General features: G+C 38.9%; 3 protein-coding genes and 1 pseudogene across 6 annotated transcripts; 2 read left to right on the forward strand and 2 right to left on the reverse strand.

Moving 5' to 3' along the window:
- Positions 1-682: 682 nt before the first annotated feature.
- alkbh8 (alkB homolog 8, tRNA methyltransferase) lies at positions 683-37462 on the reverse strand. Its single transcript, XM_073043631.1, has 11 exons — positions 36597-37462; positions 35079-35319; positions 32614-32742; positions 32032-32127; positions 27052-27156; positions 24717-24787; positions 15673-15779; positions 12879-13030; positions 12139-12407; positions 9183-9332; positions 683-2651 (listed from the first exon to the last, which is right to left on the reverse strand). Exons 1-11 carry the CDS (start codon positions 36723-36725, stop codon positions 2103-2105), a joined length of 1998 nt encoding a protein of 665 aa, XP_072899732.1. The 5' UTR covers positions 36726-37462; the 3' UTR covers positions 683-2102.
- Positions 36868-84967, forward strand: elmod1 (ELMO/CED-12 domain containing 1). 4 transcript variants are annotated; one of them, XM_073043632.1, is made up of 11 exons: positions 36868-36973; positions 40969-41114; positions 44480-44508; positions 55490-55587; positions 58943-59072; positions 61066-61199; positions 61307-61375; positions 65125-65148; positions 76559-76609; positions 77887-78020; positions 80202-84967. In XM_073043632.1, the coding sequence occupies exons 1-11, from the start codon at positions 36933-36935 to the stop codon at positions 80372-80374; spliced, it is 1029 nt and encodes a 342-aa protein (XP_072899733.1). In that variant the 5' UTR covers positions 36868-36932; the 3' UTR covers positions 80375-84967. The 4 variants fall into 4 exon arrangements, with proteins under 4 accessions (XP_072899733.1, XP_072899735.1, XP_072899734.1 ...); XM_073043634.1 differs by having other exon boundaries at positions 36868-36969; XM_073043635.1 differs by lacking the exon at positions 36868-36973 and adding an exon at positions 37648-37794.
- LOC140725859 (myosin heavy chain, non-muscle-like) lies at positions 51448-52174 on the reverse strand (annotated as a pseudogene).
- A 3567-nt stretch (positions 84968-88534) lies between the features above and the next one.
- On the forward strand, positions 88535-116668 carry kbtbd3 (kelch repeat and BTB (POZ) domain containing 3). Its single transcript, XM_073043645.1, has 3 exons — positions 88535-88669; positions 95708-95938; positions 102258-116668. Exons 2-3 carry the CDS (start codon positions 95733-95735, stop codon positions 103855-103857), a joined length of 1806 nt encoding a protein of 601 aa, XP_072899746.1. The 5' UTR covers positions 88535-88669; positions 95708-95732; the 3' UTR covers positions 103858-116668.
- Positions 116669-144179: the final 27511 nt, after the last annotated feature.

The following is a 144179-nucleotide window of genomic DNA, read 5'->3' on the forward strand; positions in this document are numbered from 1 at the left end:
ACCAAGACCAAAGACAACTTGGCACTGTATAGTAGAGGCAGAAACCTTGAACCACATCTGTGGCACAATAGAGAAGATGGCCAAGGACAGACCAAGATGGAGGACCTACATTGTTGCTCTAAATGCCAGCGGTGTAACAGACAGTAAATAATTTCAGAGTATGGAATTATGTTGCAGGTTCTTTTGTAGATCTCCTGGGTGAATCAGTTGTATTTCTGGAAAACTTGCATGAATCAAGAACGTAGAATCCACTAAACTCTTCCAATACAGGATGCATGTCACCAGTCATCATTTTCATCTTCCCAAAACGCAAGACAAAGCAAATTTCTAACGTACGCCTAGAGGAAGGTTATCTATATTAGACAAGGTAAAATACTTCATAGAGGAATAACAGAATAATGTTGGTATTTGAAAACCTGGTAAAAGAATGTCACAATTTGACAACTTACATTAATGTACATGTTCTGGTAATTCTGTGAACTAAAATGTTGCATGCATTACAAAAAAAAATCTTGATGCAAACAGCACAGGAAACTAGTTCAAAACATAACTGTTAGTGATTTTTGTACTGAAAGTAAACCTTGAATAAATTTCACATTGCCAGTAACTTTATCCAAACCAGCTAATGGAAAAAAACAATTATAAACTGTAAATTCAACATTAAAATGGTAAACCCAGAAAATTGGAGCAGATTTTTATTGATTGCCAAGGATTTTTTTTTAAAAATCTGAAATTTCCTACACATCTATTGAAACACTTTCACTCTATCTTATTAAGATAAATGGGGGAAGTCAAACACATTAGCCACAATCCAGTTCATTTCACTAGCATTATTCCCTATTAATTTTTTAAAAAGGTATTACATACACCGGTTATAAAATGTTATTCTTCATTTATTGGGTGTTTTTGTATCAGTGATAGTTTTTTTTATATAGCGCACAAAATTTTAAACCCTCTTTAAGGTGCATTTCCAATTCATGTTTGTTTCAAAACTGGGAACAATTTCAGTTGGAACAGCTATATAATAAATAGAAAAGAAAACCAAACAAACAGCATTGTAAATACTCAAGCTTTCTAGGAATGCATGAAGACTCTGGGAAACATTCAACACATCAATGTACTCCTATGTTTTTAAAATTAAAGTTTAGTGGTTCTACTTTCCTCACTTGCGAGTGACTTGAAAATGCAAAACTGTCACTGTCTCTTCACACTCAAAGCAAAAACAATTATTCATGCATGAATAATGCCCGTTTAAGAGCGATTCTACCAAATCTTCTCCTACTCCCTTACTGGGACGTTTCTTATATAAACCTGACATGGCCATGGTGACCCAAGATTCAAGTTGTTTCACACAGCACATTATTGGTGCATTCATTTCCTGCAATGTGACCAATGATTTCCTGTGTTGAAGTCTCTATTTAAACATGCATCATAATGACACAAAGTTGAGAGCGCACGCAAGAAAGAGAGCGTGAGAGAGATCAACAATGTTTTTAGATTGCTTCAAATAGTTCTAGATGGATACATTATAAAAAGGATTTGTAATTTCTCTCCTCTCCTCTTCCACTAGGCAGATTAAAAAGTCTAAAAGCATGACACACCAGGCTTAAGGGCAGATTCCACCCCGCTCTTATAAGACTATTGAATAGTTCCCTAGGATAACAAAATGGTCTCTTGACCTCACAATCTACCTATCTTAATCTTGCAGATTATTGTTTACTTGCATTGCACTCTCTGTAGTTGTCAGATCTTATCTGCATCTATTGTCTTACCCTTGTACTACCACAATTCACTGTGTAATGAATAGAACTATATGAACAGCTTTTCACTCTATTGCAGAGTATGTGACATTTATAAACCAACCCAATCCAACCTCTACCTTCTGAAATGAACTTCTCACATGGAACTTTTGTGCATTAGTTATCCTGAAGACGGATGAAAATAAGCATTTAAAATACAAACAGCTCAATGATTATTACCACATGATTTAATCATTATTACCTCTTTTTTAAGTGTTTTTCTTTTTAAAAGGTCTGCTGCTATTAAGATTCTAATTATACTATATTGTCATATGCATCAATTAAATATGAAGTTACATCATTTTAGCATTTTTCAATTATGACACACCAGTTTCCTTGATCATAATAACTCTGAAGAATCCTAATATTTGATATACTTCTGCAGAGGTTTTCCAATTCCCCAGCTGAAAAAACATGATAAAAACGATGATAAACCACTTGTTCTTTGACTTCAGGAGTTAGCGTTGTGACACCATTAGCTTTGTGTTGGCCTCCAACTCCTTTTAAATGCCAAGGAACGAGCAGATCTTGTGAATCAAAGGAAGTTCTATTTGTATGAATAGGCAGCTTTGCACCATTTTGTTTATCTATTGGATCCTTTATAACATCTGGTAACTGCTCCAAACAAGTTAAATTCATCCTATTGGCACCTTGATCGGTGCAAGAGTATTCAGTTTCTGCTTGCACGTCAGGACAATTAGTTTTGGATCGGACTAATTTTCCTTTCCTTTCCATGAGATATTTAGACTTTACTTTGTTGTGTTCCTGTTCCATTGCCCAAACATAGATAAGTCCTCTGCCTCCCAGCCGTAGTAGTCTCACAATCTCTTTGACAGCTGACAGCCTCCTTTCCTGTAATTGAAAATAATCATTGAATAAACCTAAACTAAAACAGAGGAAGAAATTTATAAATGTTATAGTTACTATTTTACATCAGCCAACTCACTACATAGTAATGTTGTCCAATTTAGCTTCTCAAATCATATAACAAATCCCAGATAAGAGTTGAATAGATAACATTTTGTACAGAAAACAACTTCTAACTTTGCACCCCAATTAATTTGTATTAAGCATGGATTAGTTAATGCATCAGGATTAATATATTGTCCTGAAAAGGTATTGTAATTTTGAAAAGTACAGAATAACAAAGTTTGTCAAGTGTACAATCTACTATTCAATTTATTTTGATTGCAAAAGTACAAGTTGTAAGGTGCAAAATTCTTCAGTAGCGATGGAAAATGTGGGTAATCTTTCATATTTCAAGTCAATAACTGAATACAATATTTATAAAACAAATATTTACAAGTAGAATGACGATTTTAAAATGGAGAAATTATTGCAAAGTTTTCCCAAGCATTGTCTCTGAGTACATAAGAAATAGAAGCAGGAGTAGGCCATCCGGCCCATCAAGCCTACCCCGCCACTCATTAAGATCATGGCTGATTTGTCTGTAAACTCAGCTCCATCTACCTGCCTTCCCCCCATAACCCTTAAATTCCCCTACTATGTAAAAATCTATCTGACTGTATCTTAAATATATTTAGTGAAGAAGCCTTGACTACTTCCCTGGGCAGAGAATTCCATAGGTTCACCGCTCTCTGGGAAAAACAGTTTCTCCTCATCTGTCCTAAATCTTCTCCCCTGAATCTTGAGGCAATGTCCCCTAGTTCTAGTCTCACCTACCAATGGAAACAACTTTCCTACTTCTATCTTATCTATCCCTTTCAAAATTTTGTATGTTTCTATAAGATCTCCTCTCATTCTTCGGAATTCCAGACAGTATAGTCCCAGGTGACTCAATCTCGCCTCATAGGTTAACCCTTTCATCCCTGGAATCAGCCTGATGAACCTCTTCTGCACTGCCTCCAAAGCCAGTATATCCTTCAAGTATGGAGACCAGAACTGCACACAGTATTCCAAGTGCTGCCTCACCAGTACCCTGTATAGTTGCAGCATGACCTCCCTGTTCTTGAATTCAATCCCTCTAGAAGGCCAACATTCCATTCACCTTCTTAATAACCTGTTGTACCTGCAAGCCAACTTTTTGTGATTCATGCACAAGCACTCCCAAGTCCCGCTGCACAACAGCATACTGCAATCTTTCACCATTTAAATAATAATCTGCTTTTTATTATTCCTTCCAAAGTGGTTGATCTCGCATTTACCAAATGTTGTATTTCATCTGCCAGACCTTGGCCCACTCACTTAACCTATCTATATCCCTCTGCAGACTCTCCACATCCTCTGTACAATTTGCTTTTCCACTCAAGTTTAGTGTCATCAGCAAATTTTGCTACACTACACTCAGTCCCCTCTTCCAAATCATCAATGTAAATAGTAAACAGCTGCGGACCCAGCACTGACCCCTGCAGCACCCCACTCACCACTGACTGCCAACCAGTGAAACATCCATTTATACCAACTCTCTGCCTTCTATCGGTTAACCAATCCACTATTCTTGCCAATACACTTCCCCCAACTCCATGCATTCATATCTTATTTATAAGTCTCTTGTGCGGCACCTTATCGAACACTTTCTGGAAATCCAATTATATGGCATCCACTTGTTCTCTATCCACTGCACTCATTATGTCCTCAAAGAAGTCCAATAAGTTTGTCAAATAGGATCTGACCTTTCTGAATCCATGCTGCATCTGTTTAATGGACCACTCCTTTCTAAATGCTTCGCTATTTCTTTCTTAATGACAGCTTCAAGCATTTCCCATTACTTCAGATTTTAAGCTAACTGGTTTATAGTTGCCTGTCTTTTGCCTACATCCTTTTTTAAAAAGTGGCGTGACATTTGCTGTCTTCCAATCCGCTGGGACCTGCCCAGAATCTAGAGAATTTTGGTGTATGATTACCAACATGTCTACTATAACCTCTGCCAATTCCCTCAGCACCCTGGGATGCATCCCATCAGGATCAGGGAACTTACCTACCTTCAAGCCCTCTAGTTTGCTCATCACTATCTCTTTAATGACAGTGATTTTAATCGAGGTCCTCACCTCCCATTTCATCCATAGCACCATTCTTTGGCATATTAGACGTGTCCTCCACCATGAAGACCGACACAAAACAGTCATTCAATGCCTCAGCCATTTCCTTTATCACCCAATATCAATTTCCCCTTCTCGTCTTCCAAGAGACCTATGTTGACTTTAGCCACCCTCTTCCACTTTATATATTTATAAAAACTTTTGCTGTTTGTATATTTTGTGCTAATTTACTTTCATACTCTATCTCAGAACATAGAACAATACAGCACAGTACCGTCCCTTTGGCCTACAATGTTGTGCTGACCCTTAAACCCTGCCTCCCATATAACCCTCCACCTTAAATTCCTCCATATACCTGTCTAGTAGTCTCTTAAATTTCACTAGTGTATCTGCCTCCACCACTGACTCAGGCAGTGCATTCCACGCACCAACCACTCTCTGAGTAAAAAACCTTCCTCTAATATCCCCCTTGAACCTTCCACCCCTTACCTTAAAGCCATGTCCTCTTGTACTGAGCAGTGGTGCCCTGGGGAAGAGGCGCTGGCTGTACACTCTATCTTGTATATCTTGTACACCTCTATCACATCTCCTCTCATCCTCCTTCTCTCCAAAGAGTAAAGCCGTAGCTCCCTTAATCCCTGATCATAATGCATACTCTCTAAACCAGGCAGCATCCTGGTAAATCTCCTCTGTACCCTTTCCAATGCTTCCACATCCTTCCTATACTGAGGCGACCGGAAATGGACACAGTACTCCAAGTGTGGCCTAACCAGAATTTTATAGAGCTGCATCATTACCCCACGACTCTTAAACTCTATCCCTTGACTTATGAAAGCTAACACTCCATAAGCTTTCTTAACTACCCTATCTACCTGTGAGGCAACTTTCAGGGATCTGTGGACATGTACCCCAAAATCCCTCTGCTCCTCCACACTACCAAGTATCCTGCCATTTACTTTGTACTCTGCCTTGGAGTCTGTCCTTCCAAAGTGTACCACCTCACACTTCTCCGGGTTGAACTCCATCTGCCACTTCTCAGCCCACTCCTGCATCCTATCAATGTCTCTCTGCAATCTAGACAATCCTCTACACTATCCACAACACCGCCAACCTTTGTGTCGTCTGCAAACTTGCCAACCCACCCTTCTACACCCACATCCAGGTTGTTAATAAAAATCACATAGAGGTCCCAGAACAGATCCTTGTGGAACACCACTAGTCACAACCCTCCAATCTGAATGTACTCCCTCTACCATGACCCACTGCCTTCTGCAGGCAAGCCAATTCTGAATCCACCTGGCCAAACTTCCCTGGATCCCATGCCTTCTGTCTTTCTGAATAAGCCTACCGTGTGGTACCTTGTCAAATGCCTTACTGAAATCCATGTAGATCACATCCACTGCACTACCCTCATCTATATGCCTGGTCACCTCCTCAAAGAACTCTATCAGGCTTGTTAGACACGATCTGCCCTTCACAAAGCCATGCTGACTGTCCCTGATCAGACCATGATTCTCTAAGTGCCCATAGATTCTATCTCTGAGAATCTTTTCCAACAGCTTTCCCACCACAGACGCAAGGCTCACTGGTCTATATTTACCCAGACTATCCCCACTACCTTTTTTGAACAAGGGGACAACATTCGCCTCCCTCCAATCCTCCGAAACCATTCCCTTGCACAATGGGGACATAAAGATCCTAGCCAGAGGCTCAGCAATCTCTTCCCTCGCCTTGTGGAGCAGCCTGGGGAATATTCTATCAGGCCCCGGAGACTTAACTGTCCTAATGTATTTTAACAACTCTAACGCCTCTTCTGCCTTGATATCAACATGCTCCAGAACATCAACCTCACTCATATTGTCCTCACTGTCATCAAGTTCTCTCTCATTGGTGAATATCGAAGAGAAGTATTCATTGAGGACCTCGCTCACTTCCACAGCCTCCAGGCACATCTTCCTTTATCTCTAATCAGTCCTATCTTCACTCCTGTCAATCTTTTGTTCACATAACTGAAAAATGCCTTGGGGTTTTCCTTTACCCTACTCACCAAGGCCTTCTCATGCCCCCTTCTTGCTCTCCTCAGCCCCTTCTTAAGCTCCTTTCTTGCTACCCTATATTCCTCAATAGATTCAATTGATCCTTGCTTCCTAAACCTCATGTATGCTGCCTTCTTCCATCCGACAAGATTCTCCACCTCACTTGTCACCCATGGTTCCTTCACCCTACCATTCTTTATCTTCCTCACAAGGACAAATTCATCCCTAACATCCTGCAAGAGATCCCTAAACATCGACCATGTACCCACAGTACATTTCCTTGCAAAAACATCATTCCAATTCACACCCGCAAGTTCTAGCCTTGTAGCCTCATAATTTGCCCTTCCCCAATTAAAAATGTTCCTGTCCTCTCTGATTGTATCCTTCTCCATGATAATGCTAAAGGCCAGGGAGCGGTGATCACTGTCCCCGAGATGCTTACCCACTGACAGATCTGTGACCTGACCCGGTTCGTTACCTAATACTAGATCTAGTATGGCATTCCCCTGAGTCGGCCTGTCAACATACTATGACAGGAATCCGTCCTGGATGCACTTAAACTCTGCCCCATCTAAACCACTGGAACTAATCAGGTGCCAATCAATATCAGGGAAGTTAAAGTCTTCCCTTTCCTTATTTCTTGTTTAGTTGTTCTTTGTTGCTTTTTAAAGTTTTCCCAATCCTTCAGTCTCCCACTACTCTTTGCGACTTTGTACACGAGCTTTTAGTTTGATACTATCTTTTATTCCCTTGGTTATCCAAGGCTGGCTCTCCCCACACCTACTGACCTTACTTTTGACTGGAATATACTTTTGTTGAGCACTGTGAAAAATCTCTTTGAAAGTATTCCACTGTTCCTCAACTGCCCTACCAAATAGCCTGTGCTCCCAATCCACATTAGCCAACTCCTCCCTCATCCCGTTGTAGTCTCCCTTGTTCAAGCATAATACACTACTTTTAGATCTATTTCATCTTCCATCAGAACGCGATATTCAATCATACTATGATCACTCTTTCCAAGAGGATCTCTGACTACAAGATTGTTAATCTTACCTGTCTCATTGCACAGGACTGGATCTAAGATAGCATTTTCCCTTCTAGGTTCACTAACAAGGTGCTCAAGAAAGCCATCACGGATACATTCTATGAAGTCCTCCTCAAGACCTCCTTGACCAACCTGATTCACCCAATCTATGTAGAAGTTAAAATCCCCCATGGCAACTGCCATTCTGTTCTTACAAGCCTCAGTTATTTCTTGGTTAATCGCCTCTGCCTCTGCAATATTTTTATTAGGTGGCCAATAGACAACTCTCACCAGTGAGTTTTTTCCCCTTTACTATTCTTAATCTCTACCCAGATGGACTCAGCATTCTTCTCCGTAGATCTTATATCGTCTCTCACAATCGCCCTGATCTCATCCTTAATTAAGAGCATCACCCCACCTCCTTTGCCATCCTGCCTATCTTTCCGTATTACCTGATACCCTTGGATATTAATTCCCAGTCATCTCCACCTTGCAACCAGGTTTCTGTAATGGCCACTAAATCATATGCCTTGCTACTGATCTGTGCCACAAGTTCACTAACCTTGTTTCTAATACTATGGGCATTTAGATAAAGGGCCCTTATACTCATTGTCCTTTTAGAATCTAGAGGCCTATGCAATTTTTGCTTTTTATTTTTATGCACTCTACTCTTACTTTTTTCTTCACTAACTCTAGCTTTCGTCTCTGCATCACTTACTTCTTCTTTTCTGTGTGGGTTCCCATCCCCCTGCCATATTAGTTTTAGGTTATAGGAAAGTTATAGGGCTACAGCAGCTTATTCAGATGAATAAGGAAAAACAGTGAGCAAAACAAAAGCTGCAGAATAACAAAGTTTTTTGAAGGAGCACAACTCATACAGTGGGTTTAGGAAACAGATACACAAATTGTATTTTAGTCTATTTTACAATTGTCCCTCCATCTTCAAGAATGCACATATAATAAATATTTACCCAGAGTTAGTAACAGTTGCCATTCACAACCATTTACTAATTCCTTTCTTTTTAAAGCAAATTATGTCACTAACTCTATATTTTGATTTTTGGGTTATGCATGGCATTTCTCAAGCCAGAACAAAAACTTGGGAGCATAGATGGTGGCATTTTTAAATTCCTATTTAGTTTGATGAACACACAACCCAGTTCCTACACCATGTCAATATGACCTTTTAGATGTTTACACATTTAAATAAAACATTTTATTCCCATTAAAGATTCAGAAATACTTCAAACTAAGCAAGGACACAAAATAAAGAAACATTCCCAGCTTAGGAACATTTCTTCGCAGAAATTAAGTTTATACTTGCCTCTGTTGAAAAGTGGTGAATAACAGCTATAGAAATACAAGCATCACAAATGCCACCACGCAGGGGCACAAGCAAGGCATCACAGATGAAGACCTCAAGTTTTCTCTCTCTGCAAATATCAACAAGATTTTTGCTGCGATCACAACCAATCTGTTAAATGAGAATGAAAATACTACAATATGAATTCTTAGAAATACAGATTAGGCAATTATAAAATTCTAAAGTCAATGTTAACACACTTGAATACACTGTCAACCAACAGGCTGGAGTATTCAATTATACTGGTGCCCAAGGTAATCAGCCTTAATGACCATCATCCAATAACACTTATATCCACAGTGATGAAATGCTTTGAGTGGTTTGTCATGGCTAGAATCAGCTCCTGCCTCAGCAAGGACTTGGATCCATTGCAATTTGCCTATAGCCAAAATAGGTCTACGGCAATCTCAATGGCTCTTCACACGGTCTTAGATCACCTGGATAATACAAACACCTACATCAAGGTGCTGTTCATTGACTACAGCTCAGTGTTTAGGACGAGGGAGCACAAACCAATCCTCAGAGGGATGAGAAGTCAAGAGAGTGAACAATTTCAGGTCCCAACATATTGATGCAGCTATAAAAGAAAGGCAAGAGCTATATTTCATTAGGAATTTGAAGAGATTTGGTTTGTCACCTAAAACACTTGAAAGCTTCTACAGATGTACCATGAAGAACATTCTGACAGGTTGCATCACTGTCTGGTATTGTGGGGGGGGGGGGGGGGGGGCTACTGCACAGAATCAAAAGCTATAGAAAACTGTATAATTGGTCAGCTCCATCTTGAGTACCAGCCTTCATATTATCCAAGACATCTTCAAGGAGCGGTGTCTCAGAAAGGCGGCATCCATTATTAAGGACTCCCATTACCCAGGACAGGCCTGCTTCTCACTGTTAATATCAGGAAGGAAGTACAGAAGCCTAAAGGCACACACACTCAGTGATTCAGGAATAGATTCTTCCCCTCTGCCATCCGATTCCTAAATGAACATTGAACCCATGGACACCACCTCACTTTTTTATTATTTCTGTTTCTACACTATTTTTAATTTAACTATTTAATGTACACATACTGTAATTGATTTGCGTATTTATTTTTTAATATTATCATGCATTGCACTCTGCCACTAAGTTACCAAATTTTACAACATAAGCTGGTGATATTCAATCTGATTTTGACTGAACACCAAGGATTTAAATATTTTATAATTATTTCAAATTCCAGAGAACATACAAATAGTTATGGACATGGATGATTCTAACATTAAACAACCTTTAACATGGACTAGTACCCTTTAAATTTAGTTGGTGGAAGCAGTTGGGAATTGGGAGTGGTGAAGGGGGGGTGGAAAATCAGCCTCAAATGAGTATGCCATGTTCATTCATATCAACACCTTTGGTTATTAGAGCTAGGGCCCAGAGCAAGCGTTGAGAGCAGTGAAAAATAGTTGAAATGGAGAAAAGGCAGTGGGTGGATTTTAGCAAGGCCTTTAATAATGTCCTGCATGACAGGTTGGTCTGGAATGTAATGTCCCATGGAATCCAGGGAGTGCTAATTAGGTGGATTCAAAATTGGCTCCAAGCAGGAAGCAGAGGATCATGACTGAAGAGGGTTGCTTGGAATAGAGCTGGTAATTAGTGGTATGCATATTTTACAGAAATGTTTTAAATCATGAAAGGCACAAGTAAGGTGGATGGTAACAGTCTTTTCCCTAGCGTAGACAGTCCAAAATTAAGGGGCATAAATTTGGGGTGAGAGGGGAAAGATTTAAAAGGAACCTGAGGGACAACTTTTTCCACTCACTGGGTGGTGAGCATATGAACAAGCTGCCAGAGAGAGAGAGTGACTGAGAGAAGTACAATAGTATCATTTAAGAAGCACTTGGACAGGGACATGGAGGGATAGAGCTTCGAGGAATATGCGTTGAACACAGGAAATTGGGATTGATTGGGCGTGCAAAATGGTCAACACAGACTTATTGGGCTGAAGAGCCTGTATTCATGCTATATTACCCTGACAAACAGCCAGCCAGTGAATTATTTATTCGGGAAGATCACTTCAATATGCTTTTCTCTTAAATCTTTATAGATAATAGATTTGTGTCAATCTTTCAATTTGCACATTTATCTAGTTTTTAAACTGGTATCAATGTTCATGCTTATTAGCTGAACTTGGACATAGCCTGCAAGGATTAAGAGTAAGGAAACTGGCATCAATAAAGTTTAAGTAAATTTTACAATAAGTCAGGTAATGAAAAGTGAGTGGTAGGCAATCTGCTTCTGATTTTCTGAATGGAATTCCACAAGAAATGAATAGAAACTCACACAATTTGCACTGATAGGTGTAGATATAACATCAAAACTGTCATTGCTCTTTATAGCTAGTTGTATTACATTAACTTAACCTGCAAATACATCAACCCTTAACTTTGCAAAAACATCCCAAAATGCTTCATAGAAGCATTGTTTAAAGAATCAACAGTAGGCTACAAAGGAAAATGCTAGGACAAATGACCAACAGTTTGATTGGAGGATGAATTATTGGAACACTAATGCAGCAATGAGGACAGAATTCTACAGCATAGGCATGGTAGTCATAAATCTGGAGCAGACTGTAATTAATGTGTATCGAAGATAGAAAGAAATGCATATGGTAAAGAAAAACAGCAAGTAATCAGAAAAAGCCCTTAAAGGTCAGAAATCATTTCAAGGTGGCATGGCCACTGAGAAGGCTATGAATGTGGTTTGAGAAGTTTGAAAGGGGCAAGGAGCAAATTTAAATGTGTGGTTTGAAGGCAAAGAAAATGAGAAATGAAAAAAAAGTGACATTTCAATGAATGAACAGAATACAACTTTACATTAAACACAATAGTTATATATCTCACATTTTATAAGATAAATAAGTATATATATTTACCATAAACAAGTCCTTGTTAATGCTCAAGTATTTGCCATTTCCACAACCAACATCAGCCACCAATGCTCCATCTGGGAGTGTTTTGAGAAATTCAACCACCTTTGGCCAAGGGGTGTGCCTAGTATTGCTGAAATGGCCAGCGATCTCATCATAGACATCATGCACGTACTTGTGTTCCAGCTTTGAGGCATCTCCATCAGTGACTGGAATAGAGGGAGGGGGATCTGTGCTTTTGCAACCATTTTGACTGTCACAAACTTCTCGGTAAGCTGTAGAAATGAGCAGAACACAACTTTTTCTCATTATATGAATGGAAATTTACATAAGAAAAAAAACAAATTGCAAATGTAAAACTTCTGTATTTTTCAGGTATTGTAATGAATATAGTTCCAAACAAAACATGGCATTACAAGTTTCTCTGAAGTTGAGCACAGTTTTATTTTCAAACACAGGCAGCACAGTGGCGTAGTGGTTAGCACAATGCTTTACAGTACCAGCAACCTGGGTTTTATTCCTGCTGCTGCCTGTAAGGAGTTTGTACATTCTCCCTCTGACAATCCAGTTTCCTCCCGCAGTCCAAAAATGTACCAGTTGGTAGGTTAATTGGTCATTGTAAATTGTCACATGATTAAGCTATGGTTAAATTGGGAGTTGCTGGGCAGAGTGACTCAAAGGGCTGGAGGGGCCTAACCGTACTTGTATCTCAATAAAACAAACTTGGAAAAGATATACAAACTTACGACAATCACATGGTTTCTTCCTGACTTTTCGGAAAGTAAAACTGGTCCTTGTTCCCCTTTTATTCAAGGTCAAGTTGCTAACATCGCCACTGATAGTTCCAGTCTTTTGCATATCTGAAGCTGGCACCACATCAAACTTCCGAGGAGTAATTCTATTAAATAAAAAACAATGATTCTTTGGTTGTTGTCTGACCCTTTACATAATTTTCCAAGTCTCTGAAATATAGATAAACCCACTATAGCTAATAACTAATAAAAAGAGTAAACTTTTCATCCACAAGTTGGCCTAGGCATAAAATAAATAGTGAACAAAGGTATAAACAACAATTTATCTTGTCGAATGGCAGTTGTAATGACAAGATAAATAACTGCAGTTTTGTTTATTAGACTTCCTGTGCTAAATTTTCTCTAATGATACTGCTAATGGTACAAGCAAATTGGGAATAAATGCAAGACCACAAGATGTAGGAGCAGAATTAGGCCATTCAGTCCAGAGTCTGCTCCACCATTTCATAATGGATGTTTTATTACCCATCTCTAAATTTATTATCCCAGCTGCCAAAATCCAACGAATCCCGACCCACTCTGCAGCCCCCCAGTAACTGGCAAATTCGCCCCCTCCTACCCCGTCTCAGACTTCCAGCAAAATCCCACTCAGCCACCTGCCAGATCCACTCGACAGCCTGGTAGCACCCGGTAAATTCCGCCCCTGACACTCCTACCCCTTCTCTGCCTACCTGGAAAATGCAACCCAGCTACCCGTTAGACTGGGCCTGCAATGCCACAGAACCTAGAAAAACTGGCGCCCTTACACTACTGCAGCTTACTGGACCACTGACAGAATCCAAATAAGAAACCAGCCACTAAAACTACAGTCCCGAAGAACCCAACAAACTTGTCCCCTTACATCCCAGTGACTTCTCCAACTACTGGCAAAATCCAGACAAGAAGCCAGCCAGACTGGCATTGAAGTCCCACAGAACTCAGCCATTTGCTTCCCTTATACGGCTGCAGTCTCCCCGACTCCCAGCAAAATCCAAATAAGGCACAAGACGTAGCAGCAAAATTAGGCCATTCAGTCCATCGAGTCTGCTCTGCCATTCCATCATGGCTGATCCCGGATTCCACTCAACTCCACACACCTGCCTTCTCACCATATCCTTTGATGCCCTGACCGATAAAGAAACTATCAACTTCCTTCTTAAATATACCCATGGACTTTGCCTCCACCACAGGCTGTGGCATAACATTCCACAGATTCAGTACTCTCTGGCTCAAAAATTTCTCCTTACCTCTGCTCTAAAAGGTTGCCCCTCAATTTTGAGGCTGTGCCCTCCAGTTCTGGATACACTCACCATAAGAAAAATCCTCTCCACATCCACCCTATCTGGTCCTTTCAACATTTGGTAGGTTTCAATGAGATCCCCAGTGCATTCTACTAAATTCCAGTGAGTACACACCTAAATATGCCACACACTCCTCATAATGTTAACCCCTTCATTCCTAGAATCATCCTCGTGAATCTCAACTGGACTCTCTCCAATGACAACACATCCTTTCTGAAATTTGAGGCCCAGAACTGTTGGCAATACTCCAAGTGCATCCTTACTAGGTGTCTTATAAAGGCTCAGCATTATCTCCTTGCTTTTATATTCTATTCCCCTTGAAATAAATGCCAATATTGCATTTGCCTTCTTCACTACACACTCAACTTGTAAATTAACCTTCTGGAAGTCTTGCACAAGGACTCATAAGTCCCTCTGAGCCTCAGATGTTTGAACCTTCTCCCATTTAGATATTAGTCCACGCTATTGTTCCTTTTACTAAAATGCATTATTGTACATTTCCTAACACTATTCCATCTGCCACTTTTTTGCCCATTCTTCCAATTTGTCCAAGTCCTGCTGCAATCACATTGCTTCCTCAGCACTACCTACCCCTCCTCTCATCTTCGTATCATCCGCAAACTTTGCCACAAAGCCATCAATTCCATTACTGAAATCATTGGCAAACAATGTGAAAAGTAGTGGTCCCAGTACCGACTCCTGAAGAACACCACAAGTCACCAGCAACCAACCAGAAAAGGCCCCTTTATTCCCACTAGCTGCCTCCTGCCTGTCAGCTGTTCCTCTATTCATGCTGGCACCAGACAGACCGACACTGCAGTCCTGCAGTATCTAGTAAATTTTGCCCCAACACTTCTCCTCCCTTTTTTTTTAAGAAAAAAGGTTAATATGAACATATATCCACAATTTCCTGATATGGTACCAACATTCATCTACTTCTGCTCAACTTTGAATGGCTTTTTAAATTCCATTTAAATCATTCTGCAGTCTACATTAGAAATGTCACTGAATTTACAATGCCACTGCTTCATCATAACCAGTGCAATAGCTAAGAAAATACATTCAAATGAAATTTAAATCATACACAAATTTTCATCATTTCTTTCAAAGTTAGGTTAGCATCTAAAACATTCTCAGCAACAAGTTCAGCTGTAACAAAGGATAATCTGTCCTCCTGTTTATGTGCCCAATATAAGTGTCTTTTAAGTGTCTTTCCACATTCAGTGCCTTTCTTTTTACCTTATGAAAAATCATGAATATCATTCTCTACAGTTATGTTCTGAGCCAAAGAGGCAACAAGGACCTGGAGCTAGTTGGCATGGTATAATACAGCAAGAGCAATTCTCTTTAAAATCCCCCGTTAATTTTTCTTCAAAACTTCATACATCTCAGATTTTTTTTCAGCCATTTGTTTTGAGATTCATGTAAGAGTTATGTTCATCACTCACCCATGACTCCAAAGATATCTGGATTCACCAGTCATGACCAGCAAACTGCGACGAGGTAACATCACTGGAACGCTATGGCCTGCTGGGTGCCGAAACTCCATCACAGTCTAGAGGTTCCAACACAAATAATTGTGTTAAGTCCAAAGTAACTAATTTAAAGCTAAAAAAATATGTGCACCAAATGAAAAGTCAAAGGAGCTTTTCCTTAAAGGGTAGTGATAGTACTTGATTTTTTTTTTTAATTAGAGGTAGATTCTTAAGAGAGTGAAAAGGAGTAGACAGGAAAGCAGAATTGAGCTTACAATCATATCAACCATGAGCTAATTGAATGCACAGCAGGTTTGAGGGTCCTAGCAAGTTACAATGGTTCCTAATTCATACATGTTCAGTACTGAAACAATGTCAGCAAATCTAGTCCTGATACCCAAGCTACAACTAACGTTAACCTATCCACACAAGTAATGCACACATATTCCTCAAAGAGTCAGAGTCATAGAAGAACAAAAAACTGATACAGTCCTCTTCGGCCCAAATAAGTCATGCTGACGATGATGCCCACTCAGCAGTCCCAATCTCCTACCTTTGGCCCATATCCCTCTAACCCTACCCTTCTATGTAATTGTGCAAGTGTTTCTTAAAATCTACTATTGTACTTGCCTCAAGATTTCCTCTCTACATCCAGCCTCTGAAGAAAGTTGCCCTTCAAGTTCCTTCTAAATCTTTCACCTCTCACCCCCATCTGTGTCCCCTAGTTCTGAATTCCCTAATTCTCCCAAATTCTTTAATGTAATAAGGAAAAGAATAATCCAAATTAAAATTAGTCTTGACTTAGATCAATCCAAATATCTTGTGGTCCTGATATATTACGTTGAATACCATACATGTGCTTCCTTAAAGTTGTTATAGCTGGGGGTGGTAATGGAGACAAGCTCCCACTACCTATTAACTGCTCCTAAAGACCTGTGCCTGAAATAGCCTCCAACAACCAAGACCAGCTCCTGAACTTTGCAGGAGGCTGAGCTACTAAGCCCAATGGAACCACTGCTACTGACAGGAGAAGGGGCAAAGGCGGGTTACTGGCACCTTAAAACCAGTCGCTTTGGGCAGATGGAGCTCGTCAGCCATAATTGGCAGCTCTTCCAGAAGGAAAACTCTGATCTCAAATCTTGCAGATATACTAACTCATAGGGAAGGCTATGGGAGCAAATCCTGAGGGAAAAATCTGGAGCTGGAGTCCCTAAGGCAGTCCCACATTGAGTTCAACGGTGACTGGCAACTCCTGTGACGCTACTGGTGCAAAACTGTATCTGTCTCTGTCAGTCCTTTGGGTTCTTCAGATGCACGGAGAGGGTGGCTTGCTACAAGGGCAACAGCCTGCTCTCCACATTGTATTGCCCAGGCATGCTATCTAGACAGCTAGGAAGCAACATCCATGGTCAACCAATAGAGGCCTCTCATTACCACATATGTATTTCAACAGCAATTTGTGTGTATATGAAGGGAAAAGACCAGTTGTTCAAGGTAAACCTTGATAAAATGCTTTCTTCTTATATCCCTGATTTTCGGCCTCTGTTTGGCACGGACTAGAAGGGCCGAGATGGCCTGTTCCCATGCTGTAATTGTTACATGGTCATATGGTTATATGATTTTCTCTGTTTTCAAAGCAGAAATATTCAAATTGAAAATCCATGCATTAATAGTACCCATGCTGGAAATTGGATAATTTTCAAAGTATTACAGACAATGTGCTGTTAACAGCCTGCATTTTGGACCAGGAATAAGAGACAATATTTATTTATCCAAAAACTTTGGTATAATGAAAAGTCAAGATGTATCTGTAGAGCCCAACATTACAACTTTTAGTTTCAAAAGTATACCTTATTTTTAAAAAAAGGCACACTTTTTCTTAAAACCTTTGGACCTAATATAGAACATGATTCAAATTCAGTCTCCGTCTTCACCCTCTCTGCTCCCAAAAATACAATGGGAGAAAACTTAACTATAAATTGAGTAGGTTTCACCCAATACACATGCGTAACCACATTTAGCCCAATTCCAGCTTTAACTTTTGCTTAGTTTGGATATAAAAGAACATATAGCACAATGTATAATAGGTGAAGCTTCTGGAAGTCAGTTCATAATTTATTCACACCAACATAGCTAATCATAATGTATGTTTACAGAACCTTACCATGCACAATGAGCTGCCTATAAAACAGTAGATGTATTGCCTATTGACTACCTTGGAAAATCCTAAAGGATACAACATATGACATGCAATCTCTACTTTACTACAACAAGGCATAACAGAATGCTCATCTTAACTGAAGATCATCCGTTCCGGGATATACTTTACAGGCTCCTACTGTAGTCATTGGAACAACTGCTGTACATTAGAAATATGTGTTGTGCATCTTGAACAATACTGGTGCATTGCAGTTATTTGCATAATAGGAATTCCTCCTCACAGAATTCACAAATCATTAAACAAAAATATGAGATACTGAAGATTTACTCTTCACAGAATTTATGTGGAAAAAATGAACTAAACAAAATGTATTGTGTTTCAACTCTCATTTCTTGACACATTCACAGATGACACTGCTTCAAGCTACAGAAATTTGCAAGATGGATGGTTTTCTAGGAATGCAACACCTTACTTCAGGGTTGCTTATATAGCAATTATGCGGAAATCAGCAAAACAATGCCAAATTATGAAAGGTATCTACCTTTTGACAGAAACCATTTTTTCCCAATTCTATTCTACAGCACCATCTGGAGATATTACTGCAGTAACTTCATGCATCAGCAGGTTCAAATAAATTAGCATCTCCATTCAAATTGCAGTCAAATCTAGCATCAATACTTACAAGGTAATCAGTTAACACAAAAAACTATCATAATATACAAAGCTATTTAGTAGAAAGACTGACAGTGAAGATCTTAGAATGACAATATTAGATTGTCTCTAGTTAAATACTTAGTTACTACTATCCCCTCATTTTAATCCCAGTACTGAATTGGCAGAGAATTAAAAAAAGAATATCTTGATTAGTTTTTGTTCTTTCAGAGTTGTCCCAAATAAGCAGCTGCCCTGATTAACTGATGACTAGTTAGCCAGAATCCACTGTATTCCAAAACTCTTGCCATTAAAAGAAACTCCGTTATTCACATTAATGAAAAGATAAATTGCATCTGGAATTTGAAAATCAAGAAGTATTCCATTAAACATACTTCACTGAAAACTAATTATTACTGTTTAGATTAAAAAGTAAACTCTACCAGAATTATGGGTCACTAACATTCTTTAAGTTTTCTTTTAGATTAGAGTCATTATTACTTACCTTGTCAATCAAGATACCAGTTAAAAGGGCCATCTTCTATTCTCCATTTCCCAATTAAACCAAAAGAAAACTAAACCATAAATCAGCCTAATAATCCAACCAATAATCCATACCTCCCCTTATCCCAAAACTAACCCCATTGTAAATTCTGAGGTTTCCATTGGTCAGGGTCAACTATGGATATTACGTCCTAGCTGTCCAGATGCACAGCCCAGGGCAAGACAAGCTGTTGCCTATGTTGCAAGCTCCCCCTCTCCACGTATCTGATGAATCCAAATGATTGGCAGAGACCGATGCAGTTTGGTACCAGCAGCATTGAAGGAGTCATCAGTCAACATTGAACTCAACTTAGGACTGCCTTAGGGACTCCAGTTCTGGATTCCCACCCCCCTCCATGAGGGTTTACTCCAAAAGTTTTCCCCATGAGTGGGTAAGCCACAAGGCAGTGGAGGTTTGAGATCAGAATTTTCCTCCTTCTAGATGAGCTCCCAACCACAGCTGATGAGCCCCATCTGCCCAAAGTGACTGGTTTTAAGGTGCCAATAACCTGCCTTTGCCTCTTCTGTTGGCAGAAACAGTTTCACCAGGCTTAGTAGCCAAGTCATGCATGAAAGCCAGGAGCTGACTTGGTTGTTAGAGGGTATTTAAGGCATAGGCCATTGAGAGCATTTAAGAGGTAGTGGGAGCTTATTTCCATTATCTGCTCCAGCTAAAACAACCTTAAGGAACATTGTAAATAATACCATGAGAAAATGCTAAGTGACACAGGGTCAGAGTCCATCGCTAGAGACCGGTATGCTTACTGCTACCTGACTTGGCAAGCATCCCCTGATGTGTCACATTTAAATTAGCACAATTCAATGACAAGATTCCCCAGCATGTCTAACATTAGAGAGTAGTTGGGATATTCCAAGCAAATGTGGTTGCATTTGTGATAAATACTGACAGTTCCGTACAGAATTCCAAACACTTCCAAGCAAATTCTAACTAGAAAATATCACAACAATACAAACAAAAACTCAAATAGACCAAACATTAGAAAATACACTGACAATATTGTACATTATCTGCAGCAAATAGCAAACAAGAGAAAATCTGGAATACTGGAAATCGGAGCAACACACACAAAATGCTGGAGGGACTCAGCAGGCCAGGTAGCATCTATGGAAATAACTACAGTCGCCTGGCTTGCTGAGTACATCCAGCATTTTGTGTGTGTTGCAGCAAATAGGTTTGCTTTTAAAGTTGTGAATTTAAAAATCGTCCATAAATACACTCAATTGGACTTAAGGCTTCCATTTTCAGCTGCCAATTATCTTGTTCAACATCACAAATGCCAACATTCTAATAACTCACTACATCTCACTTATGATTGAAAAAGTTGTTCAATTTTATATATTGCTCTTCCATTCCATCCTCCCCCCAAGCTTAGTCTACCCAAAGATTTCCGTCTACAAGATTGCTTTTCCACCCACCCTTATGAACTTAAAAACTTAGTTGGTCCAAAAAGCCAACATCCCTTTATTAACACCCTCTTATTTTGATGTGCATGAGAAAGCAGTCAGCAGCCATAATACACTGCCTTCAGGAGTGGAGGAAATGATTTCACTGACATTTGATAATTGTCTGAATGAGTTCTTGAATCACCCAAGTATATAAGGATATGGATGAAGTGATGGATGATGGAATGAATATGGATAAACAAGTTTATTCTTTTGTAAACATGAAATGTGAAAGACAAGCCAATACCAGCACTCAATGAGGAGCATATAAAGGAAATTTATAGTTTTAAAGAGGGATTGTTTAAATGTTGAAGATTTCAAACTTGAAACCAAACATTTCTAAGCTTCCTCCTTACTGTATAAACAGAGGCAAAGAATTTTGAGCAAACATACTGCTACTGGGAGACAATTTACTTATTTAAATAAGATGAGCAAATGCCTCAGATTTTCCTCCATTTTAGGATTAAACTTGGTTAAAGTCAAATTAAATATAAATTATACACAATTTTTACAAGAAAAAATTAAAACAATTAAGTTCATTTTAACACAAGTTGATCAAAGTGGTCAGTGTTGATAAATTGTAGTGAATAGGGTTTTCCTGGTTAGTTCAGGAACCAAATGGTTTAAGGCTTGAAGCTGTTCTTGAACGTGGTGGTGTGGGACTTTTGTACCTCCTGCCCGATGGTATCCATTAAAAGATGGTATGACATGAATGGAAGGTATCTTTGATGAATGGATGTTCCTTCTTGAGACAGTATCTCCTGAAGTTAAGTGTACAATTGCAGACGAAGGTATAGGTCCAAGTCTTGAAGCTTGATGATGAGCTTGGATAGGATGACTGTTTTGAACGCCAAGCTGTAATTGATAAACTGCAGCTTAATGTATGTGTTACAATTGCCCAGGTGTTGAGAGCATTGTGAAGAGCCAGAGAAATTACATTTGCTGTTGACCCGTTGTGGCAGTAAGCAAATTGTGCAGATCCAGGTCATCTGAGGCAGGAGGTGATTTGCACCATAACCAACTTCTCATTTCGTTATGATTGATTTAAGGGCCACTGGACTGTAGGTCACCATACTCTTCTTGGGCATAGATGACTTTCTGAAGTATGTGGGAACCTCAGATCACAGAAGTGAGAGATTGAATGTGTCCGTAAATTCAACAGCAAGCTGATCCGCACAGACCTTTAGTACTTGGCCTGGTATGCCATTATTTTGATCCTGTGCAGTAGCTCTCCCCGTACCAGACAGTAATACAGCCAGTTAGAATGCTCTCCACAGCATATCTGTAGAAATTTACGAATGTCTTTGATGACATTAAAAATCTCAAACTCTAATGAAATATAGTCACTGTCGTGCCTTCTTTGCAGCTGCATCAATATGTTGGGCCCAGGATAGAGTCTCAGAGGTGTTGACACCCAGGAACCTGAAATTCCTCACTCTTTCTACTTCTGATCCCTCTATGAAGACTGGTGTGTGTTCCCTCATCTTACCCTTGCTGAAGTCCACAATAAGTTCTTTGGTCTTACTGACTTTGAGTGCAAGGTTGTTGTCATGACACAACTCAACTAGCTGATATATCTCACTCCTGTACAATCTCTCATCACCATCCGAATTTCTGCCAACAATAGTTGAGTCATCAGCAAATTTATATATGGCCTGTGAGCTGTGCCTAGCCTCACAGTCATGGGTGTTGAGAGAGTAGAGCATTGGGCTCAGCACACATCCCTGAGGTGCACCAGTGTTGATTGTTTTCAGAGCCCTAACAGGCATTAGGGTCTGTTGCCTTGCGAGTGTTCATCCTCTGAAAGACAGTCTTACATCCTCCGAGACAGAGATCACATGGTCACTGGGTGCTGCAGGGATCCTCAAAACTTTAGGGTTATTCTGCCTTTCAAAGCATGCATAAAAGGTGTTGAGCTCATATGGGAATAAGTATGACTGCCATTCATGGTGGTAGGTTTCACTTTGTAGGAAATAATGGCCTGTAAACCCTACCAGGGTTAATGTGTATCCAGTTCTGCATCCAACCTCATTCGGAACTGTTCCTTTGCTCTTGAGATAGCTCTCTGCAAGTCGCTCCAGGTTTTCTAGTATAGTCCTCAGTCACCAGACTTGAATGCACAGATCTAGCCCTCAGTAGAGGACAAACCTCCCGGTTCATCCAAGTCTTTTGATTTGGGTATGTACAGCAAATTCTCATAGGCACACACTCATCCAGATAGGTTTTAATGACTTAATAGGCAAGGAATTCTTTTGAGCAAAGAAAGCTTAAGGGGGACCATATTGAGTCTTATCAAATCATGAGTGGCACTGACAAGATGAATGATCATAGTTTTTGTCCCAAGTAGGGGAGTCTAAATCTTTGAGCTTGAGTTTAAGGTGGGAAGAGAAAGATTTAAATTGGAGCTGAGGGCTAGCTTTCTCCATACAGAGGTGATGGGTATATGGAACAAGCTACATGGAACAAAGGTATATGGATGTGGTAGAGGTGGGTACAATTACAATGTTTAAAAGACATTTAAACAGATACATGAATGGAAAAAGCATCAATGGATATAGTTCAAACGGCAGGAAATAGGACTAAGGCCAGTAAGCAACTTGGTTGGCATGCACAAGTTAGCTCGAAGGACTTGTTTCCATTGACATTCCATTCACTCTATGACATGGAGTAGCAACAGTTTGATAAAATACGCCCATAAAACTAAAAAAATGGACAGCTTAGATAGTGTCTGTAGAGAGTGAAAAACAGTTGTTATAAAGGTTATTCATTCAAATTTTTTCTCTCTGCAGAGCTACTATCTCAACTAGAAAGGTTTTTCTTGTGTTCAAATTTCCTCCTTAGTTACTTCTACTAATTCTTCCTCTAACCCCTTGCCATATGAAATGTGTTCCTCTAATGCTCCTTAAGGCTTTAAACCTAAAATCAATATTTCATGCCTTATATATTGTAGGCAGTCACAGAGCTTACAGGAAGCAAGACATCTAACCTTAATGAATTATGTAAGAGTGCAGGCACAAAGGTTTTATCTTGAAATATTCAAACTTGCATTTAATTGAAATTAGTAACATTCTGTGGCAAGGTTGAGAATTGGATTTAAGAATGATTTGCTCAAATGAATTGTTTGTAATGTACCAATGGAAAGGCAAAAGGAGTGCAGTCATCCATTGCACAGTTGGATATGACTAAAGCAGACAGGAGTGTATTAAATAATGCACTATCCTGTGTCCTGACATTCAGTTCCACTCATTTGCCTTATCAATGACAGTCAACTATTGATCATGTCCATGTATTAATATATATGCCAATTTTAACATGAAGAGATTAAACAATTGATAGTTTACTTGTTTCTGTGTGCATACCCAAGTATATTCCTTCAGTATTCACTATTGTCAGAGAGCTAAAGAACCGATAAGGGTCAGAGCATTGCAGCGTCAGTAAGTACATGAAAAGGCAAACAGCCCTGCAAGCTGAGAGTGTTGCAAGTCCCAATGGAAGCACAAGTAACTTGAGAAAAACAGCTCCCCAACATTCATCAGACAGTGGAACAGATGTACTCAACATCTAATTCCTCAACTTGACTATCAATATTTGAGGACAAGAGATCCACGTTTACTCATAGAACAAGTGCCTTATCAATTGTGAACATGAACAAGTAATCTTCAAACCCAATCTGTTCTTATGATGATACACAAATCAAATTGTTCTAGTTAGACTCCAATAAATATTAGATGTTATGCCATAAGTACAAAAAACTGTAAACCAAATAAAGTAAAACAGAAGAGAATGAACGTACAGGGAATCTCATTTCATTTTCTTCGGCAATCTGATTAAATGTTGATATGTACATTACACTGTGGCATTGGGTCTTTTGCAGATTTGCCTAATATTAATTATGCTTGCCTATTTGCACCCCAACCATAACTAAAAGCAGAACCTTAAAATTAAGGGCAGTGTAAAACAGAAAATGAAAAATAGAAAAATCGGTTAAACTCAAAAGTTCAGATATAAACAAGTCTACTGTTAAAAAAAAAACACACACCATCACTGAGTAAAAATGAATCATTTTGCCAGTTATAGATCAAAATAAATGCTGGAAATAAAATATTTCCAGTGTATTTAACTCTGTCCTGTTAGATATTCTCTTTAAAATTCAGAAATCAAATAGTTTCTACCAGTTCTGATACAAGCCTAAATTTACCTCTGCTCCAAGGCTCAGGCAGATAATCCCATCCTCAAATGGTGAATGAGTATCAATGTGAGGTGGAATTCCTGACCGAAAGTGCAAAACACAAATATTAGTGTTGCTCGATTTTAAAAAAAAATCAAAATTAAATCACATATCCTGTATTATACACAACACATTTTCTTTTTTTTTAGCCAGGCACTCATTGAAGATAGTCTGCTTCCACTCGATTGTTATGCTGTTAGGAAGATTCCTATGGAGGAAAATCTATAGACTGCCAGAAGTAGAGTAGGATGTGGCAGGACGATGAGCTGTTTGCAAGGTTCTCTGTGCTTTCTACATGCTCCTGAAAAGACCTGGTGTTTTCTGATTTCTTGTACGCACTTTCTCTATTTTTAATTATTGCAAGACAGGAGTTCTATGCTAATGTTACACTCCCTCCCTCTCACCCCTGCACAATCCCTCAAGAAGATTTTGAGCAATTCTCTATCCTCCTTTAAATGTCCAAATGTAATGGAGGATGGAATCCATGATTTCAGATCATGCCTCAAGCATGTTGATTCGGTCAAGTGGTGTTAAAAGTGTTGATGCTGGGAATGTCAATTTCGGAAAATATTGACAATGGTCTGCTTATCGTATTGACCTGCTTATTCTGTGAAAACAACATCAATAATAAATCTTTAGTGTCTTGAGATTCCTGCTGTCAATAGCACCCATGACTGAAGCACACCAGGAATCAGGTTTGCCCTGTAGACCATGAGCTTAGTTCCTGATCTTACATCCTGACCTTCAAACTACAGCTCAACTGAAGGCGGGAGAGATGGATTCCCATATGACTGCGGATTTGCTCTACTCCAGTGGAGATTTTGTTGGAGGTGAACAATATGGCAAGGAAGATCAAGAAGTGGGTTTGACTAAGACTACAGGCTTGCTTGCCCTGTGCACAATGGGATTAAATCGGTGCTGAATTCTTTAGTAACACTGATGTCATCACAGAGTAGGCACAGAGATGAATTTTTAATGGCAACCAAATTTCAAAAGGATCTCTTACCTCTTGACATTCAAACAATTTTGACTTTTACACTTGCACTTTTACAATGTTACTTTTTATGGGAACTGTCATATAGTGAAGCAGCTTTTGAGGACAACCTCTATTATGACTTCCTATGCAGCAGGTAGCAGAGAGATTCCTCCATAAATACTGCAACTGGATGAGTCTAATTTTGCGAAGGTGACTAAACTTAATAAATTAACCACAATACCAATGGAGTATAATCCCAAAATAAGAATTCCCTGAAATATTGTGTGGAATACCAACACAATGTATATTTATTTTTATTTTTCTAATTATTTTAAAAATCTCCAAAATTTTTAAATTTACATGTGTACAAGGTGGAAACAAAATCATGACCACTGCAATATGAATTAAGCACACAATTGCATGGACGGAGTTTAGGAAGACGATGGTGCCTAGCAGCAACTCCTTTGCTTGCATCCTAGGAAACAGTTCTATTTCTATTTTCGATATCTCTTTTTTTCCTTTGCAAGGTTCTTTTGAAGACCTTAACCTAGAGTTACACGCAGACTTCTTTTCTTTGAGGAAATGGGATCTGATCTCCGGACCTCAAAACCAGCCGCTTTTCGATATGCCAAGGATGCGGCCAGGCAGACTAACGCGCCTTCAGGGTGCCGGATTTTCGTGGCTCTGAAGGCAGGGGATTCGAGGCCAGTACTGCCGCCTAATGCATCGTGGGAGACAGAAGTTCAATAGTGGCTGTGTGCCCAGAGACCCGAGTTCTTTGGGTACAGAGCCTGTAAAAGGCAACGCCACAGATTTGTAATACCAGAAATCAGTGAGTTGCTTTGTTATGTCTCCCCCTCGCTCTGAAATGGAGACGTCTCTTTTTCCCTTATTAGGGAGAAAGAGCCTGTGGTATGTCGAATACCAGGTGAATGAGTAGTCTTTGGGATACTGCAAGTCTGTGTCTTTATTCACGCTTTGCTGCATGCTTGAGTGCACGGTGACGGGTGCCGATGCTTTTTTTGCTGGTGGGGAGGGCGTTGCTTTGCTGCTGCATGTGCGTGGGTGGGGGGCTTTGTGGTTCTAACGTTTAACTGTCATTTATTCTTTGGGGCACTCCTCTGTGGAGGTGTGCAAAGAAAAATAAATTCAGGATGTATATTGTATACATTTCTCTGACATTACCTATTGAAACAATTTAAAGTTAACAAAACTGACGTTTAGCTAACAAGAGTTTCTCTCAGCCCAAGCTTTTTCCATTTACCTAGCTCATGCATTCAATAACAGCACAAAGTACAATATGAAGTAGATTTATGCACTATATTTCACCTTGTCCAGGTTCATACTGATTTATCGTCAACTGATCAGGTTTGAATTTCACATAGCCTTTTTCCAATGATTCCTCCAAAATGTCATCGCAAATTTCAGGAAGACCTGATATTAAAAAGAGACAAAAATGATCAAAGTGCATGAATACCAGTAACTACGCACAACAAGAGAACAAACCAAATGCTGAAAATGAAGCTGAAGGAAACGAGGATCATTAGGCAGGAATGGAAAAAAGTGTGGGATTCTATTGCTTCCATGCCATTGAGTTAAGGAAACCCGAGTTATGTGGGAAGGCAGGGGGGGGCAGCAGTTCTAGAAAATAGGCAGTATCTCATTTCTTGAAGCTATGCTAAAAGTGTCACCTGTATTCAGTTTCAACGTCAAGAAGCTGAATCAGGAACCTCATGGTCTACCTGGCAGAAGTAATTCCCTCTCCTGTATACCAATAACAAAAGGTAGGCAACTCAAGATACTGGAGAAGCATTACCAATGCTGTATTTGTAAAATCCAAATTTTACAAAGGGCAAGCTGTAAGAATTGATGGATGCACTCCAGTTTTATCCTTATCATCATGAATCGTCCATTTCTGAAATTTCAATAGATCTTCTGTTTTAAAGCCTATTAACTTAACTGCAAATTCAAAACTGCAAGAGATAAACATACACTCTTTCACTCTACTTACAATATATAACTGGCCAGTTAACTTTAATTTGTATTTACAAAAAAGCCCACTCCAATAGCTGATGTAGATTTCCTTGTAATAGTAATTTAACATGGTCCTAGAATGCATCCTAAGATTTTTGAAGTATGGAAGGAAGGTTCGAGGGACTAAGAGCCTTCCAGTGCTCTTTGAATATGAGGTTAGTGCAGAGGATTGGAGAGCAAAGTGGAACATTTGTTAATTGTCATGTGTACTAAAATATAGTGAAAAGCTGCATTCTGCACACCATCAATCCAGATCATTTCACCACATCAGAGTATTAAGATAGCAATAACAATGTAGAATGAAGTATTATAGTTAGGGTCAGTGCAGTGCAGGCAGACAATAAGAACCAGTCTGGCCATTCACCTGTGACCTCTCTCATTAATAAGGCATTCTCACCCACAGAATTGCCGCTCACTGGTTGCATTTTGTTTTTCACACCATTCTCTGCTGTGCACGAAAATATCAGATCAGCAAATTCTGAGATGCTCAAATCACCCCATCTAGCATCAACAATCATTCCATGGACAAAGTCACTTAGATCACATTTCTTCTCCATTCTGATGTTTGGTTTGAACAACAACTGAACCTTGAATTGCTGCCACTGATTAGATGTTTGCATTAACGAGGTGTACAGGTGTAAAGTTTTTTCTGAGTGAGTATAATATTGAGGATAAAGTAGTTAATCAAGCTGCATTTAATGGGAATGGGGGGGCAATGTTCAATTGGGTTAAGGACTTTTTAAACGGGAGAACTATTCAGGTGAAGATAGGATCAGAGCTATCAAGCCAGTATGTTGTAGAAAATGGGATGCCTCAGGGGAGTGTGGTGAGTCTAACTTTATTCTCCATTTTGATAAATGATATATTTGTAAATATACCAACGGAAGTGGGGAGGTCATTTGCAGACAATGGGGCTTTGTGGAAAAGAGGGAGAAATATTGAACATATAGTTATGAAAATGCAAGATGGAATTAATCAAGTTGAAGAACGGGGGACAAAGTGGGGTGTTAAATTTTCAGTGGAGAAGACAAAAACCATGTTCTTTACAAGGAAAAAGCTCAGGGGACTTAATCTGACTCTGTATGGAAGTAACCTGGAGAAAGTTGAAAGTTTTCGGTTTTTGGGAGTGCACTTTGACTTGAGACTAACATGGAGAGAACATGTTAGATATGTAGTTGCTAAATGTAAAAATGTGATAAATGTCATGAGGTGTCTTGCTGGTTTGGAATGGGTTGCTGATTTTGCATCACTGAAGTATATTTATGTAGCATTAATAAGATCAAGATTAGATTATGGAAGTATTGTATATGGGTCAGCAGCAAAATCTATGTTAGCAGAACTGGATATCGTACAAGCTCGGGCTCTAAGGGTGTGCTTGGGAGTGGTTAGAACTTCCCCAGTGTCCACAATCATTGAAGTTGAACTACTTCAAGTTGAAGCAAATGAAATGCCATTGGGGCTGCGATGTAAACAGCTGGAGGCCAATTACTGGATTAATTTAAGGAGGCATGGTGATAGCCATCCTACAAAAAGGGTGTTGGACACATGCTGGGAGAAGGAAAGGACACAAAAAGAAAGTTTTGGCTAGACAGGAGACCAAACAGCAAAAGATATGGGTGTATATGATAAAGAGTTTTGTCCAAGTGTGGTGTGGCCTGTCAGACCTTTCTGGGTATTAGAAAATTCCTCTGTAGATTTGGAATTGCTTAAGATTAAATGCAGTAATAAAACGGCTGATATACTCCGTGAATATCATAGGTATAGGGAATGTAAATATAAAGACGTACATATTTTTACGGATGGATCAAAGGATCCAGAAATGGGTGCAACAGGGTCTGCAATTGTTGTGCCAAGTTATTTAGTGGAAATTAGCAAGAGAATGCCAGATTGCTTGAGTGTTTATGCAGTTGAAATATTTGCCATATTGTTAGCACTAGAACGGAGTGAGCAGGTTGATTGTAATAATATTGTGATATATAGCGATTCTGTATCGGCCCTTGCAAGCATTAAGGCAGGTACAGCTAGAGGACACCAGAATCTGCTTTATGAAATCCTGTTTGCAAATTCAAAACTGGCTAGACAAGGCAAAAATATCACATTCATGTGGGTTCCAGCACATTCGGGTATTATGGGAAATGAGACAGCAGATAAGCTGGCAAAAGCAGCAGTCAAAAAAGGATCTGTAGAGGTCAATATTAAACTATCAAAATCAGAGGGGAAGAGCATAGTGTGGAGAAGAATAAATCAACAGTGGCAGCAGCATTGGGATAGAGCAATAAAAGGAAGACATTTACATTCAATTCAGAAGACAGTAGATATGGGAAGGAGTAGGGGAGTAAAGCGGAAGGAGCAAGTAATTATAAATAGACTGAGAATTGGGCACAGCAACCTTAATGGTACTCTGGCCATCATAAATAAACATCTGACAGGTTTCTGAGATCTATGTCAGGAGACTGAAACAGTAGAGCATATCCTTATTTCATGCAGGAAATTTGCACAGGAAAGACAACAAATGCTACAACAATTATGCAAAATAGGACTGGTAGAGAACAGTGTTAAAGGTTTATTGGAATGTGGGGAGAGTGATCAGGGGAGGAAATGGTTGTTTAGTTTTTTTTTAAAGGGCGACGGGACTGGAAAGACGACTTTAGGCAGTCAAGTGAATGGACAATGAGAGACAGTAAATCCTGAAAATAGCAGTAATGCAACAATGTGGATGCCAACTGCCGTAAAAACTCAAGGAAGAAGAAGATAAAGTAGTTAACATGGTGTATGAGAACCTCCATAGGACTTTGTAACGGATGATAAAGGTATATACTATTCTGACCTTTCGAGCATAAATATGAGGAAATTATGCTGAACCTTTATAAAACACAGGTCCAACCTCAATTGGAGAGCTGTTTTCAGTTCTGGTCACCTAATTACAGAAAATGTGAAGCCAGTAAAGAGGATCCACAAGAAATTCACAGAATAGCTCCTTGTATGAGGGACCACAGTCACAAAACAGGTAAGAGGGGTTGAGAACATTTTCATTGAATAGGTGGTGGTGGAGGGTAATGGATAGTATTTGATAAAGGTATATCAAATATAGGAAGAGGCTGTTCCCTTTGGTAAACAAGTAATAGACAAGAAGTGCTAGCACAAAATAAAGCGAAAAGGGAAACTAATTATGCTAGGAGAATGACCAACTGGAATAGCATTGATTGAACATCATGCAAAAAGGAATCCATCTGGGGCAGGGGGCGACCAAAGCACCAGGGAAAAACCCAAAGACGGGAGAACATGCAAACTCAAAGCATAGTCCAAGATTGATGCTGGGTCACTGGTGTCGAGACAATCCAACACCTCCAATGAAAACACTAACACTGCAATATGCAAGTTACAGAACAAAGGGATAGGGGAGGGTTTGAAGAAAATCTAGATTAGCAGCATAGGAACAGGCCCTTTGGCCCAACATGGTGTGTGCTCAACTAGTTAGGTTAATGAGACCTAATTAAACTCATTCCCCTCAGCCTCCACAATATCCATATCCCTCCATTCCCTTCATATCTTTGTGCCTACCTATTTGCCTCTGCTACCATCACTGGCAGTTCATTCCAGGCAGCAACAACTGCTTGTAAACTGAAAAAAATGCGCATCACCTCTCTTTTCAATTTATCACCTCTCACCTTAAATGCAGTATTCAGTATTTCAACCCTTTGAGAAAAGATACCAGCTACCCATCTACACTTCTTATCCATCAGGTCTCTCCTCAGCCTTCACTGCTCCAAAGAAAACAACCCTAGCTGTCCAATCTCTCCCCATTGCACCTATCCACTAATCCAGGCAGCATCCTGGTAAACATTTTCTACACCCTCTCCAAAGTATCCTCATCCTTTTTATAGTGGCGATATTCTAGATGTAGCCCAAAATGAATTTTATAAAGCTGCAACATAACTTCCTGACTCTGGAACTCGGTGCCTAAACTAACAAAGACAAATATGTCATACGCCTTCTTTACTACCCTATCAACCAGCATTGTCACTTTCCAAGCAGAAACACAAATGCAGAATTCGCAAGGGATTAGTTTGAGGTGAGCACTTTTGCAACTCAGTTTTTTTTTTAAGCAACATGCATGTTATAGAACTCAATTATGTTTATCAAAAAAAAATTTTAAAAGTCAGTTAAAACTAAGAAACATGGAAATTTGTACATATGTCATTACAGAAAGTGTTGATAACACTTATGTTCCAAATACTTATTGCATCACATCCAGAAATATATGGTCTAAAGTACCTCCTAGTAGAGGCTTATCTTTGTCTATGTTGTTGTTGTCGTAGCAGAACTCGTATCCAAAGTGCTTTACTTTTCGATGTTTCAAAGACTTCTGGACTATGAAAAGAGGAAAAAATGTACAAAAATACTTCTGAAGATTGCCTACAATGTTCTAACATCACTTTTTTTTTACATAAAAATGTATAAATAAATAATTCCGGACTCAGGATTTGAAATACACAAGCTTCTAGTGCCTATGTGTAAAACTAAATGAAAGTCAGTTACCAAAACAGCAAAAATTAGATGCCAATAGGCAAATTACACCACTGTACCTTCACTGCATTCAGAATGGTACTACAAATTATTTCCACAACTATGCTATTACAGTTAAAGATATGAACAGAAATTCATGCATGCCTTGATAGTAGAACAGATCCCAATGAAGACAAAACAAATAAAACTTCCTGAAGAACACAGCCTCAGTGTCTGTCAAACTGCTGTTGTTTCAGGTTGATACCCTGAATCACGACTGCAGAGTGTCCACTTGAAACATCACAGATGCTACTCAACCCACTGAGTTCCTCTTCCCCGTGCTTTGCTCACCATTTTCTTTTGAGTCTGTACTTCCATCTGCAAATGCCATAAGTCTTTTCTCATAATCAGGAGAAATAACCTCTTCAATCACCAGAAGGCCCGGTGGCAGGCTCAAAGGAGAACTTCCTTCACTAACAACTTTTTTTAAAAAAAATAAGAAGTTTGGTTATTTTACAAACAAATGTTTAAGTTACCATAAACAACGATATCTTTCTTTGTTCATTCTTATTATTAACACTCATTTCTAACATATAATTAGATCATATTCCAGGATTACTGAATATTTCCAAGCACTAAACTTTCAAAGTATCCTTAAATCTGGGAAAGGAAAGATAGAAATGATACCCAATAATAATAAGCAAACACTTGATAACACAACTAGCTAGGTTTTAAAGTTAACACCAAATACATCTGGAATGTGATTGACTGGTATTTGTAATTTGTTAGATGTGCTTAACTTCACAACACAAAGAATTCAGAACTGAATGCTGTTCTATTGTACACATGGAAGGCAAAATTTTCTCCAGCAAATAATTTATCAACTGATTTTTCTACCACAACTTTTGAGGCCAGATTACACTTATGCAAGACTTAAAGGGAGTATTGCTGCAAAATCTACACTACATTTGAGGAGTCAGTTAGATTATTACCAATTGGTTCACTGTTCTGGGGGGGGGGGGGGGAGACAGAAGAAATCATTTTAGACCCATTTGGCTTTACATAAATTTGTATTGAGGTAGAGCAGCACAAAATTGAACCTTAAACAATAGCAAAAAATGCTGCAAGAATTTAGTGAACAGCATCTGTGGAAAGCAAAAACAGATGATGTTTTAAGTTAATAAGCTTACTCAGAAATGAACATGGAAGACATTTTGTAATCTTTAATATTGTTGGAACAAGGTTTATCGTCTTTAAAGAGAAATTCATGATAGGTGGAAGGGCGAGGAGTCTGCAGAAGGACTTGAATTAGGAGAATGGGCAAAGGGGCAGATGGAATGCAGTGTAGGGAAGTGCATGGTCGTGCACTTCAAAGTATATTTATTATCAGTGTGTATACTGTATGCAACCTTGATGTTTGTTTTGTGGTTGCCTGTAAGGAGACAAAGAAACCCAACAGAATGCATTAAAAAGTTTGTCAAACACCCTGTGCAAAACAAAAGAACAAATCGTGCAGACACCCAGGCTACAGGCAAGGATCGGGCTGGCTCTGCTCGCTGCTCCGTGACATTACTTGGCTCTGCGCAGAACTGAGACTGAGATGTGGCCTGCTCCAGTTGCTCCGGGTTTCGTGTCTGTGGACTTGCTTTAGTTCTGAATGCTATTTGCTTACTCTTATCATTTGAACAATTTGGTTTTTTCCCCCTCGGTACATAGGGTGTTTTTTTTTGGGGGGGGGGGTTCTCTTTGGATTTCTTTGTTTTGTGGCTGCCTGTAACGAGATGAATCTCTAAGTTGTATAATGTATACATGCTTTGATAATAAGTGTACTTTGAACTTTGAAAAAGTAAGCAAATAACAGTCAGAACTTAAGTTCACAGCTGCAAAGCCAGTCATCACTGCAGCTGGTCCTTGAGCTTGTTAGTCGCAGACCACAGCCTCAGTTCAGCGCAAAGCCGAGTTAACCTTACCGAGCAGCGAGTTGAACACTGACCAAACCCTTCATTGGACTACTTTCTAAATGGGGAGGAAATTCAAATATCAGAGGTGCAAAGGAGCTTTGGAGTCCTCGTACAGGATTCCCTAAAGTTTAATTTGCAGGTTCAGCCAGTGGCAAGGAAGGCAATTGCAACATTAGCATTCATTTTGAAAGGACTAGAATATAAAAACAAGAATATAACCGTACTTGGAGAATTCTGAGCAGTTTTGGGCCCCTTATCTAAGAAAGGATGTGCTGGCATGGAGGGGGTCCAGAGAAGTTTCACAAGAGTGACCCCAGAAAGGAAAGTTAATGTATGAGGAGTGTTTGATGACTCTGATCCTGTTTAGAATTGGGGGGGGGGGGGGGGGAGGGGCAGTAATCTCATTGAAACCTATCGAATATTGAAAGGCCTAGATAGAGTGGATATGGAGAGGAAGTTTCCTATAGTGAGGGAAGGCCTCAGAACAGAGGGACGTCCATTCAGAACAGAGGCACGGAGGAATTTATTTAGCCAGCGGGCGGTGAATCTGTGGAATTCATTACCACATACGGCTGTAGAGGACAAGTCATTGGGTATATCTACAGCGGAGGTTGATAGGTTCTTGATTTTGATATTTTGATCTACAGCGGAGGTTGATAGGAGTCAAAGAATATGGGGAGAAGACAGCAGAATGGGTTTAAGGTGATTTCTGAATCGGCCATGAAGGAATGTTACAGCAGACTTGAAGGCCAAATGGCTTACTTCTGCTCTTGTCTCATGGTCTTATAAGGAAACTAAAATGATTTACCTTTAAAAATGTCAACACTCAAGATCGTAAAATGGAAATGAACTTGCCTTTCTCTACAAAATTCACATACAGAGTAATAGATTGGGTACTTCCATCAGTCTTCAAGACTTGTCCATTAAGATGATCATGTGCCTTCTTGGCTTCTTGAATTGTACTATATGTTGCCAATGCATGTGGTTTATTAGGAGACATCAACAGGGTTTCCACTGTCCCAAACACCCGTAGTACTTCAAGTAGTTGCTGGCGACTGACACCATTGCCCAAACCACCATTGGCTATGACTAAGTGCTAAAGGATATAACACCAGTGATAAAAGATTTTAAAAATTCCACACGTTTCAAGCAAAACAATTTAAATGAGAAAAATTAGAGACCAATTTAAAATTAAGAAATTTTTGCAACAACATGACCATTGAATTAAACTTTTGCTATCCTACAAAAATTGCAAAGGTAGGCCCTTAGTTGTTTACCATAGGCTATAAATTAGAATTGCATATTTATAATATGCTGCAGAATACTACAAATTATTACCTCCTAATTATTTTCCCCAAAAAAACATAATTTAATCATCAAAACCAGGTATGGGGACTTGTATAGTAAAATAAATAGAAGGTAAATCGGTAAGTGAGACAGACCAATAGTCAAAGATCAAAAACAGGGATGTAGGGAATGAAGGAAATGGGGATTATGAAATTACAGCAGCAAAGTTCCTTCTAATTTATTTTTTACTGCTATGCGGACATTGGTCTGAGCAGAATTTTTCTTTTTACATAGCCTGAAAACTGCGGGACTTTAAATGTTTTTTTGTAATATGCACAAACTAACACAAACTACAACACACAGCATAAGTAACCAATGTCTGCAGTAAAAAAAAACTAACAGGTACAATGGCAAAAATAAAATGTTTTTACTAGATGGTGTTGGCGTTCAGCGGTCCAGCAGTTTATTAACAATGAACTACCAGCTTCCGTCCCGTTTATCTTTACAATTTATAAGTATTGTAACTTTAAACACTGACGAAGTAAATACATTGAAGCTCTAAAATGTTTAAAAGCAAAGATTGTAGTAAATTTATTTATAAAATGTATGGATTATATTCATTATTACAATTACAGGTTATTTCAATTATATTAACATAAATTTTAAATTTACATTAACATTATATAGAAGAAAGTTCAAACTGCGTGACCACAAAGGGAATGTGCGCAGGAACATTTCCGTTACTACGTGGCCACACAACTTAAGAAGAACAGTGGAAACCAGTATAACTTAACTTTAACTTAAGCAGCCTAAAAGAATGAAATGGTAGCTATTAATCAGTTAGTTTCGCGGAAGGAACTTTTAGAGGACAGCGTGGATATGAATCGCCTTTTATTCTTAACCCATATTAATAATTAGGATTCAGAACAGCTAAAGTCGCAGATGACACTCAACTTTCAGGAAAGGGTAGAGACCGGCAACATTGCAATCACGTTAATCACAATCCCAACCCTCCAACTATTTTCGACTGGATGCTTTAAGTATCATAAAGTTTCCGAAGACCACCAGCAGAATAAATAAACTTACTTCAGTCGGACCCGACACGGTTGCAATACCGTCGTGCTTCAAGAGAACATGTTGCGCTCTCACTTGTTTCCTCAGTAACTTCTTCTGCCCTTTGGATAACTTCACGTTTTCGGGGCTGAGGGCTGCCATGTCAATGCAGTCACCTGCCCACCCTCAGTGCTTGCTCGGTACCCGCACTGACGGACACCGAGGAGATGCCGTTTGCTGAGACCGATTCAGGTGACAGAGATCTTGCAGAGTCGCCGTTCCCCATTTCCGGTGCTCTTCGCCTGTACTTCCGTCGCAGCCTCTGCCATGGTAACAGCGTCACTCGCCGGCTGACTGAAGTAGTGGCGAATGCCCGAGCCCGCTGGCGGAGGCTCCGTCTGTGAAGGTGGGTGAGTGTCCGCCGTGGGGTTACTCGTGGAGAGGGGAAGAGAACGAGAAAGGGGGATTATGATTGAAAGGAAAGGTGGAGGCGGGTGACCTGCATCTTCCCCCGGACCTCACCGCAGTTCAAACACCTGCGGGTGTGTGTAATCTTGCTCCCGAGTGCAGCGGAACCCCGGAGACAAAATGAGGGGTGGTCGGTTGTTTATTTCCCCACTGCACCGTGCAGTCATCAAACAAACATGGTGCAGAGAGGCTCGGTGCGCGGCGGGTGGAGATCGAATCTCCTCAATAATTCATTCCCCTCCTGCGGCGTCCGGTGTTTGAACCCATCTCATCCGTCATTCCTGGATTTTATTGAAAGATTGGCAAGTTGATTCAAACATTTGAATTTAATATGAACATTCCTCTTCCAGGCTGACTGCAGAAACATTCTGCGGCCACTCCCCCACACCCCTAGTGTACGTGCCTCCGCTCCCCGATCCTTCAGCTAGATGCAGCTAATGGAGTCGGACGCAGCACCGGACAGACAGCATCATTTAACGTGGTCCAGGCAGTAACCGCATCACTGTGTCCAGTGGGGGAGGGGTCAGCCTGCCGATTGCAATTCACCGTATTTTTTAAAAATTTATCGGAATTGATACATACGCATCGAAGAAAAATATGCCGGTTATACAGTCTGCGACATATAATTCGATTGTTCTTTGAAAGTGCTGTATGAAGCTATATTTTCTATAGATTTATTTAGTTTTTAAAACCTTGACGAGTAGGCGTACAGGATTTTTGTACCGCCTATCGCCCTGGAAATAAAGCTGAATCTGTAATACAGGTATTTTTGATCATTTAAGATGAATAGTGTCACTGCCTCAATATTGTCACGTTTAGTTACTCCCGTGTCATTTAGGGTGCGTATTGGACATAATTGCATGAGTTTAAGGCCGTTTCATTTAATTCATTGTAAACCAAGCATAATATTACTGTTGATATGCTTTTGGGTGATATAATTGTTAAATTAATACGATGCATCAAGATTGAAGCTGAGAGCTGTGAGGTAGTGTTAAGGCCATTTTAATTAAGAGCTCGGGCTGCCTTCACTGAAGCTGCAGCGACGTGAACAACATGGTTTCAGCATTCCTTTATAAAATGTTTCAGAATCAGAGTCAAGGAAAAGCTGAAGAGTAAAGCCTGCTCATTTCTCAAAATTGGTATTAACTTACCTAACTCATTCAAAATCCCAAGAAAGTGTGGTAGTTATTCCACCGAAATAATAATTTAGTTGAAATACTAGTTATACACACATCTGCAACTGTGCTAATTAGCATTTTATACGTGCTGTTTTAAAATTTGTACGCTTACAGAATAAATATGCAAGGGCAGCATGGTATCATAACGGTTTGTACAGTGCTTTACAGCACCAGTGATCAAGGTTCAGTTCCCTCTGTTGTCTGTAAGGTGTTTGTACCTTCTCCCCATGACCATGTGGGTTTCCTCCAGGTGCTCTGATTTTCCTTCCACATTCATAAGACTTGCGTGTTAGAGTTGGTAAGTTTTGGGCAAGCAATATCAGTGCTAGAGGCATGACGACATTGGCAGGCTGCCCAGACACCTTTGGGCTGTTGCTCATTGATGCAAAACAATACTTTTCATTGTAGGTTTCGATCTATGTGTGACAAATAAAGCTAATCTTTAGAATCTCTTCTCTCATTGTTGTGCTTTTCCCAACCATGTGGTGTCCCAATGTCATTTCAACCAAAATAAACATACACACAAATGTCAACTTGAACAAATAAATTCGTATGTTCTCTCCATAAAAGAGACAAATGTTGTCTTATCAGTACTTTCAATTTTGAGCAATACATGTGTTAGCAATTGTATAAGTGCACCTATTTTTAAAAGAAAACTTGCTGAAAATGGACTGAAGGTTTAAAAATAGTGCTGTTTTGTTTTTAAATTTACTGTATGTTACAGTCCATCCTGCGTCTGTTATTGGAATCAGATTCTCATCACTGAATTATAAGTGTGTTTATTTCAATGGTCTTGATCCATTTCCAAGAAGTCTAAATTCATTGCAGAAAATAGGCTCTGAATTAGTTAGCTCACTTGGTGGTGGTCATGTCAGTGCTAATTGATGCTCATAAATAACGCTGAAATATTGCTATGAAAGGGAAACCCCTCTTGAGCTGAAGTGAAAACTTCAGGAAAAAATTGTCTTGGATTCTCTATGGAGAATGCTTGAGTCAACAAAACAAAGAAAATCATTCGTTTTGTAAGAGACATGATAGGATGAGAAAAAATATTAGCTTTTTCAATCTTAAGGTGTCCTTTACTAATCAAGTGGTTCCACACTGGGATGCAATCGTACTTACTTGAAAATTTGAATGTCAAAAGAAATCTACTAGCAAATGTACAAAGACATCAATCCACAGATGTATGTCATATAATGTGTAAAGAAAATGTGACTTTAATCTTGCACTTGGGAAAACATTATAAACAGCCTAATTCTTTGTGAAAAATTATAGTAGTCTGAGTTCACAGTGATATTCAAAAGGAAAAAAAAAACAAAGTAGCTACTCTGATTCTTAATTCTCAAGTCTAGTCAGATTAACTTCCATGCAAATAAGATGTTGGATGTCCATTCAAAATAACTAGCAGGAGCTGTAGATAAGATAAAGGTAGAACATCTTAAAGTAGCAAATCATCTGTGGCCTCGTAGGTCACAATTGAAAGCTGTGCAGAAAAGGTGACTTTGTTAAATTAGATCACAGATCAACTATGAGTAGTGAAATTGGCTGAAAAGGCTATATATCTTGCTGAGTTTCTATGATGTATTTCTTGTGATGATTGAACTTGCAGAATGAGCAGAGAATTATTGCTGCAATTAGTAATTGGTATGTTTTCCTCCTCAATTGTATTCCTGTCCCATTTCCTCTGTGCTGAAGAAGTGATACAGCTGCAAGCATTTGAGTTCCCAGTTCCTTACCCAAACCGACCCCTTGAGTGTCCTCAGGTTAATTAATTAAATTGGCATCAAAGTTGACCCAAATTCTATTGCTATTCAGCTTTGAGATGAATTTCAGTAAGGATTACTAAATAACTGAAAAGAGTAAGAACTCTGGGTTTTTTTTTCCCCATCTCCCTAATCAAAAGACAGTGAGGCCAGTTGTGTAATGTGGCTATTGGTAGGTAACTTAACAAAGACTGGGATGTGATGTGGGAATACTTGTAAGGGATGGCTCGGTCAAACAGGGGCAGATACACAGTGGGTCAAGTAACTCTGTAAATCTATAATTTGGTGTAGAAAACGGGGTATCATCAAAGAATGATCATTTCAGAAGTACTTCACAAGAGCCTATCTGATAATTGAAGGTATTGACTGTATTGGCAATAATTCCTTCAAATTTGATATCCAGACTCTGGCAAATGTTTAAACCTCAAAGTCTGTTTGAAAAAGTGTTTTGGTTTGAACTGTGTAAAGTAAGTTTACAATTGTGGCTAAGAGTTGTCAAAAGCTCCAAGAGTTAGAGTAGAGTCTTCTGGTTTTGCAGAGAGAAAATAAATGTTATATTAAAATTAATGTTTTTTTTCATTGTCCTTACACATATGCCCTTATTCCTTTTTATGTAAGGTTTATATGTAGTCATCGGCATGAAATAGTGTATGACGAGCAACTTGGTTGCAGTTGGGAAGCTACATAATGAGACCTCCAGGGATACATCAAAGATGAAGTGGGACATGCCATTTAAGCTGCTGATAATACAGAAAGAGAAGAGCAAAAAATTGGCTGAAAGGATTGTGTAAAGTTCAAACACAAGTATAAGAGTATACACATTCTTACAAAAAACTGACATTTACTAAAATATATTCATTTAATATTACTAGTAAAATTCAAAATACATTTTCAATATAGTTATAAGTTCTTAAATATTAGGTAATAGGTTCTTGATGATAAATATTTCTTGTCTTGGCTTGGTCCAATCTCTCAGTTTTTACTGTTTGACTGCAGGATGTTGGTCCAATTGTGTTGGTACTTTTACTGTACATGTCTATGGCGTTTTCTCAAGTTTGCCTTGAGAAAAATAACTGGAAAATGTGAGTTGCAGAGAATCTGCTACAGCAGAAAGCCTGGAGCTCAAAGAACACTGAAAATAGGTAAGCTACACACCGTTTTTTAAGATATAAAACTCTTGTGTCTGATACCTTTTTCAACTGAGAAAAAAGATGCAATTCAATTTCAGATATTTTGAAAAGCATTTTTGAACTTATCCTGCACCGTTTTACTATGCAGGGAAAGTTAAAAGTGCTGTTGCCTACCACCAAAAGAGGACTCATTTCAATATTGAAATTATCCATCTTATCCATTTGAACCCTATTCATTATTTTATTTAAACTATCTTTTAAATATGAAATATTCTGTGGTGATCTAATATATATTTTAAGATAATTTGTTCTAGATTGGATGTTACATGCTTCTGTATAACTAATAGAAATTATAATCTATAGATCCAAGGAATATGCTGAAGCAAGTTGGAAGGTGACTATTGTCTGCATAAATGAGGATATTCAACTGTAGGTAGAGGAAACTAGATGTAGGCTTGGTACACATTTTCATGCAAATTTCTGATCGGTTTTCAAACTTTTAAAAGTGCCACTTTGTCCTTGCCTACAGATTTGACTTCTTTCCTTCTAAGTGCTGGTGTACTTAAGCAGTCCCATCTGATTTCTTATTTCAAGGTTCACAAGCTGCTTCTTAGAAAGATTGTTTGGCACTGACAAAATTATTTGCCATATTTTGGGGAGGGACAATTTGTCCTTTTGACATTTCCTTAACATTGTAAAAATGTTATGATAAAGCTATCTATCTATTACAAATTAAGCATTTGCTGTGTGGAATGAGCTTCCTGTAGAAGTAGTAGAGGCCGCTGTGTGGAATGAGCTTCCTGTAGAAGTAGTAGAGGCCGCTGTGTGGAATGAGCTTCCTGTAGAAGTAGTAGAGGCCGCTGTGTGGAATGAGCTTCCTGTAGAAGTAGTAGAGGCCGCTGTGTGGAATGAGCTTCCTGTAGAAGTAGTAGAGGCCGCTGTGTGGAATGAGCTTCCTGTAGAAGTAGTAGAGGTCAGTTCAGTTGTGTCATTTAAGGTAAAATTGGATAGGTATATGGACAGGAAAGGAGTGGAGGGTTATGGGCTGAGTGCGGGTAGGTGGGACTAGGTGAGATTAACAGTTCGGCACGGACTAGGAGGGCCGGAATGGCCTGTTTCCGTGCTGTGATTGTTATATGGTTATTTGCAATGATGGTAGCCAACAAAATACTGTGGAGAAACATTATTTCAGTTATCATGTAATTGGCAAAATCCAGTCCAGGCCCATCATCTTAAATTGCCACATCTGATTGTATTGTATTCCTTCCCTTAGATGTGAAGGACATTCAGAAACATACAGTGTGGTTTTTTTTAAAAAGAAGAAAATAGTTTTATAATGAACAATTAATAAACTTTAAAATGGCCAAAATAGCAATTGCACTGTAATTTAAGCATATTTTAAAAGATTAAGCTATGTTAATGAAAATGGATCAATAGGTTGGGAGCAATGAACAATTTCATTAATCTCTGCTTTCAATTTATGGATTATTGAAATATCAGTAAAAATTGATCCCCAATTGTTGACAAGGGCAGGTTGATGACAGATTGCACAGTTCTGGTCAGAAAGTCAAGGAGCCTAGTTCCTTCAATTAAAGATTTGTAGAAGGTTTAAAACAACTCTCCAGATGTTGTCCATAAAAGTTAATTAAAGGAAGCACTTTACATCAATTATAGGGATTACCCATAAAGCTTCCAATGCCATTATTATTAATAGCGCCTTATTTTTAAAAGAAATCTATATGTTAAAAAAATTGTTTTCTCTTGTTTGTCTGTCAAAGCAGGTCCAATGATAATCTTGATCCAGAAGAAAATGTTCAAAGTAAATTTTATTGTCAGAGTACACATATGTCACCACATACCACTCTGAGATTTATTTTCCTGCAGCCAAATCTAGAATAGCAACTACAACAGGATCAATGAAAGATCAGGTAGAGTGCAGAAGACAACAAACTGTGCAAATGCAGATATAAATAAATAGTGATAAATAATGGGAACATGAAATAATAAGATGAAGAGTCTTTAAAGTGAGATCATTGGTTGTGGGAACATCTCAATGAATGTGTATGTGAATATAGTTAGCCCCTTTTGTTCAAGAGCCTGATGGTTGAGGGGTAGTAACTGTTCTTGAACCTGGTGGTGTGAGTCCTGAGGCTCTGTACCTTCTACCTGATGGCAACAGTAAGAAATGAACATGGCCTGGGTAGTGACGATCTCTGATGATGGATGCTGCTTTTCTATGGCAATGTTTCACGTAGATGTGCTCAGTGGTTGGGAGGGCTTTATCTGTGATGTACTGAGCTGAATCCATCACCTTTTGTAGGAATTTTCCATTCAAAGTCATTGGTGTTTCCATACCAGGCTGTGATGCTGCCAGTTAATACACTCTCCACCTCTGTAGAAATTTGTGCACATCCTTGATGTCATGCTGAATTCCTGCAGAGCACTGTCATGCTTTCTTCACAATTGCATTTACATGCTGGGTCCAGGACAGGTCCTCTGAAATAGTGACATCCAGGAATTTGAAGTTTCTAACCCTCTCCACCTCTGAACCTCCAATAAGGACTAGCTCATGGATCTCTGGTTTTCCTCTCTTGAAGTCTACAACCATTTCCTTGGTCTTGCTGACATTGACTGAGAGGTCCTTGTTATGATACCACTCAGCCAAATTTTCAATCTCCCTCCCGTATGCTGATTCATCACCATCTTTGATACAGCCCACAATAGTGGTGTCATCAGCAAACTTGAATATGGTTTTTAGGGCTGTGCTTAGCCACCCTGTCATTGGCGTGAAGTGAGTAAAGCAGGGGACTAAGCACACATCACTGTGGTGATCGTGGAGGAAATGTTGTTGCCCAGCCGAACTGAATGGGCTTTACACGTGAGGAAATCCAGGATCCAATTGCACAAGGAGGTATTGAGGCCCAGGTCTTGGAGCTTAGCGATTACAGCAGATTGAAATTTGACTGAGTTGGGGAGTGTAGAAATAGTGCCATTTATATCTCAGAGTGATCATTAGAAGATATTTATTAATAGTTTTGAAGTGCAAGGCATAAATAACAGCATTTTCCTTTACAAATCTTACTGAATATAGGGTTTTTTACATTCTCCTAAAATATAAATGGTAATGTACTTTGTCAATTTATCAGGTGTTAACAGGGAAAACATTATTTGATTGATTGACTGCTTTATTGCATTCTGAAAGTGTAACTCTACTGTTAAAGACTCAAATTGCATTAAGATTGTTAATCAGTAATAACAAAGTAAGTCATTTTAAGCCCAGTGCAATGCTTTGTATTTACTATTCCAAGCTTATTGTGAACTATTAAATTTCCTTGATTGCACAATAGAATAATTTGATGTCTGTATTTTTTTGCCAGAATCATCATTAAAGTCCTCCAGAAATGAAGTAAGTAGAATACTTAATTGGAATTGTTTTCATGATTATTAGCAAGGTATAAACAGTATGGACATGAATCTTTTTTGATAAATAAGGCCAAAACAATTAATCTGTGACAGTGCTAATATTACTAAGTGTAAAACTGTTTCATAATGCCACAGTCCAGATCTCCCAAACCATATGAATGCTAGATTTTGTAATACTATAATGTGACTAATTTTTGATCAGTAACTGCTTCCTGCACTCGTCAGTTTCATCGACTTTGCCTCTAACTTCCACCTAGCCCTCAAATTTACTTGGTCCATCTCGGAACTTCTCTCCCCTTTCTTGATCTCTCGGTCTCCATCTCTGGAGACAGACTGTCCACTGACATCTTCTATAAACCCACTGATCTCATAACTACCTCTACTATACCTCTTCCCACCCTGCCAAATGCAAAAATGCTATTCCTTATTCCCAGTTCCAACGTCTCCACCACACCTGCTCCCAGGATGAGGCTTTCCACTCCAGGACATCTCGTGTCCACTTTCTTTAAGGATTGTGGTTTCCCTTCTGCCGTCATCAATGATGCCCTCATCTACGTCTCCTCCATTTCCTGCACTTCGGCCCTCAACCCATCCTCTCATTACCACAACAGGGATCGAGTTCCCCCTTGTCCTCACCTACCACCCCACCAGCCTCCGGATCCAGCATATTATCCTCGGCAACTTCCGCCACCTTCAACAGGACCCCACCACTAAGCACATCTTTCCCTCCCTACCCCTCTCCACTTTCCACAGGGATCGTTACCTCCTTGACTCCCTGGTCCACACGTCCCTCCCCACAGATCTCCCACCTGGTACTTATCCCTGCAAGCATAATTGCTACACCTGTCCCTACACCTCCTCTCTCATCACCATTCAGGGCCCCAAACAGTCCTTCCAGGTGAGGCAACACTTCACTTGTGAGTCTGTTGGGGTAATCTATTGCATCCGGTGCTCCTGATACGGCCTCCTCTACACCGGTGAGACCCGATGCAGATTGGGGGACCGCTTCGTCGAACACTTCCATTCCGTCCGCCACAACAGACAGGATCTCCCGGTTGCCACCCACTTCAACTCTGCTTCACATTCCCATTTGGATATGTCCATACATGGCCTCCTCTACTGCCATGATGAGGCCAAACTCAGGTTGGAGGAGCAACACCTCACATATCGTCTGGGTAGTCTCCAGCCCCTTGGGATGAATATTGAATTCTCCAACTTCCAATAATTCCCTCCCTCGCCCTTCCCCCATCCCAGTTTCACTCTGCCTCCTCCAGCTGCCTATCACCTCTCTCATGATTCTGCCTTCTTCTACTACACATAGTGCTTTCCCTTACATTCCTCCTTCACCTTTTCTGCCTATCCCCTCCCTGCATTGCCTCCCCCACCCCTTGATCTTTCCTCTTACTGGTTTTTCACCTGGCACCTACCAGCCTTCTCCTTCCCACCCCCACCCCCACCTTCTTTATAGGGCCCCTGCCCCCTCCTCCTTCAGTCCTGATGAAGGGTCTTGGCCCGAAACGTTGACTGCTCGTTTCCACAGATGCTGTCCGACCTGCTGCGTTCCTCCAGCTTGTTGTACATGTTGCTTTGACCCCAGCATCTGCAGTGTACTTTGTGTTTACAATGCAATCTTTCACCACTGGCATTAAAGCTCACTGGCCTTTAAACCAGTTCTCTGTACTCCCCTCAAACCTGCCATATCTCCTGTTTGTCACACTCCCTTTAAATTCACTGAATTCAATAAATTCAAAAATTTGTCATTCTAAGCCATAAAATCTGAAGAAGTAAATTAAAAGTGTGCCAATGCTATTAATACAATAAAATCTGGTAGCTGGGATAATCTGCTAGTCCAGCAGCACCAAAACCCTGGGTGTGCCTGATTAACTGAATTTTGCTGAATATAAATGCATTTTTTTTAACTTTTTCTTTCAAGTCTAAAATAAACATGAGCAATTTACAATCACAGACTTGTCAAATGATTAGCTGAAATGTCAGAACCTTTACTCTTACCATGGGTTCCACTTATAAGTATTACAATGTAGTTGGAATGCTTAAACTAAATAAACAGATAAGTGTTTTTTATCAAAAGTATTCTCAAGCATTAGCAACATTCTACAACTAAGCACCAAAAAGGCTTAAAATTCCTGTTCAAACATTGTTTCCTTTTATCTGTCTATTCTCCTTGCATTCTTTGCTCCACCTCTGTTAGTTTCCTTCTGCCCATCTCTACCTTGCTACTCCATCCCTTTGAGTTTGGATGCTAAATCCAACATTAGAAATTAAACAATTTCAAAAGACACAAATCTGTGGGTAGAAAACACTGCATTAAAGACAAAAAATTATCATGTTAAACAATGAAATTATATGGAAATTTCAATCATGATATTTAATTGTTATCATCATTGTGAAATGTTGACATGATGCCTATGAGCAGATCAATGTGTATTTTTTTGTCCCATTTCAACAGGAATGTGAATAGACCTTATAAACACCGATGCTTGCTTACACCACTTCTAAAGTTGCAGCAATATTTGCTTCATTGCAGTATAGTTGGATCCAAGTTAAAACTGGTCTTAATTTTGTGATATTAAAGCTTTAAAAGTTGTGTTTGGTTTTTGTCATTTTTTAAAAAAAAAAACTAAAGTCAAGTATAGTTTATTTCTAGAAATTGACATGTTTTTATCCAAATCACCATCAATTTCAATTAACCTTGCCTTAATTAAAACCCAGCATTGCCTCTTATTTTTCTGTAAATTGGTGTGCTACTATTTTATAATAATGTATAATATTATTTGACACAACAGTTCGATGTGATTATTTAAATGCTCTTTAGTCAATTTTGTTAGTGTTACACTTGGAACTGCATCTTAGAATATTGGAATAACTGATGTCATTATTGTTAAAGAAATGCAAGAAAGAAATTAGCTTTGCAAAAATGTTGGAGTCCTGTACTTTTGTTATTTTTTACTTTTTCCCTGATGCATGCAGAAGATGGTGTAATATTGGAAAAGATTAATTTTGGGGACAAAAAGATTAATTTTTGTCCCTATAAACTTAATGGTTCTCGGTCACTCACAGAAATTTTAATTTAAAATTCCCCTCCCCCATGGCATCTTTGCAATCCATTACCATCTGGTCACCACGTTAAATTGGAATGATGCAATTTAAAGGCAACATGAGTGAATCTGCAGATGCTGGAAATAAGTAATAACACAAAATGCTGGCAGAACTCAGCAGGCCAGACAGCATCTATGGGAGGAAGTAGTGACGACGTTTCGGGCCGAAACCCTTCATCAGGAGTGAAGTAACATGGGATGGTCAAGGGGGGATAAGAAGTGGGGGGAGGGATGAAGTAGAGAGCTGGGAAGTGGTAGGCTGAATGGAAATGGGCTAGGGGGAAGGTGGAGAATTATGGGAAGTAAAAGAGAAAGAAGGGTAGGGCTGGGGGGGGGGGGGGAAAGAGAGAGAAAGAGAACCAGACTAAAATTATAGATAGGGATGGGGTGGGGGGGGGGGGGGCAGGGGTATCAACGGAGGTCTGTGAATTGAATGATGCAATTTAAACTTTAATTTCTGTGGTGTCAATATTCAACTGAAATGCTTTCTTATGTGCAATTCTTCTTGAATTCTGCACATTGAACCAATTTTGTTAAAATTTGTGACTTTGTTAAAATTACTGCTAAATTTCTAAATTTTCTCAGATCCTTTCTATTTGTAATATACAAAGGTTTCCTTCTAGAAACAAGACTTTGATGCCTATAAGCGGAAATATAATTTTACAGGTATTTTTTTAAAAAAAAAACAGGAGCAGTTTATTTAATCCCGGTAGTCTATAGTTTCATTCAATAAGATCAGGGCTGTACATGTCTTATTGGCTCCAATGTGAAAATAAGCATTACACTTCAGAAGTCATTAGTCTGAGCATCCACAGCCCTCTGAGTACAAAATTCCAAAGAATTGAAATTGGTTTATTATTGTCATGTGTACCTAGATATAGTGAAGAGCTTGCCTTGCATAATATTTATATAGATCAGCTTATTACACAGTGCAGTAAGGTAGGGCAAGGTAAAACAATAAAAATGCAAAAATAAGTGTAACAGCTGCTGAGAAAGTGCTGTGCCAGTAAACAATAAAGTGCAAAATCATAACAAAGTAGATCACGAGGAGAAGAGTCCATCTTATTGTACTAGGGAATTATTGAATTTAATAGTCTAATAAGAGTGGGGTAGAAGCTGTCCTTGTGCCTGGTGGTATGTGCTTTCAGGCTTTTTTTCTCTTCTACCCTCTTCCATTTGGCAGAAGAGAGAATGTCCAGGGTAGGTGGGATCTTTGATCATGCTGGCTGCTTTACTAATGCAACAAGAAGTATAGACAGAGTACATGGTGTGGAAGCTGGTTTCTGTGATATGCTCAGCTATGTCTGCAATCTCTGCAGTTCCGTGTACTCACAAGCAGAGAAACTGCCATACCAAGTCATCAGGCATCCAGATAGGATGCTTTCCAATGCTTTTCATGGTGCATTGATAAAAGTTGGTAACTGTGCATGGAGACATACCAAATTTCTTTAGCTCCCAGGGGAAGTAGAGGCATTGGTGAGCTTTCCTGGATATAGTGTCTATAGGTTGGACCAGGAGAGGCTATCGGTACTCTTCATCCCGAGAAACTTGAAGATCTCCACCCTCTCGACCTCAACACCATTGATGTAGACAGGAGCATGAGCACTTCCCCTCCACCCCCACCTTCACGAAGCCAAAGACCAGCTCTTTGGTTTGGCTGACATTGAGCAAAAGGTCATGACACCATGTTGCAATCTTCTTCCTAGTCTCTGACTTACCATAATCTGAGCACAATTTTCTATGTGGAGAAATTTTCCTCATCAATGTTAAATTACTGATCCTTTATCCTTCAATATGATCTTGGATGCCTTATCCTCAGCCTTATTCTTAAAAAAATTCAAACAATTTCATTCTTCAAAAGTTCAAGAAATACAATCCCTTTTCACTTTATTTCTCCCAAAATGATCGCTCCTCTTATCACAGAAATTGATCTGCACAATCTTCATTGCTTCCCTGTAATTAAATGTATTCTTATTTGTTAAGGACTCCAAAATTTTTCTGTGCAGTTATGGTCTCAAAGTGGCAAGATTTTGGAAGACTCTATTTTCAATCAGGATATTTAACCAAACAATTTATAGAACATGAAGTATAAAAAAAAGGCCAAATTTGTGCAAATTAATAAATTCAATTCGGGAAGTACAAGGCAAACTTTCTTGTAGAGCACATAAAATAAATGTTTCAGATCAAAATGTCTGATTTAGTGTTATAGGAGACTCGCTTATAAGCACTCTTAATCTGGGTCAAAAGGTTATGGGTACAAATTCTACTCCAGAGACCAGCTCAAAAATCTAGGATAAAACTCCAGTGCAATTCTTAGAACACTACACTTGGAGGAGGCCATCTTTATGATGATATAAAATACAGCTCATGCCATCTTACAGTGTATGTGAAAGATCTTCTAGCATTACTTTATATCAGAGTACTGAAGGAGGTAGCTAAATGGTTTGTCAAGGCATTACTAGTGATTTTTCAAGAATCACTGGAGTCAAGGATTCTAGAGGACTGTAAAAATCACAAATATAATGCTGCTGTTTAAGAAGAGAGAGAAAGAGGCAAAAGACAAACTATAAATAGCAGAAAATCTGCTAATGCTATTTGAACTCAGCAGGTCAGGCAGCATCTATGGAAAAGAGTACAGTTGACATTTCAGGCCGAGACCCTTCAGCTGGATAAATGAAGGGCCTTGACTCAAAACGTCAACTGTACTCTTTTCCCCATGATGCTGCCTGGCCTGCAGAGTTCAAACAGCATTTTGTGTGTGTTACTTAGACAGAAACTATAGACTGGTCTTACTTACCTCAGTGATAAGTAAGATTATTAAGGGTGAAACGTTGAAGTACATGACAAAATGGTTTTGTTAAGGGGAGATCATGCCTGACAAATCTGTTAGAATTATTTGAAGAGGTAACAAACAGGTTAGGCAAAGGAGTCAGTGGATTTTCTGATGGCTTTTGACAAGGTGTCACAGACAAGGTTGCTAAGTGAAATAAGAGCCTATGGGGCTAGCATAGACAGAGGATTGACTTGTGTAAGGTAGAGAGTGGGGATAAAGGATGGCTGCCAGTGACAGTAGGTGTCAGTTTTGAGACTTTTCACTTCCTACATTAATGATTGGGATGAAGAAACTGGTGACATTGTGGTGAAGTCTGAAAATGATGCAAAGATAAGTGAAGGGTTAGATACTGTAGCAGAGGCAAGGGGTCTGCAGAAAGGCTTGGATTGGTTAGGGAACTGGGCAAAGAGTGGCTGATAGAATACAGAAGTGTAAGATTATACACTTTGGTAGGAAGTGTTAAATGGGGGAGATAATTCAAGAATTAGAGGTGCAAAAGGACTTTAATGATCTGATTCAGGATTCTCTTAATTTGCAGGTTGAGTTGGTAGTAAAAAAACACAAATAAACATTAGTATTCATTTTGGGAGGGCTAGATTATTAAAGGAAGGATGCACAGCCAGGGTTTGTAAGGCTTTTGTCAGCCCACATTTGGAATGTTATGAACAGTTTTGGGTAATGTATCAAAGGAAAGATGCATTGGCCTTGGAGAACATCCAGAGAAGCTATATGAGAATGATCCAGGTGTTAATGCCCAAGCAACAAGGACACCTCTTTCTTTTGTTTAAACAACTTTACTTTCTATATCTCCCTTCAATACCAGCAGGCTACTACCTTTACATCTCACAATTCCTCTCTCCACCACCCACACACACATGTGCATAACAGAGAGTGTGTGTGCATACTAAATACATGCATAGTGCAATTGAACAGAACTCAACAATCTCTCATCCTCAATTAAATTTTTAAAAATTTAAAGACAATTCAAATATCCAAACAATTCAGATGTCCAGCAGGATATGGGGATTAGCTCTAACCCTTGTTTCTGCATCAAATTGTTCCTTGACTGAGGGACTTTCACCTCCAGTGCTACAATGGTTGCCATGTACTTGGATCTAAGAGCATTTTCTGTCTCCTGTAACTTGACATTCAACACCTTGTTCTGACAATCAAGTTGCTGACAAGCATTTTCTGCCTTCTGGTCATTGCTGTGTTGAGCAGGAAGATCAGCATTTATTTGATCAACCTGCAGATTGGCTTTCATGAATCTATCATTAGCCATTTCAGCATTTGTTTGCTCTTCTTATACCTCCTCTCCCAGCTGAGCAATCCTGGCTTCAAGGTGTCTTTTCTCATCCAGAGCCAAAGATTTTCTGGAACTGTTGCTTGCAAACTCTCCAGCTAGTTCATCTATTTCCTGTTGTATCTGACATTTTGCACACTCAGCTGCAGCAAGCTCCTCCTGTAACTGAATCATTTCTACCTCCAGTTTCTTTGGACTGGGTCAGGATTTCCTCTTGAGAGCTACAAGCATCATCCAGTTCACATCTTTTAAACATTATCCAGTCTTTCAATTGAGTCTACAGATTGCAGAGCTGCTTAATGGCTTTATCACAGCCTTTATTTGAAGCTTCAATTTGTCTCTCCAAATCCTTGAAATCAATCTCCAATTTTCCTTGGCAGTTACAGCCAAGGACCATTGCTTTCACTCATCTTCCAGCCCTGCCTCCATTTCACAAAATTGTTTAATCAGTTGTCTCCTCTTTTCCTTACTTTGTTCATTCTTTGCCCAGCACTTATCTGATACAGCACAGGATCCAAGAGCAGGACCTCTGAATAAAAGATGTCCCTTCCAAACTAAAATGAGAATAATTTTTTCAGCCAAAGGGTGGTGAATCTGTGGACTTCTTTGCTACAGAAGGCTGTAGAGGCTAATTTACTGGGGTATTTAAGGAAGAAATTGATAGTTTCTTAATTAGTAAGGGACTAATTAAGAGTCTAATTAAGGAGACTGAGTCTGAGAAAAAAAATCAGTGATGAATGGCTGGGCTAAATGGCCTAATTCTGCACTTATATCTTGTGATCTTGCATTGAAGAACAACAAATTTATCACAGGTATCCTGACTAATACTTGGCATCACTTAAAAATAGAGATTTTTGGTAATGGTCATTTTACTATCTGAGGAAGTTTGCTAATTATAGAAATTAGTTGCTTGCTGCATCAAAATAATAATTACACTTCAAAAACTATCTTGTAAGATATGGTGTTCAGGAGGACATCCTGAGGTAATGTAGATTCACCAAAGATTATGTGGAAAAAGACTTCATTTAAAACAAAATACGAACTATTAAAGTGTACTTGTATCCGTCCTTTGCATCAATTAATACAGCAAATAAAATCACAATACACTGTTTTCCACCCAGAAACAAAAAGACCCCAGTCAAGTAGGTACATTTTATTCATCTGTATTGACCTCAACTCCTCATCTGTGGCAATTGCTCAATCCTTGAACTATTTATTCATCTCCTCATTAAGAATATCTAATGATCTGCTTCCACCATTATCAGGGGTATGTGGATTATAGATATTTGCTTTCCTCTGAGAAAAGAAACCCTTACACAGCATTGTTGGCTTGGGTGTGCCAAGATTTAGGCCCAAGCATTGGTGATATACAGTGCCTAGAAGCCGTCCCCCCCCCCCCCCCCCGTGGGAATTCTCATGTTTTATTGTTTTACAATATTGAATCACAGTGGATTTAACTTGGCTTTTTTTTGACACTGATCAACAGAAAATACACTCTGTGTCAAAGGGAAAACAAATTTCTACAAATTGGTCTAAATGTATTATAATTATTAAACACAAAATAATTGATTGCATAATTACTCACCCCCTTTAAGTCAGTATTTAGTAGATGCACCTTTGATAGCAATTACAGTCTTGAGTTTGTGTGGATAGATCATCAGCTTTGTTCACCTGGACACTGCAATTTTCCCCATTCTTCTTTAGAAAATTGCTCAAGCTCTCAGATTGCATGGGGATCGTGAGTGAACAGCTCTTTTCAACTCCAGCCACAAATTCTCAATTGGATTAAGGCCTGGACTCTGACTAACTATGCTGTTTTTAAGCCATTCCTATGTAGCTTTGGCTTTATGCTTGGGGCTATTGTCTTTCTGGAAAGGAACTCTTCTCCCAAGTTGCAGTTCTCTTGCAGACTGCATCAGGGTTTCCTCCAGGATTTCCCTGTATTTTGCTGCATTCATTTTACCCTCTACCTTCACAAGCCTTTCAGGGCCTGCTGCAGTGAAGGAACCACCACCATGCTTCACGGTAGGGATGGTGTGTTTTTGATGGCGTGCAGTGTTCGGCTTACACCAAATATAGCACAGGCTACAAAGGCTCAATTTTGGTTTCATCAGACCATAAAACATTCTTCCAGCTGACTTCAGAGTCTCCCACATGCCTTCTGGGAAACTCTAGCTGAGATTTCATGCAATTTTTTTCCAACAATGGCTTTCTCTTTGCCATCCTCCCATAAAGCTGCGACTGGTGAAGCACCTGGACAACAGTTGTTGTATGCACAGTCTCTCCCAGCTCAGCCGCTGAAGCTTGTAACTCCTTCAGAGTTGTCATGGGTTTCTTGGTGGCCTCCCTCACTAATCCCCTTCTTGCACAGTCACTCAGTTTTTGAGGGCAGCCTGTTTTTGGCAGATTTACAGCTGTGCCATATTCTTTCCATTTTTTAATCATTGACTTAACTGTACTCCAAGGGATATTCAGGGTCTTGGAATAATTCTTGTATCTATTTCATGACTTGTGCCTTTCAGTAACTTTTTTGTGGAGTTGGTTGGAGTGTTTTTTTGTCTTCATGGTGTAATTTTGCTAGGATACTGTTTCACCAGCAGTTGGACCTTCCAGGGTCTGGTGTATTTTTACTAAAATCAATTGAAACACATTGACTGCACACGGGTCTCCTGTTATGTGACTTCTAAAACCAGTTGGCTGCACCAGTGATGATTTGGTGTGTCATATTATAGGGGGTTGAATACTTAGCAATCAATTATTTTGTGTTTTATATTTGTAATTTGATCACTTTGTAGAGATCTGTTGTTACTTTGATAGAGAAGTCTTTTTCTGTTGATCAGTGTAAAAAAAACCCAAATTAAGCGCACTACAATTCAATATTGTAAAACAATAAAACGTGAAAATGTTTGGGGGAGGTGAATACTTTTTATAGGCGCTGTATTTCTAGGTTAGATTTGGTTGATGACAAATATTATCACATTTTACATTAGACAGATTAAGCTGCAACTACCCAGACTGTATTTGATTTGATCAACAGGACATGAGCAGGTGATTTTCTATATTGTCTGGTAGATCACAGTGGTGTAATTGAACTGAAATAGTCCATTAATGAGTTAATCCTTTAATACATGCTGATGATATTATTCAAATTTAACTTAATTTCCCTGTTGAATCTATCTATTTTTAAGCATAGACCACAGGACTATTTTTCTCCTTCCATGATTCCAGTTATTTATATCTCTCCAGTTTATTGCCTCATTCTAATTGATCTCCCCCACTGAGAATGAAAGTTGCATAAACTTAATTGTTCAAACAAACAATTTGAGAATGATAACTATAAAGAAAATAGTAATTCAGAGGTAAATATCCTCCATGTATTTGTAAAATTTGAAGATTGCATAATGTGATTAGCATTAAACAAGATATAAATAACAGTATTTTAATTTAAAATTTCCGTGTTTTTCAAATGACCTAGAAATTTCAATAGCTGTCAGCTTAATTTTGAAATGCCTTTCATTTTTTCTCTTTTGTAATCTCAAATCAACAATGTATTAAAGAAACAGGTCTCTGCAATTTACTTTTTAGAGGCTTATAACAACATGGTGAAATCAGATTGCTTCAATTTAGTTTTATTGAAGTAGATGCTGTTTTGCTATTGTTTTGCAATATCTATAATTGTATTTGTTTTGGTCTGTTTTCTTTATGTCTGCAGGTACTCCAGTCAGCTGTAATTGCCCAAATGGATGATATAGAAAAGACTGTTGATAACATAATGCAGCTGAAAAAGATTAATCCTGACACCAATCCACAGTAATGAAACTTTAACCTTATTCTATGAACTTTTATCAGATATGATAAATTTTCTGTAACCTGAAATGTAAATACTAGATATGTGGTAGTGTATCATATACAAGTAAGGAAGTTATGGAACCTATGACAATTAAAGAGGTGGAAGTACTGGCGCTTTTAAGAAATTTAAAAGTGGATAAATCTCCGGGTCCTGACCGGATATTCCCCAGGACCTTGAGGGAAGTTTGTGTAGAGATAGCAGGAGCTCTGACGGAGATCTTTCAGATGTCATTAGAAACAGGGATTGTGCCGGAGGATTGGCGTATTGCTCATGTGGTTCCATTGTTTAAAAAGGGTTCTAGAAGTAAGCCTGGCAATTATAGACCTGTCAGTTTGACATCAGTGGTGGGTAAATTAATGGAAAGTATTCTTAGAGATAGTATTTATAATTATCTGGATAGACAGGATCTGATTAGGAGTAGCCAGCATGGATTTGTGCGTGGAAGGTCATGTTTGACAAACCTTATTGAATTTTTTGAAGTAGTTACGAGGAATGTTGACGAGGGTAAGGCAGTGGATGTAGTCTATATGGACTTCAGCAAGGCCTTTGACAAAGTTCCACATGGAAGGTTAGTTAAGAAGGTTCAGTCGTTAGGTATTAATGTTGGAGTAATAAAATGGATTCAACAGTGGCTAGATGGGAGATGCCAGAGAGTAGTGGTGGATAATTGTTTATCGGGATGGAGGCCGGTGACTAGCGGGGTGCCTCAGGGATCTGTTTTGGGCCCAATGTTGTTTGTAATATACATAAATGATCTGGATGATGGGGTGGTAAATTGGATTAGTAAGTATGCTGATGATACTAAGGTAGGAGGTGTTGTGGATAATGAGGTGGGTTTTCAAAGCTTGCAGGGAGATTTATGCCGGTTAGAAGAATGGGCTGAACATTGGCAGATGGAGTTTAATGCTGAGAAGTGTGAGGTTCTACATTTTGGCAGGAATAATCCAAATAGAACATACAGGGTAAATGGTAGGGCATTGAGGAATGCAGTGGAACAGAGAGATCTAGGAATAACAGTGCATAGTTCCCTGAAGGTGGAGTCTCATGTAGATAGGGTGGTGAAGAAGGCTTTTGGAACGCTGGCCTTTATAAATCAGAGCATTGAGTACAGAAGTTGGGATGTAATGTTAAAATTGTACAAGGCATTGGTAAGGCCAAATTTGGAATATTGTGTACAGTTCTGGTCACCGAATTATAGGAAAGATATCAATAAATTAGAGAGAGTGCAGAGACGATTTACTAGGATGTTACCAGGGTTTCAGCACTTAAGTTACAGAGAAAGGTTGAACAAGTTAGGTCTCTATTCATTGGAGCGTAGAAGGTTGAGGGGGGATTTGATCGAGGTATTTAAAATGTTGAGAGGGATAGATAGAGTTGACGTGAATAGGCTGTTTCCATTGAGAGTAGGGGAGATTCAAACGAGAGGACATGATTTGAGAGTTAGGGGGCAAAAGTTTAAGGGAAACACGAGGGGGTATTTCTTTACTCAGAGAGTGATAGCTGTGTGGAATGAGCTTCCTGTAGAAGTAGTAGAGGCCAGTTCAGTTGTGTCATTTAAGGTAAAATTGGATAGGTATATGGATAGGAAAGGAGTGGAGGGTTATGGGCTGAGTGCGGGTAGGTGGGACTATGTGAGATTAAGAGTTCGGCACGGACTAGGAGGGCCGGAATGGCCTGTTTCCGTGCTGTGATTGTTATATGGTTATATACATACAGAGAATATGAAAGTGACTGTGTCTAGGACAATTTCATGTTGAAGCCACTTGTGCCAGAAGTCAGCATTATAAAACAATTTGAAAATTGCTGATGAATAAAACAACCTCAACTTTGGAATATAGTTGGTTACCTAAGGAAGGTGAAAGATGTTATGGTTTCTCATGCTTCTCATGAAGGATGAGACAATTTTCCAATGTTAAAGCACATTAGAGAGATTAATGCCATCAGATATAGCAGACTGAACCGTTACTTTCCAGGGTTTAGCAGACTGATAGATGATCTTATTGAAACATTGAAAAAGTCATTAGAATATGTGACACCTGGATGATGCTTCTCCTGGCCGAGATACAGTACAGTATATAGAAACTGCGATCAGAGCTTCAAAGTGTTGGGTCAGGCATTCAGGATTGAGATGAATGCAATTTCATTACTTAGTAGATTATGACCCTTGGAATTCTCTGCACAATTGGATTGTATGGAGGCTCAAAATTGTTTGAATTTTGGCAGATATCAAGTGAATTTTCCATTTAAAGGAATCGGGAGTGTGGGTTGATTGAAAGTGGCATTGAGGTAGAGTAAGAGCTGTGCATTTATGGAAGATCAGAGTGGGTAGACGGGACCTCATTTTGTTTTAATAAGTAAGAATCATTGTTAAATAGATAAGACTTCTCAACCTTATCATTGGTCAATCTCATGGCACTGCATGCAAATACTTAGGGCCAGTTCTGAATTTGAATCATCAAATAGGGTTAATGGAGAGAAAGATAACATTGGAGATGGGGAAAAGGATAATGAATAGGAGGTAAGAAATTGGAAAGTATGGCAAGAAATGTGAAATTTCCCCATGGGGATGAATAAAGTATCTATCTATCTATCTCAAGAAAGGAAAGAATGTATTGTGGGGAAGGAAGGAATATGGTAAAGTAGGAAAAAGGGAAATAAGATTACTTCATTGCTTTGTTATACCACAAAAGCAGAGGTATACTTGGCTTTTATACATTATATATTTATATTTGTTAAATTACCCAAGAAACTTTAACCCTTTATGATTTATCAGATTAGGGAACAATTATTTAATTTCCTTTTAAAAAGACTGTAGGGACTCCACGCTAACAGCAAATTACACAATCGTGTAATTCTAGCTCGACAGTTTTCAACGTCAATTTGGCCTTAGCTGTCCTTTGCTGGTTTTCCATCTGCATTTATGCTCTGAACAAGAGAAATCACAAACTGGTGGTCAGGACAGATATTGTGTGCAATTTTGCTCCCCTTAAGAAATCAAGGTTGCAGAGTTTGTGCTCAAGTTCAACAAATCACTTTCCCTCATCATCCCATTCCATCAGGCTGAAGAAAGGAATTGGTCAAATTATGATTCTGAAATTTTTGATTGCATGACCTTCTCTGCAATGTTATATTAATGGCAGTAACGGGCATTGAGAAGGCAGAAGACTACGCAATTAGGTTTCTTTCTAATTTCAAAATCATGTTGGTATCAATATGCAATATATATTTCATATAGAAAAAATAATTTACAATGGTAAATTGCACTTGAATAATAACCTGTTTCTCAAAATACATGTGCTTTTCATTCCTGCCAAGGTTTGGAATTTCTCTGCAGGCCTGTCTCCTACAGATTGTAGGATATACAAGATTGATTACAGAAGTGGAAAAACTCCGCAAAGATCAATATGATTCAGAAAATCCACATCATGAAGAAATGTTAATGAAGGTTAGTAGATGGACAGACTACAGAATACATTCTGTTTATATCTTCTATTCCAGTGTAATCATGGAAGATGACCTATTTGAAATTATTAGTGTGTACTGAACCTATGGCATTGAGTAGATTTTCCTTGCTAATTTCTCAAATAAATTATTTTCCTATTTAAACTTAAGATGTATGCTAAACTTAAACATTTCTATTAACCATTGATTAATACTGACTTCCAGGTGTCTTTCAGCAGTGCACAGTGGGAGGGGAGGGGTGGTGAAAAGAAAAATAAATTGTATTAGTTATGGCAAAAACTGCTATCTAGATAGGATTCCCAAAGCTTGAGGAAATTTGGTAGTTAAAGAGAGGTAGGAATATCTTGATGCATTAGCAAAAACTACTGGAAGAACTCAGCAGAGCAAGCAGCAACTGTGGGGGCAAAGGAGTTGATGCAGGGCCTTTATCTGAAACATTGACAATCCTACATAAATCCTGCCTGATCCACTGAGTTACTCCAGCAGTTTGCTTATTCTTCCAGATTCCAGCATCTGTAATCTCTCGTGTCTCCAGGTAAATCCCTTATATGGCACTATTTGAGGTGTGGCATTAGCACCAAGCTCTGCAAGCAAATCTTATGCCACCACCAATCAATCAGTCAATCCTCATCCAGGAATTGATGAAATACAAGTTGAGCATCCCTTAACTGAGATTTCAAAATCTGAAAGCCTTTGAAATCCGACCTTTTTTTAAGCGCTGACATGGCGTCACAAATGGATCATTCCAGAGGCGTTGGAAGGTTCCCAGGCGATGTGCAGCTCTCTGCATACCACAGATAGTTCTGAGCAGTGACCTCACATATGTAATGAACACAAGTTAATGAAAAATAGAATAATACTGCATAAAGTGAGAAATGAAGACCTCACCTGGTATATTGATAGAGTGGATTCATCAGTGATGGAGTGAACATATGCCTCTTAATGGTATGCTGATCATGAAACAAACTGAAAATTGAAAGTAATTGTGAATATTCAGTAGGGTAGTTGCAGAAATTTAAGAAAAGTCACGCATTAAATTTTTAAAGATTTGTGGTGATAAAGTGCTGATCACAAAGAAGCAGAGAAATTCATTGAGTTTGCCAAGATTCTTGCTGATGAAAATCTAACACGCTGAATGACTGCATCAGGACATAAGTGAGAGTAACAAGGGTAAAACAAAGACTGCTTCCTGGTAGCATATAATTCAGAGTCAGGAATGATGGCAATGCCGAACAGCCACTGACTGTCTACCTGGGCAGCCGAGGTAGTAATAGCTTACTTTCTGATGACTCAATGTACACATTGTTTCATTAACAAAATTATTTAAAATATTATATAAAACTAACTTCAGGATATATGTATAAGCTGTATATGTAATGTAAGTAGACTTTGTGTTTAGACTTGAGTCCAATCCCCAAAATATTAAATTACATAGATGCAAATATTAAAAAATACAAAATCCAAAACACTTCCTGCTCCAAGTGTTAAAGATAATGGGTGCTTAACCTGTCTTATCAATCATCATCACCGTGCTGATGACAAAATAATTTCCTCCAATTTTCTCTGCATGTTGTCATTGACGTCAGGGTAATCCCAAATGGTTCTCAGCTATGGCCTTCTACACTGACATTTTTCTACTCAGTCATCACTTTGGGTGGCAACTGGTTGGACATGGAGATATTAACAATTATGCTTTTTTTGTTATATTTATTAGGACATATGAATTCCTGCCATTTCAATGTTTCCCTGTTACACTATGTTATCATATTTCCCTGCTCCTTCAGCACTGTAAGAGTCAGTATCAATTATAGTAACTGCATTGTACAGACCTGCTTTGCTTAAAACTATGGTATACATTTATTCCATGCAAATGTTGATGATAGGAGATTGCATTTGAATTCAAACCAACTTGATTATTTAACCATTATAGTTTAATTAGAAAAATGATGCTCTTTCCTCTCTATGTTTGCTGTCAGCTGTGGACCTCCCTTCGTCCTGATGTAACATTGGATGGTCGAATTAGTAAGCAGTGGTGTGAAATAGGTTTCCAAGGTGATGACCCAAAGACGGACTTCAGAGGAATGGGGATGTTGGGGTTATATAATTTGGTGTAAGTATACATTACAAGCAGGATTTTTTTTTTGCTTTCCTCTACTTCTGACTTTTTGCACATTAATTGAATAAAACATGTTTATATTCATTAATTGTTTTGTTCAGATTTTTTGCAGAACATGACAATGTAACTGCTCGCCGAGTTCTCTTTGATTCTCACCAACCAAAGTATAGGTAAGTGGATAATATTCTACCAAAATCCTTCATTCAGAATCTGTTATCAATCCCTGTAGATCATATTTCAATTAGATAACTTATGTTTTTACTCCAGAACCAAATCTGCACTTTTTGCATGTATAACACATAACAGAGGGTACCAGGTGTTTTTTCAGACGTATTGAGCAAAAGAGAAGCAACAGTGGATCACTGGTAAATGATAATGGAGAGATATCAATGAGGGACAAATAAATGGTGAATGAACTGAATAAGTGTTTTGCATCAGTCTTCGCTGGAAGACACCAGCAGCAGCCCAGGAGGCAGAAATGCGTGTAGTTGCTGTTATTAAGAAGAAGGTGCTTGGGAAGCTGAAAGGTTTGAAAGTAAATAAGTCACCTGGACCAGATGGACTACCCTCCAGAGTTCTGAAAGATGTACCAAAGACACTGTGGAGGCATCAGCAGCAATCTTTCAAGAATCACTAGATTTTACAATAGTTCCAGAAGATTAGAAGTTCATAAATGTCACTCGACGTTAAAAAAGGAGGAGGCAGAAGACTGGAAATTATAGGACACATAGCCTGATCTCAGTACTTGGGAAGATATTAGAGTCTATTATTAAGGATGAGGTTTTGGGATATTTGAAGGCACAGAATAGAATAGGCCAAATTCAGCATCGTTTTCTTCAGGGGAAGTCTTGCCTGCAAATCTGTACCTATTATTTGAGGAAATAACTGGCAGTGATAAACAAAGGGGTATCAGTGGGTGTTGCTTTCTTGGATTTTCAAAAGGCCGTTGACAAAGTGCTGTGCTGAAGCTGTTTAACAAGATAAGAGCCCATGGTATCTTTTTAAGATATCAGTATTGACAGAAGATTGGCTGAGTGGAAGAAGGCAAAGACCGGGTATAAAGAGGGTTTTTTCTCGTTGGCTGCCGGTGACTAGTGGTGTTCCGAAGTGTTTGGTGTTGGGACCACTTATTTTCATATTAAATGTTGATGGTCTGGATGATGGAAATTGATGGCTTTGTGGCTAAGTTTGGAGATGAAACAAAAGTAGTTGGGGCAGGGAGCATGTAGTGTTGAGGAAGCAGGGACTCTGCAGAAGGAAGGTAAATACAATGTTAGCATTTATTTCCAAAGAACTAGACGATATACAAGCAAAAATGTAATGCTGGGGCTTTATAAGGCATTGGTCAGACCACATCTGGAGTATTGTGAGCAGCTTTTGGGTCCCATATCTATGAAGCTGGCATTGGAGAGGGTCCAGAGGAGGTTTACGAGAAACAGCAGGAATGAAAGGGTTTGTGTATGAGGAGTGTTTGATGGCACTGGCATTTAGAAGAATTGGGGGGGGGGGGGGGAATGTCATTGAAATTTATCAAATAAAGTGGCTTCCACTTAGTTAGGACACATCAGGATCAGTACGTTTCAGCCCAATTTAAGTGGCTGTCCCAATTAATCGAACTTTCATGGAAATAGTTAAAAAGGTATTTAAAAAGAGACAAACTACCATCTAACTGAGTAACAAATTATATACATAAATGGAATACAGAACAAATTAGAACATTACCAGTACTATGACGGTACTGTAAAACTGTTTATTTGTTCCTAGTATTTATCAACAGAGGAATTCATCCCCTGTACGCTGCCATGTTCTTTTGATTGACCATAAATAAACAAAATCACTGCAGAGACTTTGTACGGATCGTGGGCTGCCTTCATACAACCCTTTCAACAATTGCAATTTCATTATAAATTTCAGGATAATTGTCAATACTGTATCTTTGAATACTTATAGTGAAATCATTTCATTTTCAGTCCCAGCCATTTCTGGCATCTCCAAGTCTGAATGCTTGAAATTGCAGTGAGCAAAACAGTGTGGAATTGTCTTACTGCTTATTTCTCACCCTCTATCAGTGACAGAATTCACTGCTTTTAGAACACAAAGGGTGCTATTTAAAAATTGTTTGCTCTAAGGCTGGTGTAGTATCTAATGGCCTCAGAAGTGCACAGAAATTAGATAGAAACTGCTCAGCAGAAGTCTCCTGTCCCAAATAAATGAAGAGAATCCTGTCTAATTTCTCTTAGTTTTTGTTCTTTAAGACTTGTCCAAATATGCAGATTCCCTGGTTAATGAATGGCCCAATGAACTGGAATCCACTGTATTGAAAGATCTAGTAGAGAGGATGTTTTCAATAGTGAGAGAGTCTAGGACCAGAGGGCACCACCTCAGAATAGAATGGCATCCTCTTAGAATGGAGATGAGGAGGAATTTCTTTAGCCAAAGAATGGTGGATCTGTGGAATTCATTGTCACAGAGAACTGTGGAAGTCATGCTTAAAGCAGAGATTGATAGATTCTTGATTAGTAAGAGGTCAAAGATTACAGGGAGAAAGCAGGAGAATGGAGTTGGGGCTGAATAGACTAATTCTGCTCCTATGCCTTTAATACTTGCACTTAGTTCATCCAATACACTATAATAAAAAAAAGGAATTCTTTATTCTAGTAAAGTGATGGCATTAAAAGTTTGTTTTGATTTCACTCCAAATAAAGTCTACAGTGGCATCTTACTAAAATGCCACAAACAAAATAAAAACTTTTTTAAAAGAGAAGTTAAATATCAGCAACCATAAAAATGAGCATTTAAGGTTAGGAAAATCTAATTTGATGATGGAAGACAAAAGATGGAAGTTTGTATAAAACATTACACAGAGAGCTAAATTCATCACAGCACTGAACATCAACAGAAGGATAATTACTTTTGTCACATTTCTCAGGCATTAAGTGACCACATAAACATAATATTGGAGCCCTGAACTGTTGAAATTTTCATTGATTCTTACTGAATACCTTATTTTGTTTTATCAGAATTGTTATCACTGACTTGGATGACATGAAATTTGTTGTTTCGCAGTAGCAAAGCAACAAATCACAATATTTAAGAACTGCTAATACAAGAGCAGGTACTTTATGCTCAGTGGGATTTTCAGTGTGTACTACATGCAAAAACACCTTGGTGGTGGGAGGGATTTTGAAAATTGTGCTTGCACCATTTTTTGTGAAACTTTGTGATAATAGCAGCAATTCAGGCCGTTGATAAAAATTATACCTTTCCCTTTCACATTCAATGTCTGAATGAATGAACAGTTGACAATTGTAACGGGTTTTTATTTACACCAAGTTACATAGGCTTATTTTGATAATTGGTTGAACATTATATTTAGGGACTTGAAGGCTAAAATGGGCCCAAACGGAAGGGTTTAGACCTGTTTTGATAAAAGGCCCTGATGCTTCTTGGGACCTTTTCCTCACAGAGATAGGTTTATTATTTAACTTTTCATTGTTCATGTTCAACCCACTCTACTCCCCTTCAAATTAGTGTCCTTGAGCTCCTTCTCCCCAGTCATCTCCCTAGTCACCTCCACACTCCTTCACCTTTCCCCTGTCTAATGCCCAATTACTATGCAGCCTCCACTAAGATCTAAGGCAGGGGCATTCAGAGGAAAGGTTTTTGTGCACATTTGTACATGCAAGATCAATTCTACCTCACACAACATTTGTTCAAATGCAGTAAAATATCTTGAGATCTTTTAAAAAGCTGACTTGAGCATTTTCGTATGCAAAAGAATAGTTTCTGTGAAATAATAAACACATCCAGTTGCAAACCTTTTCTGCAAATTATCTTCACCTCATTTCCATTTTGTATATTATTTTCCTTTTTATAATATTTGACATTACCATTATTTTAATTTCGTCCTTTCTTTTAGGCAACTAACTAAAGAAGATGTAAGGTACTTTTGTAAAACATCTTTCATAATCATGCATTGTTCTTTATATTTTATTGTTTGATAAGCATGTTCATTGGACAGTCATTTAAAGGCAATATTGTTATTGTATTCAAAGTTTGAAGTAAATTTATTATTGTTGAAGTATGTATATGTTACAATATACTACCCTGAGTTTCTTTTTCTTGGGGTCATTCACAGTCGATACAAAGAAATATAATGGGATCAATGAGGAACTACATACAAAGACAGTCAAACAGACAATGTGCAAATGAAGACAAACTATGCAATGCAATGAATTAATAAATAATATTAAAAACATGAGTTGAATAGTCCTTGAAAGTGAGTCCATAGGTTGTGGTATCATTTCTGTGTTGAGGTGAAAGAAGCTGTCCATGCTGATTCAGGAGTCTGATGGTTGAAGAGTTATAACTGTTTTTGAACATGGTGGTGTGTGCCCCAAGGCTCCTTCACTTCATTCCCAAGGCAGCAGTGAGAAGAGAACATAGCTTTGATAGTGGGGGTTCTTGATGATGGATGCTGTTTTCTTGTGCCATTGCTCCTTGTAGATGTGCTCAATGGCGGGGAGGACTTCTCCCGTAAAAGACTGGGCTGTATCCGCTACTTTTTGTAGGCTTTTCCATTCATGGGTATTGGTGTTTACAGACCAGGTCGTGATGCAACCAGACAGGATACTCTTCTCTGTGCATCTATAGAAGTTTATCAGAGTTTTAGATGACATGCTGAACCTGTGCATACATCTAAGAAAGTAGAGGCACTGCCATACCTTCTTTGACGTGGCACTTATGTGCTGATCCCAGGGTAGATCCTCCTCCGATAACACCAAGGAGTTTAAAGTTACTGACCCTCTCCACCTCTGATCCCTTGATGAAGACTTGCTCATGGACCTCTGGTTTCTTCCTCCTGGAGTAAATCAATTCTTTGGTTTTGCTGACATCGAGTAAGAAGTTGTTGTTGAGCCATTCAACCAGATTTTCAATCTTCCTATGATGTGCTGATTTGTCACCACTTTTGATTTAGTTAACAACAGTTGTATCGTCAGCAAACTTCCGATATGACATTGGAGCTATACTTGGCCTCAATAAAGTGAGTAGAACAGGGTATTGTGGAGGAGATGTTGTTGCCAATTTGAACTGACTAGGGTCTGCAGCTGAAGAAATCAAAGATCTAGTTGCACAAGGAGGCACCAAGCCTTCGGTCTTGGATTATTTCTCAAGACCTCTGAGGAATATTTCACTGGAAAAATAGTTTTCAGCTATTCAACCCCAGAGATCCTTGCCCTTCTGCTATCCCGCTTGCTTGTTATTGCAGAAACTGTATCAATATTTAGTAAAAACCTGGGTTCTTACCAAACATGGCCATGGGCTCTACTTCCATTTGGAAACAATTCATTATCAGTGTAATGAAAGGTGCAGTGCACTATTGGGGGGGGGGGGGGGTTTATTAATATGCATTAGTCAACCCTCCTCAACCCCTTTGTTTGAATATAGGCTAACCAAGCTAAAATATTGGAAATCTGAAATAAAATGAGAAAATGGTGCAGATATTCAAATGGCCAGGCAGCAGATGTGGAAAAAGAAATTGAATTAACATTTCAGACTATTGATCTTGCATCTCTAGCATTTTCTGTTTTTACATATAGGATATTATGGATATGAAGTTACGACTTATGAGGTGTTGACATGGGTCAAGTGCAGTGGCTCTAACTTATGATTTGTATCAATACCTGGTGAAAGTTGACTTTAAGTTCTATAGGACAATGCTAAAAAAGGATGACATTCACTCTGGCCTTTCATTACAGGAGAGGCAAATTAGATATATTTTCAACTAGTTCTTCATGTTCAGAAACTCACAGTAGAATAACTTAATTTAGCATACTGTGTTCAGAACCAAGTGGTAAAAGACAATGGTGCCAGATTCCCTTGCATAAGAATCTGCATTAAGGACTTTATGATAAGTAAGTCAGGCTCACAACATTGAGGTTGAACATTGAAAAAGCTAAGAGGTTGAAATCTCTCTTTTTCACCAAACTGAAGATATTGGTGTATCATCTAAGCTGCAGCAAGGCATGTAGCTGCTGACAATAGGAAAAGAACAATTTGCATTTATGTAGAGAGAATCTGCATTTAGAAATGCACAACTTTCCTAGAGTGCTTTGTAACTGGTGAAGCACTTTTGGACTGTGATCATTGTGCTGTGGGAAATAAAGCAATTGACTTGCTCATTGTGATCAAGAGCTACATCACATTTTGTGTGTTGAATAAATAATTTTGTCCACACTTCTTGTTACAATATGTTTAACTGCTAAGTGAGATACTGTATAGTGGCCCCGAATTTCCTTTGAGTGGCCTGCAGTCCATGCTTACTGACATTGCAGTCTAGAGCCCTCTGATCGTTTTTCCAACATAAAAGCTTTGTCAGTTTATGAAGCTGCAATTGCCAAGCTGAAACCGCTGTCAATGATATTAGCCATTCATAGTCAAAAGCTCTTAATAAAATGTATTATTCATGTTTTTAAGTAAAAGTAAAACTGGAAAATAAAAATAATCTGATTAACTCAATATAAATTCCTTTCAATGCAAGTGGGATAACTGTAAGGAAACGGCAGCAAGCAGCTTTGAAGTGCAATAGACTTGTCAACAGTGATCAGTTATTTAGTAGTTTGGAACTTTTGCATTTGCATGTGCGTGCACAGCAGCCCCCAAGCCTGCTCCGGGCGACACAGTTAATGAAAATACTAGTTCTTTGCAAAAATTCAATATTTCTCCAGGTCATGATCAGAAGACTGAGGGTAATAGATTCAAACTTCATGGTGTAATATTTTTTATGAGAAATTTATGACATCCAGTAGTCCTTGGGTGTTGAATTGTTTTCATTATCTCCTTGAGGAGGGAAGTTGATAGATTGACTATTGTGAGTAATCTTATTTTTATACATCAGCATGATTTTTAGGATGGGGAAACCATGTTTAATAAATACTATTGGGCTGTAGTATATCTGCACTACTGTGCAAAAATCATGGGTACATATATATAACTAGGGTGCCTAAGACTTTTTGTACAGTACTGTATTTTTCAGCATGGAGCAGAGACAGTTTTAAATCTGGCAGAGGCAAAGGCTGTTGAGAATAGTGAGGGTCAACCATTAAGGGATGGGTGTGCAACAGGTGGCAGAGAAGGAGTGTAGGGGTGGGGGGGGGGGTGCAGGTGCAGACACACCCATTTCTGAAACACAGGTAAGTTATTTGATTCCAAACAATTAGTTTATTGATTATTACCAGGGGTGCAGTGCTAATGTTTTAGGTGTTGGAGCTGACAAAATGCTTGCCATTTCCTATATCCTCTCTCTATATATATGTCACACCCAATTTGTGTACCTGCTCATTTCATGTACTGGGCAACTTCCTTGCCTCATTCATGTAATGAGCAGGTACACAAATTTGGTGTGACATATACATATGAACAGGGCTTCTGATAATGTCAAGCAGTAAACCAAGATGAAAGAAATATATGAATTCCAGAGCTCCACAAAAATATAGTGATAGTTAAGACATTAACAAGATTATAGCCTATCACTACATTTCAGTGTATAACTGGTACAATAAAACATATAATACTTAATTTGATAATATGTCAAAGTATTTCACGGTTGCATTCACTAATTATCATAAAATGTAATTATCAAGCAAGTAAAGAAAAAGACGGTAATCATGTATTTCACCAATTTAAAAGTAATTACCTACTTACCAAATGCCACCAATGAGAAGTTTCACAATAATTTCCACAAAGGGTCAGGCGTAATATGTGTTCGGGGGTCTGAAGCAACTTTTGTTATGGTGTCATCTGCTGATCTGGTACCGCAGCCATGATGTGACATACGGCTCAGGATTCCACTGAACTAATAAAAATAATCTGATTAACTTTATTGGCATGGGAAGAGATTGAATAATGAACAGAAAACCAAGGATAGAAATTCTTTTGTAAGTAGCAAGAAAGCAACTACAGAGTGTTAGGCATGCATCTGTTCATTATGTCTTTTCCTCAAAGTCAATAAGATAAATGTATACAAGTTTGTTTATTTATGAAAGTTTGTTTAGGCAAGTGAAGGGGACTCAAAGCATCTTCTAAAGGGCATAGAATGGAGAAGAAGGTGGTCTATGGAGTAAATGTTTGAAAAATATGAGATGGTGTACTTTGGAAGAAACTGGAAACATGAGACTACAGGCGTTGGGTGCTGAAAACTGAATGTGTTTTAAATGGTGTGAAATATGTATAGAAGAATCTGAGTGTGCGGCTTCAAAATGTGAAGAATGTAGAGTATAGAAAACAACTGGAAAAGCAAATTGTTCATTGAAATTTATTGGAAACAATTGGAATAATAAAGGAAGTCTTGCAGAAATTATGCAGTGTTTGGTGAGACTGCATTCGGAGTTGTTACGTATCCCGTAACTGGATCACTTACCAGCAAAGATAGAGAGGTCCGCTGAAATCTGATGGTACCATTTTCAAACATTTTTATTTATAAAGGGGCACAAAAGTAAGGTTAATACAAACATTCAGATACCATAAATTGTCAATACTCAATCTAAAGCGCGGGGGTTGTAGTACTCAATAAGAAATAAGCTCTATCGTTGTCCAGGGGATAATATCTTGTCCATTTGGAAAAAGATAACAGTCATTCAAAAAGTCGACAGGCTTCAGCCTTCTGGGAACCGCTGAGTTTCCCGTGTTGGAGAGAGAGAGAGAGAGATTGGTGAGAAAAGGAACACTTGCCCAGGTCCTTACGAAGCAAAGCGGTGGAATCAGGAGAGCAGACTTTCCTGTTGTTAGTTAAAAGCGATTGTCCGTGATTCCAGCCACAGACTCCCGATTCGGAATCTAATGCACGTGGCTTCCTTCAAAATGGCTTCCCGCTACGACGGGATCGCTATCGTGTCTCCTTGGTGCGTCTGAAGGGGTCGTCCCCCCCCAGACCCTCCTTTATACTTCCTCACGGGATCGCAGGTGTCAATCTCTCTCTCAACCAGCCCACTTTGCCCGAGGGCTTTACACGTGGTCTTCATGAGACAATAGTCAGAGTCGCTTTATTCTGCTTCCCGGGGGAACGTGGTCTTCAGCACGTCTCCCTCTCTCTCCCATTTCCTGTGTCTATTCAGCACGTCTCTCTCCCTCTTGGGTCATTGGCCCCCCCCCTTCACTAGGGCTCTTGCGATTCTTGCAAAGGAGGGGGCTGGTATCATAACAGAGTACAGTGCATAGATTTTATTCTCTGTGCCCAAGAAGATCTCCCATGGAATTAGTGCAGAAGAGTTATAAGGTTTTGGTGTTTGTCATCTGAAATGTAAATAGGAAGCTTAGCATTTATCAGTACACAACATAGAACTTGTCATCGTCATCATCATCAGGTACCATGCCCAGTTTGAGCTTTGACTGCCATGGCCCACACACTTCTGTTTCGGGTCAAGTGGATCAATTCATTGGTATTCATTTCCAGTTCGCTGGCTGCTGCCTCCATCATCATTTGTCTTTGCCTTCCTCTTGCTTTCTTCCCTTCAATCTTTCCCATAATTACCATGCATTTTAACTCCTCTTTCCTAATCACGTCCAATGAAGTTACGTTGCTTTTTATGATCTCATACATTATTTCTCTTTTTGTGCTTGCTTTGTACATGTCATCCTCGTTAGATATTTGTTTCGCCCATGATATTCTTTGCATCCTCCTCAAAAATCACATCTCTTCTGCTTCAATTCGTTTCCTCATGTTACTAGATATTGTCCAACATTCTGAACCATATAACATAACTGGATAAACGTAATATTTCAGTACTCTGAGGCGGGTTGTCATGCCTAGTTTAGTGTTGGTCAGTATATTCTTCATTCTCATAAAGGTGTCTTTTGCCATCCCTATTCTTCTTTTGATATCCATATCGCACCTGCCACCTGATGTCATCCAGCTTCCTAAGCAGCAAAACCTCTGTACTTGTTTTATGCCTTCCCCATTTATTCTCAGCTTGCAGATAGGATTCTCCTTCTTTTTGGATATCACCATACATTCTGTCTTTTTGCAATTGATAGATAGACCCATTGTTGCACTTTCTTCAACAACTATATCAATTAAGTTTTGTAATTCTTCCTCCGTACTTGCAATTAACAAGTATCATCCGCATATCTGAAATTATTGATGTTTTCACCACCAACTTTGATTCTCAAGGTTTTCTTCAGACCAAGGGTGTAGCTATGGGCACTTGCATGGGCCCCAGCTATGCCTGCCTCTTCGTGGGTTATGTGGAACAGTCTATGCACCAAATCTATACTGGTACTGCTCCCCAACTTTTCCTTCACTACATTGACGACTACATTGGTGCTGCTTCCTGCACCCATGCTGAGGTCGTCAATTTCATCAACTTTGCCTCTAACTTTCACCCAGCCCTCAAACTCATTTGGTCCATCTCAGACACTTCTCTCCCCTTTCTCGATCTCTCAGTCTCCATCTCTTGATGGAGACTGTCCACTGACATCTTCTATAAACCCACTGACTCCCATAACTACCTTGATTATACCTCTTCCCACCCAGCCAAATGTAAAAATGCTATTCCCTATTCCCAGTTCCTCCGTCTCTGCCGCATCTGCTCCCAAGATGAGGCTTTCCATTCCAGGGCATCTCAAATGTCCTCTTCCTTTAAGAATCATGGTTTCCCTTCTGCCGTCATCAATGATGCCCTCACCCGCATCTCCTCCATTTCCCGCACTTCGGCCCTCACCCCATCCTCCCGTCACCACAACAGGGACCGTGTTCCCCTTGTCCTCACCTACCACCCCACCAGCCTCCGGATCCAGTATATTATCCTCCTCAACTTCTGCCACCTTCAACAGGACCCCACCACTAAGCACATCTTTCCCTCTCTACCCCTCTCTGCTTTTCACAGGGATCGTTCCCTCCACAACTGCCTGGTCCACACATCCCTCCCCACAGATCTCCCACCTGGTACTTATCCCTGCAAGCGTAAGTGCTACACCTGTCCCTACACCTCCTCTCTTACCACCATTCAGGGCCGCAAACAGTCCTTCCAGGTGAGGCAACACTTCACTTGTGAGTCTGTTGGGGTCATCTATTGCATCCGGTGCTCCCGGTGCGGCCTCCTCTACATTGGCGAGACCCGACGCAGATTGGGGGACCGCTTCATCGAGCACCTCCGCTCTGTCTGCCACAACAGACAGGATCTCCCAGTTGCCACCCACTTCAACTCTGCTTCACAGTCCCATTCGGATATGTCCATACATGGCCTCCTCTACTGCCATGATGAGGCCAAACTCAGGATGGTACCTCATATACCATCTGGGTAGTTTCCAGCCCCTTGGTATGAACATTGAATTCTCCAATTTCCGATAATTCCCTCCCTCTCCCTTCCCCCATCCCACTTTCACTCTGCCTCCTCTTCCAGCTGCCTATCACCTCTCTCATGATTCTGCCTTCTTCTACTACCCATAGTGCTTTCCCTTTACATTCCTTCTTCGCCTCTCCTGCCTATCCCCTCCCTGCTTCCCCTCCCCCACCCCTTGATCTTTCCTCTGATTGGTTTTTCACCTGGCACCTTCCACCCTCCCCCCACCTTCCTTATAGGGCCCCTGTCCCCTCTTCCTTCAGTCCTGACGAAGGGTCTCGGCCCAAAACGTTGTCTGTTCGTTTCAACGGATGCTGCCCGACCTGCTGAGTTCCTCCAGCTTGTTGTACATGTTGATTTGACCACAACATCTGCAGTGTACTTTGTGTTTGATTTCCAAGATGTCTTATTTTTTGTGATATTGTTTCACTGCACACATTAAACAAATCAGGGGAGAAAACACACCCTTGTTTAACGCCTCTCTTGATTTTCGTAAACTGACTCACTTCTCCATCTATTCTTACAGCGACAGTTTGTTCCCAGTACAGATTTCTAATTAGGCGGAGGTCTTTTGAATCTAGATCTAGTTTCCTGTAATATTTCAAATAGCTTATTGTGCTTCACTTTATCAAATGCTTTTGTGTAGTCGATAAAACAAACAAACAAATCTTTTTGCACTTGAATAGCTCATTCTGATAGTATCCTTAACATCAATATTGCTTTTCTTGTACCTTTATCTTTCACAAAACCACATTGTTCTTTACCTATTTCAGCTTGTAACTTTTAGCTCTTGTCATCAAAATTCTTAGAAGTATCTTGGTGATATGACTCATTAAGCTTATGGTCCTATGTAGTTCACATTCTATTGCTCCAGGTTTCTTAGGAAGAGTGATAAATACTGATTTTTCCATCTCTTCTGATATTATTCCAGTCTCATAAATGGCATTGATTAAATCAGTAAGTTTTTCAATTCCATAATCTTCAAGGGCGATAATTTGTTCTATTACTAATTCATCAGGACCTAATGCCTTTCCTTTCTTCATCTTATTTATTGCATTACGAACTTCAGATTTTAAAATACTTGGACCTTCAATGTTCTTCTTAATTTCTGGTTTTTCACTTTGATCGTCTTCAAACAATTCCTGAATATACTCAGTCCATCTGTTCATAATCTCATCTTTTTCCATGATAATGGTACCGTCCTTTGCTTTCAAATATCCACCTGAAGAACAGAGGAGCTTTTTACCAGTGATATTCTTAATTTGTTGATGTAACCTTTTTGGATCAGTAATAGGGATTCTTTCTAGCTGCTCACATTCCTCTTCTTTGGCTTTTTGACATAAGCTTTTAACTTTTTTATCTAAGGACTTATATTCTGTATTGTGGCGTGTGGCCAAATGGTTAAGGCTTTGGACTAGCGATCTGAAGGTTGTGAGTTTGAGCCCCAGTCGAGGCAACGTGTTGTGTCCTTGAGCAAGGCACTTAACCGCACATTGCTCCGGTCCACCCAGCTGAAAATGGGTACCGGCAAAAATGCTGGGTTTAACCTCGCGATAGACTGGTGTCCTATCTGGGGGGGGGGGGGGAGGGGGGGTGGAGTCTCGTACTCTCAGTCGCTTCAAACCACGGACACCGGCATAAGCACTGGCCTGATGAGCCTATAAGGCTCAGGACAGACTTTAACTTCTTAACTTATATTCTATAGGATTTGCTTTCTTCCGTCTCCTTTCAAAAACCTGAACAATCCCTTGACTACTCGCAATTGATTAAAGAAGAAAATTTAAGACAAAAATTTACGATTGAAGTAAGGAATAGATTTCTAAGTCTAGAAATAGAATATGTTGAAGATGATAGCAATCATTTAGAAATTAAGTTTAACTCTCTAAAGGATGCCTTGGTAGAATCAACAAAGTCAGTGATAACCAAAAAGGTAAAAAAGCACAGAGAATAGAACCTGTAGGTCCATGGTATGTTCATATCCAACCTTCCACAGCAAGCAGTTACCTACACTTGCACTCTACTATTTAAATTTACAATGAACTCTGATAACCCAATAATTTGGCAACTCACCAGATGATGTTTGCTCCACTCCTTTTCCACTCAGTTGATCCATCTAAATTTGTCTGATACATTTTAAAACTTGCTATGTAACATTTTTTAATTAAAGTTTATAAAAGTATGTTGGATTAATAATAGTCTGACACTGATAAATCCTGTGTGCCAGATTATTGGAGATTTTCTTATACTTGCAGGTAGTCCTTGACTGACAACACCCAGCCCAGCAGGACCCTACCAATGCAAACAGCAAATTTAAACTGTGCAGCCCGGCATCGCTCTGACATTCAGAGAAAAATAAGCATTATGTTACAATAAAAATTGGTGATACTTTTGGAAAAAAATACTTACAATGTGTAAAATACAAAGTTATAAGTTACCTGAATTTTCCTTGAGTCATTCTTTTCCATTGAAATTAATTGAGTCATATGTGCACACAAGCAGCATGGGCAGGAGTAAGTCACTTGACCTTCACGCTAGCTTCAACATTCAATAATAGCATAAATGATCTGATTGTAATCTCAACTCATATCCTCATCTATTGTCATAACCTTTCAGCCCTATTTATTGTGTCTATCTGCCTTAAAAATTCTCTAAGACTCTGCTTCTATCATCCTTTTTGGGGAAGATTTACAAAGGCTTGTTAATCTCTGAGGAAAGGAAATATTCACCCCATCACTGTCCTAAATTGTGATCTTTAATTTTTAAACTGAGATTGCAGCTTTTTAAGGAGTCTTGGTGAATTGCTGCAGTGCATCTTGTCATTGAACAGCTGTGTATCAGTGGTGGAATGAACTGGTTGTCAATAGGGTGCATATCAAGCAGGCTGCTGCAATATGCCACAGCTTACCAGCGCCAGATCTACTTGGGCACAGGTTCAGTGGCAGATTATAAAGCATATCTGCAACGAACTTGTAGGACTTATTGCTGCTGATTTGTGTTAAAAGATTCAATATCTTAGTGCAGTTGGTATGATAGCAGCAAGTACTTCTCAATAGGTTTCATCCATCCATGCATCTGTGAGCACCTTTCAGAAATATTTGGATATTAAATTTGGGCTTAAAATTTGTGTTTGATATCTACCCTGGGCTGACTGGTGGAGTAGTGGCATCAGCACCGGACTTCAAGGCAGATGGTCCTGAGTTCAAACCCAGCCAGGTCCCAGTCTGGGCAGTAGCAGTGTCTGGGCGGAAGAAAGGCCTGGCAATCTACTTCCGTATCCTTCCATGAAAACCCGATGGACCCTATGGTCTATGAAGACACGAAGATTCGGACTCAACTTAACGACTGAACAACAACAGAATGAAAGAATTTAGCAGAATGAGAGATATTTGCATTGAGGCATATAAATATTCTGAGAGGGCTTAACAAGACAGTTACCAATGTGCTGCCTTTTTTCCCTCTGTGCAGAGTTCAGAACAGGACAGAGAAGCTCAGGATAAGAGGGCAGTTAGTTAGGACTGAGATGAAGAAGTCATTTCTTTAGGCAGAGAACTGTAAATTTGCTATTTTATTTTTCAAAAGGGACTGTCCATACTTTGTCATACAAGGCTGATATTGATAGTGTTTTGGAAACTATGGATATTAGAGGTGATAATAATTGAGTTATAAGTGCTTGAGGTACAGGCTCAGTAATCAATTATCAAATGGTGAAACAGACCTTGTCTATCTGGCATTTTCCTGTTGTTTCAAAGCTGATTTTCATATCCACTCGAAATCTCTCCTTTTACAAATTAAACATTATAAAAGCAGATTGATATAACATTTTGAGGATTTACTTGCTGCCCTAGTTCATGTGATTTGGGTCGCAGCCAAGATCTTTCAGATTGGAAAGTATACAAATGATGTAAGCAAAATGCAGTTGCTGTCTTTTTAGAATAATAGTTTAAATTTACTGCTTATGCATAACAACATTGATATGAGAAAACTAATTCATATTTTGTTTACATTTTTAAACAGCAAATTGAATAAAAAAGAGTTGGAAAAGAAAAAAATTGATCAAGCAATTGGGTGAGTACTTAGCTCCCGTTCTGCATTTCAAAGTAATGTTTACAAAGATTTGGAAATTATTTGGTTGTATCAATACAAATCATTCACTTAAAACGTGATGTAAAAACCATCTGTTGAGGGAAGATTAAAAGCTGTACAAGAACTTTCAAGATTAGACATTTAAAATAAATTCTTCAAAGAAGACCTTAATGTGGAAATTGAAAGGGTCAAACATTAAGATGCATCTCCTTCATTTGTTTATTACATCCAGAGTTCTCTGCAGTCTCCTCCACATTGTATCAAAATACCTATGCAACATTAGCAAGATGCACTTCAACAATATGAAAAGTTTTCCACTTCTATTACTCTCTCCTACTCTCTCTCGCACTGTCCCTCACACACACCAACTCTTATCAGATATCAGATCTGTGCCACTGCCACTGGTATTCAATAATAAGTTTCTAGATCTATCTAGTAATGCTTGGGATCTGTAGGTCAAATCATCAGTAGGTCAATGTACCAGCTTAGTCTTTAGTCATTTACTCATTTGAGGAAAAGGGATTTGGAGAGGAAGATTTCAGTTCTTGCACAAAAGTCACGATCTACCAGATACTTTGATCCCTCCTAAATGTTTTTATTTTGAGACCTGGACTATCTTCAGTAAGCATTTCAAGGCACCGAAAGGATAAACAACCCAACATCAGAATGCTCTCCCAGCCCAATAACCCCAGCATCAAGGGCCTAGTTACTCTGTGTATATTTGCTCTCATGCCCAAAACCAGCCTCTCAGAAGAGATAATATAATTTGAGCTCTGTCATGGAAAGTATTTACCAGATAAACAAAAGATATATTCATTGTCATGCTCAAAGCTTCTTTGAAGAAGTGCAACAAATCTACCAGCTCCCAAAAATCTCTAGCTCAAAATGGAGAAAGATTGTTCAAGATAGTACAGAGAACCTCAAGGCAATGTGTTGGAAGCACACAGAAGTTAAGTGTGAATAGCTAAGGAAGTACACCACCTCATGAGCTGCACACATCAGTCACCACCTGCTCCATCTCTGGCAGAGTCTGTAATAACCACCTATGGAACCTATAAAACCAGAGTAGAACAACCAAGTCAGCCTTTATCCTGACGGACTGCCTAGGCAGAATAAATAACATCAGCAATTTGGTTTTTATTTCTTTAGTGCCTCCAAAATCCCTCCAATTAAGAATTTACTGTCAGGGAAATTTTTGTATTGATTCCACGTTATTCTGATTTGATTACATTTTTAAATGTATATCTATTCTCTTACAGGTTTTCATTTGCTATAGTAGGAATTAATATAACTGACCTTGCATATTCTCTGCTTATAAGTGGATCATTGAAGACCCATTTGTATAATGTTGCTCCTGAATCACCATCACTCTTTCACTTCCACAAAGTCTTCTGTAAGTTAATACCAAACATAAACTTAAGTATCATTTGCTGTGAAGCATTTCTGTTGAAATGTAGTTTTGATAAATATCTTAATATACTTTAGTATTCCTTGTAAGTTTGGGTGTAGATGCATGGCTGCCAGTTATATTTTGTTCAGCTGTCATTTTAGAGTAGTGGTCACCAACCTTTTTAAGCCCAAGATCCCCTACCTCGGCCTTAGTGAAAGGTAAGGTCGACCCCAGATTGATTAGTTACACGCATGCGCACCGGGGCAGAAAGACCGGAAGTAAAACCCCGCAACCCGGAAGTGGAAATAATATATAAACACCAGGGGTATCCACCCTTTTTTGCACTACGGGCCGGTTTAATACTGACAATATTCTTGTGGACCGGCCGACGGGGGGGGGGGGGGGGGGGGGGGGGGAGAGGGTGTTAAACACGACCGGAATACAGCGATACTCGAAGCAGGTTCCTTATGTTCAGTCTGTTCCGCAATTTAGTTTTTGCGGCTCTTGGCACTTCGCTGCTGTCCTGCTTGCTCATGTTTTTTCCGCTGGAAAAACTCAACGGGTTTGTCTTTAAGTGTGGGGTGCTTGGACTTAAGGTGCCGAAGCAGTTTTGAGGGCTTCATTGCCTCATTAGACAGCCTCCGGGCCTGAACTCCAGCCTCCCACCCACCCTCCGTCAGCCACCTTGGCCAGGTGCGGGTGGTCACAGGTGGGGTGAGAGGACAAGGTCAGGGTCGGAGGTTCCCATACCGGATTGTAGTCCGGAGAGAGAGAGAACAACCGAGCGAGGAGTGCAACAGGGCACGCCTCCCCCCGTAGGATCTATCAGCCGACAAAAGTCTGTTTCAGCAGATCGCAGCGAGGTAGCTGCTCTGCTACTTACAAAACTCTGAGCCCGAATTAGTTCGTCTGCGAATATTTTAGCACCGGGTTCCCCACGAACATTCGGTGTAGTAAACAGGTTTATAGGCGGCGCCCATCTGTCCGCACTCCAGGCCAGTACCAATGGCACTTCCTGCCGGCCGGTTACCCGAGGCCAACCAGTGATCCTTGGCGCAAGGGTATCACTGCGTTTAGGCGACTGATGACCTCGCGTGGGTTCAAGTTCAACAGTGGGCTGACAGGGAATGAGGAAAAGTGCAGCTGACTCATATCGTTTCCTCACAGCCCGGTGGTTGAGGACCACTGAAGTACACTGTGTAGTGCGTGGCGGGGGAGCTAGACACGTGCGCACTGGGCAGAAAGAACGGAACTAAAACCCTGCAACCCGGAAACAATCTCTCAACAGTATTTGTGTATTTCTTTTTCTTTTTTTTTTCGGGATCTACTGGGAAAGTCTCAAAGATGAACCAGTCGATCGCGATCGACGGGTTGGCGACCACTATTTTAGAGCTCTGAGACATCATATCTCTTGTTCAGATATACTATCATTTGCAAAACTCTGATCCTGATGTATAATGTTTTTTTTCTTTTTTTATTCTAATGCAAATTGTCCAGGTTTTTTCCATCTTTATAACCACCAATAGTAAACTTGTCCATAAACAATTCACTGGAAGACTCAGCAAGTAGAGAAGCTATCAGTGGGGGAGAAGGATTGTCAATGTTTGGGGTCAAACCTTTGTAACTGGACTGAGAGTGAAGAGGAAACATAGCCAGTATAAAGAGGAAAGTGGGTGGTAAGGCAGGGGCTAATAGGTGATTGGTGCACTGAGGAGAGATGAAAGATCACAGGCAAATGGAAGCAGATAAGGAATGGGGTGAGTTAAAGTAGGGAGACAAATTATACTAACAATCTTCCCTTTCTACTCTCAGTCTTGACGCAAGGTTTTGACCCAAAACCTCCACAATTTTTCTTTCCATCTCCCCCCATGCAGATTTTGCTCAACCATTCCTCCAGCAAATTCTTCGTTGCACCAGAATGTAGCATCTGCAGTCTCTTGTCTTCATTCATCTTGTCACCTTGTGTTCTTTCTATTGTTGTTGTAAACTCACACTTTTGTTGTCTTTTTAATGCAACACATCCTGCATCCAAGTTGTTCAGAAGCTTTGTTCAGAACTGGCTCTGCTTTCATTCTTGGGATTTAACAAATAAAATTGCAATATTATAAAATTGCATTGGTTACTATTCTGTATACAGTTTCCTTCAAATGATTTTTTTTTTTGCTTTACCTATGTTTCACGCAGGCTACCTGATGCATGAGTTTCATAAATTCTGGGTTGAAGAGGATCCTCTTGATATAATGGAATTTAATCGTGTTCGAGAGAAGTTCCACAAGCGGATTATAAAACAGCTTCAAAACCCAGACATGACCCTGTGCCCCCATTTTGCAGCTTCTGAGAGTCTAATGAATCTGTAAACCATCTTCCCATTCTCCAATCACTGCCTCACTTCATACTTGTCTGTGAGCTGAATTTAAGAAACTGAATTTAAATCACAGTATTGATCATGACCAGCATATCTGATGACCATGGTGACTGTATGCATGCTTTGTTTTAAGTATAACAGTTCTCTATTTGAAACAGTAAAAGTACTGCACATGCTATACATTCACATGAACAATGGAGATATTCTCCATAAACACTTGCTCATATTGTTGCAGCATGGAGTGTTACATTTTTAATAATTTGAAGAAATTTTTTCAATGTTTTCATACATTATCTCTCATATGCTGCTTTTCTCCTATTGTGCTTTATAATGTTGTGATCAATGATTCTATATAGCCCTTTAGTTAAAAAAAATTATTTCATAATTTGCATAAAATTACAAACAATATTTATTGTAGAAGAATATACTGTATTTTGATCAAAGAATTTGCATAACTACACACAATGTCATTTTCTGGGATTTAGCTATATGGTAACTTTTAACTTCTCAGCAAATATTGTTCGGTGAGTTTATTTAAATTGTACTTCCATTTCAGTACAAATTAGAGCAAATATCTTGTGTTTTGACAGATTTGCTTTGAAGGTTTGGAGGCAAATAGCTTGGACTGTGTGTCAAATGTCCAGAAGGTTATTTGTTCTCAATAGGAAATGTGATGTGCAGCTTGGCACAGTGTGCTATTAATAATCTTGCTTATTGATTCATAGAATAGTTATTGGAGCATGTGAAGGTGCAGTAGATTGCACACATTTGGCTTTAAGTGCATTTCTGGACCAATAAACAGGTATTTTGTGAATTATCACATCAGTGCCATATCTAGTTTAAAATACATCTGATTGAAAAGGGATAAACCTTTTTTTAAAGATTTGTTAACCCTGCTATGACAATATATACATATGAATATGAAAACAGAAAAATATGGTACTGTTTACAAAACAACAGTTGGTGAATCTATAGTTAAAATATAGTAGTTTATTAAGTTTGTTAAAGGGGCATCACCTAGATGAAAATGTATTTATTAACTGAAACAAATATAAAAATTCATAGTATTTAATTGCAACCCACTGCTTGTATGCACATCATCTTAAAATTAGGTATTTTTTTTCTTAACCACCAAATCTTTGATCAATTAAGCTGATGGCCCTCAGATTAGCTATAACTTAGTTTTTAAGCAAGCTGTATACCTGTCATTTTACTTCTTCATTGGTGATAATTCAAAATGTATTTTAATGAAACAAAATACAAGATTTTAATGTATATATTATAAATATATTATTCCTTGAACTAATGTCTCATTTTCACCACCTCAGAATTTGAAGTTTAAGATTATACTTGAGCATACTAGATTTCAATGTTTTTAATTCAAATATTATAATGCTGTTGTAACCATAGGATACTCCAGGTATTGTTTAAAAAGATTCTAAATGTTTGAAGATGTAACTTTTAATACTGTATTGCTAATTAACCTCAAAACATCCCATTAAAATAAATCTCAAGGTAGCATATGGTGGCATACACATACTTTAATAATAAATTTACTTTGAACTTTAATGATAAGGATCAGTGTATTTACTGTATTTACTGTTCTTACTAACTTCAAGAATACTCTGATCAAACCAAAGTTTTAATCATGTATATTTTCACTAATTATCAAATTTATTTGCCTGCAGTCAATACATTTCATAATTTTTGCAAGTTAGCTACAGTATGTTTACTGACCTAAATTTAATTTTTTCTCTCCTTTGTCATGAGCAAAATATCTTAAAGGAAAATTCCTAAATGTATTCTTTGTAATAAATGTTGAATTTTCTTCATGTTTTTTCACTTTTAGATATTTAGTTCACATGTATGGAAAAATGTGAGGTTATTCATTTTGGCAGGAATAATACAGAAGCATATTATCCAGAAGGTGAGAGATTGCAGAGCTCTGAAAGTCAACAGGATCTGGGTGGCATGGGGAATGATTCTCAAAAGGCTAATATGCTACCACAGTCAGTAAATAGGGAAGCATTTAGAAATGTATTGATAAAAATAGAATATAATGTTTCAGTTACATGTTGCTTAGGTAGGATCTCTTCTAAATACGTCATTGATCTATTAGGAAAGGACACGAGCATAGGTAACAGTTTGGTGAAGGTGTAAAGTTCAGTGGAGTCTTGATAAAGTGGATATACCAAGGATATCTCAGCTCAGATATTTCTCCCAATTCATGTTATAGATTTTCATTTATTCTGCCAAGCTTGCATCTTCTAGATTTTCCCTTGAGAGGAAACTTTCCATATCCACCCAGTCGGATGCATTTGTCAGACCTTTACCCATTCACTTATTTGCATCCCTTTGCAACTCCTCTGTATTCTCATCACAAGTTATTTTCCTAACTTAGCAACTATGTCTTCATCCAAATCATTTATAAAAATTGTAAAATGTTAGAGGCCTGTGTACTAATTCCTGCGGTACATCACTGTTATATCTTGCTATCTATAATGGATTCAGTTGTGCCTATTCTTTGTTTTCTGTGTAAGTCAGCCAGACTTCTATCCATGCCAATATGTGAGCTTTTAATTTCCACAGTAACTATTAATGTATCCTCTTATCATATGCCTTCGGAAAATCTAATTATAGTATCCACTGGTTCCCCTTTATCTATAGTACGTTTCTAAAATGAATTCCAATAATGTTATCAAATGTGATCTCTCTTTCACAAAACCATATTAATGTCTTATTAGCTTGAATTTTCCCAAGTGCCCTGCTATAATATCTTTAATAAAATCTTCCAATATTTTCACCTATTACAGATGTTAAATGGTCTGTAGTTTCCTACCTTATTTCCCTTTTTTGAGTAGAGAAGTTAGTTATTTTATTTCAGTCTAATGGAATTATCTCTGAATCTAGAGAATCTAGGAAAATTAAAACCACTACTATTTTTAAAAGTTTGGGATAAAGTCCATCGGCACTAGGCAGCTTGTCAGGCAACAGCTGCGACAATTTGCTCTGGAACACTTCCCTGGTGATTGTAATTTTCCAGAGTTTCTCCCTCTCTCTCATTTCCTGATTTACAGTTATTCTAGAACGTTACCTGTATCTCGTTTAGTGTAGACCGACATAATATATCTGTCTAGTTCATTTGCCAGCTCCTTGTTTTCTCTCATTAATTCCCAAATTCACCTTTTATTAGAACCAATGTTCACTTCATTAACTTATTATTCTACACTTAAAATAACTAATAATATAAATTTATTTTTAATAAATATGCACATGTAACTTAAATATTGGTTGTAACTCTCTATAATTTAAAAAGAATACTGCTATAGCTAAGATGATCCAAAACACTAGAACAGAGCCACAAAAGCTAACCTGCCATCCACTCTCTTACAACGTTTGAACAAGGTTGCTGCAGAATCTCTTTCTGAGCACTGTAAGTAGAAAATGATTGAAACAAATTCCCGCATAAATTTAATATAAAATTTTATATTTTAAATGCTGTTGTGATTGTTTTAGTTGGCAGATTATATAGTTTAATGCAGTAAAAGATAAAGGCATGATGAAGTTATGCCATACAGGAACAATGAGAAAACTGGAGAAGGCAAGGGAAACATGAAATTAAAAAATGAATAAAATTATTGGTCTAATCTTGACCTAATCTTGTAACCAGCAATGAACAAGGCACCAGTTTACATTACACTCAATATTATTGTTTGCTTTCAATGGCATAAAACTGAGTGAAGTGTAATTGTACAAATTTTCTATTGGGAAGATTGGTTTTATTGTTCTTCTTCACAATGGCAGATGAGAAATATGTAGTTTAAATTCAGTGTACCTGAATACAGAGCCAGCTGGGCAATTATTTGAAGTCTATTATGAGAATTCAAAAGAACTGACAAAATAGAAGAAACAGAATATTTTTTAAAAGTTTCCTTTTCAGTAGATGCTCCATAATTCTGTTAATTTTTATCATTTTCTAAATTTTTGGCAAAGAAGTGTTGAATGATGTATTAACTTGAATACAATATGTGTTTTTGAACAATTAACAGGATTGTCACTGGACATGATCAAAATACATTTTTGTTTAGTTCATCAGCAGTTTTCTCTTGAATAGCCTTTAGCTCAACTTGAACCATGCAACATTTGATGAGAGCAATTTTGGATGATCATGTTTGCCAAACATCAATATTTGTATATATTTAAGCAGATTGTATTCTTTAAACAATTTGTTGATCATACTTGTATATTTTGCACTCAGCGCTCAATCCTAAAGTGTTTAAATCAATATGATGTTTAAGTGTACCTTTACTCTTGAAGTTCATAAAGTATTTTTATTTAGTTATGTGAATAGTTGTGTATGAATTTGGATTTCAAAATGTGCAATAGCTTGTTCTAAATGCTTAGGAATTTGTAATGGACAAATCTGAACTTTAATAATGAAAAATTTAAAAAGGTTCTTATTCTGTTTTCCCCCAATGGAAAGAGCAAGCTATACCAAGTTGTATCTATAACATGCTATTTTCCATGTAGAATAATCTAAAATCCTTAGTTCATTACTGAAATAAAAATACTACATTTAAATTTTCATTCTTAGATTGTGTTTTTTCTCTCTCTGTTATTTCCTTTAAAGCCCACACCTAGAGGTTTCTCCCATTCTGATCTGTCAATTGGATGATTTTATATTTATTTTTTAATAATATACTCTCTCAGTTGAAATAATCAGACCCAAATATTTTTTGAGCAAATGACTTATTTCTGGTATTTTAGTTTTCTTACAGATAAATATATTTTAATATATTTAAATATATATATTCTAATATATTTGTTAGAAGTGTTACTCTTCATATGATGCATAAAACTCTGTTGAACAGAGTTTTATGCATCATGGGGACAACAGGCAGTGTCCTATGATATATCTCATTGTTCATAAGCAAGAGAAAAGAATATACATGTAACAGTCACTTCAATTTTTTGTGTAATATAGAAGATGCTATGTCAATGTATATTGCTTGTTTTGTTCCTTTAAACAACTAAAGATCCATTGACAGAGGTTTATATGAGAAAAACATAATAGACAGATAGATGATCACTGAATTTCACATCCACAATTGATCTGCACCTTACAAGCTATGTTTAGTAATTATATTCTATATTTTAAGCAATTATAATATTTTAGTTTAATGGATTAAACTGTTTTCTGATATTCAAGAGTGACTATATGGAACCAGTAGTGTATAGTAAAAATTTCAGCATTCCCAACTTGTACTAATAATGGAGAATGCATTCTTGGTAAAAATTAATGCTGCAGCACAGTCTAAAATAATTAACATTAGAATAGCTGTGATTTTAGTCATTAAATATGAAAAAAACCATACCAGTTCAAACATCTTGGAGAATACATTCATACACACAGCTTTGTTACAACATATTGGTTACCGTGGATAGTGGAAATTTTATCTCTTTTGGCTTAATTCGCAATTAGATAAAGTTACATCGATTTCTCAAACTTCCGGTAATTGACACCCCACCCCCCACTTTCACCTTACCCATTGCCATTTCCCTCTCACTTATCTTCTTACCTGCCCATCAACTCCCTCTGGTGCTTCTCTCCTTTCCCTTTCTTCCATGTCCTTCTGTCATCTCCTATCAAATTGCCTTTTTTCCAGCCCTTTACCTCTTTCACCAATCAACTTCCCAGTTCTTTATTTCACCCCTCCTCCCCCCCCCCCGGTTTGTACTTACCTACTTCCTTGTACTTCTTTCTCTTCTTCCCCCACCTTCTTACTCTGACTTCTTATCTCTCTCTTCCAGTCCTAATGAAGAGTCTCAGCTTGAAACTTCAACAATTTACTCTTTTCCACAGATTCTGCCTGCTGAGTTCCTTCAGCATTTTGTGTGTATTATTTTGATTTAAAACACTGATGGTTTGATCTGCTCATCATCCTCAACCCCTCCTCCTCAACCAATCCTCTGTCTTACCATTCTGCGCCCCTCCTCTCTATACTGGCTATCTTCCGTCTTTCCTCTTAGTCCTGATGTAGGGTTTTGTCCCAAATTCCTTTCCTCCACCCATGCTACTCAACCCAGTGAGGTTTTCAAGTCAAGTCAAGTCACTTTTATTGTCATTTTGACCATAACTGCTGGTACAGTGCATAGTAATAATGAGACGTTTTTCAGGACCATGGTGTTACATGACACAGTACAAAAACTAGACTGAATTACATTTAAAAAAACAACAGAGAAAGCTACACTAGACTACAGACCTACACAGGACTGCATAAAGTGCACAAAAACAGTGCAGGCATTACAATAAATAAAAAACAGGACAATAGGACAAGGTGTCAGTCCAGGCTCTGGGTATTGAGGAGTCTGATAGCTTGGGGGAAGAAACTGTTACATAGTCTGGTCGTGAGAGCCCGAATGCTTCGGAGCCTTTTCCCAGACGGCAGGAGGGAGAAGAGATTGTATGTGGGGTGCATGGGGTCCTTCATAATGATTCAAATGAAACTGTTAGCTTTTTGTTCTTATTTGTACTGGTGCAGACAGAAATGTTTGTAACGCATTCCCCAGATTGATATCTGGGATGGAGAGGTTGTCACTTGATGGAACGCCAGACTTGCATTCTCTTGAAATTAGAACTGGTGCTGATTTTATCAAAGCACAGAAAATTCTTAAGTGTTTTATGGGGTAGGTTTCTTCTGGCTTGGTTGTCTAAAAGCAGATGTCATTGCCTCAGAACAAGGGGCTGTTTAGGGAAGAGCTGAGGACAAATATCTTCACTAAGAAATAGCATGTCTTTGGAATGCTTTACCAAAGACAGTTGTGTGAAGGGTAGATTGCTATGTATACTCAAGATAGAAATGTGTAGTAATTTGGATTGTTAGGGGAATAGAAGGATAAGGGGTTCATGAGGAAAGAAATAGCAAGATAAAAATCAACAATGGTCTTATTGGGTGGCCTGAATGAGTCCAAAAGTCCCATTAACATAGAAACATAGAAAACAGGTGCAGGAGTAGGCCATTCGGCCCCTCAAGCCTGCACCACCATTCAGTATGATCATGGTTGATCATCCAACTCAGAACCCTGTACCTGCTTTCTCTCCATACCCCCTGATCCCTTTAGCCACAAGGGCCATATCTAATTTCCTCTTAAATATAGCCAATGAACCGGCCTCAACTCTTTCCTGTGGCAGAGAATTCCACAGATTCACCACTGTCTGTGTGAAGAAGTTTTTCCTCATCTCGGTCCTAAAAGGCTTCCCCTTTATCCTTAAACTATGACCCCTCGTTCTGGATTTCCCCAACATCGGAAACAATCTTCCTGCATCTAGCCTGTCCAATCCCTTTAGAATTTTATACGTTTCAATAAGATTCCCCCTCAGTCTTCTAAATTCCAGTGAGTATAAGCCTAGTCGATCTAGTCTTTCTTCATATGGAAGTCCTGCCATCTCAGGAATCAATCTGGTGAACCTTCTCTGTACTCCCTCTATGGCAAGAATGTCTTTCCTCAGATTAGGGGACCAAAACTGCACACAATATTCTATGTGCGGTCTCACCATTCTTGCTTTTATTTTGTATATTCTTATGTGCTTGTGAGATGCATGGCTCACAGCCTAAGAAAGGCTGGACAAGCTCATCTCCGCACAGTACTGTCTGGATTATTTCCACAACTGGCACGATTTCACGTGAAAATATTGCTTGCAATACTTTCCCGACATAATCCGTTCTAAAGTAATCACAGTACCAGCGCAGTGCAGTCCTATTTTGATGCAACGGTATAGTGTCATAGAATGGATGATACAATATTGGTACAGTATGTGGCTTCCACAGTGGGAAGTTCCTGGCAGCAGCACCATCAACCAAGCTGCGCATCTGGCACCACACTCCACAACTCTCACTTCGCTGGCCAGGTATATTTGTATTGCAGTGGCTCGTGTTTTAAATTCACACGAGCACAGTGAGTGATACTGGCTAAGACAGAGTTACATCAAGCCAAACCTCCGGAGTGTTATGGGATATTAAAGCTCGGTGCAGAAGTTACTGTCGCAGCTCAGCGCAGCACTAAGACCCTGCCCCATGCACCACCAGCCACTCAAGCCGCCTTCCACTGTCGCGTCCGCCTTGGCACCTGGCTGCGTCACGTCCGGCCGCCCGCCCGCCCGCCCGGTGCGGCGGCTGTGAGCAGCCGTGTCCTGTGGCGACGGTCTGTCAGATCGGGCCGTGCTCCCCTCCGTTTGTGTCGGGCACCTCATTCCACACGTGTCACCCGTATTCGACACAAAATAAAGGTAGGGCGGATTTGAACGTTATTGTCAATAAAAATCCCGGGAGGAGGGTGGCTGTTAGTTGGCGCCGCATAAAGTACGGGGATAAAGCGGCCGTTGCTAGGATGGGGCTCCGTGAAAATTTTCCAGGAGCATAAAACTATTTTAGGTCTTCGGTGAAAATCAAAACATGGCTCTGTTTTGTTTTAACAGCACTTGTTCTCAATCAAATTTTGCGTAAAGGTAAAATAAGAATGGCACCTTTTGTTGCTACTTCTTTAATGCAGCAAATGGGGATCTTATTTTGATTTTCTGGCCTAGCCGAATTCACAATGGAAATTTCAAGTGTTTTCCTGTTAGACCAATTACATACAATATGCATTCCACCATTTTACCATTTTATTTATTGAAAAGTGCTGATAGGTGCAGAATTAAGCTAATGGAAAATGTAGTCAAAACGATGGAACTTTCTAGTTGTATTGAACCAATGTTGATTGAATTAAATATTCCGTTTAATCTTTCAGTTGGTGGCTGTGCTTGTGTGTTAAACGTTGTCAATTAACGAAGCAAGGCGCAGGTTTAAAATCAAATTATTTCTGTTCATTCCAAAATTACTTGTAATATGATCCGCATAACTTGACAAGACCATACTAGTTTCCTCAGTATGTTACGATAGCTTTGCCGAATGCATTGTTTCAGAAAGGAGTAAATCAGTAAATATTTATTTCTATTTTTATACTTTCAAGGTAACTTTTAAAATTAGCATATTTATGTTGATAAAACAAAAGACAATGGAGGGGCAAAGAAAATGATTAACAAATCCGCCCGTATACGTACACAAACTTAAGTTGATGTGATTGGTTCTTTTTGGTCAAGATTTCAGTGTATGACTGTGCATTTTTGGACGACGCAAGGTGACCACATGAACCATTGCTCTTTTTGAATTTGCCAGTTATGATTTTTCAGTTCACACACAGAGAAAGGAATACAATTAAAATTATTATTTTCTAGGGTTTTATTGACCTATGAGCATAAATACACAAATACCTATTTCCATATCACCAAAGTTTCTGTCACATTGTCACCCGAGCAGCTGTGATGCTTTTTTATCTGCATAAAATTTTTTGACAGTTTGTAATAACTTATTTAATAGACTGGATACCCATTCTTACTGCAAAACTGAAACATGCAGTTCATCTTTTACCAAGGATGTTTTCAACTCAGCAATCTACAAAGCAATGTTGAGGGTATGATGGGTGGGGGAAGAGACATCATGGTACATAGAATATATATGGGAAGGATGTAAGCTTCAAAAATAAATTAGAATGGCATAGAGGGGTCATGAAGTATCACTGGCAGACAAGATTAAGAAAATTCCCTTGGAATTCTCTAGATTAAGAGCATGAGGGTAACTGAAGAAAGGGTAGGTTCATTTAAAGACCATAGGAGGATGAGGATATTCCAAAACATGTTATCATTTATAAAGGTCAGCGCATTTGGTGTCTTAGAAATCATGAACACTAAATGACCACTAAGGGTATGTTCATGGTCGTCTGCTGAATCCTATCCATTTCAAGCTTTGATAAGTGCGTTTGAGATGCTCTTCTGTGCACTACTGTTGCAATGCATGGTTATTTGACTCACTTTCACCTTCTTGTCAGCTTGAACCAGTCAGGCCATTATCTCCTGACCTCTCATTAACAAGGCATTTTTGCCCGCACAGCTACTGCTCACTAGATTTTTTCCCTTGGTTTTTCACACCATTCGTTGTAAACTCCCGAGACTCTTTAACCTTTTGTACTAGCGTGAAAATCTCAGGAGATCAGCAGTGTCTGAGATATCACACCAACAATCATTTCACATTCAAAGTCACTTAGATCACATTTCTTCCCCATCCTGATGTTTGAATTGAACCTCTTGACCTTATCTGCATGCTTTTATGCATTGAGTTGTTGCCACATGTGATTGGCAGATTAGATATTTGCATTAACAAGCAGGTGTCTCTAATACAGTGGCTACTGAGTGTGGATTGTACTCCCTTTATAACTTACTGTAAGATCAATCTAACCCTTCCCCCTCAGCCCTCCACTTTTTTCCACCCATGTACCTGTCTAAGAGTCTCTTAAATGGTCCTAATGTATCTGCCTCTACAACCACTCCTGGCAGCGCATTCCATGCATGTACAACTCTCTTGTTTTAAAAAAAACTATCTATGTCATTCCCGCTATACTTTCCTTTCATCACCTTAAAATTATGCCCCACTGTATTAGATATTTCCACTCCGGAAAAAGGTCTTTAGCTGCCAGAGGTTATTAAGGTGGATGAGATATTTCTCCATTGTTATCGGAAACAAGTGAGTGATCCTGGGGAGTCTTTTAAAATTGTGCCAGATAACGGAGGACAGCAGTCCAAGAATAGAAGCAGGGATAGACAGGTCAAGCAGGGATAGTCAGCATTGGCTTTGTTGTTGGGAAATCTGGTCTGAATGATTTAATTAAAAATATTTTTCTTCAAAAAAAAAATCAACAGTGTGTATTGATGAGGGTAGTGTAGTTGATGTAGTCTGCATGCACTTCATTAAGACCTATGACAAAGTCCCAGGCTAGTCCAAAAGGTTAAAGACAAGTTGGCAAATTGAATCAAAGGTTGGCTTGGTTAAAGGAGACGGGATGAAAATGTATGGTTGGAAGCCTGTGATCAGTTTGGTGCTGGGATTCCTACCATTAGCCATATGCATTAATGATTTCGATATGAATATAGGAGGTACAGTTAATAAGTTTGAAGATAAAATGACAGTTCTGAGTGTTTTTGATAGTGAGAGGGATGGTCTTACATTATAGACAATATTGATCATCTGATAAATTGGCTAAAGCAGATGGAGTTTAATCCCAAGAAGTGCAAAATGATGATGTTTGGGAGGTATAACAAGGCAGTATATACACCATGAACGTGAGGGACCTTGGCAAATGTGTCCATAGATCCCTGAACATAGCACTACAGGTAGTTAATGTAGTGAAGAAGTCATATGGTAGGACTAATCAAAATAGGACATACATGGTAAATGTTAGGGCATTGAGGAATGCAGTAGAGCAGAGTGATCTAGGAATAATGATGCATAGTTCCCTGAAGGTGGAATCTCATGTGGATAGGGTGGTGAAGAAAGCTTTTGGTATGCTGGCCTTTATAAATCAGAGCATTGAGTGTAGGAGTTGCGATGTAATGCTAAAATTGTACAAGGCATTGGTGAGGCCAAATTTGGAGTATTTCGTACAGTTCTGGTCACCAAGAAAAGTTGAACAAGTTAGGTCTTTATTCTTTGGCGTGTAGAAGGTTGAGGGGGGACTTGATAGAGGTATTTAAAATGATGAAGGGGATAGATAGAATTGACATGGATAGGCTTTTTCCATTGAGAGTAGGGGAGATTCAAGCAAGAGGACATGAGTTGAGAGTTAGCGGGCAAAGGTTTAGGGGTAACACGAGGGGGAACTTCTTTACTCAGAGAGCGGTAGCTGTGTGGAATGAGCTTCCAGTAGAAGTGGTAGAGGCAGGTTCGATATTGTCTTTAAAAAAAAAATTGAATAGGTATATGGACAGGAAAGGAATGGAGGGTTATGGCACTCATGCAGGTCAGTGGGACTAAATAAGAGTAAGCGTTCGGCACGGACTAGAAGGACCAAGATGGCCTGTTTCCGTGCTGTAATTGTTATATGGTTGTATGGGTTGGTGGTTTTCATTAGCCAGCACATAGAATTTAAGAGTAGAAAAGTATGTAGACAAACTTCCATTAAGCCTCAGCTAGAGAATTGTAAGCAGGGGTTCTCATCCTTTTCTATGCATTAACTAAGGGGTCCACAGTCTGGGAGAAGGACATGATTGCACTGGAGATGGTTTCAGAGGAGACTTATCGCAATGTTGCCTGTGAAGGAATGTTTCCGTTATGAGGAGAGGTTGGATAGTCTAGGTTTGTTTTCAGGGGAGGCTGAAGGAAGAATCTAATAGAGGTATCTAAAAGGATCATTGAGAGATGAACTGATTTTTAACCCTTTTGGATAAAGAGATCTGCAGATTATTTTTTCACTCGGGGAGGATTTGCAGTCTGGAATACATTACCTAGAAGGTGGGTGCCCTCCCAGCATTTCAAAAATATCTTGATGAGCACTTGAATCGTCAAGGCATGGAAGGCTACAGACCAAGTGCTGGTAAATGAATTAATACTGAGGGTACTTGATAATCAGCTTAGGTATGGGAGAGTAAAGGCCCTGTTTCCATGCTATGTGACTCCATGTGTATTCCAAACTAATCTGAATCTACTTTTGAGGGAAGTGCTATGTGAAGCTGAATACTTTTGAAAATATATTTTATTTTATTTTAGATTCAACAGTCAGGTGTCCCAGAGTCAAACCAAGTCAAGTTTATTGTCATTTAACTAGGTACATGTTTATCATCAAATGAGGCAACATTTCTCTAAAGCAGGGTGTAAAGAACAGTATTACACATAACACACATATAACATACAATAACTTAGGAAAGCAAGGGTAAAATCTACAGATGAATTACACATAAATATTGTCAGGTTTCAGAACAATTAATTGGTGACACTTGGAATGCAATGCGGCAGTGAGTTCAGAAACCTAATGGCATGAGGGAAGAAACTGTTTCTAATCCTGACCGTTCTTGTTTTTGTGCATTGGAGTCTCCTGCCTGATGGTAGAAAATCAAAGAGGATATTGAATGGATGTGTGGGAACCTGGATGATAGTAAGAGCCTGTTAGGGAAATTAATTTGCTAAGGAATTTCAATTAATAAATTGAACATGGGCTTCGAAGTGTCTATAGAATACCTTTATTCTTGATTAAGGGAAGAACGACTCACCAACGGTGCGATTGTCAAGCCTTCCAAAGAACAATAGTCACAGCCTTTTTCATACTTGCACACTGAAAGTCATTTATATCAGTCAAAGTTTTTAAAAAACCAATCCTGTGCATCTTATCAATTCCCATGAAAATGCCAGCGACAGTCTTTTTTCTGCCCACAACACACAGAGATAGTTTGTCAGAACATCCTTGAAACTAGGATAGATTATTGCAAATGTGCTGAGAACCCAGACCGAATGATGAATCTTTATTTATGATATAAAGAAGGTTCATTAAATCCTTAGATCCAGTAAGTCATTAAAGTACAAAAGTATAATTTGTTTTATATGTTATTACTACACAGGTGAGGGAAAACCATACACACTGTTTAATTGTCAGAAACTTGTCGGCCCACAAGGTCCTCTCTACAATTTATGACCCTCACTGTCTCCATCTTGTTTACACTGTTGTGTTATGCACTAAGATCAGCACTAGGCATATTGCTAATTAAAGGAAGGTGCAAGGTGTTAACCACTCTGATATTTTGACCCTTTATTCAGAAATTTGTTCCACAATTAAGTCACGTAGTCTTGTAGTGTACAGCAGTTGGCTATAGGGCAGTACCATGTAATCTTGTGTTTAGAGCAGTTGGCTAAAGGGCAGCACCACGATCCTCTGCTGATCTAGGCATTAAGCAATACAGACACAGAATTCTGTAGTTTCACAAAGGTCATTGGCTAAAATCCTCCACAGGGCCCTGAGGTACACAGCGCTCCAGATAAATGTTCCCATTGGATGGTAGGGAGACCTCTATGATCCTCTCAGCCATTCTCACGGTTCTTTGTAGGGCATTTTGGTCCAATGCTCGGCTGCTGCCGTGCCAGATAGAGATGTAACTTGTCAGGACACTCCCAATGGTGCTCCTGTAAAATTCGGTTAAGAGGGGGAGCCTCGCTTGCCTCAATCTACTTAGGAAGTAGAGACACTGTTGTGCCTTGTTCTGGGAGATGATGTTGAGGGACCAAGTGAGGTTATTCGTGATGTGTACTCCAAGGAACTTGGTGCATTTAACTCTCTCTGTGGAGGAGCCATGTATTCGCAGAGGTACTGAGGTACAAGTCCAGAAGTACTTAATTATTTTACGTTCCTTTCTGAGATATGGCTGGCATCTATTCAGCACCTCTCTGTGATAGCTCATTTGGAAATGGATGACCATTTGTTTGCTTATGTTTACAGAATTTGAAAAAAAATAGTTTCTGAAGTCAGGTTTAAGGTATCACTTACAGTGAACTAAAGAAGGATTGAGATAATTTTAAACATTTTCAAAATCAAATTAAATCAAGATTTTAAAAGGTGAACTCATGCACAATTTATTTAAAATACCCGTATACCTACCAGACTTCTAAGTAAGATGCCTTTTTTGATAATTAAGAAATAGTTGATCTTATTAGTAAATTATGAACATCGATTATGAATAAAGATGAGTGAAGAATTAAGGCATATTTATACCATTTGGTACATTTACAGACTTTTATATAACATATTGTAGTGAAACAGATATCCCTGTCATTTTAAACAAGTCGACCTGGTGAGAACAAAAACAATAGGAAACATCTCTCTGGAATGTTTTCTCGAAGATAACATCCTAGGATCTGTCATGCAGGGCAGCACAGATACAGATATATAGGAAAGACTTAACTAGCTTTTTATCTCCAGATATATAGTCTATGAATTTCAACAGGTCTATAAACAAATGTTGCCAGTGGAAGTGGAGTACCAACGGCAGGCCTGTAGAGTGCATATGACCTGTAAGTAGATGTGTTATTAATTGATGGAAACAAAAATGAAGTCTTGTTATGTATGGATCATCTTGGGTTGGTCAAGAAGTCTATACACTGGGAAGTTAATGATATGTGCCCTTGGAACCGGATGATGCAAACTTTGCTTGGAATATAATAATCACTGTATAAATTGTGATTTTGTAAGTCACCATGGAACTCTGTGTTTGGGTGGCTCCTTGTGCTCAAATAAATTATTGAACAAAGGAACTTGACTCAACCAATTACTGCAGGTGAGGAATTTCATCAATAATGATTTTTTTAAACTCCATCATGTGGTGAAATCACATTGATTTGGGTTCTTAATTGTTACGGTCTGATCGTATTTCCTGCATTTTCTATTTTTATTCATGAACTTCTTCTCTTTACAGATTAGAGAAGTAAACCAAGTCAATCATGGATTCAGTTTCTAGGGCTGCTTGCAATGGAGTGACTGAAAAGAAAGCTATCTCTCTGCTGGCTGAGACTCATGGACAGCAGGTTTTGAATGTGCTTCAGAACTTCCGGGAGCAGAACATATTCTTTGATTTCACAATATTTGTCAAAGGAGAAAAGTTCCCATGTCACAGGTGTATTCTTGCTGCATGCAGTGATTTCTTCAGGTAAACTCATAGGGGCAGCCTTTAAATACAGTATTGCTTCTCTGAATTGTTATGGCACAGTATTTTAGCAAATATTAAGTGAAGTTTGATAATCAAAAAAAAAACTGCAGATGCTGGCAATCTAAAGCGAAAATGGAAAATGCTGTGAACATTCAGTAAATCAGGTAGTATTTGTGGAAAGAGCAACAGTAAAGAGATCAGGATGAAGATTATTTATCAGAACTAGAAATTAGCAACAAAAGTAACTTTTAAAATTATAGAGAATTGCAGGAGACACAGACAAATAGGATAAAATGGGATAGTGAATTAAAGTGAACTTTTAATCTAATGTACTGCGTTCCACTACACTGGAAAACCAAGACAAAATTGGATAACCATTTTACTGTGTTAACTTGTCAACTGCAATCCTAAACTTGCAGTAGCTGTTCAGATTCGGATTTATTTATTACATGTATATCAAAGCATACAGGGAAATGTTCCTCTAATTCTATATATCATTGCACTTTGACTTAAATGTCTGGCATCCTGTATGATAACAGAGCACAGCACAAATTTGAGGAACAGCATTTGATCTTCTATCTGAGCATATTGTAGCTGTTTGTACTCCATCAAATTCAGCAGTTTCAGATTATTTGTTTTTTTTTTCTTTCTTTGCATCAGAGTTGCCCAGTTTGCTGTCGGTCATCTGTATTATTCAGTTTTTTGTTCTCCAGAGACTCTTTCTTAATTTTTATGTTCAACATAATTTGTTGGACATTTCCTGCATGCGCACCCTAATGCCTTCACCATCGTTTTAGGAGATTTTAACCAGGCCAGTCTGAAAAAAATCGCTAAATAACTATCATCAACAGATCACTTGCAATACCAGAGGAAACAACACACTGGACCATTGCTACACAAACCATCAAGAATGTCTACCTTGCTATTCCACGCCCTCACTTCAGAAAGTCTGATCACCTAGCTGTACTTCTACTCCCTGAGTATAGGCAGACACTAAAGACTGCAGCACCAGCAGTGAGGACCAAGAATGTATGGACAAGGGAAGCACAGGAGTGCCTACAGGACTGCTTTGAATCGGTGGACTGGACTGTATTCAGGGATTCATCTTTGAATCTGGATGAGTATGCTGCAGTTGTTACCGACTTCATTAAAACCTGTGTGGATGAGTGTGTGCCTACAAAGACTTTCTGTACATTCCCAAAACAAAAGCTGTGGATGAACCAGGAGGTACGTCGTCTGCTGAAGGCTAAATCTATGACAGACCCAGGCCTGTACCAGAAAATCAGGTATGATTTGTGGAGGGTGCTCTCAAGGGTGAAGAGACAATTTCAAACGAGGTTGGAGGCAATATCAGATGCACGGCAACTCTGGCAGGGTCACATTACTTCCTACAAAGTGAAACCCAATAGTATGAATGGCAGCAATGCTTCACCACCAGATGAACTCAATGCCTTCTATGCACACTTTGAAAGGGAGAACCCAACTACAGCTGTGAAGATCTCTGCTGCACCTGATGACCCTGTGATCTCCGTCTCAGAGGCCAAGGTTAGACTGTCTTTAAAGAGAGAGAACCCTCGCAAGGCAGTAGTCCCCGATGGAGTACCTGGTAAGGCTCTGAAAACCTGTGCCAGCCAACTGGCGGAGTATCCAAGGACATTTTCAACCTCTCATTGCTGTGGACAATAGTTCCACGTGCTTCAAAAGGCAACGATTATTCCAGTGCCTAGGAAGAATAATGTGGGCTGCCTTAACGACTATCACCTGGTAACACCCACATTGACAGTGATGAAATGCTTTGAGAAGTTGGTTATGACTAGACTGAACTCCTGCCTCAGCAAGGACCTGGACCCATTGCAGTTAGCCTATTGTCACAATATGTGAACAGCAGATGCAATCTCAGTGGCTCTCCACATGGCTTTAGACCACCTAAACAACACAGACACCTACTTCGGATGCTGCTCATCGATAATAGCTCAGCATTTAATACCATCATTCCCAAAATCCTAATTGAGAAGTTGCAGAGCCTGGACCTCTGTACCTCCCTCTGCAATTGGATCCTCAACTTCCTAACCGGAAGACCACCGTCTGTGCGGATTGGTGATAGCATATCCTCCTCGCTGACGATCAACACTGACACACCTTAGGGGTGTGTGCTTCACCCACTGCTCTACTCTCTATATACATATGACTGTGTGGCTAGACATAGCTCAAATACCATCTATAAATTTGCTGATGATACAACCATTGTTGGTAGAATCTCAGGTGGTGATGAGAAGGTGTACAGGAGTGAGATATGCCAACTAGTGGAATGGTGCTGCAGCAACAACCTGGCACTCAACGTCAGTAAGATGAAAGAGCTGATTGTGGACTTCAGGAAGGGTAAGACGAAGGAACACATACCAATCCTCATAGAGGGATCAGAAGTGGAGAGGGTGAGCAGCTTCAAGTTCCTGGGTGTCAAGATCTCTGAGGATCTCACCTGGTCCCAACATATCGATGTAGTCATAAAGAAGGCAAGACAGCAGCTATACTTCATTAGGAGTTTGAAGAGATTTGGCATGTTAACAAATACACTCAATAATTTCTATAGTTGTACCATGGAGAGCATTCTGACAGGCAGCATCACTGTCTGGTATGGAGGGGCTACCGCACAGGACCAAAAGAAGCTGCAGAAGGTTGTAAATCTAGTCAGCTCCATCTTGGGTACTAGCCTATAAAGTACCCAGGACATCTTTAGGGAGCAGTATCTCAGAAAGGCAGCGTCCATTATTAAGTACCTCTAGCACCCAGGGCATGCCCTTTTCTCACTGTTACCATCAGGTAGGAGATACAGAAGACTGAAGGCACACACTCAGTGATTCAGGAACCGCTTCTTCCTCTCTGCCATCTGATCCTAAATGGACATTGAAGCTTTGAACACTACCTCATTTTTTTTAATATAGAGTTTTTGTATGATTTTTTAAAAATCTATTCAATTACGTAATTGATTTACTTGTTTATTTATTATTATTATCTTTTATTTATTTTCTTTTTCTCTCTGCTAGATTATATATTGCATTGAACTGCTGCTGCTGAGTTAACAAATTTCACGTCACATGCCGGTGATAATAAACCTGATTCTGATTATGAGTTCTGCTTTTCTTAGCTTTAACATTATTCTTTTGTGTTCTTTCTCTGTAACCTCTCTCATTAACCTACCAACCAGGTGACATTATTGACAGCTAATCAACCTTGGCAGTCCTAGCCTTGCTCTTTCAGATGTATTCCTCTTCCTATCTATATCTCCCTAATTTTATCTGTAAATGCAATCTTAATTGTTCTTTTCCCCTTTCTGCAAAGATTTGATCTGAAAAATAACTGTTCTCTTTCTGCAGATGGTGCTTGGCTTGCTCAATGTTTCCAGCATGTGTTTTTACTAAGTTGTCAACTGCAATCCATTTTTGTCATTTTATGCAAAATTTGCACTGTTAATTAGTAGCTATTAAAATATTGTAATAATGTAAAAACTGCTTAATAATATTAATAATAATAGGCTAATTCTGCTTCACCATACACACCATACATTCTCTTTGCTTATATTTGCATTGTTCTTTTAATTTACTTGTGGTTTCCAAAAGTATGCCCCTTATGGTATGTCCTTTATGACAGTGCAATATAGCTAAGTAGAAGCCTGGACTACTGATTTTATTTTATGAAGATGTGGAGGAAGGCCATTTGGTGTATCAGTCAATGCCAGATCTCAAAGCAATCCTATTCCCCGGCTTACTTGTGATAACCTATTCCTTTACATGTTCATTCATTTACATATCTAAACCATTAAACCTTCAAATCTAACCATTATATAAGAATCATAAAACAACCATTCTGATGTTAAAATATATTTAATTCATTAACATTCTTCAGCCAAATAAACTGCCATCCTTATTCTTTTTGGCCTGATAACAAGCCCAGACCATCATCAATGTAGTCGATACTTAATTCCCTCTTGCAGTGGCCCAACCGCCCACCTAATTCACCAAGGAGTTTGGGATGGACAGTAAATGCTGAGTTTGGCAAGTAATACCATTATTCTGCAGGCAAGTTGCAAGCTCTCTTGTCTCTCGAGTCGGAGGATCTGGATGTGAGTCCCAGTGCAAGTGCTTAAGGAGCCAAAGATCTAGACAGATGCGCCAGTGCATACAGTGAAAGTACCACGTCAACCATGAATGTAAAATGCAGCCTCATCTGGTCTCTCAGGTAAGTATATAAGATCAACAGTTTTCAAGAACAGCAAGGATGTAATCTTCAGTGTCTTGGCCAATATTTATACAACATTCAGTATCACGTGTTCCACTTTGCAACTTGTAAGAGCTCCATGCCCTTCTGTATTACAGTAGTGACTCACTTAATGTAAATTCCTAAATTGACAGTGAAATATTCTGAGGTCATGAAAGTAAGAATTTGCAAAGTAAATTTTATACATTGTGTTATGTTTTAAATGGAAAATAAAGAATAAAGTTCATGAAGGTGTTCTAAGCTAATCCATTTATATTCAAAATAAAAGAATTACAAGTGTGAGTGGATCGTTTGGTCCTTCAAAATGTTTCGTCAATCAGCAAAATAATAGTTAATCATTTACTTCAACACCACTTTCCTGCACCGTCTCCATATTTCTTGATTCCCTTGATACCCAGAAATCTGTTGATCTCTGTCTTGAATTCACAGTTCTCCAACATAATGAATTTCAAAGCTTCATTCCCCTCTTCATGGGGAAATACCTCCATATCTCAGTAGTAAATGAGACTAGTTCTTGGTGGTAAACCACTCAGCCAGAAGAAACACCCTTACTGCATCCAGTCAGTTGAGCCCTGTAAAAATTCTGTGAATTTCAATTAGATTCTTTTACAGAATACAGACCTGGGTAACTCATTCATCTTTGATGTGGTAAATCCACGATTTCTGGAATCAGTTGCCCTTCCTGTAATTCACTGCACTTTCTCTTCGACAAATGTATCCTCTCTTTAAGATAAGAAGACCAAAGCATAGACAGTACTATAGATGCAGGATCACCAAAGCCGTATATAATTATAGTTAATCCTGCAGTCACGTTCTTTTATAATAAAGTCAGGCTATCATATTCCTTACTGTGTATGCGAGCTGAACTGATTGATCTGTATAAAACCAGATGGTGTATATATAGCAGAAAATACTAGTACAGGCTGTATTAATATTAGTATTATGTATACAGTACCCACAAAATTTATTTACCCAAATTATTTCAGAATTTTCTGCTTAAAGGACATGCCATCTGTTTGGTACTTCTGTTAAAAGTGCTAGTTTTCTTCCAATTTACAAATTCAAGATTATTCTTTTTATGCCAATCTGAAACCAGTAAATTAAACTGAAAAGACAAGGGACTATACAACATTTATTTTGGTCAATCATGTTAATATCCGCATGCCAGCTATTTATTCCTTGCTTTAATTTTCATGTGAAATTCTTCAACACCTTTATCAGATACACAGCTGGTCCATTTATGTACCATCATATGCATTCCTCTTGTATACTATTTTAAAAAGTTGAATGTAGTTAAGATAGCAATATTTCTCATTATAGAAAACTTTAAATTCTTCTTGCAGTTTTTAAAAGCTACCTAAGTAAATAGGATCACCCACAAAATGCTGGAGGAACTCAGCAGGCCAGACAGCATCTATGGGAAAAAAGTACAGTCAACATTTTGGTCTGAGACCTTTCAGCGGAGTCTCGGCCCAAAACCTCAACTGTACTTTTTTCCATAGATGCTGCCTGACCTGCTGAGTTACTCTAGCCTTTTGTGTGTGTTGCTTGAATTTCCAGCATCTGCAGATTTTCTCTTGTTTGTAATAGTAAATAGGATGCCTAATATTGGGATTTTTGGTCATATTGGTATTGGACATCATAACCTCCTTACTGCCCTAGGTATTCTCATTTAATGCTCACAGTTTTTTTTTGTGACCTCCATCATTAACATCATCATTATTAAAATGCTCTATCTCACTGTTGTGGTTCACCATTACCCTGCATTATGCTTGCTCTAAATATATTTGGAGAAATTGTAATTTCAGTTTTCTGCATGATCTAGAAGAATAGTTTTAGTATATGTAGATTTTGACTGTTGGTTAAGATAAAATATTGTTTGTAAATTTGTACAAAACCTGACTAAAAGTGATTTGAGAAATTCTGAAGTATACTGCAAATTGTACTGTATATCAAAATACTGCATATTGTTTAAGAAATTATTGAGTTTCAGTTTTGTAATATCCAGTTAAAGGCTGTAGCCATGTTACTGTTTCCCTTACAGAGCCATGTTTGAAGTTCACATGAGGGAAAGGGATGATGGGAGTGTAAAAATCACTAATTTGTCTCCGGAGGCTGTGAAGGCATTTCTGGATTTTGCTTACACAGGACACGCAGAGATTTCTGAGACCAATGTTGAAATGTTCTTTCAGATGTCTTCATTTCTTCAAGTATCATTACTAGCTAAAGCCTGCAGTGAATTTCTTATCAAAACCCTTGATCTCACCAATTGCTTACAACTTTTGTCTTTGTCTGAAAGTTATGGTTCTACTGCTTTGTACAATCATGCTTTGTTATTTGTAGTGCAGCATTTTGCTCTGCTGTTAAAATCAAATGACTTTTTAGAAATGAATGCTGGACTGCTAGAAAAATGCCTTGAAGCAGATGCATTGAATGTCCCTGATGAGGACACTGTTCTAAATGCCCTTCTTCTCTGGACTCGATATGATGCTGATTCAAGAGAAAAACATTTGCCTCAGCTGATTAATCTGGTAAGGTTACATCAGTTATCCGAAGAAACCCTGGAGGATTTTATGAAATCTGAAAGTTTATTACTAAATAATCCTAAATGTATAGAATCCATTAATGATGCTCTCAACAAACTTAAGGAGTTTAATGGGCTCTTTCCTGATGCAAGACCATCTACAACAGAGAAATACATATTTGTTCACAAAACAGAAGAAACCAGTATGGTTAAACATACATTTTGTTATAACATTGAGAGTGATACGTGGAAAGAATTGCCTGCTACAAATATTATTGATTTTCCTGGATCAAGTTTGGTCACCTTTGGAGAAAAAATATTTATTACTGGAGGATGTAATGTTAGTTGCAGTAGATCCATACGACTCCATATTGCAGAAAGGTGTCATGATGCAACTGATCAGTCGTGGTGCTATTGTCCGAGGACCAACAATTTCAATGCAGTTTCATCAATGAAAAACTCTCGGACCATGCACACATCAGTTATTGCAATGAACCAGCTTTTTGTAGTAGGTGGGAAAACCAGAGGAGCAAGAGAAATCCGGACTCTTTTAAATGTTGAAGCTTACAATCCTCTTACCAAAGAATGGAGATCAGTGAGCCATTTGCCAAGAGGGATTTATTATCCAGAAGCAAGTGCCTGCAATGACATTATATATGTCCTTGGATCTGAGGTAGAAATAGCTGATGTGTTCAATCCATCATTAGATTGTTTCTTCAAATACAATGTATCTTCTGATCAATGGTCAGAACTTGTTGCAGAATTTGGCCAGTTTTTTCATGCTACTCTAGTGAAAGCTGTCCCAGTAAACTGCACCTTGTATATTTGTGATCTTTCTACTTACAAAGTCTATAGTTTTTGTCCGGATACCTGTGTTTGGAAAGGTGAGGGCTCATTTGAATGTGCAGGTTTCAATGCTGGAGCTGTTGGGATTGCAGACAAAATTTATATTTTGGGTGGGGATTATGCTCCTGATGAAATTACAGATGAGGTACAAGTGTACCACAGTAGTAGATCTGAATGGGAGGAAGTATCTCCAATGCCCAGGGCTTTAACAGAGTTTCATTGTCAAGTGATTCAGTTCAATAGATATCAAGATCCTTGGAAAGCTCAATTATAATCACTGTTGTTAATTGACAAATTATTTAGTCCAACTATTTATTTAAATTCTATTTTTTTAATTTAAACTCTTTTTAACTTAAAATATTAATTTCCAAGCATACCTTTTCTTTCCCCCATGGCTTTTTGTGGCAATTCAATTTTTCTTACTAAGACCAGTTTCAAAATTCCTGATTTTATTTAATTACTTGAATATTCAATTCATTGGGTTCTGTGTCTGGAGTCAGATGTATGCTTCTACACTGACAGAGAATTCTGATTTCCAGCTCAGACCTTTGACTGTTTAGTACAATAACTTAACCACTTTACTGCAATACTTCTTGGATAGAGGCTAGAATTTGATTCCATGTACACAGTACATGTTGGTTCCTTATCCAGTGATCTATCTTCAACTTGAGTTCTATGTCATTAATTTTTACAGGTCCATTGACAGTGTTTAATCCTTTTCTTATTTGAAGTACTTTTTCATGCATTTTGTAACATACATCAGTGGAGCGCAGTGAATAGCTATTCTCCCTTGGCATGGGAACAATATGGGGTTAATTTCATTGTTTCCAACATCATAAGAGCATATTGACTTTCAAGCATAAATAATAAACATTATTAATGAGTAAACACTTGTTCACAGTTGTGATGTATAGCCCCCCCAACCTGCCCTCTGATATTTTAGGCAAGTGTTACGAATGCATTTCAAAAAGGAATGTTCATTCACCGATTTAAAAAATGATGGCTGGTTGTGTGTATTTGTAAGGCTTTCAATGATCCGCAAAATGAATTCTCTGATTCTGTGACATATCAGTGGTGCTCCTGGTGAGCCTCTTAAAGGCAAAAGTATGCATTTTCATTCTTTAGAATGGCACTGGGATCTCTAAAGAATTGATTATGAAACTGTCTAGGAGATGGCTGACATTATCATATGCTTGCAGCTGTGTTCTGAGTACACAAGTTCAATGCCACAAGGGCTTGATAACTTGATAAAGCCATCAAAAAGCAGTGAATATATTTTTGTCTTTGTATTTGACTTGCAGTACCTTTTGTGTTTAAGCGTATATGTGGCCATCACTCCACTTACTTCTCTCCATTTAAAAGACCATAAGGCATGGGAGCAGAATTAAACCATTTGACCCATCGGGTCTGCTCTTTCATTAAATCATGGCTGATCCTTCTTTTCCCCTTTTCAGCCCCACTGCCCAGCCTCCTCCCTGTAGCCTTTGATGCCGTCCCCAATCAAGAATCTTCCATGCTCTGCCTTAAATGCACCCAATGACCTGGCCTCTATAGATGCCTATGGTTATACATTCCACAAATTCACCGTCCTCTGACTAAAGAAATTTCTGTACATCTCTGTTTTATGTGTGCGCGCCTCTACCCTGAGGTAGTGCCCTTTTGTCCTAGACTCTCCCGCCATGGGGAACATCCTTTCCACATCTACTCTGTTTCAGCCTTTCAACGAGATCCCCCCCGATCTTTCTAAATTCCAGTGAGTACAGACCCAGAGCTGTCAAACATTCCTCGTATGATAATCCTTTCATTCCTGGAATCATCCTTGTGAACCTCCTCTGACCCTCTCTAATGCCAGCACATCTGAGGAGCCCAAAACTGTTCACAATACTCAAGGTGAGGCCTCACCAGTACCTTATAAAGCCTCAGCATCACATCCCTGCCCTTGTATTCTACACCTCTTGAAATGAATGCTAACATTGCATTTGCCTTCCTTACCACTGGTTCAACCTGCAAGTTAACCTTTAGGGTGTTCTGCACAAGGACTCACAAGTCCCTTTACATCTCAAATTTTTGGATTTTCTCCCCATTTAGAAAATAGTCTCCACATTTATTTCTTCTACCAAAGTGCACGACAGTACATTTTCTAACATTGCAATTCATTTGCCACTTTTATGCCCATTCTCCTAATCTGTCTAAGTTCTTCTGCAGCCTACCTGTTTCCTCAACACTACCTGTCCCTCCACCCATCTTTGTATCATCTGCAAACTTGGCAACAAAGCCATCTATTCCATCATCTAAATCATTGATATACAGCATAAAAAGAAGTGGTCCCAACACCAAACCCTGCGGAACACCACTAGTCACTTGCAGCCAACCAGAAAAGGATCCTTTTATTCCCACTCGCTGCCTCCTACCAATCGGCCAATGCTCTAACCGTGCCAGTAACTTTCCTGTAATGCCATGGGCTCTTAACTTGGTAAGCAACCTCAGGTATGGTACCTTGTCAAAGGCCTTCTGAAAGTCCATATTTACAACAGCCTCTGCATTCCCTTTATCTATCTTATATGTAATCTCCTCAAAGAGTTCCAACAGATTCATCAGGTAAGATTATTTTCCCTTAAGAAAACCATGCTGACTTTGTCCTATGTCACCACGTACTCCATAACCTTATTCTCAACAATTGACTCCAACTACTTCCCAACCACTGAGGTCAGGCTAACAGGTCTATAATGTCCTTTCTGCTGTCTTCCTCCTTTCTTTAAGAGTGGAGTGACATTTGTAATTTTCCAGTCCTCTGGCACCATGCTAGAGTCCAATAATTTTTGAAAGATCGTTACTAATACCTCCACGATCTCTACCACTTTCCTCTTTCAGAACCCTAGGGTGCAGTTCATCCTTGCGCAAGGGTGACTTGCATACCTTTAAATCTTTCAGCTTTTTGAGCACCTTCTCCCTTGTATTAGTAACTGCACTCACTTCTCTTTTCCTCATGCACTTCAACATCTGGCTCACTGCTAGTGTCTTCCATAGTGAGGACTGATGCAAAATACTCATTTATTTCATCTGGTCTAGTCTGTCATTGTACCAGCACTTTACCCTATTCCAGTCACCTGTTGCAGATGGTCTCACATTATGTGTCAAAAGGTAGTCTTTGTTCACTTGACTGCAAATGGAAACTATTCTTGTTTATGGAATTTACTCATTTGCTTCTCACTGAAGCCCCACCATTGCACATGAATAGCTCTCCCATTCTTCTCTCAGCTTGTACTTCATTCCAGCATGCACACTAAATGAATTTGCTTCAGAGATGTACAACTCCTCACAAGGTAGTTCTTCACAAGTATGTGCGAACATTCCAACTCATTGAAGGAAAAGAATTTCAATCTTGAAGCATGTTGACCTTTTCTGATTATCAATGAAAAACGTCAGTGACAAGCAGCTCATAGCAAAACTCAGCAAGTTTGCTTTTCACATTTGTTCTTTTACCAACTAACATTTCTGTGCTGCCAGTCATCTGTATAACTTTTTCCAAAACAGATGAACACGTTCTCCCTTTGTATTTGTTGCCAAGATTCAGAGCCTTGAAGGAAATCAGTCATCAAAAGGGGGCACTGTTGTACTTTGGAGGCACCAACATGTGAACTAACACTTCAGATAAATTTATGGTGATTTATAGAACATAGGTAGAACACATGCTAGTGAAAAGAATAGCTGAGGATATGGTTCATTATGGTAAAATCTGGGTGTTTAGATCTTTTCTCTAAAGTAAAAGAGTGGTGACTTCAAAGGTTTGTCTAATAGGAAGAAAATTGTTTGAAATTACTGGTGGTATTATAAAATATCTCTCATTTGATACAGTTTTTCAAAACAGCATATGATCTTTGTGGATGCCACAGCTGGCTCCTCTAGGTAGGAGACAGTGGCTTTACACTTTGATTTCCATCAGTTTGATTTTATTCATTCACTTACTCTGTAGTATCCACAAACTTTAAAATGCTGATGTTAACAAACCTATGCTTTGTGTTCTGTACAAAAGAGGAAGGTGGTACATTTGTCAATAAATAGAGGTTTCATATTGTGCAGTGTATGGACTTTGATAAATGATTATTAATACAGGTGTATATATTTGCATGGGGAACATTACACAAGAAAAAAAGGTAACTAACAGTTACTAAGTTGTTTTCTTACTTCATCCGACCCACTAAATTTATTATCCTTGAGCCCTTTTTTATTGGATTTTTTTTTTGCTGGTTCCTTTTTCTTTCTTTGTTGAGCTACTAAATTGGTCTGTAAACATGTTGAGTTCTCTTCATGGTCCACACTGAAGAAATACAGTGTTCTGTCGAGGTACTGAAAGCTCTGTTTCAGGATGACATTTGTGTGCTGTTCCTATAGTGTTCGATGTGGTGCTTTTTGTCTATCCCGTCAGTCAGAAATGTTCCTTCAAAGAAATGATGAAGAATCTGTACCAAGGGATTAACCCCCTATTGTTTGGTAATAATGTGCCTTTCATTGGATTGACAAAATTTATATGCATCATGTTTGCTGCCATAGATACGTATTTTCATTCATTCATTTCTCATTATGTGGGAAGCATTGACGAGGCCAGGGTTTACTGCTTATTTATAATTGCCCTGGAGAAAGGTGGTGGAATGCCACCTTTCTGAATAACAGCAGTCTTCCCGGTGAAGGTAGATACAATGCTGTCGGATTTAGACCCAGTGACAATGGATCTTAATAGTATTTTCACAAATTAGAATGGTATATGATTTGAAGGGAAACTTGCAGGTGATATTCCCAAGTTCTTTCTCTTCTTTATTTTCATTTTGATGTAGGTCATCTGTTTGGAAGGTGTTGGAGTATTGTAAGTGAGTAACTGCAGTGCTGTTTGTACATACAGTTGGCCCTCCTTATCCACGAATTCCACATCCACGAATTCAATCAACCACGAATCGCGAAAACCCAGAAGTGCTCTTCCAGCACTTGTTGTTCAAGCATGTACAGACTTTTTTCCTTGTCATTATTCCCTAAACAATGCAATATAACAACTATTTTACATAGCATTTACATTGTATTAGGTATTATAAGTAATCTAGAGATGATTTAAAGTATACAGGAGGATGTGCGTGGGTTATCGTGGATCGGGACTGATAAAGATCGGAAGTTCTCTTACTAAGTAAGTCGGAACAGGTACATCCGGTATTATTTAGTGTCAGTTAGTCAAACGTTTGCATTCGTATATAGTATATATTTTCCCTTTCTATGCATATAAAACACTTAAGAACGTAAGTTTCAACACTGGACTCGGGAAGTTTCTGAGTTCGATCCAGTGACAGATCGCTATGGAGTGAGTGTGCTCTCCACTGTGCCGGGTTGATGTGGAGGATCAAAAACCCAAAACTCCAAAACCCAATAATTAAACCACTGTGTTGCTTAGTAATAATTGTAGCTTTCATCGGGGCAGGGCCTTTCTCACTTTATCCTTTAAGATTATTCTGATCGTTGACCGATGTAGCCTAACGCTTTTCCAATGACCGATGGCATTTCACCTCTTTCCGATCGCTTTATTATTTCCACTTTATTTTCAATTGTGATCGGGATTATTTTCTGAACAGAAACACTGTGGATTCAGATCTCTGCCGCTGGGTCTTAATGTCCACCGCACTGAGACAGGTTAAATAAGGTCTGGGGTTCTGCTGGGTCCTAAGGTCCACCGCATTGAGACAGCTTGAATAAGGGACTTGAGCATCCGCGAATTTTGGTATCCGCGAGGGGTCCAGGAACCAAACCCTCGCAGATAAGGAGGGCCGAATGTAGTACACACGGCAGCTACTGAACAAGAGTAGAAAGAATGAATATTTAAGATGGTGAATAGGTGTCAATTAAGAGGCTGTTGAATTCTTTATATTGCTAAAATTGCATTCATCCAGGGTGTGACTTGTGCTCACTTCTCTCAACTTACTTCTTGAGTTCTACTTTTTGGTCATATTTAGGTTTGTGGTGATGTCTCAGCCAAGTGGTCCCAGAAACTCTACTAAGCATTGGCGAGCAACTTATTTTGTAAGAGTAATTGTACTGTCAGTCACCCCATCTATCGCACTTTTCCTTTTGAAGAATGCTTTCTGATCCTGTAACCTCACTGCCATAAGAAGTGAATTGAAATAATGTAGCTGAAGGCTAGCTTCTAAAATGAGGGTGATTCTTGGGGAAGTCAAGATGGATCATTTATTGTCCACTTTTGGTTTAACATGTTGCAAATGCTTCAGTGTTGACATTACAACTTGCAAGCTGGCAATAAAACAGTTGTTCTTTAAAAAGGATTACCCTTTTGTTTTGAGGAATGGCAGTGCATGATGATCTTGTGTGCAGTCATTTGTAATTTGTTTCCAAGAACCTCTGAAATTCCAAGAATTTCAGTTCCAGAATTTGTAACTGCTGACTAAAGGGGAATTTGATGTACTTACTAATTTTTATGTAAAGTACACTCATTTGTTTGTTGCAGTTACATTTAGGGCTATGGTTACATTAACACCCACAGCTAAAAAACATTGGCAGCTGAAGACATGGCTATTTGTTCTATTTTAGAAGGCTGCATTAGTCAGTTGCAGTTTATTTTGAAAGTCACAGTACAATACGAAACTTCTATGAACTAAACATAAGCAATCTCTGTTCTACATATTCCATGTTCACCACAGCAAACCTGCAAAAACTTATTGCCTTCATTTCCAATCAGTGCTATACAGTATATCAGTTTCCTTTCTTTCCCATCTTAAGGATGATTTAAATACCCACATTTCTAGACTTTCATTACTACAAAGTAAAAGTAAAGTTAAATAAGGAATGAAGCAGCAAAGAAACTTTTAAAAGCTCCACTTTCTGTCAGATTCCTGGTGTATATGTTCCTTTAAAAATTGTAACCATTTATCGTTTGCACTTGGCATCATCGAATTTTATTGAGTGCATTTATCATTCAGCACAACTTGATGTGATGAGTCAGATTAGTATTTAAATATAAAAATAAGCAGCTTCAGGAGAGCACCTGATATTTCTTCAAAATAATGTGAATGTTTAATTCTCAAGATCTTGATAGCTATCTGAGAGTTACAATTCTATACAGTAACTTTTTATCACTAATTTTTATTGCAACACCAACAAATTACATTCAATACAACCAGTTGCCGATTACATTTTGAATGTTTAACCCAGCCACCCCCAACCTTCATCCCCATTCCCCTCTCCACCCTTCTCTCTCCCCCCAGCCCATCCCCTCCACCAACCAACTGAATAGTAGTGCATACACAGACAGAGCATTCCTATTTTAACAGAGGATCTTTTAAGTTAGATATCAAATTTGTCCACATTAAGATTGTGTTTGGTCGTGCATCATTTACTCTTGCTGATGATAATTCCAGGTAAGAAATGTCCGAAAAGCTCCGAAGCCAGTGAGTACTTGAAATATCATGAGATTTCCAACACTGGACTACAGTCTTCTTAGCTGCAGTCAGGCCTGTCAGTCAGATTTTGCGGTCGTCATTTAGAAGATGTACAGCGAGGTCCATTGGTAATTGTACCCCCATTAGTTCTGTAAGAGTACTGATAGCCTTCCCCACAAACCAAAAACCCCTGGACGTTCCCATACAATGTATATAAATGAGCCAACGGTTTTCTGGGGGCAAAATGAGCAATATGGGTCAGGAACCAGTCCCATTTGGTGTCTAATTCTCGGTGTTAGATATGCTGTATGACAAAATTTCAAGTGTATATACCAATGATTTGGGTTTTTCGAAGCACTGGCAGCATTATACCAAATCGCATCCCAGTCTAAGTCTTGTCCCGATTCAGGTATGTCCCTATCCCAGGCTTTCATTCCTGATGTGGGCATATATTTCTGGGAGTTTAATTTATCATAGATATATGACACTATCTGTCTTGGAAAACTCTGTACCCAACTTAAAATGGAGTGGTCCTTTAAATCTGACCCCCAGGGAACCCCGTAGGCTCTACAAACTGATCTTACTCTAAAGTAGAAGAACAGAGAGTGTTTATCAATATTATATCGAGATACCAGTTCTTGAAAGCTAAGGGTAGTACTTGCCCCATTAATATCTTGAAGAGTAGTAATACCTTTATCTTCCCAAGTTCTGTTAGTGAATGGTTTCCCTCAGATAGAAAATGATTATTGTTGCATAACGGAGATGATTTGCACCATACGCTTTTAAATTTTAGGAATTTTTTCTGCTGTTTACAGTAACTTTTTATAAATGTGCATGCACATTGCATATCTTTGAAAATTGCTGCAATTTATATAGCACTTCCGACAAAAACAAAATACCATATGGCATGTCAGATCATTAAAAGACACAATTAACACCAAACAACATAAGGCAGTATTAGGAACTTTAGAAGAAAGGTTTAAGGAGAGATTACAGATCTCATTACTTGTGTACAGCATTTAGTGGTAGAGCATTAAATATCAGGGGCATGTTTTTTTTAAAAAAATGAGGAGAACTAGAAATATCACCAGGCTGGAGTAAGTCACAAACATTAAGAAGGAAAATCAGGATGAGAATTCTGGATCAGAAGCTAGGATATTCTGGAGACAATAGAGGTGTGAATTAGGACAGGCTCAATTTTGATCTCAGGTTTACAGAGAGTACATAAATTGATTTGAACATAATCTTAAAATTCTGCATGGTTAAATATTACTACAAATTGTCGTCTGTATTTTATATCATAACTTGTAAAATCTATAGAAGCGTTAAGAACTGATGAATAAAAAATGAACAAGGTCAAAAGAAATGTGGAGATTTTAATTTAATTTTCACTTTAGGCAGAATGAAACATTTGGTTAAGGACTGGCACTAGTTGAGTTAATAGACAGCTATCAGTTTTCTCTCCAGCCCTACAGGAAGTAAACACTAACAATCATCTCATGTTCTTGATAATTATTGTTTGTTTGTTTATTTACTATTAAATATATACATATAAGCAATAAAATAAGCATGCTGATAAAATAAGCAAGATTGTGGACAGCGAAGAAGACTATCATGGTTTGCAGCAGGATCTGGACCAGCTGGAGAACTGGGCTGAAAAAATGGCAGATGGAATTTAATGCAGACAAGTTGGAGTTCTTGCACTTCAGTAGGACCAACCAAGGAGTGCAGTAGAACAAAGGGATCTGGAAATACAGGTCCATAAATCATTGAAGGTGGTGTTACAGATAGATAGGGTCATAAAGAAAGCTTTTGGCACACTGGTTGTCATAAATCAAAGTATCGAATACAGGAGATGGGATGTTTTATTGAAATTGTATAAGACATTGTGTGCCTTGGTCACATTGTTAGAACTTTATTCCTGGAGCATAGAAGATTGAGAGGAGATTTGATAGAGGTGTACAAATTTATGAGGGGTATAGATAGGGTAAATGCAAACAGGCTTTTTCCACTGGGGTTGGATGGGACTACAACTAGAGGTCATAGGTTAAGGGTGGGAGGTGAAAAGTTTAAGGGGAACATGAGTGGAAGCTTTCTTACTCAGGGTTGTGAGAGTGTGGAATAAGCTGCCAGCTCAAGTGGTGCATATAGGATATGGAGGTCTATGGTCCCGATGCAGGTTGATGTGAATAGACAGTTTAAATGGTTTGACACAGACTAGATGGACCAAAGGGCCTGTTTCTGTTGTATTTTTCTGGTACTCTGACTATTATTATTGTTATTTATTTTATTTCTTTTTGTATTTGTTCAGTTTGTTGTCTTTTACACATTGGTTGTTTGTCCTGTTGCGTTATGGTCTTTAATTGGTTCTATTGTGTTTCTTGTATTTACTGTGATTGCCCACAAGAAAATGAATCTCAGGGTTGTATATGGTGACATATATGTACTGTGATAATAAATTTACTTTGAACACTGATAACTTTGGTCCATATTGTTGCTTGGAAACTCAGTGGAGTTTTCACAATTTCCTACTAGTAACTTTGGAAGCCTTGAGTTGCTTTGTTAATGGCCATTGAGGTCACTTCTTCAGACATGTCCTGAAGATGTACTTGTGAATTCTGGAACCCTAGCTGAAATTTTAACTATCTAAACATAACTAGCTGAAAATGAAATCATGTTTTTCAAGTAATTTTAATAAAAAATGCATCATTATCATTATAATTGGTGTTTTGTTCTTTAAGTTTAGATATATGAACAATTTCTTCTTTACAAAGTGCAGTTCTGTTCTTTGCATATCATCAATGATACTATAGCAATGATGGAAGGGAGCTGAAAATACATAAAGAGTAATATACCAGACAGAAAGCAATGGGTAACATAGTGACAAAACTAATAGAGCCAGTGCCTGATTGCTCCAAAGATCTGGGTTCAATTCTGATGATGTTCTTGTTCTAATATTCCTGTGACTATCTCAATTTCCTATTTCCTTCCACCATCCCAACAATATCTGTACTGGTAAATTACCCTCAGTGTGTTGGTGGATGGTAAAAGCTTGAGGAAATGTGAAATGAATGTTTACAGGAAAAAGTAGTAGATGAATGGGTTTGCTGTGTAATCTGCCTTTGATTGAATGAACCAAAATGACCCCCCCCCCTTTAATGTAAAGAAATAAAGTAAATATGACATGGTTTTTTGCTTTCATTTTTAAGGCAAAACAGGTCTGAGAGGTATTTTGCCTTCAATGATGACAAAGATTCTTCATCCTGATTGACTGATAATATTGAACCATAATGATCAGGGAAATGAAGAAGTGTTTTACATGTTGTATTACTACCCAGGAAATTTCATTTTCTGATAAAAGTTTTAAATTACCAATCGTAAAAGGACAATTTCAATCATATTAATATAAAATATTAAAAAATGAAATGTAGTCATTATACATGTGTTTTTGTGAGCAAATGAACATTAACATTGATAAATAGTAGTCCTCTACATATGAAGGTTATTTACAATAGCAGTAGCTAGCAACTTTATTATCTGTGAATGTCAAAAATGAAAGCTCAGGTTTACATCTAGTTTAGAATATAAAAAGGCTGAACAGTTTAAAATGATGTTTACTAGTAGAATCGCAATTTTTTGTTAAGCAGTAGTGTTTTGTAACATATGAATGCAATTGCAAGTACAGAAATGCTTCCCCAATGCAATCCACTGTAAAATTGCTGCAACCAAATACAAAGGGTTATTGCTACTATCTTCCTCAAGGTGACTTTTTAACAGTGAGCTTCCAAATCAAATATTGAATTGACTGCACTGTTCTATGCATAGATCTTTCATACCGTTTTGGAATACAATGTTATTGTGAGCACACACAAAATGCTGGAGGAACTCAACAGATCAGGCAGCATCTATGGAAAAGTACAGTCAGTGTTTCAGGCCAAGACCCTATGAAGTGTCCTTCTGAAGTGTCTGGGCCCAAAATGTCAACTGTACTCTTTTCCATAGATGCTGCCTGGCCTGCTGAGTTCCTCAAGCAATTTGTGTGTGTTGCTTGGATTTCCAGCATCTGCAAATTTTCTTTTGAAGTTGTAGTGAACCCTTCCTTACATCAATGTATATTTCCAATGAATGTGATGGAAATTCCATTTGAAATGAGTGTACAATGATACAACTAATGTATAAACTAGCATGTTATTTCAGCTAATGCTTTTAAAAAGTGATTTGGGACATATATGCTTTAAATTGATGCAGTTGTGTTTTAACTGGAATATTTGATAAAGCTGAAAATGAAGTCGCTCCTATCTAAGAAGCAACTTGGATCTGCTTCAGTTTGCTTCACGTCACAACAGGTCAACAGCAGATGCCATTTCATTGGTTCTTCACTCAACCCTGGAACATCTGAACAGTGAAGATGCCTACATTAGGATACTCTTCATTGACTACAGTAAGTATCAAGACCTTGGCCTCAACACCTTGTGTAACTGGAACCTCGATTTACTCACTTGCAGACCCAGTCAGTTTGAATTGGCAACAACATCTCCTCCACAGTCACCATCAGTACAGTTGCACCACAAGGCTGTGTGCTTAGCTCCCGGCTTTACTCACTTTATACTTATGAATGAGGCTAAGCACAGCTCCAATACCATATTTAGGTTTGTTGATGACACTGCTTTAATTGGCCAAATCAAAGATTTTAAGGGTCAGCATACATGAGAGGGATTGAGAATCTGGCTGAGTGATGCCACAACAATTTTTCACTCAATGTCAGCAAGACCAAGGAACCGATAATTGACTTCAGGAGGAGGAAACTGGAGGTCCATGAGCTAGTCCTCATTGGGGGATTAGAGGAGGACAGGGTCAGAAACTTTTAATTTTCTTGGTGTTATCATTTCCGAGGATCTGTCCTGGGTCCAGCACGCAAGTGCCATTATGAAGAAAGCACAGTAGCACCTCTAAAAAAAATTTGTAAAGATTTAGCATTGCATCTAAAACTTTAACAAACTTTATAAATGCATGGTGGAGAGTATATTGACAGCTTGCATTGTGGCCTGATATGAAAACACAAATGCCCTTGAACAGAAATGCCTACTAAAAGTAGTGGATACAGCCTTGTCCATCACAGGTGAAGCCCTCCCCACCATTGAGTACGTGTACAATAGTGCTGTCGCAGGAAAGCAACATCCCTCATCATGGACCCCCATCATCCAGGCGATTCTTCTCATTGCTACCATCAGGAAGAAAGCACCGCTGTCTCAGGACCCACTCAACTTCACTTGCCCTATCACTGAAATGTTCTAACAACCTATGGATTCACTTTCAAGGACTCTTCATCTCATGTTCTCAATATTGATTGCTTATTTATTATTAATATTGTATTTTTATTCTTCTCAACTCAAGCTAGCAAAACCTGAGGTATGGGCGTAGCCAAGCACACTCACTTCTCAATTGCTGGGAACGTCTGGACTATTCTTTTATTATTATCTTTCTTTTTGTATTTGCACAGTTGGTTGTCTTTTGCACATTGATTGTCTGTCCTGTTGGGTGCAATCCTTCATTGATTCTCTTGTGTTTCTTGTATTTACTGTGAATGCCTGCACAAAAATAAATCTCAGGGTTATATATGTACTTCGATAATAAATTTACTTTGAACTTTGAAAATGATTTGAAATGTCTTTTCTGCTTAAAGTCATCACTAACTTATTAAAAGTGTGCTAAAATCCAATGATAATTAATGTAATCACAGCTCATCCCTTCTGCCTGCATATTCTTCCATACCTATACCTCTCCTGCAGCGCTCCACCCTCACCATTCCCAACACTATACTCCTTGCAGATTTACAAACTCACTCTCTGATCCACATTGACAATTCCTCCATGTCCAGATTCACCCCAATGAACTCTAAGTGTCACAAATGATAACTTTTCTCTAGATCCCTCAAAATAAAAACCGTTAGCCTTCCTAATAAACCTTCAGCAACTAAATGCTATATTTCTGTTTCAGCTAGGAGGGCCTCTAATTCATAGTGCTGTTGGTGTTTGCAGTCCTTTGCCATTTGAAACAACATTTTTGACTCCTTTCCAAAGTGAACAGTTTGGCACACATATATATAGCTAGGGTGCTTACGACTTTTGCACAGTAATATATTTGTCAAAAAGAGCAGTGCAAAATGGCAACAAAATATTTAAATGTGATCGTTTTGGAATTCTGTGTAAAACTATTTAACTTTATTAACCACAATAAAATAAATGAATTACTCAAGTTGTTATCTCCTTAAATTTGCTATTTGGCTTTGAAGAATATGGCAATAAAACTTGTGCTGCACCACCACCTCCCGAAGTTTAATGTATCTGGGATGCTGAAATAAAGCTTATAATAAGTACGGTAATATGCTTTTACACTGGAGTGCATGCTGCATAGTGTAGACCCAAAGAGGATGAAAAATTTTAGGCTGCAGAGCAACAGTAAGATTCAGGAGTTTAGCATGCTGTCAATGCACTCAATTAATAGTGAAGAAGCATGTTCATGTATGTTCTTTCTCACATTGCACCAACTGTCATTTTATTTACCTAATCAAGTCCTGAATGTAATCCAAAGCACACTGTATATTCATGGATCAAGACTGATAATAAACCTATAAAAACTGAAGGATGTATCACTTGCATTTCAATCTTTTTTTTGCTAGTTTTGGGGTCTGACAAGGAAAGTGGAAAGATGTTAGCAATAGTAAAAGGAAGGCCAAAAGAATTGAAAACAGTACTTGGTTTTAAAGCACACTATTAGAGGGTAAGGTTTGAAAATAGTAAAGGAATTTTTCGAGAAGCTGGACTCAAAAGTTGGGTTTATTGTCAAAAGTACTTGTCAGCACAGCTGTAATGAAAAACTAGCAGCATCACGTGCACATAGCGTCAGAAACACATTTCCAAGTAAAGCATAAATTATACACAATTTTACTAGAAAAAATACAATTAGAATTTTTGTAGAAGTCTGGTAATGCAAAGTGTTCATATTGTTGCTATACTGAGATAGTGATTAGGGTTATACAGGTTAACTCAAGAACCAAGTGGTTGAAGCTGTTCTTGAATGTGGTGTTGTGGGACTAAAGTACCCCCTGCCCTATGGTAGCTATAAGTCAACAGTCCTTAAAGGCATTACTGGAAGTTGTTTGAAAACAATCTTGAAAATCTTTTCAGAATTAAAATTTTTTAATTTAAAATTTGAAATGTCCTGACTAGCAAGTTGTATTGATGGCAACTAATGTGGCAAGTATAACTTGCTGATTATTCAAGAGAGGCCCAATGCTGATCTTGACTGGCCTTGATCATAAACAGCATAAGTAATCATAGAATCATCAAATTGAGGTTATTTGGACTTCATATTAATCTCATTTCCTAATTCAGATAACCTTTACCTTCCATGTTCTCCTATTTCTGTCCTTCCAACTCTGGTCCTCCCATTTTTATCATACCCCTCTCCACATCACTGAGGTATCATACCCACACCTCTCCCCAGCACTATCACCTACCAACCTCTGTCTTACACCTCCTCACCCTCTCTTCAAACGGACTATCTTTCCTCACTACTCTCAGTACTGATGCAAGATCTCAACCTGAAACATGGACAATTCCTTTCATCTTACAGAAGCTGTTTGATTCTCTGAGTTCCTCCAGTAATATTTTTCTTTTTTTTTGCTTCAGCTTTCAGCATCAGCGTCTCTGGTGTCGTCCAGTTTTTAGTCCCTAACCTGCAGTGTATGACTGTTCAAGTGATTATGCAGTTTTTTTTTTAAAAATGAGGTTTCCTACCTTTATCATGTATCGGGCAGTGTGTTCCAGATTTCCACCGCTCATTGAGTGAAATGTTCCTAAGCTCTCTACTAATCCATCTATCATTAACAAACCTTTAGTCTATACTAAAGAAAGTAGCTTGTTAACCTGTAACTGCCCTTTTCTTTGTTTGAAAGAATAGAATTGCAACTTTGACATTCTGTTATCCCATCCATAGCTTTCCACCCCAACAACATGTTCGTGAAATTCCTTCACACACTCTTGTACTAACACCCTTCCTACGGTTTGGGTGACCGGAATTATACATAATTACAGTAGTCTAATTATAACTAATTTCCATTGTGACTAATTTCCTGCCAATATTTCCACAATCTCCTATGTACCCAATTAACAACTCCTTTGTACATGCTATTTTCAAGGATTTATTGACATGCAGCCTAAGTACTCTCGAGCCCAGGTGGCTATGACGGTTTCTTAGGCAATGCTGCCTGAGGGCTCGAAGATCATGTGCATTCAACAGTGGTTTCCGACCTTGCCCTTTACGCACTGAGATGTCTCTGAATTCTCTGAATCTTTTCACAATACTATGTACTGTAGATGTTGAAAGACCTAAATTCTCTGTAATCTTGCGTTGGGAAATGTTCCTTTTGAACTGACTAACAATTCTGTCACAAATTTTGGCACAAAGGGGTGAGCCACGACCCATCCTTGCTTGCAAAAACTGAGCCTTTGATGGACGCTACTTTTATACCCAGTTATGATACCTCACCTGCTACCAATAGCCTGCTTAATGTGGAGTCTTCCAAACCGGTGTTACTTGAATATTCTGTGCACTTTTCAGTCTTATTTGAACTCTGTCCCAACTTTTGTTGAGTGTGTTGCAGCCATCAAATTCTAAATTTGTGTATATTTACAAAACACAATTAAGTTGGTCAGTAAAACTATTGAAAATATTTTCTTTGTACTTTTGTCAGTTAAATAAAACTTCACATGAATTAACATATCACAGATTTTTGTTTTTATTGCATTTTGGAAAATATCTCAACTTTTCTGGAAATGGGGTTTGTAGATAAGTCCCCTTGGTCCTGATGGGATGCATCCCAGGATGCTGAAGGAATTGGTGAAGGTTATAGTAGACACGTTGGTAATCATTTATCAAAACTCCATGGGCAGGTCCCGGCAGATTGGAAGACAGCAAATGTTATGCCACTTTTTAAAAAAGGATGTAGGCAAAAGACAGGCAACTATAGGCCAGTTAGCTTAACATCTGTAGTCGGGAAAATGCTTGAAGCTGTCATTAAAGAAGAAATAGTGAAACATTTAGAAGGGAGTGGTTCCATTAGACAGACGCAGCATGGATTCAGAAAAGGCTGTTCCTGTTTGACAAACTTTTTGAAGTTCTTTGAGGACATAATGAGTGCAATGGATAGAGGGGAGCAGGTGGATGTCATATAACCAATAGAAGGCAGAAAGTTGGTATAAGTGGGTGTTTCTCCAGTTGAAGTGTGGTGAGTGGGGTGCTGCAGGGGTCTGTGCTGGGTCTGCAGCTGTTTACTATTTACATTGATGATTTGGAAGAAGGGACTGAGTGTAGCATAGCAAAATTTGCTGATGACACTAAACTGAGCTAATTTTAAGCCCAACTTGTCAAAAACCTTGACAAATTCTAAAGATGTGCGGTGGAAAGTGTATTAACTGGCTGCATTATGGTCTGGTATGGAAACACCAATATCTTGCAGTGGAAAATCATACAAAAGGTAGTGGATTTTGCCTAGTACATCATGGTATAATCTTCCCAACCACTGAGCACATGTATATGAAACACTGTCGTAGATAAGTAACATTTTCACTAAAGATCGTCACCACCCAGAGCATGCTGTTTTCTTGCTGTTGCCATCAGGTAGAAGGTGCAGTACCTCAGGACTCTCACCACCAGGTTCACAAAAAGTTACTACCCTTCAACCATCAGGCTCTTGAACAAAAGAGAATAACTACACTCACCTGTTGAGATGTTCCCAAAACCAATGATCTCACTTTAAAGACACTTGATTTTGTTATTTCATGCTCTCATTATTTATTGTTATTTACTTATAATTGCATTTGCAGTTTGTTGTCTTTTATGCTCATGCTCTTTCATTGATTTTGTTTACAGTTACTATTCTATAGATTGGCCAGGTATGCTCACAGGAAAAAGAATTTCAGCGTTTTATGTGGTGACGTGTTTGTACTCTGATAATAAATTTTCCTTTGACTTTAGATCTTTACCTTCAATCTTCCATGTAGGATTTTGTAAAACAGCTTGATAAAATTTATTTATACTATATCAGTGGCCTGGCTTCATTGATATTTCTTGTACCCTCTTCCAAAAATTGAATTATGTTGGTTTACCTTCTCTTAATAACTGCATACTGACTCCTTGATTTACCTGTCTTTCTAAACATTGATTAGATGTCAGACCCAAGAAAATTTTCCACACTTTGCTTCTGTCAAGTTGACAGTCCTACATTTGCTTGCTGTATCCCTTTACACAATATTGCCATACAGCAATCTTTAAGCAAACACCTGTAGCTAAAGAGCATTGGAAAATGATAGAAACTTGCTTTTTATTTATTCATTGCTTAAGAACGTGGGATACATTCCATCTAACTGGAAAATCTATCCACTTTTAAAAATGCAGGATGTTAATACTTTTTCTTTCTACATTTACGATATTGAAAACTTCACTTTCTTCCTTATTGATATAATGTATATCGTCTTCCTCATCCCAGGAACACAGATGAGATTTGTCATTCAAAATTTTACATATCTTCTGACTTCAGTCAGGCTCTACAATGACCTTTAATTGAATCTACTCTTGTCTTTCTTATTCTCTTTCATTTCACATATGTGTAGAATTACTAGTGTTATCCTTGATTTAACCTGTCAATATCCTTTATCATGTACTCTCTGCCTCTCTAATCTTCTATTCTCATTTTGCACTTCTTGTACTGCTCACCTGATCTTTCAGTGATAAACTAAAATCAATGTGATTTTATTACCACGATCCAAATAGATTTTCAGTTTTTAATCTTCAAATTGCTCAGTCTGGATTTGAGACAATATAAAAGTGAAATTGAAAAGATGTTCAAGCAGTCAATCCTGATAGAATCTAAATCATGTTGTAGGTTCACATATGCAACACATATTACTAAAGGTGCCTTTCAAATATGGGCTTCTGATCACAGTGCAAATAAAAGAAGAGATAGGCAATACTAAATTACTTTGCACTTGACACTTTTAAAATCCCCCAAAGGATCCACATTTTATCCTCTCTTAGTGATGAATTTTACTTACCAATGTTGGAGTGAACTGTGCATGCATATTGACAACATCCAGGCCTATTTTTTACACTTCTCAAAGGCTCCTGATCTGCCAAGTCTATATATCAGAATATCAGATTAGTATTATACCGTCTAATCTGTGTATCAGATTAGAATATGATCCTCATCATCTGGTTGGATTAGACTCACTACTTTTGATTATTATTATAGTGTGGTGGTTAAATTGTAATCCAGAAAGCTAGACTAGACCAAAACATGAAGAATTCCTTCTTGCAGTGTTTTATGAATCTCTGGAATTTTCATCCTCATCCTTTAGATGCTGTCATGCGTATTCAAGGCTGAGACACTAAAATGGCATTTCAACTCCAGAAAAAAATCAACAATTATGAGGATAATAATGGTCAGGAAAGGCGAGGCTAAAGATTAGATCAACTAAGATCTTAACAAATGTCAGAACAGGCTCAAAAGACTATATTACCAATTCTTCCCCCTGTCACTTAGGGTATTACATTGCAGAATATGGTGGTATTCAATTGTTCCTTAAATGACCATGGTTCCTCACTATTACCCAGTTTTAGGCTATCGAGTTTATTACACAGGACGCTTAATGCTAATGTCACACTATGTGATGCTATCAAGGTTTATTGAAGAGGGTAAGATATTAGTTCCGTCAGCACTGAGGGAGACAGTCTTGCAGTTCTATCATGGCTGGCTTAAGCAATGAAGATACTGCCATACCGCTCTTGTTTACAGAAATTAGCCGGAAGTATGAGAATTCAGAAACTTCTAAAAACCAACAATAGGCAACTAAAAAGTCGTAAGAAGAGAAAAGATGAAATATGAAGGTAAGCTAGCCAATAATATAAAAGAAGAGTTCAAAAGTTTTTTCAAATATTTAAAGAGTTAAAGAAAGGCAAGAGTGGATATCGGGCCACTGGAAAATGATGCTGGAGAGCTAGTAATGGGGAGCAAAGAAATGGCAGACAAACTTAATAAATATTTTGTGCCAGTCTTCACTGTGGAAGGCATTAGCAGTATGCCAGAATTTCAAGAGTGACGGGCAGAAGTAAGTGTAGTTGCTATTACTAAGAAGAAGGTGCTTGGGAAACTGAAAGGTTTGAAAGTAGATAAGTCAGATGGACTGCCCCCAGGGTTCTGAAAGAAGTAGCTGAAGAAACTGGAGGCATTAGTAATGATCTTTCAAAATCACTTGGTTCTGGAGGACTAGAGAATTGAAAATGTCACTCTAGTCTTTAAGAAAGAAGGGACACAGAAGAAAGAAAAGTATAGGCCAGTTAGCCTGACCTTGGTGGTTGGGAAGATGTTGGAGTTCATTATTAAAGGATGAGGTTTCACAGTACTTGGAGGCACATGATGAAGCAGACCAAAGTCAGCGTGGTTTCCTTAAGGAGAAATCTTGCTGAACAAATCTGCTGAATTTTTTTGAGGAAATAGCAGGTAGGATAGACAAAGGAGAGTCAGTGGATGCTGTTTACTTTGATTTTTTGAAGGCCTTGGAAAGGTACGGCACATGAGGCTGCTTAATAAATAAGAGCCCATGGTATTACAGGAAAAATAATAGGATGGATAGAAGATTGGGTGAATGGCAGGAAACAAGGAGTGGAAATAAAGGCCTATTCTGTTTGGCTGCCAGTGACTAGTGGAGTTCTGCAAGGGTCAGTATTGTGACTGCTTCTTTTCACATTATATATCACGGATTAGGATGATGGTATTGATGGCTTTGTGGCCAGGTTTGCAGATGATACAAAGATAGGTGGAGGAGCAGGTAGTGTTGAGGAAGCAGAGAGTCTGCAGAAGGACTAAGATTGGGAGAATGGCAAAGAAGTGGCAGTTGGAACATAATGTAGGGAAATGTATGGTCATGCACTTTGGTAGAAGGAATAAATGTATAGACTATTTTCTAAATGGGGAGAAAATTCAAACATCAGCTGCAAAGAGACTTGGGGGTCCTTGTGGAGGATTCCCAAAGGCTAACTTATAGATTGATTTAATGGTAAGGAAGGCAAGTGCAATGTTAGCCTTCATTTTGAGAGAACTAGAATATGAAAACAAGGATGTAATACTGAGGCTTTATAAGGCATTGGTCAGGCTGCACTTGGAGGATTGCAAGCAGTTCTAGGGTTGTTATAAGACCATAAGATATAGGAGCAGAATTGGCCATTTGGCCTATCGAGTCTGCTCTGCCATTTCATCAAGACTGATCCAGTTTTCTTCTCAGCTCCAGTCTCCTGCCTTCTACCTTTATCCCTTCATGTCCTGACAAATCAAGAATCTATCAACCTCTGTCTTAAAGATACATAAAGACTTGTCCTCCACAACTGCCTGTGGCAACAGATTATACAGATTCACCACTCTCTGGCTAAAGAAATTCCTATTCATCTCCATTCTAAAAGGATACCCCTCTATTCTGAGGCTGTGTCCTCTGGTCTTAGACTCTCCCACCATAGGAAATGTCCTCTCCACATCTACTATATCAAGGCCTTCCACCATTTGATAGGTTTCAATGAAGTCACCCCTGATTCATCTGATTATTTAAGAAAGGATGTGTTGGCATTGGAGGTGGTAGAGAAAGTTCACAAGAAAAGTTCCTGGCAATGAAAGGTTTAACAATTAAGCGTTTGATGGCTCTGGCCCAGGATTTGGAGTTTAGAAGAATCAGAATCAGGTTTATTATCATTGGCATGTGTCGTGAAATATGTTAACTTAGCAGCAGCAGTTCAATGCAATACATTATACAGAAAAAGGAGGAATAAATAAATAAATAATAGTATACATATATTGAATAGATTTTAAAAATTGTGCAAAAAACAGAAATAATATATATTAAAAAAGTAAGGTAGTGTCCAAGGGTTCAATGTCCATTTAGGAATCGGATGGCAGAGGGGAAGAAGTTGTTCCTGAATCGTTGAGTGTGTGCCTTCAGGCTTTTGTACCTCCTACCTGATGGTAACAGTGAGAAAAGGGCATGTCCTGCGTGCTGGAGGTCCTTAATAATGGGTGCTGCCTTTCTGAGACACCGCTCCTTGAAGATGTCTTGGGTACTTTGTAGGCTAGTACCCAAGATGGAGATGACTAAATTTACAAACCTCTACAGCTTCTTTCGGTCCTGTGCAGTACCCCGCCCCCCAGTACCAGACAGTGATGCAACCTATCAGAAAACTATAGAAGTTCTTGAGTGTATTTGTGACACACCAAATCTCTTCAAACTCCTAATGAAGTATAGTCACTGTCTTGCCTTCTTTATAATTGAATCGATATGTTGGGACCAGGTTAGGTCCTTAGAGATTTTGACACCCAGAAACTTGAAATTGCTCACTCTCTCCACTTCAGATCCCTCTATGAGGATTGGTATGTGTTCCTTTGTCTTATCCTTCCTGAAGTCCATAATCAGGTCATCTGTCTTACTGATGTTGAGTGAAAGGTTGTTGCTGTAACATCACTCCACTAGTTGGCACATCTCTTGTTTCCATCTGAGATTCTACCAACAATGGTTGTATCATCAGCAAATTTATTTGATGGTATTTGAGCTATGCCTAGCCACACAGTCATGGTTATAGAGAGAGTAGAGCAGTGGGCTAAGCACATACCCCTGAGGTGCACCAGTGTTGAATCGTCAGCGAGGAGGAGATGTTGTTACTAATCCGCACAGATTGTGGTCTTCTGGTTAGGAAGTTGAAGATCCAACTGCAGAGGGAGGTACCGAGGCCCAGGTTCTGTAACTTCTCAATCAGGATTGAGGGAATGATGGTATTAAATGCTGAGCTATAGTCGATGAACAACATCCTGCCATGGGTGTTTGTATTGTCCAGGTGATCTAAGGCCATGTGAAGAGCCATTGAGATTGTATCTGCCATTGACCTATTGTGGCAATAGGCAAATTGCAATGGGCCAAGGTTCTTGCTGAGGCAGGAGTTTAGTCTAGTCATGACCAACCTCTCAAAGCATTTCATCACTGTAAATGTGAGTGGTACCAGGCGATAGTCATTAAGGCAGTTCACATTATGAATGTGGGGGGATCTCATTGAAACCTGTCAAATACAGAAAGGCCTCAAAAGAGTAGATGAGGAGAAGATATTTCCTTTAGTGGGTGAGTCTAGGATCAGAAGGCATAGCCTCAGAATAGAGGGATGTCTATTCTGAACAGAGATGAGGAGGAATTTCTTTAGCCAGAGGGTGGTGAATCTGTGGAATTCATTGCCAGGGACAGCTATGGAGGCCAAATCATTGAGTATATTTAAAGTGGTAGTTGATTGGTTCTGGATTAGCCAGGGCATTAAAGGTTATGGGGAGATGGCAGGAGAACTGAGTTGAGAGGGATAATAAATCAGCCATGGTGGAGAAGACTCAATGGGCCTAATGGCCTAATTCTACTCCTATGTCTCATGGTCTTATGCTGCCTGATCTGCTGACTTCCTCCAGCATTTTGTGTGTCACAAATAAGAGAAAAGCGGCAGATGCTGGAAATCCGAGTTTCACATTTTGTGTGTGTTACTCTGGATTTCCAGCATCTGCAGAATCTCTTGTGTTTATGATTAACTTGCAATTGATACTTTGTGGCTAGTGAAACCAATCATTGGCTGAGGGACATTCTGATACTGTCCTATTGAAACTACATAGGGAAAGACAATACTGTAGATGAATGTTCCTGCTTTTAGCACATTGATAAAGATGTATCCCTGCCACCTAAGGCACAGTTCAGAACAGATCTGTTTATCACTTTATATTCTCTTTCAGTGTATATAGAATATAAGAAATAGGAGCAGGAGTCAGCCATCTGGCCTGTCAAGCCTGCTCAACCATTCAATAAGATCATGGCTGATCTGATCATGGACTCATCTCCACCTACCTGCCTTTTCCCCATAACCTTTAATTCCCCTACTATGCAAAAATCTATCCAACCATGTCTTAAATATATTTACTGAAGTAGCCTCCACTGCTTCATTGGGCAGAGAATTCCACAGATTTACCACTCTCTGAAAAAGCAGTTCCTCCTCATCTCCGTCCTAAATCTGCTCTCCTGAATCTTGAGGCTATGTTCCCTAGTCCTAGTCTTACCTACCACTGGAAACAATCTTATCTACCCTCTACCTGCCTCTTATCTTACCTGCCTCTATCTTATCTACCCCTTTCATAATTTTATATGTTTCTATAAGATCTCCTCTTACTCTTCTGAATTCCAGTGAGTACAGTCCCAGGCGACTCACTCTTTCCTCATAGTCCAACCCCCTCATCTCTGGAATCAACCTGGTGAACCTCTTCAGCACCACCTCCAAAGCTAGTATATCCTTCCTCAAGTAAGGAGACCAGAACTGCATGCAGTACTCCAGGTGCAGCCTCACCAGTACCCTATACAGTTGCAGCGTAACCTCCCTGCTTTAAAACTCAAATCCTATAGAAATGAAGGCCAACATTCAATTTGCCTTATTGATAGCCTGCTGCATCTACAAACCAACCTTTTGTGATTCATGCACAAGAGCTCCCAAGCCCCTCTGTACAGCAGCATGCTGCAAATTTTTACGATTTAAATAATAATTTGCTCTTTCATTTTTCCTTCCAAAGTGAATGACCTCACATTTACCAACATTGTACTCCATCTGCCAGACCCTTGACCACTCACTTAACCTATCTATGTCTCTCTCAGACTCGCTGTACCTTCTGCACAATTTGCTTTTCCACTCAATTTAGTGTCATCAGCAAACTTAGATTCACTACATTCGGTCCCCTCTTCCAGATTGTTAACGTATATCGTGAATAGTTGTGGGCCCAGCACCAACCCGTGACACTCCGCTCACCACTGATTACCAACCAGAGAAACACCCATGTATCCCAATTCTGTTTTCTCTTCGTTAACCAACCCTCTATCCATGCTAATACATCACCCTCGACTCTGTGCATCCTTATCTTATGGATAAGTCTTTTATGCAGCACCTTATCGATCACCTTCCAGAAATCCAAGTAAGTAACATCCATCTGTTCCCCTCTATCCACTGCGCTTGTTATATCCTCAAAGAACTCCAGTAATTTTGTCAAACAGGACCTACCTTTGCTGAATCCATGCTGTGTCTGCCTGATGGATTTTTTTCTTTTCAGATGCCTCGCTATTTGTTCTTTAATGATAGCTTCAAGCATATTCCCAACTATAGATGTTAAACTAACTGGCCTATAGTTACCTGCCTTTTGCCTACATCCTTTTTTGAACCATCCTTCAACACTGTAAGAAAAGGGATGTAATTTGAGTATATGGTGTCTTTTGAAACAAACGGCAGTATTGAATATTCAAAGAGGTTCTGTTAGTTATGTGCTACCATTGTAAGTATGTCATTCTGTATATATATCTGATTATATTCAAAATACTGGAAATAAGAGTGATTGTGGCAATTGAAATTTTAGTGAATCATTGAAGAAGTTTAAAACATGTCAGGACAGTGAGATTCTCTTAGGTTCTTTTGGACTTCCACTCCCAAAGGTTTGCTATGTGAATAAAAACTTTTATATTTCCAGTTAGAGTTCCATGTGACTCAGTTTTAGTCAGTCACCACACTTTCACCATCCAGATATATTCATGTGTTTTCTTCCCTCATGTTGTCCATTGAGCACAGTAATCTGAAACAATAAGTATAGGTGCTGGAAATACTCATCAATAAGACAGCTTCTGCAGAAAGAGAAACAGAATTAATGTTTCAGCATAAAACGTCACCATTGACTGAAAAACTATTTTCACAGCTGTTCGTTCATTGAATTACCACAGATTCTCAACTTGATTTCTTCAGAGTCAGTCACATAAAGTTGAACTGGAAAAGATTGATAGGTTCCCTCACATGACACAGAAAGATGCTATTCAGCTTATTGTTCATTGCTCTCAGCAGAGCAATCCCATAAAATACCACTCACCCCCTTCCCTATTTCCTTGTATCTCTGCAACTTAATCTCTTTCACTTTTTCATCAACTCCCCCATTGTTTAATTATTAACTAAAGGGTGAGTTACAGTAGCTAATTAATCTATCAGTAGTCTTTACAATGTGGAAGAAACCAGTGTACCTAGCAGACACCCACATGGAATAAGGAAGACCCAAGGACAGGATCAAATCTCGACATCTTGAATGATCCATAGGGCAACAGGACTAGCTTTTGTGCCACAGTGCTTTCCTTTACTTAGATAGATAGATAGATAGATAGATAGATAGATAGATAGATAGATAGATAGATAGATAGATAGATAGATAGATAGATACTTTATTCATCCCCATGGGGAAATTCAACTTTTTTCCAATGTCCCATACACTTGTTGTAGCAAAACTAATTACATACAATACTTAACTCAGTAAAAAATATGATATGCATCTAAATCACTATCTCAAAAAGCATTAATAATAGCTTTTAAAAAGTTCTTAAGTCCTGGCGGTAGAATTGTAAAGCCTAATGGCATTGGGGAGTATTGACCTCTTCATCCTGTCTGAGGAGCATTGCATCGATAGTAACCTGTCGCTGAAACTGCTTCTCTGTCTCTGGATGGTGCTATGTAGAGGATGTTCAGAGTTATCCATAATTGACCGTAGCCTACTCAGCGCCCTTCGCTCAGCTACCGATGTTAAACTCTCCAGTACTTTGCCCACGACAGAGCCCGCCTTCCTTACCAGCTTATTAAGACGTGAGGCGTCCCTCTTCTTAATGCTTCCTCCCCAACACGCCACCACAAAGAAGAGGGCGCTCTCCACAACTGACCTATAGAACATCTTCAGCATCTCACTACAGACATTGAATGACGCCAACCTTCTTAGGAAGTACAGTCGACTCTGTGCCTTCCTGCACAAGGCATCTGTGTTGGCAGTCCAGTCTAGCTTCTCGTCTAACTGTACTCCCAGATACTTGTAGGTCTTAACGTGCTCCACACATTCTCCATTAATGATCACTGGCTCCATATGAGGCCTAGATCTCCTAAAGTCCACCACCATCTCCTTGGTCTTGGTGATATTGAGACGCAGGTAGTTTGAGTTGCACCATATCACAAAGTCCTGTATCAGTTTCCTATACTCCTCCTCCTGTCCATTCCTGACACACTTGAAGGATTAGTGAAATAGTAAATTCATTGAATTAAGTTCCACAACTTGCAATGGATAGTGATCATGATTTCTGGATTGTTAGTCGAGTATTGTAACCATAATAAGGTACAGTACTCTAAGGCTGTCATTATGTGATGAGGTTGCTGAATATTTTTAAAGCACCTTTAATATGATGTCATAGAAGTTTCATGTTATCATCAAGTCTGCATGTTGTGACATCACCTTAGAACTAATTTGCTAAGAAACAAAATTACTTTTTTATTTTGCCTTTCGTTGCAGGTAAACATTCCTCGTGAATACCATGTAGTTTCCATGAGAGGTAAAATTTTAAGTGTTTCAGGATTAAGTTTTAGGTGTTTTAACATTTTATTTAGCTTTTCTAAATCTTTTACACCCTTTTTTGAAATAATACCATAAAATTTTAACTTTGTTCATATTTCATTTACTGTGGCTTCAATGTTGTCCAGAGAGCATATTTGGTATTTGCTGACTCTGTCCATGCAAGCTATTTCCATTGTTGAAGGCCCTAATAACCTAACATAAATAGTAAAGAAAAGATTGCAGTAAAAACAACAGGTTAGACTGAAACCTAAAGTTGATTACTCCAGAACAATAATATGATGGTTGATGGGACTAGGTAGTACTGACTAGATGAGGCAAAGGGTCCTTTTACTGTGTGGTAATGCTCTATGACTAATACATGATTGAGTTTTTATGAATAATGTTTTAGGTAATGGTTAATAAACAATTGATGACAGCTATTTTCAATTCTAAATATAATTTTACAATAAAAGCTTATAATAATATAGAATGTTAAATGAAGTAAAACATATCAACATGTTAGAAAACTTGGACTTTCACTGGAGTTTTAACATGATTGAAAAGCTTCAATTACAAGGAAGAATAATGCAAAGATCAACTCTTTAGAATATAGAAGTTTAATGGAAGCTTTGATACAGATGTTCAAAATCTTGAGAAAATGCAGCAGTAGTTAGTAGAACTACTGTACAACTCCAGGAATCTTAATTCTGACTTTGTATACAGCATAGATTTCTGCTGAATGCTTCAATTTTCTCCCATATTTCAAAGGTGTATTGCTAGATTAATTGACTGTTGTAACTTACCCTTTAATGTAGATGAGTGGCAAAAAAATCAAGTGGGAGAGATTAATTTGCATAGCTGCTAGGAAATAAGACAGATCTGAGTACTCTGCTGGAAGCCCACATTAAACTGATGGGCTGAATGGTTTCCTTCTTTGCTGTAACAAGTAAGCTTTGAGCAAATAGATGAGTAATCACTCTCTATAATTAAAGGCTTAGTAACCAGTGAAAACAAATTTAAGATAATTAATAAAAGAATCAGAGCCAACAGCAAATTGTTACAAACTGGAATGTGCTCTTGAAAGGGAGATTCAATAATAACTTTTAAAAGAAAATTGGAAAAATATTTGAATAAAAACTATTTGCTGACTAAGGAGAAAGAGCAAGAGAGTCAAATTAATTGTATAGCATTTACTAAGATCCATATTCTTCTTGGGCATTTATTACCCATCCATAACTCCCTTGTGAGTGAAGGAGGTGGAAGACCACCTTCTTGAAATGGTGTTTCCATCACTTGCAACTTGCCATTGGAAAGGCCAATGTTGGAACTGCAGATTTTTACCACAGACGGGGTGGGAAGTGCCTGATGGGACAGGTGATTATATACATTCTGAGGTGGTGTGGTTCATCTGCAATTTATGTGACATGTCAGCTTCTTCTCAATGCATGGACTTAATCTTAACAGTATCCTGTATGCATGATTAACATTATTGCTGTAAGCAGCTAGCAGTAAACATGGAGCCCAATATTCTGATTTGATAGAGCTATTTAAGGATATCCTGTTCCTATATGAGGTATATTATAGATGAAGCAGATGCTATGGCTCCTTACAACTTCATGGTTTTAGATTCTGTGCTGAAGACAGATCTATTCAGACAAACACCACAAAGGCACAGGAAGTAGGTAACTGTGGAGATTAACACATTAGCAAGATCTGAAAACCTATATGCTGCAGGAAACATGCCCAATCACCTTGGAATGGTTAAGATCCCTGAGTAGATCCTCAGATGAAATACGCTCCATATTCAGTATTTAAGACACACTCAATGCAATTCACACAAAATGCAGGGGGAGCTCATCAGCTAAGTCAGCGTCTATGGAAATGAATAAACAGTTGACATTTTGGGCCGAGACCATTCTTTAGGATTGGAATAGAAGAGGGAAGAGCCTAGAATAAAAAGGTATGGTGGGGAGGAGAAGAAGGACTAGCTAGAAGGTGATAGGTGAAACCAGATGGGTAAAAAAAAGTAACATGCTGGGGAAAAAAAGAATCTGATAGGAAAATGTTATGTTTGTTCTTGATAAAAGACAAACTTTTTATGGGTTTTAATGCTAGCATGTCTTTATACAAGACACTCCAGCAATTGCTTCAGCCTGGCCTGAGCACATGTGACCAGCTCACCCACATCACATCTCGTTTCGGGTGAACCACCCACATTGCCCTTTGGGAACTTCAGTTCTTTATATGTACACACATAATAACACATCTTGCCCCTTTAAAGAAAAACAAACATAATACTATGTCCTCATAACCCTGCAAAAGACAATAATGCTTTCCAGCAAAGATATTTGCATTAACCTCAATGAGAAATAACAGTCCCTTATTTACTCAACAACTCTCAATCAGTCTCTGAGGTGGTTTGATGATCCATTTGGTCTGCTAATTATTTCCACAGTTGTCTTGCTTTCATTCGCTGCATTAATATTAGTATTTTTGAGAACTCTGATCAACATGTTTCTTTCACATCCTTCTGCTAAGATCCTATCGGTTCATCTACATTCTTGTTCTTGCTGTGTGACCATAATTTGTTCCATGTGCCTCATAATAGAGCCCTGAACTATATCCATGTGATCCATGAGTCTTTGCACAAGATCCAACTGATTCTATCTCAATTCACAGAGTTCCTTCTGTTGACTGCATATCATAGATAGCAATTTTTGTTGGTTTGTGCTGAACTGTTGCTATTGTTCTGACCTTAGAGATTGCGTGGTCTCCCATTTTCCTTTTTATTTGTTCTTTCAACTTCGGCGAGGATCATGAAGGTATTTTTGGTTTCCAGTGTTTAACTAAAAGTCGATGAGAGACAGATATTGAACCAAAGCTGGTGGAGCTGGTACAGATGTCTATGGAAGGTGGAATTATTGTTCCATAGATGTCTATGGAAGGAATTATTGTGCTTCTCTTGCATAACCTCTCTGGAGCTCTCATGGATGCTGTTACAAGTTTCTCAAATTACATCTGGTAAACATCCAAGCCCCACAAAGACATCTACATGCTCTTCCATGAGTGCTGCATGATCATCTTTGGTCTGTGAAGCCACAACAAAAATTCTCCCAGGTTGAGCTTTTCACATGCACTCAAACCTGATATTGGCTGTACTTCCTTTTCTACAATTGGTAGCTGTGTCTTTAAGTGCTGTCCCTTGTGTATGAAGGTCACTGTACAGTCCCTTTTTGCTGAAACATTCTCTCCAGTATAGCCTGTCACTTTAAATTTCACTAGAGAAATCCTGTTCTTTTTCTGCTCTTTTGGAATATTCCATGGACAACAGATTCAGTGGGCTCCAGTGACAAGCTTGAATGGAATTACTGTCTCATTTGCAGTCACTAGGACAATCAGCATTCTCTGTAGAGAATCTACAAAGACTTACTTCATTTTCTCAGCAACAATGTACACCTTCCTTTTGGTAGCCCCAACTTTGCAGCACTTTGCAAAATTCTTCTTCTTCCCACAATTATTGCAGGATTTTTCATAAGCAAGGCACATCTTTGGAACTACCTACCTCCACAGTTCCTGCATTTGCAGTTTGAGCCTAACTCTTTGCTATGCTTATGTTTAGAGAAATGCCTTATGCTTTGCCCCTGTTTGCACAGCATGCACTGTTGTTTCTGCCCTGTGCAGCTCCTTGGCTTGTGCTAGTGTGGTCTCTGCTGCCCTACACATGCCTACAGTCTTTTCCAGTGTTAAATCTTTCTTTGAGCCATTATTTGAAGTTACACAAACTATTTTGTCTCTAACTAGTGAGTCTCTCAAATCTCCAAACTCACAGGACTTACTCAATGTGTGAAGCTAAGTATTGGTCAAAGTTAACACCTTGTTTCTGGTCACAGGAAAAGAACTTGATCTCTCAACCATGATGTTTTTACTTGGGACAAAATACATCAAATTTTGTCATTGGTTTCCAATGAAAAGGCTGTCTCATCAATTTGAAAGCTGTTGTAGATGTACATGGCATCTTCACCAATTACATGTAGAAAGATAGATGCTTACAATTTTTCATCCGATTCTATTCGCCGTTAAGTATATATTCAATTGCTGTTTGAAGTGTTTCCAGGTATATGTTAAATTGCCGATGAATTGCATAGGTGCAAGGGTACTTAGGTTATCCATTATGGGAATTTTCGGCACCTCTCACCTTTAGGCATTTGACAAGGTACCCCATGCAAGGCTTATTGAGAAAGAAAGAGGCATGGGATCCAAGGGGATATTGCTTTGTGGATCTAGAAATGGCTTGCCCACAGAAGGCAAAGAGTGGTTGTAGACAGGGCTTATTCTGCATGGAGGTTGGTTACCAGTGGTGTGCCTCAGGGATTTGTTCTGGGACTCCTACTCTTCGTGATTTTTATAAATGACCTGGATGAGGACATGGAGGGATGGGTTAGTAAATTTGCTGATGACATAAAGGTTGGAGGTGTTGTGGTTAGTGTGGAGGGCTGTCAGAGGTTACAGTGGGACATTGATAGGATGCAAAACTGGGCTGAGAAGTGGCAGATGGAGTTAAACCCAGATAAGTGTGAGGTGGTTCATTTTGGTAGGTCAAATATGATGGCAGAATATAGAATTAATGGTAAGACTCTTGGCAGTGTGGAGGATCAGAGGGATCTTGGGGTCTGAGTCCATAGGACAGTCAAAGCTGCTACGCAGATTGACTCAATGGTTAAGAAAGCATATGGTGCACTGGCCTTCATCAATCGTGGGATTGAGTTTAGGAGCCGAGAGGTAATGTTGCAGCTATATAGGACCCTTGTCAGACCCCACTTGGAGTACTGTGCTTAGTTCTGGTTGTCTCATTATAGGAAGGATGTGGAAACCATAGGAAGGGTGCAGAGATTTACAAGGATATTGCCTGGATGGAGAGCATGCCTTATGAGAAAAGGTTGAATGAACTCAGCCTTTTCTCCTTGGAGTGACAGAGGATGAGAGATGACCTGATAGAAGATGGGAGGCATTGATCGTGTGGATAGTCAGAGGCTTCTTCCCAGGGCTGAAATGGCTAGCACAAGAGTGCACAGTTTTAAGGTGCTTGGAAGTAGGTACAGAGGAGATGTCAGGGGTAAGTTTTTTACACAGGGAGTGGTGAGTGCATGGAATGGACTGCCAGCAATGGTGGTGGAGGCAGATATGATAGGGTCTTTTAAGAGACTCCTGGACAGGTACATAGAGCTCAGAAAAATAGAGGGCGATTGGTAACCCCAGGTAATTTCTAAGGTAAGGACATATTTGGCACAGCTTTGTGGCCAAAGAGCCTGTATTGTGCTGTAGGTTTCCTATGTTTCTATGTTTAATCTCTTGGTGAACTTCTGGAACAATGTACTGTGTCGCCACGCTGGCTGCCAAACTCACTTGATTCTAGTGCAGTCCTTTTCTCCCCGTTGGAACTAGCATCTCTTTTTTACTCGTTCGCAGTATTCATTTATGCTCCGTGTTTAGTCCTCACCCTGACCTCTGACACCATGTAGTATTTGTTCTTGATAAAGGACAAACTTTGCATGGCTTTTAATGCTAGCACATCTTTATTTTGGACACTCCAGCAATGACTTCAGCCTGACCTGAGTGCATGCGACCAGCTCACTCACGTCACTTCGGGTTCTGAGTGAAATACCCACATTGCCCACTGGGAACTGCAGTCTTTTATTATGTACACACGTAATAACACATCTTCCCTGGAAGAGAAAGGTGAATCATGGGAGAAAGGAAAGAAGGAGGGGCACCAGGGAGGGGGTAGGCAGCTGAGAAGAAGAGGTAAGATGCAAGAGTGGGGAATAGTAGGGGAAAGGGGAGGGAAAAAAATTACTGCAAGGAGAAATCAATGTTCATTTCATGGGGTTAGAGGATACCTATATGGAATATGAGGCATTGCGCCTTCACTTTGAGAGTGGCCTCATTGCAGCAAAAGAAGAGGCCATGGACTAACATGCTGGAACAGGAATAGTGATAGGAATTAAAATGGATAGCCTACAGGTAATTCCACTTTCAGCAGATGGAGCAGAGGTGCTCGACAAAGTGGTTCCCCAATTTATGTCAGGTCTCACCAATGTAGAAGAGGCCCGATCAAGAGCACTGGATACAATAGAGACCCCGCAGATACACAGGCAATGCGTTGCCTCACCTGAATGGAGGTGAGGGAGGAGATGAATGGGCAGGTGTAGCATTTCAGGGGTGTGTGCCAGGAGGGAGATTAGTGGGAGGGACGATTAGACAAAGGGATCATGGAGGGACACACTCTGCAGAAAGTGGAGGGTGAGTGGGGGTTGGGGAATGGAGGTAAAGATGTATTTGGTGGAAGGATCCTTCTGGCCTTTCAAGCCCCATCGTCCAGCAATCACTTGATTTAATCCTAGCCTAATCACAGGACAATTTACAATGACCAACTGGTACGTCTTTGGAAAATGGAGCACCAAGAGGAAACCCACACAGTCACGAGGAGAATGTACAAACAGACAGACAGACATACTTTATTGATCCCGAGGGAAATTGGGTTTCGTTATAGTCGCACCAACTAAGAATAGTGTAGAAATATAGCAATATAAAACCATAAATAATTAAATAATAATAAGTAAATTATGCCAAGTGGAAATTAGTCCAGGACCAGCCTATTGGCTCAGGGTGTCTGACACTCCGAGGGAAGAGTTGTAAAGTTTGAAGCTGTTTGAGTTTAAAGTTGTAAACTCCTTACAGGCAGTGGTGGGATGTCAAAAACAGTCATGTTCATTGATGCTGCTTCCTTTTCCTTCTGGAGTAATCACACACATGAAGGTAATGTTGATGATTGTGCCTGTAGATGGATGGATTCTGTGCAGTAACTTGGAAAGCAGCTGTTTGGCCACAGGGAGGCAGCATTGGCTTTTCCTGTAGCAGACAGCAATAAAACTGATTCACAGCTGAGGGAGCCCCCACTCTCAGAGGCACTGTATTGAGGGAGTCGGTACCACTGGAAGGGCAGTGCTGAGGGAGCCCTTGCTGTCCATGTAGAGGGTATGCACAGTCTATCAGAAGGTCAGTGTGGAAGGCACTAGCACATCTGAAGGGGAATTGTTGAAGATCCTTCTTTGAAAATCAGAGACCAGGTGAATACATCACCTACCTCTGGTTCCTCACCTCCTTCCCTCTATTCTATACTCTACTGTCATTTCTAGTCAGATTCCTTCTCCTTCAGCCCTTTGCCTCTTCCATCCATCACCACCAGTCTTCTCACATAATTCCCTTTCATATCTCTATCCCACCACCTGCCTTCCCCCTCTCACCTGAACTCTCTCACTTCCTGCTGTCTTGTACAAATCCCCCTCCTCCCTACTTCTCTGACTTCTGCTCTCTTCCTTTCCAGTCCTAAAGAATGGTCTTGGCCCAAAATGTCAAATGTTAATTTTCCTCCATAGATGCTGTCTGACTTGCTGAGTTCCTCGTGCATTTTGAGGGTGTTGCTCAAGATTTCCAACATTTACAGAATCTCTTGTATCTCTGTTAAGGCAAGTTTAATCTAGATTTTTCTCCTGGCAGGAACTGCATGGTAATGGTAAAGGTTAATATATTTTAATGATTGAGACATATATGAGGGTAGTTGATGAATAAATATGTGAATGATACGGAATTGCAGTGAGGAGGAAGGCTTTTTACTGCAGAAAAATAGATATGGTCTGATCACTTGGGTAGAAAAAGATTTAATCCAGACGGTGGCACAAAAAGAGGTACATACTGTACAAACTATTTGAGAGTTGTAGAGGAACAGAGAGATCTTGAAGTTTACACCTACAGATAATTTAAGGTAGAACAGATCATTAAGGTGGCAAAAAAAGGCATACAATCCTATATTAGTGAGGGCTATAAGAATTGGGAGGCTATATGATAGCTGCATTCAATACAAATCTGCTACAACAAAGATGTGATTGTACTGGAGAAAATGCAGAGGAGATTTACGAAAATAAAGCTGGCACAAGAAATTTGTAGCAATGAGGAAAGAGTGGATAAGATGGAGTTGTTACTATTGGAACTGAGAAGGCTAAGGAAAGACTGGATTGAGGTATCACAAATTATAATGGACAAAAGGAATGGGGAGAGGGTTAAAAAGAAGAGATCATGGATTTAAATCATTGCTAAATGGATGGGTCAGGAAATGAAGAAACATATTTTCATTGCAAGGGTGATAGGATCCTGGAATTGAATACTTAAAGATATATTCAAGACATAACCTGTCATCACATTTAAACAGTAGTTGAATATGTACTTTAAGTGCCATTATCTGCAAGGTTATGGACCTATTGCTTGAATGTGAGATTGGGTAAGAGAACTCTTTTTTGACCAACTCAGACATGACGAGCTGAACAACTTCCTCTATATCATCAAATTTCTATGACTATAGAACATAGAACAGTACAGCACAGGAAGAGGACCTTCAGCCCACAATGTTGTGCCAGACCAATTAAATTAGTAATCAAATGGCCAACTAAACTAATCCCTTATACCCACACAATGTCCATATCCCTCCATTTTCTTCACATTCATGTGCCTATCTAAATGTCTCTTAAAAGTCTCTAATGTTTCTGCCCCTATCACCACCCAGGCACCCACCACTCTGTGTTTTAAAAAAAACACCCGCACATCTCCTTTGAAATTTCCCCTTTTCACCTTAAATGCATGACCTCTGATATTAGATATTTCACCCCTTAGAAAAAGATATTGTCTGTCTACTCTACCTATGTATGTCTCTCATAATCTTATAAACCTATATCAGATCTCCCTTCAGCCTCTCCTGCTCCAGATTCTGTGTCAGGGTTCAATGAAATTGAGACCTGATTAAAATTGATAGTGATGGCCTAAGCAGTGAATAATAGTATCTTTCTTAACAATCCATTTATGACAGGGAACTCACACCACTGAAGGACCAAAAATTATTTAAAAACCTCTTTTATTTTTCTCCAGTCCTGAAGAACTCAAAGAAAACCCTAGTCTTTCTTGCCTCTGGTAGTCTACCTACCACCTGACAGTTGCAGAATTCAGATGACCCTGTTGATACTCTCTTAACCATAAGGCCACATATTCAGACAGACGTTATACTTTCAGCCCATAAGGGACAGTGTGCAGAAAATTAACCTTTTCAGCAGAATCTGTTGACATTCACGCTCATCTTGCTAATTTCATTAAACTTTTGATAATTTAACTTTGAGGCATTGTTGGGGATATACATTACGTTTTTATTTCCTCTCTTTTTCTCAACATTGTACACAAGAAAATAATTTCAAAGCAATGTAATTTTGAATTCCAATCATAAACAAGAGAAAATCAGCAGATGCTGGAAATTACTCCTCATCTTTTTTTCTCCAGTCCTGCTGAAGGGTCTCGGCCCGAAACATCAACTGTATCTTTTTTCCATAGGTGCTGCCTGGCCTGCTGAGTTCCTCTGCAATTTGTGTGTTGCTTGTTTTCAATTCCTACATTTTTCTAAACCTCTAACTATTCCAATTGAACTTAGATTAAATGAAATATTATCTGATAAGCAGAATAGTGAAAAAATGTTTAATCCTGAATTGCCTAATTTAGAAATGTTAAAGATAATAAGCATTTTTAAATTGTTGCACAGCATTCAGGCTCCACAGTTTCTAATTCTATATTCATGTGCCTTACCAGAGCTTTGCAGACTTTATGGAAAATTATGTTGAAGTTGTATCAAGAAAACGAAACCATCATGGTTTCATTAATACTGTCGCAGCATCCAACCAAGAAAAATGTCTCACTGCTAAAAGATGGCCCAGCTCTACCTCAAAACAACCCCCAACATTAAACAACAGTAAGTTATCTACATTGCATTTTCAAACATGGAAAACTCTTGGGGACACTGAATTTAAGAATCAGCAATATTTAATGAAACCACTTCACCAAAACAGAGTAAAAACGTTGGTGAAGGACCAATATGAAATGACAAAGACCCAAACTCCAGAGCATCCCTTCTATCACAGTTCACAGGATGTTGCAGAGAAAGTGAAGAATGGTTCCCAATCCAATTTCCGGAATTCACATTCCGCCTTAACCCTACCTGACATGGAATGTGAAAGTGAGGAGATAACTACGCCACCAAGCAGCAGTTCATCTCAATACAGTACTGATTCTTTAACAAAGACTTTGGTGCTCTCAGATCCTGTTGGAAACCAGCTACATGCTAATGTTTATGAGGGGGTGTACTATCAGATGAAACAACTCCAACATCTGAAACATCATATTGAAGAACTTGGAGAAATGGTAAGGAAGAATCAAAAGTGATTGACAAAGGATAGCAAACAATTAATTATTTGTAAATGTTCTGGTAATACAGTTGTGGTAAACAATTTCCATTCCAAAAGAAAATGTTAGCATCCCATTTAAGTGAAAGCCAGCAGTGGTTTACACTTCACATCATCATATAGGGATAGAGACACCTGCCTCCACACATTTCTAATCTATAAGTAGTTAGCATATTTAGTTCTTTGAGTTAATTAAATTTTTAAATTAGAGGCAACTCCAAAATTGTTTTTTCCCCATTTCCAATCTCCATTCATATCTCACTTGCCAAAATCTTCTTTAACCATTCCCTTCCTTCCAAATACAACAATTTGTAAAAATGAACTGCCTCCATCTTATCCTGCATCAAATCCCATTAACTCTTTATTCATAATCTTGTATGAACACGACACATAATTTAATCAATAGCAGACATCAGTACTGCCTAAGAAATCTACCGTATTGACAAACAACTGCACATCAACTCCAAACTGAAGTGGAATTAACAGTCTGTCTCTACCCGCATCTAATCAACAGCAGTAGGGAATTTATATTTAGCTGCATGAGTGGTCTAAGCCTCTCATTCAGCCACCTTTCTTCAGAGATGAAACTGTCCGTCCAGGATTGAGTCAATTAAAGTATCTCTAAACTGCTTTCACGCATTAACATTCTTCCTTAAAGGAGTCCAATACGATATGCAGTACTCCAAATATATATAAAACCACCCTACTTTTGTATTCAATACCCCAAACAATAAACACATTTGACGAGCTTTCCTAATTACTTGTTATACCTAAAACTAGCCATTTGTTACAACCCAAATTCCAATGTATCTCAAGCTCTGCAATCTCTCACAATTTAGATATGAATTTCTTTTTTATTTTTACTGCTAAAAATAGCTATTTGTATTTTCCCATGTTATATTCCATTTGCCAGATCTTTGCCCACTCACTTAACCCATTTATAACCTTTGTAACCTCATATATCCTGTTAACAACATACCTAAAAATAAGCTGCTAATCTGTGAAGCTATAACATAGATCAAGATTAGTCCTTCGGCTTAATGGTAATGTTAATGTCTGAGACATTCCAGAGTTGTGTTATAATATTTATGCTGCTGATAGTCCAGAGTGCTCCATGAATGTGCAATTTTGAACTAGTTCTATCTAAATCTAAAAATGCAAAAACAAGAAAATCTGCAGATGCTTGTAATTCAAGCAACACATACAAAATGCTGGTGGAACGCAGCAGGCCAGGCAGCATCTATAGGAAGAAGTACAGTCAACATTTCAGGCCGAGACCCTTCATCAGGACTAACTGAAAGAAAAGATAGTAAGAGATTTGAAAGTAAGAGTGGGGAGGCGGAACACCGAAATGATAGGAGAAGACAGGAGGGGGAGGGATGAAGCTAAGAGCTGGAAAGTTGATTGCCAAAAGGGATAGATACAGAGCTGGAGGAGGGGGAGGATCGTGGGACAGGAGGCCTAGGGAGAAAGAAAGGGGGAGGAGAGCACCAAAGGAAGATGGAGAACTGGCAAGGAGTGATTGTGAGAGGGACAGAGAGAGAAAAAATGAGAGGAAAAATGGAGGGGGGGATAATAAATAAATAGGGGTGGGGTATGAAGTGAAGGAGGGGCATTAACAGAAGTTAGAAAAATCAATGCCTTATATTCTGTCTGGGTAGCCTCCAACCTGATGGCATGAACATTGATTTCTCTAACTTCCGTTAATGCCCCTCCTCCCCTTCTTACCCCATCCCTTATTTATTTATTTATCCCCCCCCCCTTTTTTTCCCCTCTCTTTTTTCTCTCTCCCTCTCACAATCACTCCTTGCCTACTCTCCATCTTCCTCTGGTGCTCCCCTCCCCCTTTCATTAAAGATGCTACCGAGCCACCCTCAGTGATAGACATACTGTAATTGTTCTTTACCCAGAGTTCTCTCCATCAAATCATTGCAATAGACAAGAAAGCATTTGGCCCACAAACCATGCAGGTCTCTTTAAAGAAATACAGTGGATCACATAATCCCACTTCTTCCCTGCAGCTGTGAAAATTAGTTTCCTCATGCTTATAGTTTGTTTTTGAAAACATAGATTGATTGTTTTTAACACCCTTACCAAGGTGGAATTTCTGTTAGTAAGCAGCTTCTGCATATTATTTTCTTTCACAATTTCTGGCCCAGCTGCATGTGGCAACAAATTCCACAAATTCACCACCCTTTGGCTAAAGAAATTTCTCTACATATCTGTTTTGAAAGGGCACCCCTCTATCCGGAGTCTGTGCCCTTTTGCCCTAGACTCTCCCACCATGGGAAACATCCTTTCCACATATACTCTGTCTTTCAACATTTGAAAGGTTTCAATGAGATTCACCCTTATCCTTCTAAATTTTAGCGAGTACAGACCCAGAGCCATCAACTGTTCCTCATATGATAACCCTTTAGTTCCTGGAATCATCCTTGTGAATCTCCTCTGGACCTTCTCAATTATCAGCACATCTTTTCTAAGATGAGGCTCCCTAAACTATTCATAATCCTCAAGGTGAGGCCTCACCAGTGCCTTATAAAGCCTCAGCATCACATCCTTGCTCTTGTATTCTAGACCTCTTGAAAGGAATGCTAACATGGCATTTGACTTCCTCACCACTGACTCAACCTGCAAGTTAACCTCGTTCTACATAAGGTCTCACAAGTTCCTCTGCATCGCAGATTCCTGGATTTTCTCCCCATTTAGAAAATAGTCTGTATATTTATTTCTACTACCAAAGTGCATGACCATGTGTTTTCCAACATTGTATTTAATTTGCCACTTTCTTGCCCATTCTCCAAATATGCCTAAGTCCTGCATCCTATCTGTTTCCTCAACACTACCTGCCCCTCCACTAATCTTCGTATCATCTGCAAACTTGGCAACAAAGCCATCTATTCCATCATCTAAATCAATTATATACAGCATAAAAGGAAATGGTCTCAACACCGACCCCTGCGGAACATCACTAGTCATTGGCAGCAAACCAAAAAAGGATACTTTTATTCCCACTCGCTGCCTCCTACCAATCAGTCAATGCTCTAACCATATTAATTACTTTCCTTTAATACCATGGGCCCTTAACTTGGTAAGCAGCCTCATGTATGGCACCTCGTCAAAGGCCTTCTGAAAGTCCAAATATACAATGTCCACTGTATCCTCTTTATCTCTCCTACTTGTAATCTCAAAGAATTCCAACAGGTTCATCAGGCAGAATTTTCCCTGAAGGAAACCGTGCTGACTTTGTACTATCTTGTCCTGTGTCACCAAGTACTCCATCACCTCATCCTTAACAATCGATTCCAACATCTTCCCAACCACTGAGGTC

The sequence above is a fragment of the Hemitrygon akajei genome, chromosome 4, assembly GCF_048418815.1.
Source record: "Hemitrygon akajei chromosome 4, sHemAka1.3, whole genome shotgun sequence".
Taxonomy (NCBI): domain Eukaryota; kingdom Metazoa; phylum Chordata; class Chondrichthyes; order Myliobatiformes; family Dasyatidae; genus Hemitrygon; species Hemitrygon akajei.

Excerpts from the sequence above, each read along its gene's own strand:
- alkbh8 (XM_073043631.1), bottom strand. The coding sequence starts at position 36,725 with ATGGCAGCCCTCAGCCCCGAAAACGTGAAGTTATCCAAAGGGCAGAAG. Across the intron at positions 15,780-24,716 it reads GCCTGAGCCTTGGAGCAGAG|ACTGTGATGGAGTTTCGGCA; the intron begins GTAAATTTAGGC and ends TGGAACCTCTAG. Across the intron at positions 13,031-15,672 it reads AGATATCTTTGGAGTCATGG|AATTACTCCTCGGAAGTTTG; the intron begins GTGAGTGATGAA and ends TTTATTTAATAG.
- kbtbd3 (XM_073043645.1), top strand. The coding sequence starts at position 95,733 with ATGGATTCAGTTTCTAGGGCTGCTTGCAATGGAGTGACTGAAAAGAAA. Across the intron at positions 95,939-102,257 it reads GCATGCAGTGATTTCTTCAG|AGCCATGTTTGAAGTTCACA; the intron begins GTAAACTCATAG and ends TTTCCCTTACAG.
- elmod1 (XM_073043632.1), top strand. The coding sequence starts at position 36,933 with ATGCCCGAGCCCGCTGGCGGAGGCTCCGTCTGTGAAGGTGG. Across the intron at positions 65,149-76,558 it reads CTAACTAAAGAAGATGTAAG|CAAATTGAATAAAAAAGAGT; the intron begins GTACTTTTGTAA and ends ATTTTTAAACAG. Across the intron at positions 76,610-77,886 it reads AAAATTGATCAAGCAATTGG|GTTTTCATTTGCTATAGTAG; the intron begins GTGAGTACTTAG and ends ATTCTCTTACAG.